Source organism: Dipodomys merriami, unplaced genomic scaffold (genome assembly GCF_024711535.1).
Source record: "Dipodomys merriami isolate MVZ:Mamm:240054 unplaced genomic scaffold, mDipMer1.0.p SCAF_4, whole genome shotgun sequence".
Classification (NCBI taxonomy): domain Eukaryota; kingdom Metazoa; phylum Chordata; class Mammalia; order Rodentia; family Heteromyidae; genus Dipodomys; species Dipodomys merriami.
Genome location: NW_027205603.1, coordinates 64,947,220 through 65,091,398, shown reverse-complemented (window position 1 = coordinate 65,091,398; position 144,179 = coordinate 64,947,220). Strand labels below are relative to the sequence as shown.

At 41.7% G+C, this 144,179-nt stretch overlaps 2 protein-coding genes and 1 long non-coding RNA gene across 9 annotated transcripts; 2 read left to right on the top strand and 1 right to left on the bottom strand.

Annotated features, from left to right (window-relative positions):
* Positions 1–15,419: 15,419 nt before the first annotated feature.
* Positions 15,420–40,841, bottom strand: LOC138806305 (uncharacterized). Its single transcript, XR_011365774.1, has 3 exons — positions 40,763–40,841; positions 18,570–18,702; positions 15,420–15,927 (listed from the first exon to the last, which is right to left on the bottom strand). It is a non-coding gene; the product is annotated as an uncharacterized lncRNA (long non-coding RNA).
* A 416-nt stretch (positions 40,842–41,257) lies between these two features.
* Positions 41,258–56,493, top strand: Pabpc1 (poly(A) binding protein cytoplasmic 1). 2 transcript variants are annotated; one of them, XM_069991150.1, is made up of 15 exons: positions 41,258–42,003; positions 44,813–45,006; positions 45,206–45,321; positions 46,925–47,055; positions 48,253–48,347; positions 48,650–48,787; positions 48,982–49,077; positions 51,581–51,853; positions 52,040–52,130; positions 53,180–53,290; positions 53,373–53,527; positions 53,999–54,083; positions 54,512–54,642; positions 55,121–55,215; positions 56,059–56,493. In XM_069991150.1, exons 1-14 carry the CDS (start codon positions 41,811–41,813, stop codon positions 55,211–55,213), a joined length of 1,902 nt encoding a protein of 633 aa, XP_069847251.1. In that variant the 5' UTR covers positions 41,258–41,810; the 3' UTR covers positions 55,214–55,215; positions 56,059–56,493. The 2 variants fall into 2 exon arrangements, with proteins under 2 accessions (XP_069847251.1, XP_069847250.1); XM_069991149.1 differs by having other exon boundaries at positions 41,265–42,003; positions 46,925–47,064.
* Positions 56,494–93,627: 37,134 nt separating this feature from the next.
* Snx31 (sorting nexin 31) lies at positions 93,628–136,515 on the top strand. 6 transcript variants are annotated; one of them, XM_069991825.1, is made up of 14 exons: positions 93,628–93,721; positions 93,804–93,878; positions 101,755–101,869; positions 106,298–106,362; positions 111,567–111,677; positions 113,755–113,845; positions 115,497–115,584; positions 118,342–118,411; positions 122,176–122,268; positions 123,651–123,854; positions 126,911–127,024; positions 129,949–130,026; positions 134,663–134,716; positions 135,957–136,515. In XM_069991825.1, exons 1-14 carry the CDS (start codon positions 93,656–93,658, stop codon positions 136,047–136,049), a joined length of 1,317 nt encoding a protein of 438 aa, XP_069847926.1. In that variant the 5' UTR covers positions 93,628–93,655; the 3' UTR covers positions 136,050–136,515. The 6 variants fall into 6 exon arrangements, with proteins under 6 accessions (XP_069847926.1, XP_069847925.1, XP_069847923.1 ...); XM_069991824.1 differs by having other exon boundaries at positions 135,954–136,515; XM_069991822.1 differs by having other exon boundaries at positions 134,660–134,716.
* The last annotated feature ends 7,664 nt before the right edge of the window (positions 136,516–144,179 follow it).

Here is a 144,179-nt window from a genome sequence, read left to right as displayed (position 1 = left end):
TTCAAGGTAATTCATTAATCCTTATTAGTCACTTAAATTTTACTATAAATGAGTTTTCCAGCCGCTGTTCTAATAGTAAGGTGAGAAAGCAGGGAGGAAAAATTGCTTCATAAAGTGGTCTAGGACTAGAATTGTTTCATGAAATAAGATCACTAAAGATCGCTTTGATCTTTACATACTACTTTTGGGGGGGGGTGGTTGTGGGGCTTGAACTCTGGGCCTGGGTGCTGTCCCTGAGCACTCTATCACTCTAGCCACCACACCACTTCCGATTTTCTGGTGGTTAATTGGAGATAAGAGTCTCACAGACTTTCCTGCCCAGGCTGGCTTTGAACCACGATCCTCAGATCTCAGCCTCCTGAGTAGCTAGGATTGTAGGCATGAGCCACCTGCGCTGGCTTTTATATATCATTTATTGGTGTTCTTTCTTTATTACTCTCTCTTCCTTGCATCCTTCTCTCCTTTCTTTTCTTTCTTCCTTCCTCTCTTCCTTGTTTCCTTGCTTCCTTTTTCCTTTCCTCCCTCTCTTCCTTCTTGCTTTTAAAATTAGAACAGAAGTGTTTCTCTTCCTTGGTGGGTTACAAGCACTTTCAAGATGTTTGCATTTTTCCAACTACTTTGTTTCTGGCACTAGTCCAAGAGTAATCCACTACAGAACACCATATCTGAACTCCCAGATGTTGCTGCTAGCCTGAGGAGGGCTAGCAGCAGTGACATGGTCTTCTCTTATCTGACCTCACACATCCTTGAACTTGTCACCTCTCCTGCTGTTATTCAGACTGAGAGTCCTGGATTCCTAAGGGTAGGAGAGAAACTCATAAGTAACTGCCATAAGTAACTGAGATCTTACATTTAAAGAAGCTTTTTCATGAATCTTTTTTTTAAAGCCCAATGCCATATGTGGAGCTTTTTCACCCAATATTTATATTGTCTCATTAAGAAAAACAGTGAATATATTTTGAACTAATTGTATTTTAAATAAAAGCTTCTTAACATGTGACTGTTTAAGAATGCAATTGCCCTTAAGTAGCTTTGTTTTAGTTCATTGAAAACAAATACCTTAACTTCCAAAAATAGAGAGAAATATATGCTAGTCAAATATTAAACATGCAATTTCTACCAAACTTTAAAATACAAATTTTGATGCAGTGGTTCATTCCTGTAATCGTTGCTACTCAGGAGGCTGAGATCTGAGATCATGGTTCAAAGCCAGTCAGAGCAGGAAAGTCCGTAAGCTTCTTATCTCCAATTAACTGCAATCCCTCCCCCCAACACACACACACACACACACACACACACACACACACACACACACACACACACACACACACACACACACACACACACACACACAAAGTGGTGTTGTGGTTCAAAGTAGTAGAGCACTAACCTGGAACACAAAAGCTATGGGACAGTGCCCAGGTCCTGAGGTCAAGCCCCAGGACTGGTAAAGGAAGGAAGGAAGAAAGAAAGGAAGAAAGGGAAGGAAGGAAGAAAGGGAAGGAAGGAAGAAAGGGAAGGAAGGAAGAAAGGGAAGGAAGAAGGAAGGGAGGAAGGGAGGGAGGGAGGGAGGGAGGAAGGAAGGAAGAAAACAAAAACACTGACACATATGAAACCCTTAGGTACATAAAATCTGCATGATTGGTTTGTTTAGTAGAAAGAAATCTAACTGGTACTCTGTTGTAATGAGTCCTTTTGATCTTTGTACCCCACATTCTCCTTGGCTTATGAGGCCTGTCATTGCTTTCAAGGCAAATTTACAGAAAAACGAGAACCTGTCCAAGACCTCATTAAAAAGAAACAAACCTTTGTGTCGACTGGATGTTCTGTCTAAAAATGTAATTCAAATAGAATCATCTGCGCATCTTTGCTTTGTCTGTCATTTAAAATGCTTCAGGAAGTGGAGCTGTGACTCAAAGTGGTAGAGTACTACCCTTGAGCAAAAGAGCTCAGGGACAGCGCCCAGGCCCTGAGTTCAAGCCCCACAACCACAAAATAAAATGAAATAAAATAAAATGCTTCAATTTGGAGCTGGTGTGAAAATTTGGTGGATGTACAAGGTCTTGGATTCAATTTCCAATATGACAAAAAATAAAGTGAAATGTGATTTTACCTAGAAAAGAGAGGGATGGGGATTGTTTCAAAGTCTCCTCAGAGGCAATTTTGGTTTGGGTGACTCAGAAGGAAAATATGACCTTTAAGCTGAGACTGAAGTCAGTGCCAGCTTCATGGGAATGTGACTGATCTGGTCACACAAGTCCCCATATGCAGAAGGGCCCTGTGTTCTTGGTGAAATGCTTTGCTTACTAATTTTTGAATAAGGGACCCTGATCTTTGCTTTTGTACTGGACCTCGCAAAGTATGTTACCAGTCATGCCTGCTCTATAGAAATGCTTTGTTGAGGGAATGATAAGAAAGAGCCAGCTATGCTAGAAATCTACATGTGGATGTCCCAGGAAGGACCAGCAAGTGCCAAGGCTTTATTGGGGGGAAGAGCTTTGAATAGGTGAGCAGAGTCTCCACACTGAATCTTTTCAAGGACATCATTTACCCTGCAGGCTACTGGATGCTCTCCCTGACATTATATAGTTTACAATCTGCCTGTCTGCACAAGGTAGGCCATGTCTGGGTAACATGTCTGGGGAACAGAAAAGTAGATAGGAGACTAGTGTGACATGAGCTCAGAGAGTCAAGTCCATATCAGATAGACTATGGGTGATGAGTTTGGGTTTTATTTTGAGATGAACAACACAATTGGATTTGCCATGAATACCATTAATTGTGAATAAAATGATTTTGTCTGCCATAATAAGATGACACTAGCTTCAGTGGGGAAAATGTATAGAGGGGGGCCAGAATGAAAGCAGGGAGACATAGTAAAAGTCCAAGTTAGTGATAATGCCATGATGGGTTGAAAGTGAAGAATGAGCTGATTTAGGGCTGGGAAGGTGGCTCAGTGGTAGAGCGCTTGCCTTGCATGCCTGAGGCCCTGGGTTCGTTCCTCAGTACCACATAAGCAAAAAGAAAAAAGCCAGCAGTGGCGCTGTGGCTCAAGTGGTAGAGCACTAGCCTTGAGCTGAAGAGCTGAGGGACAGCACCCAGGCCCAAAGTTCAGGCCCCATGACCGGACCCAAAAAAAAAAAAAAAAAAAAGAATGAGCTGATTTAGTATGAATTAAAGAACCAGCAGTAGAAGCCGGGCACCAGTGGCTCATACCTCTAATCCTAGCTATTCAGAAGGTTGAGATCTGAGGTTTGTGGCTCAAAGCCAGATGAATAGGAAAGTCCATGAATTCTTATCTCCATTAACCACCAAATAACGAAGTAGAACTGTGGCTCAACATGGTAGAGTGCTGCCTGTGTGCAAAAATAAGCTCACAGACAGTACCCAGACCCTGAGTTGAAGCCCGAGGACCACCACCAGCACACACACACACACACACACACACACACACACACACACACACACACACACACACACACACACACGGGAAAGGGTAACATTGTCCAAAAAGAAATATACTCTTACCCGGCCTCAGTGTTTCACACCTATAATCCTAACTATTCAGGAAGCTGAGATCTGAGGATTATGGTTCAAAGCTAACTGGGCAGAAAAGCCTGTGAGACTCTTATCTCCAATTAACCACCAGAAAACCAGAAGTTCTGCTGTGGCTCAAAGTGGCAGAGTGTTAGCCTTGAGTGAAAAAGATAAGGGACAGTGCCCAGGACCTGAGTTGAAGCCCCACAACTGACAAAATAATAATAATAGTAATAATGTACTCTTTATGTAACTGTAGCTTCTCTGTACATCACTTTTATAACAATAAAAAATAAAAATCAATACTATTTATTGACTATATTTGTACCTGATGACTGCTGGCAGGTACCACACTTTTCTCCTGTTGAAAGGAATCACCAAATTCTTAAGGTCAGAGTTGAAGGACTCCTGTACAACTCATTTGTTACCAGAGTACACAGTTGCATAAGAAGTCTGAGTCTACTCAATTTACCTTATGAAGCCAGGCTCATAAATGAAGCAGAGAACCTGAAATTTGTGGATAGATTTATTTTTGGTTATCGAGTCCTTTTCATATCAATAGGAAATGAAACCATAAAAAATGAAACTATCAAAAGGATTCAAGACAAGAACTGCTGTATCATAATGACTGTGTTTCCATAGTGATTCACAGATATGCAAAAACTTGGGGCCACTTAGCAGTCAGGCCATGACCCTGGGTTGACAATAAGCTGGTTGGTGGCTTGGGGAAGCCTGCCTGGAGTTGCAAAATTCTCCAACATGCCAGGCATTCACTGATAGCTGAACTTTCAAGCCGCCAAGGATTCAGCCTCCTTAAGTACCTGAACACACTACAGTCAGAGATTTAGAAATAGCAGAGAAAACAAAACAAAACAATTTGGGTGGCTTGCACCTGTAATCCTAACTACTTACAAAGCCGAGATCTGATGATCAAGGTTCAAAGTCAGCCTAGGAAAGAAAAGTTCATGAGATACTCATCTCCAATTAATCAGCAAAAATATAGAAGTGGGGACTGGGAATGTGGCTTAGTGGTAGTACTTGCCTAGCATGCACGAAGCCCTGGGTTTTATAAACAGAAAAAGCCAGAAGTGGTGCTGGGGTTCAAGTGGTAGAATGCTAGTCTTGAGCAAAAGAAACTCAGCTCTGAGTTCAAGCCCTAGGACAGGCAAAAAAAACCCCAAAAAACAAAAAACACATTTTTTTTTTACTTCTCTCTATCTCTCTCTACATATATGTGAAGTTTTTTTTTTTTTTTTGGGGGGGGGGTCCAGTCGTGGGGCCTGAACTCTGGGCCTGGGCACTGTCCCTCAGCTCTTCAGCTCAAGGCTAGTGCTCTACCACTTCAGCCACAGCACCACTTCTGGCTTTTTTCTTTTTGCTTATATGGTGCTGAGGAATGGAACCCAGGGCCTCAGGCATGCAAGGCAAGCACTCTACCACTGAGCCACCTTCCCAGCCCCATGTATTTTTGATATGACTTATGTAACTATAACCTTTCAGTACATCATCTTTATAATAACAATTTGAAATTTTTAAATTTAAAATTAAAAAATTTAATTTAAAAATTAAAAAAAAAAGAGAGATGGAAGTAGAGTTCAAGTGGTAGAACACAAACCTTGAGCAAAAAGTCAGGCAGGGGGCTAGGAAGGTGGCTCAGTGGTAGAGTGCTTGCCTTGCATTCCTGAAGCCCTGGGTTTGATTCCTCAGTACCACATAAGCAAAAAGAAAAAAGCTGGAAGTGGCGCTGTGGCTCAAGTGGTAGAGCACTAGCCTTGAGCTGAAGAGCTGAGGGAAAGCACCCAGGCCCAGAGTTCAGGCCCCATGACTGGACCAAAAAAAAAAGAAAAAAGCCAGGCAGAACTAAGGCTAGCATAAAAACAAAAACCTTGGCACTTTGGAAGTAAACCTCAGTGCCAAACAAGGCCACCTTGATGGAATTTGTCCTTGACTCTGGTCATCTTCAGCAATGTCAAGCCCTTTTTCCTTTAACATGCACTTAGGTAGAATTGACTGTGTCATGGGTCATGAGTCATGATTCTGTGATGATGCTCTTCTTCCCAGCACGTGGTAGGTAGAGTAACAAGTTCAGCTTGCACTGTTGTGAAGCTGGGCTTCTGTTGCCACAGGACAAAGGAACCTGACTCCAGAATGCTGCTAAGGACAGCGAAGCCCATAAACAAACCTGGAGTGTCTCAATTAGGGTTAGGGTGGGTCTACCCAAACAAACAGAAGGAAGATCAAACCATGATAATTTTAGACCCAAGTCCTACATACCAACGGACAGCCATTAAGAAGGAAACAGGTTTTATATTGAAGTTTGGCGTGAGAGAGAATGCCAGGTTTAGGTTTGTGAGGAGAGGCCTGAGGGCCACTCCGCCAGCTTCTCATGGGAAGGCAGGACCCATCCTGCCGTCTACCTGTGGAGCCTTGGCCATCTCCTTTAAAGTGTTTGAGTGTCAGTCTGTCTTGTTTGTCACCAAAGACTCAAGCTCTGGGTCACCTTTGCAGCAAGGACCTCCTGCCTTCTTCAGTTAACTTTGCTGACCTTGAGTTCTTCGGCTCCTCTGTGCCTCTAGTCACACTTTCTTACCTCTTGCATTAGTTTGCTCTTCCAGTGTATCTCTTTACTGCTCCTTTCCCCAGCCCTTATCTTATACTCTGGACAATCCATTGACATTTAAGCTCTGATTACCTTGATGTTTTCCAAATTTCTATCTCTCTTGCTTTCTCTTTGCTTTTCCATAAGCTAGTTCCACAGTTTTGACTGATAGACAAGAACAAAATCTTCCATTGGTGTCTCTCAAACACTCATTATGCATCCAAATCTTCTTGCATGCCTGTTAAAATACAAATTAATTGTGGGCTATACCCATAGAGTTTCTAATTTGGTAGGCACAACCTGAAACCTGCATTCCTAATTCATCCCTAAATGATAGTGATGTTGCTGGTCAAGTGACTGCACTCTGAGAACCAGACTTACAAGAGAGTAGAGCAATGGGTAGAGCCCTTAAGTGTCCTCACAGAGCTTGCTTTTATTTATTTAGTTGGTCATGGGGCTTGAATTCAGGGCCTAGGTGCTGTTCCTGAATTATTTTTGCTCAAGGTTAGTACTCTACCACTTTGAATCACAGCTCCACTTCTGGTTTTTGAGTGGTTAATTGGAGATAAGAGTCTTCAGGGGACTTTTCTGCCCAGGTTGGCTTCGAACCATAATCCTTAGATCTCAGCCTACTGAGTAGCTAAGATTACAGGTGTGAGCCACCAGAGCCTGGCTCACAGAGCTTTGAGAGAGAAAGAAAGAAGGAGAAAGAGGAGAGAGAAGGAAGGGAAGGGAAGGGAGGGGAGGGGAAAGGAGGGGAAGAGAATGGAGGGGAGAGGAGAGATGGGGAGGGGAAGGGAGAGAAGGAGAAGGGAGGGGAGGAAGGAAGGAAGGAAGGAAATCTAGCTCACCCATTTGGGTCTTACTTTGAGACTTTGCCACAAAAGATTTTTACCCAAAGAACACACCCTCTGGCTCAACACTTATAGTTAAACTTACTTTATTTTCCTAACCAATGAGCTGACATATTATTGTCATTCTTCAACATTTTTCCCATCTTTCCAGATTTCCTGACAATGAGACATGAAACAGGGAAGGCATGTGAGACAGGGAAGAACTCCAAATGGTGAGCTGGGCATCTGACATGATCTTCTACTCCTCAGGCTATGGTCAGGGATTTCTAAATGCTCCCTAGAGAAAGTATGCCTTGAATTCCTTGTCAGGGCGATATAAGAACCATCGGACTGAAATATAATCCTCTACCTACTCTGCAAGGGCTCTACTACTATTTCTATTTTGCCATCAGAGATGGAGACAGTAGAGAGTACACCTGTGGCAGATCCAAAGATGAACTGTTCAAAGCCCCCTTCAAGGGAGGACTCCCAACAGCTCTGAGGCGAGAGGTTCACAAACAGACAGAATTAACTCCCTCAACAGTGCAAAGCTACATCGCCCAAGGTCACAACCTGATGTGGCAGCCTGTGACTTCTAGAGGTAGAGGTGTAAAGGCATGGCCATTTCTGCCTGATATGAGTTCCCTGAGAGGCCTATCACTACAGAGCTTCCTGTCAGGGTGACCAGAGCTTTGTTGAACCCACTGTTTGATTTCTTCCTCTGCCACATCTCCAACGTATCATTTGGCTTGGGAGTGGTGGGCCTGGGCTTCTGGCACATCATTGCAAGTCCATGACAGGTTGTAAGAGTTACTCACAGTAAATTCATGGCATGCAAGGCTTCTCTGCTACCTCAGCCCCTCCCACTCCCCATAACAAGCTTCATTTTTATAGCTATGTCAATCATTTGTATCAATGGCATTTGACCAGAATGGGCCTTCTGATATAGCTTTTCCAAGTGTAGTTCAGAAACCAGCTCCACTGAGAAGCTCCCCAGAGGTCATCAGAAAGTAAGAAGCAGCATAGGGGAGTGAATGGAGCCTTGGAGGTTTGTCTGGTCTAAGCTCAAATTCCAGTTCTAGTAGTAGAGAGCTGGCCTTGAGAAAAACAACAACAACAAGCCACAGGCCTAGCAAGAAAAAAATCAAATTTCAGCTCGATGATATAGCTGTGTGTTATGCAAAGAATTATGTAACCTTATCTTTCATCTTTTTTTTTAATGCCAGTACTAGGGCTTGAACTCAGGGCCTCATACTCTTGCTTAGTATTTTCACCAAAGCTAGTGTTCTGCCACTTGAGCCATAGCTCCACTTCAGGCTGTTTGTTAGTTAATTGGAGATAAAAGTCTCAGAATTTTTCTGTTTAGGCTGGTTTCAAACCATAATCCTCAGATCTCAGCTTCTTGAATACCTAGGCTTACAGATGTGAGCCACCAGCATCTGCTGGTGAATAAGATAAACTCCATAGATGACCAGGCCTGGCACTTCTCCAATTTTAATAATACAGAGAGAGGTCCTGAAGATCTTGTTAAAGTACAGATTCAGAATCTGTAAAGTGGGGTCTAAGACACTGCATGTCTAACAAGTTCCGAGGAGATGTGGCTGCTAGTAATCCATCAATCACTCAGCAAGGCCTTATGCCCAGAATCTGGTGCAAGGTAGGCACTCAATGACATTTCCTGTGCCCCACCCATTCTTCACTGTGTTTTCTTACCACCCACAACAATTTGACCCTTACCACTTGCATAATGCTTCCTAAGCATCCTTAAGTTAGTTGCTATGTCTGTGCTTCCCATGAGACTATGAAGGACAGAAAACACATTATCTTCCTCTCAGTTTTGCCAGGACCCAGCAGAGAGCGAGATCTACAAAGGGGACCCAATAAATGTTTGATGAACTAAACCCATAAACCCTTCTGTTGTCAGAATGAGCAGGTGTGTTAATTGGGATTGTGAAGTATGCACTTGGTACAGATGCGTTTTCCATCCTCCTTGTAGCTTTATATGTCTTTTTTTTTTTAAAACCAGGGCTGAGAACCGAACCCAGGGCCTTGGGTGCGCCAGGCGGGCGCCCTTCCGCTGGGCTAAACCCCCAGCCCCTCCATCCTCCTTGTACTCTGCAGTAGCTCAAACAGCTGAAGCAGGTTTACTTGTGGTAGTGTGACTCAGATGAGGATAAGAAGTCAGACTCGAGTTTAAAAATCAACCAGATCCTTTCCATGACAATAAGTGTGACACTCTGCCTCTGATAAGAAAGAATAATAATGATTTCAATGAAAAAGATGTAACTTTCCATCGTCAATCAATCATTCAATCCATCATGTGGCAGGTACTGAGTGCCTTGCTCCAGGGAAGGACTGGGCTTGCCTACCTCCTGCAAATGAGCGAGGAGAGCCCATGTCATCTTCAGACCGAAGAGTATACAGTTCAGAGACATCCCAGGGATGGGGAGAAGGAAAGACGTTATCAGCAGATGCAGAATATAACAAGTCAGAATGCTTCTCTCACCCAGTTTGATACCAGGCATGCTGTTTGAGTTCACGTGGTACTGTGAGACTCAGATGTATAGGAAACATATACATAGCCTGCTCAGCTGGGACATTGAAATGTTTCCTTTTGAGATAGGGATCCCTATAGTTCCTAGGCAGGCCTTGAACTCCTCAGCCCAAATGATCCAGGCCACAGCTAGGAGTACTTGGGAGTAACTGCACATCACCAAGCCAGGACTATAAAAACCTGTGTGACGTGTGTGTGTGTGTGTGTGTGTGTGTGTGTGTGTGTGTGTGTGTGTGTGTGTGTGTGTGTGTGTGTGTGTGTGTGTGTGTGTGAATACTAGGACTTGAACTCAAAGCCTGGACATTTATTGCCCCTATGCCTTTTCATGCTCTATCACTTGAGCCACACCTTTATAGACTTACATCTTTTTTGGGGGGGGGGGGTTAACTGGAGATAAGTCTCACAGACTCTCTAGCCTGGGCTGGCTTTGAACCTCAATCCACACATCTCAGCCTCCTGAGTAGCTAATATTATAGATATGAGCCACCAGCACCTAGCCTGAATACCCTTTTTCTCACATTTTATTGGTAGCTGACCTCTTTGATTCTTCTAGTCTTTTCAGAAGTTAGTTACAACAAGTCTTCTATGTTTTTATATAATGTAAACCAATGTCATCTAAGACTGCTCTGTACCAACTAGAACCTGAGAAATTAAAGACAATTAGCTATCCATTCTGCATTAATCACTAGAGATAAATTATATGTGGTCCAAATGACTAGTAGTCTAGGACTAGGAAATGAAGTTAAACAAGGACTACTTTTCAATCTACTGCACAAAAGTTTATATGAGCCCTCACAAAATAAAATAGCAGTCTCATTAAAAGCAGTGTTTGTAAACAATTCCTTCATGCCTGTAAATTTCAAAGTTCTCTGAGTGCACCCTCCCTACACGGGAGTCTCTCCTCCCCAAAGAGCATCTCTACACCAACAGCGGGCCAGCAGAGGGATTGGTATTTGGCCCCCAAATAGAACAGGCTTTAGCCAGTTATAAACTTTTTAGCAACAGGTTCCCTGTTGTCTTTGTCAAAGTGGGGCTATAAAAAATGCCACACAAAAGGATGACATAGTCCTGGACCTGCCCTCTGCAGTTGACAGTACAAGCCAGCCAGAGCAGTGCACATATGGACAGATTGCAGACATGCTGTGTGAGTCAGTAAATAGAAAAGAAGGAAAGACAGGAAAAGAAAAAAAGAAGAAGAAGCCAGGTATTGGTGTTCACACCTGCAATCCTAGGTATTCAGGGGGCTAAGATTTGAGGATCATGTCTCAAAACCAGCCCAGGCAGGTAAGACTTTTAATTCCAATTAACCACTAGAAAACTGGAAGTGGTATTGTGACCCAAAGTGATAAAGCAGTAGGCTTAAGTAAAATTGCTCAGAGACAGCACTCATGCCCATGACTGACAAAAAAGGAAAGAAAGAAAAGAAGGAAGGGAGGGAGGGAAGGAGAGGAAATATGTTGCCTGCTCAGCTGGGAAAGATGAGGAAAAGAAAGGGAAAGGAAGGGAAGGAGAGGGGAGGGGAGGGAACGGGAAGGTTGGGAAGGGGAGGGGATGGGAAAGAGGAGGGGAGGGAAGAGGAGGGGAGGAGGGAGATAAAGGGAGGGAAGGGGAGGGAAGGGGAGAAAATGAGAGGAAAGGAAAGGAAAGGAAAAGGGAAAGGGGGAAAATTCTTAAGGGAAAGAGGAAAAAAGGAAAGAAAAGGAAAGGAAAGGGAATGGAAAAGAAGAGTTCACATCTAATAGACAAAATGGATAACAGCAAGAGTTGACAGTGTTCACATGATAATTCCAATCCCACAAGACAAGTACTATTGTTATCTTCAGTCTATAAAAATACTCAGAACATTTCAAACTTGTCAATTCACATGGCTGATGAGTGGTCATGCCAGGATGTGCTCCCAAGCAACTGATACAGGATACTCACTGCCAACAGTGACACTGTGTTGTCACCCCTATGTGGTAGTTCTTGGATTCCCCTCAGATCCCAAAATCCATGGAAGTATAATCTACACAATCCTCTCTCACACTTTAAATAGTAATTATAAGATGGAATACAAGGCAAATGATATGTAAACAGTTGTAATGTATTGTTTAGGGAATCATGGCAAGACAAAAGCTTGCACATGTTTCATACAAATGCAATGTTTATTCTAAACATTCCAATGCCACCTAACATTGGTTGACTGTGGAAGACTGATTTACTGACAAAGAAGTTGAGGTTCAGGCAGACTGACATACAAATCAAAGCTCCATCATACTAGTCAAAAACTCTTTGATCCTCTAAGCCCAGGTTTTCTCATTATACAAGGGTGCCCATCACCTCCTTTGAGTAGTCATCCTAATGACCCAAGGACATGGATATGAGCAGATTGTCCTTGGTAATCGGTTATGATTATGAATAGCTAATACTAAATAAACTATAAAAGAACATACATAAAAGTTTTTACGAACCTGATAAGGCCCCTGTAACAAGCTAAGTTTTGTGCCATGACAACAAAAATAATTCCCACAGCACTGTGCAAGTGTGGGCAGAACTCTTGCCCATGTCCTCTGGCTTCAGGCTACAAGTCACATGTTCTCATCTCTCTTCTGATGTGTCATTCCAATCTAAATTATGTAGTGCAGGTTGGTCTCTGACCTCTGAGTTCTCAGGTAGGTGCTAAGAACAGAAGTTACCCTTCTCTTCCATGTGTGGTGTGTACATCCAGAAGTGCTGAAAGCAAAGAGGGCAGGGTGGGGCAATGGAAATGAGTTGCCAATCCTAGATGTTCGGGCTACTGAGCTTGAGATGACAGAATAGCTGGATACTAAATTCACTGACAATAAATAGGAGAATCCATCTCTCTTCCCTTGTTGGCCGAAAAGGATGAATTTGGTTACCTCTGGAAGGCCAGGTGCCGGTAGCTCATACCTGTAATCTTAGCTAATCAGGAGCCTGAGATCTGAGGATAGCAGTTTGAAGCCAGACTGGGAAGAAAAATTAGTGAGTCTCTTGTCTCCAATTAACCATCAATAAAAAAGCAGGAAGCAGAGTTGTGGCTCACATGGTAGAGCACCAGCCTTCAGTGGAAAAGCTAAGGGAAAGTACCCCAGGTTCTGAGTTCAATGACCCCCACCCCCCAACACGCATGCACACACAAAGTGAAGAGATTCTACCTTGTCCTATTTATTCAACCCTATATCTCTTTTTGTTTGTTTTGCTGGTCCTAGGGCTTGAACTAGGGCCTGGGCACTGTCCCTAAGCTTCTTTTGCTCAAGGCTAGCACTCTACCACTTGAGCCACAGTGCCACTTCCACCTTTTGCTGTTTATGTGCTACTAAGGAACTGAACCAAGGGTTTCATGCATTCTAGGCAACCATTAAGCCACCTTCCCAGACATCAACCCTGTATTTCTAGAATCTAGAACTGAGCCCAGCATGAAGAAGCAATCCAGTATTTGTAAATAAATTTGAGATTACAAAAAGGGTGACTGATGAATTTTAAGTCCAGACTCACCAGGTAAATGAAAGCTAAATCCTTTTCTATTGCCAACCCTGAGAGGCTCCAAGAAAGTGGGAGACTTGGAGCCCAAAATGGGCTCCAACTTACTGTCAGCCATCTTTCTTCTCTGTCCAATCATTTTCTTAAAGGTCTCTCATCATAGTACTGGACATGTTCACTCTTTCCTACTTTTATATTTCTCATTCCCTCTACCCTCAACCCTTTAATCCCTTGATCTTTTGCTCATCTGGAGCCCAGAAACCTGTTTTTCTCCTTCTAGCAATGATTTCCAAACACTTATGGCTCTAGGACAAAAGCTTTGATTTCTGCTTTGTGCCACCTTTTCCTACTTTTTCCCCACGTGGGGTGAGGTATAATGGCAGAGGTGAGATATAATATGCAGGGAGCATAGCCTGCCAACCCCAGGACTTTGTGCAATTTGGGCCTGAAAGCACAGACAGGAGCGTCTGATTTCCATCTAGTAACTATGCACAAGAAAAATTTTCATGGGCAAAGTCCTATTTGTTGGTAGTGTTTCCTGAGGACTTTGCATTTCACAAGGTTTACTTCATCACAGAGTTAAGATTTTCACTGTATTTGATCATTATCTGTGAAGGATAGAGACTGACCATGGACTATTGACCTGGATAACATTATTCAGAAACATAGTAATAAGTATGGTGACTGTTGCAATGTGGTCTTTGGTAACAGGGATTGGGCTTGAGCCCAGAGTTGACTTTGAATCCAGCTAGAATAGGTGGGAAATCATAGCCAACAACATTGTGGAGGTCAGTGGCTGACAAAGCATCAGGGTTAAGGGGTAAGTTGATCTAATAGGATTCTAATTGAAAATGGACCAGGAGATCAGACATCACCTGGGAGATAATATCTAATACGGAATTTTATTGAGATGGTGCTTAGATATCCAGGAAGGAGTATCATGTTAGATAAACCAGTTTATCTAAGTTTAGCAAGTGAATGAACTGCTTTGCTAAAAATAGGTTTTACAAGGAAGGGTACAGATGGTCCTAGCAGAAGAGACAGAGGCCTGCTTAAAGTTTGTACCTACAAAGAATCTTTGTCAGGTTCTCAATGGGCCTGAGCTGTTTGCACAATTGCAAGATCTCCAGACAAACTAGAAAATCTGGAATCCAGGATGGAGGGATAACAGCCCTGTGGGATTTCAGAGATGGAAAGGTTTATTGCCACCTTTTTTTTGGGGGGGGGGGTCCGGTCGTGGGGCCTGAACTCTGGGCCTGGGCGCTGTCCCTCAGCTCTTCAGCTCAAGGCTAGCGCTCTACCACTTGAGCTACAGCACCACTTCTGGCTTTTTTTCTTTTTGCTTATGTGGTGCTGAGGAATCGAACCCAGGGCCTCAGGCATGCAAGGCAAGGGCTCTACCACTGATGTCATTTGAGGTCATACAAGGAACATATGCTGAGCAAGCCTGGATTCAGACTCGTCTTTTTTTTTTTTTTGTCAGTCATGGGGCCTGAACTCAGGGCCTGGGAGCTGTCCCTGAGCTCTTTTGCTCAAGGCTAGTGATCTACAACTTTGAGCCATAATACCACTTCTGGTTTTTTAATGGTTAATTGGAGATAAGTCTCAGGGGGACTTTTCTGCCTGGGCTGGCTTCAAACCATGATCCTCATATCTCAGCCTCCTGAGTAGCTTGAAGGCTGGAGCCACCACAGCCCAGCTCTGACTCTTGTAATTGTATCACCTAGGACATGCTGTCTAACTTACTTGAGTTCTTTCCTCTATTATAAATTTGGAATGATGTGAAACTCATAGGATTGTTGTAAGGATTACTTGTAGTATGTGCTAAAGGCTCTCATCAATAAGTACCTCTGTTATATCCCCACAGGTTCATGTGTTGAAGATTTGGTTCCAAAATAGTGGATCCAATTATTGAGGAGAAGTTATTAACTCAGAGGGCTATGTCTGCATCAGTAGGTTAATCCTATTAACCCATTATAGACAGATGATAAACAGACAGACAGACAGACAGACAGACAGACAGACTGATAGATAGATAGATAGATAGATAGATAGATAGATAGATAGATAGATAGATAGATAGATAGATAGATAGATGACAGGTAGATAATCTATCAACCCTAGATAGATAATTTGATGAGATTGGGAGGTGGTGGAAACTTCCAGATGTAGGGCTTACTTAGAAAAAGTAGGTCACTGTGTGTATGTTCTTGGGGCTATACTTTATTCCTTGTGCCTCTCTTCTCCTCTCTGTTCCTGGTCACCATGTGGTAAACAGCTTTTGTCATGCCCTTCTCTTCTCTTCTTTCTTTCTTTTTTTTTTTTTTTTGGTCTGATACTGAAACTCCAACTTGGTACCTGACAGTTTTGCTCATTGGCTAGTGCTCTACCAACTGAACCACATCTCCCACCCTCCATGCTTTTCCCCTCACTGCATCTCCCACCCTCCATGCTTTTCCCCTCACTGTTCTGCCTCACCACATACCAAAAACAATAGAGTGAAAACGCCATGGACTAAAACTTCTGACACTATAAGCCAACATCAGTCCTTCCTTCTTTGAACTGTTCTTCTCTGCATTTGTCACAGCAAGAAAAAGCTGACTCCATAGTTTGTTAAATGACTTTGGATATGTTTAAAATGTAGATGACTCCCAGCTCTCACTTCCCTCCTGCCCCCGCCCTTCCACCCCAGACTGTTTTCTGTGACGGGTTCTGTGACTCGATGTAGCATCAGCATCTACTAGTCTGCAGGGACAAATCTCTCTCTTCCTGTACAGAGTCAGCCCATTCACCGGTGACCTCTTTCGCATTGCTCATCTTGTCTCTTCCAGGGTCTGCTTCTATCGTTAATTTTTTTCTCTTGTATCTTGAATCTCTCTTTCTCCATTGGCTCTTTTTGTGCAGGCTTGTTCAAATCTTTCATGCTAAAAACACAGAAAAGGGGTATAACTCAGTAGTAGTAAAGTGTTATACAGCAAAAGTGAGGCCTTGGGTCCAGTGCACAGCACACACACACACACACACACACACACCACACACACACACACACACACACACACACACACACACACACACACACACACACACACACACACACACACACACACACACACACACACACACACACACACACACACACACACACACACCAAACAAATGAAAGGTGCATCTGTGAATCTTGTGGTTTATAACTTCTCAGTTTCTTTTCTGAAGTTTTTTTCCTATGTAAATTTTTACTAAGCAAAGTTACATAAGAGCCTGTATGATGGGTCATACCCACTAAGCTGTTGCAATGTCTCTAGAATCAGCTCAAATCTGTAGGTTAGAGCTAGAGGTATGACTCAAGAGGTAGAGTGCCAGCCAACTAAGACTCCAGGTTAAGTAGACCTCCCACCTCTTTGAAGGTGGTGGCTTTTCTGTTAATGATCCAATTGGGAAAACTATACATCCCAGCAGGTCCTGGGGCTAGGTAGGAAGGACTCACTACTGCCACAGGGAAGAGACCTAGTTCCTCTTCATTATTCTCTGCTTTTGACAGAGTGGAAGATTCTAGGTAAAAGAGTACTGCTGCTTCAGAAGAATGGTGCATACCATTTTAATTTAATTTGGTCTTGGTTTAAAGGGAAAGGAGTCATGGGGTATCCCCTTCATTCTGCAAAATCACTGGATTTTAAATATGCTCTAATCATATTTATAATTTCTACTCTACAAAGTTACTGTCCACTGAGGCTGAGCAGGAACAAGTCTGAGCCTGTTAGGGATGGCTGGGAGAAATATGAAGACTTCAGAGCCAGGGTGCCATCTTTGCTGTGTCACAACTGAGGAGGAAGGGACTTAGGAAAGTGTGTGGATTCCAAGGATCTTCTTCCTAGCCAGGTGATAGCATGGAGAACTGTACACATTCCTGTGGAGCCTCCTACATTGTTGCTCCCCTTTGAGGAGAAATATTTGCTGGGACAAGGGATTAGAGTTCTCCATCCACCAATGGAAGGAAGCAGAAAGATGGAGGTTGACGGTGTCTAGTGTAAGGGGAGTGATATTAACTCCTCCACTAACATTGGCCTCAGGGGGACTTCTGCCAACTTTAGGGCTCTTTTTTTCCTAATTCACTGACTCCTAATCAAGAAGAAAAGAGAAAAAGAGAAAAGAAAGGGAGGTCCCCAGAAATGGCTGTGCCTACACATGTATCTCAGGATGGATCTTCATTTCATTAAGCATCTTGGTGTTGGTGGGGGGAAATATTAGGGTTTGAACTCAGGCCTTGTGCTTGCTAGGCTGGCACTCTACTACTTGTACCATATTCTTGACCCTTCTTGATTAGTTGTTTTTTTTTTTTTAGTCGGTCATGGGGCTTGAACTCTGGGCCTGGGCACTGTCTCTCTGCTCTTCAGCTCAAGGAGAGCACTCTACCATGTAGCTACAGTGCCACGTCAAGTTTTCTGGTGGTTTATTGGAGATAAGAGTATCATGGACTTTCCTGCCCAGGCTGGCATTGAACTGCGATCCTCAGATCTCAGCTTCCTGAGAAGCTAGGATTACAGGTGTGAACCACCAGCACCTGGCTTGTTTTGTTTTTGCAAATAGAGTCTCATGCTTTTCCTCCAGCCAACCTAGACTGCACTCTTTCCAATCTCCCAATCTCTACCTCCTAAATATCTGGGATTATTGAGTGAACCACAGATCTCAGCTCTTAGAAAGCTATGTGAAAGCAAGGTCCACATATGTACTTCCTTCCCTCTTGTCTACTCCTTAGGCCACTGTTTCCCATCAAAGCCCTTTAAGGCCACCATTACCAGGGTTGCCAGGGACTCCCTTTGGGCAGAAGCCAAAAGGCATTTTTAAGTCCTTAGGTCCTAGTTTTCTCCTTGAATCCAGAGGTTCTCACAGCTCTTATACTCTCTCTTCTCTGATGCCTAGACTTTTGTTTTACTCTGTGGATTCATCCTCTGTCTACTCATTAGGAGTTTCTTTGGACTACTAGAATTCTGTCTTAACTCGGACAGGCAGATCTTCAACAGTGTGCAGATAATTTACACATCTTTTTGTGTAGCACTGACTTTCCCTCTGCACATGCAGTAACTGAATACCAAATACTTTAAAGATATTAGATAGTTACGGAAATTCCATAGACATCTAAAATTAACCTTTACAAAAATAACCTCATTATTTTTACTTCACTTAGCCCCCTCACCCCAGACTATCTAAAACAATCACTAGGAGATTCACCCCTCTAATTCATGGCACCTTCACACACTCAGCTATCCTGTCCAGAGCCGGAGTGTCCTCTTAGATGTCTCTGTCCTCCTTATACTTCGTTTTCTAATGTCCAAATACTGAATTAATGTCCAAATACTAAATCTGTTTCCTAAATTTGTTTCCTCCACTGTAAGAGCCTTTCCCCTAGACTACTATCTCCTACCTGTACCTGGATTAATTCCTTCTTAAAATCATATTCTACCTTGGAGCTAGGGGGGTACATTCAAGTTTTCCCTGTTATTTTCCTAAGAAACTTGAACTGCTCTGGTTTAACTACAAAATGCCTAGTTCGCCTTGATTTGACCTTTACCTATTTCTCAGCCATCTTCCATTCTCCAAATTGTAGCTAGTTATTTTCACAGCCCAACATGCTGATTCCCAGCTCCTTGTTCCAGAGTATGCTGGGAATGCCGTGTCCATTCCTCTTGACTGGAAACTCTTACCTTTAAAGATGTAATTATTTAAGATCAACTTTTTAAGATATAACTTACATGTTACCATCCCAGAATTCTCTGAACCACTAGGGTGAGTTGTGGTTGCCTGTTATCCTGTGCTGTGATTATATATCTTGGAAAATAACCGAGAAGATGGGCAACCAGTTGTTAGGAAAATGGAGGAGGAAGAAGTCCGGACTCAATCTTCAACAGGCGAGGACTGTTTATTGAGATGCAGCAGTAAGGGGCAAACAACCTTCCCGCAGGATCAGAGGCCTGCAAGGAGGTGGGTTGGAGCTGGGCTTTTGTGGGGTCTGAACAAGGAGACAAAGGTGATCAAAAAGGCTATTAGGGCTGGGGGGAGGGAGGGAGGGAGGTGAGGGCTTTCAATTAGGACCTCAATGGAATGCTGACACCAGCCTTAGGACTCCTCCCTGCAAGTCAGTCAGTCTGTCTGTGCCTACTTGGAGTTTTGCCTGATGTCTATAGGCACCTGGGATAAAAGGGTGGGGGTCAATCTTTCATATTCCATCTTTGGATTCATAAAAAGATTGGGCCAAGAGGGGAGAGGTAAGTCTTTAAGACATTACTAGAGTCTAGTACAGCAATTTGATGGATTCAGACGTCTGATTTCATTAGTGTATTATCCCCACTTTGGTCCTCAGCTCCACCCAGACCTGAGCTCCTCCCTGCCTTAGAGTTCCCACCCTACAGCTGGCCCCTCCCTCCCTTGGCCCAGACCCACCTGCACAGGCATTTACCTCACTTCCCTCCCCCCCACCCCCCTTTACTGTCGACTGGGATAAGGACAGATGCCATGTGCTTCCTCTCTCAGGGAGATATCGCTCCTCTAATAAACCTTTTAATAATCTTTCTCCTGTGTCTGCCTGCCTCTGCGTGGTCCCCTGGGATGATTGTGAAGGATTCCTACAACTAGCATATTAAGAACAGGTCCATTTCTTAGTGAGAGTAACTGCTTTCTTCAAAAATAAATGAAGTTAGAATATGGACAGTTTAATTTCAGTAAGAACTATAACTTTAATAAAACTGATAACTTAGATATGAGAGACTAATGTATTCTTTCCTTACCTAGACACTCCCTATGCAGGTGAGTGAAAAACAGAATAATGGATTCTAGGTAAATAAAACAACTAGTTGAATCAGGATTAATCCCTCTATCTCCACACCAGTAAAGAACATGCCAACGGAGTGACGGCATTAGAACACTGCTCATTAGTATTCTCTCTTCCCTGGGAAAAGCCTATGTATTTATTGCCAATGGTCATCTCTGTGTTGCGCTTTTTATGTTCCTGACCAACTCTCACCCCTGGCCTAGATGTTGGCTCATTAATCTTCTATATGGTTACTCAAAGACGTAATAGCAAAGATCATCCTTTTGGCTCTTGCTTTGATACTTTGAGTGTGGATTTTGTAATTTAGGAGGCAACCTTTGGAGCCTGTAGTGTTAAAGGGAACCTGGGTTCCAATATCCAGCACCCCTCCCCCCTAAAAAGCTGAATCTTATTTTCAAATTCTTGCTGGAGGCCCCAACAACAACCAAGTAGGAACTAGAAACTTCTATTCATCACTGTCAGAAGAGGTGGGTGGGGCTGTGCAGGGAAGATGTAGTAAAGGGTGGAGAGATCTTTGAGGGGTTTAAGCAGAATTTAAAAGGTTTAAGCAGGATAAAAGGCTGTAGCCTTTGAAATCGTTTTTAGGGTTAGAAGTTACCACAGCAGTTGTTAAAATTGTGATGAAAAATCTCTAGAGGAAGTAAAGGAAAGTTATTGATCAAAGGTTTGGATCTACAGACAAGGAAGCCAAAGGATAGCACTGTGTTTTCCCACCCCAGCCCTGGCCCACCAACTATCCAACCCACCTGAGTGGACATAAGAGCAGTTCCTAGAACAGCAGCAGCAGTAGCACCTGGAGTCTTGGTAGAAATGCATGGTCCTAGGTCTGCTTCTAGCCTACTGAATCAGAAAAACTAGATGTGTTTTAACAAGTCCTTAGCATGAGTAATCCCAAATTCAATCTGATCACTAGTGAGTGACACTGGGCATAGTGCATGGCCCTCAAAGCAGTGCACACTCAGGATGGTCAACTCCTAGATGAATTCCCCTTGAGGTTACAAAGTGGCTCTACCTTGGTCAGCCTCATGGATCTTTTACCTATATCTGAGTTCTTGTAGTCAAGTGCATAGGAAGTGTCTAATAATAGCTAAAGAACAAAACTGAATAACTTAGTTCACGTTCACATATGCTTGATTGAGGTAAGTTAATTTTGCTCCTTAGATTTCTATGATTTGGCATTATCTAAGTCCTCATTCATCTCATTTGTCCCCATTCTCCTGAAAGGTTTCTGTCTACTGGCCTCACCTACCTAATCAAAAATATTCAGAGCTCTTAACCCATCCTGTGCTTAAATCCCTTAAATCCCTCTTCAAATTCAGTCCCTCAGAAACTTACTCCACTCACGGTCCCAAGTATGGCTGATATGACAAGCTGTCCAGATACTGATTCTACTTAAGGTTCTCAGTATATTACGTTCAACATAGCTCCCCAGTAGACTTTGCCTCTTTTCATCCTCCCAGTTATCTGACTTCATCATTCCTTTTGTGACTGGCTCCACCTTTGTCTCTCTTCCCACCCTGCTTTCATTCCACTCCAGTCAGCACCATAATCTGTTTTATCTGGTCCTCAGACAGGCTCTAAGTAGTTTCTCTACCCTCAAGTCTCTATTGGGGCTGACCAACCATTATGCCTGGATTAACTTTCATCAGATGTGTGCGTCATAGACAGACAGAGGGATATTCCAAAGCAAAATGTCTTATACAAGCAGGCACCATTCCATCACTAGGAAACTGGCACATATCCCTCCCTATAGAGTACCCCCAATTTTCTTTTCCTCAGAGCCCAGCTGTTCTCCTACCTTACATACTTTGTCCTCCATCTTTCCTCTCACACTGTTCTCTGGAACTCAAACTTAATTGTCAAGTCACTTCTTTGGATGAATTCCTACCACTCTATCAGTAATCACTTTTGACAATCAAAATGGCCCCCAAAGAGCTTTGCTACATTCCTCAGCTGAAGACCGATCTTTTCTTTAAGAGAAGCTGAGTTGCAGTTAGAGATGTGGTTCAGGTGGTAGAGTGCCAGCAAATGAGTGAAAGTTTCAGATACTGAGTTTGGATAAAATAAAAGAGTTGTTTTTTTGGTTGAGATGTTTTTGTTTTATGAGACAGGGTCTCTATGTGGGCCAGGCTTGCCTGAAAATCACCATTCCTAAGTGCTAGGATTAGAGAACTGCATAACCACACTCAGTTTATTTTACTTAACTTTTTTTCTTTTCTTTTATTATTATTATTATTTATTATTATTATTGTTTTGTTGGTTGTGGGCTTGAACTCTGTGCTAGGGCCCTGTCTCTACCACTTGAGTCACAGTGCCACTTCCGGTTTTCTGGTGGTTAATTGGAGATAAGGGTCTCACAGACTTTCCTGCCTGCCTGGCTTTGAGCCATGATCTTCAGATCCCAGCCTCCTAATTAGCTAGGATTACAGGCATGAGCCACTGGTGCTCTGCCCATTTTTTCTTTTTATTATTACCTTTAAGTAGTTGGACAAAGGAGTTGCCACTTAACAAAGCAGTTTATAGATACAATATATCTTGATCAATGTCACCCTTTCAACATTCTCATCCATCCCTCCCCAACTCACCCTTTCCCTCACTCTTCTTAAGTTTGTAGGATATACATTGGATTCTTGACTGCATTTCCTCTCTACTGTCTTCATTTGTCTACTCCTTTCCCCCTGACCCCACCATCCCCTTTGAGTAGCCGATTTCTGATATTTATTTTGTTGAACTTTGATTGTGCCTTTCTAAGAAATTACATTATTTGGGATCTCCCTCGAGTCTCCCTTGAAAACATATCAGTTAATACATTTGTACATATTTGCATACCACCCAATGTATTTACTTATAATATATTTATAAGCTAAATCTAACCTTTATATATAAAGGAAACACATGCATTCTTTGTCTTTCTGGGCCTGATCTTCTTCACTTAACATAATCTTTTCCAGGTCTTTTCATTTCTTTACAAATGGTAGAATATATATCATTCTTTCTAATGGGTGAGTAAAATTCCATTTTATATATATATATATATATATATATATATATATATATATATATATATATATATCACATTTTCTTGATCCATTTGTCTATTGGGGGACATCTGGGCTGATTTCATACACTGGGTATGGTGAATAGTGCTGAAGTAAACATGGTTGTACTGGTGTATTTACTGTACCATGGTTTACCAAGCTTCAAATTCTTTTACAGAGCCGTATACTAAAAACAGCTTGGTATTGGCACAAAAACAGACCTGCAGACCAATAGAACAGAATAGAAAACACAGAAATAAATCTACAGCCATTTAATATTTAATTAGGAAGCCAAAAACATAGGCTGGAAGAAAGACACCTCTTCAACAAATATTGCTGGTAAAACTGCATGTACACATGTAAAAAACTGAAACTACATCTTTATAAATCACTTTGGACCAGCATCAATTCAAAATGGGTCCCAGATTTCAATGTAAGACCTGAAACAATGAAACTATTACAGGAAAAAGCAAGGAAAACATTAGGGCTTCTGAGCACTGACAGAAAATTTTCTGAGTAAAGACTCAGAAGCACAGCAAATCAAAGAAAGACTTGACAAATGGGACTGCATCAAACTAAAAAGTTTCTGCACAGCAAAGGACATATTTTACTTAATCTTAACAAATTATTATTTTCTCCTCACTACCAGATGACAAAGGATGGAATATATTCAGGCCTTCAGAGGTCATCAAACAGAGCTTGCGTAGATCAGGCCCTTGGCAGGAGGTCAGAGGCTCCAAAGGCTTCTGGAATATAGTGGAATCCTTACACAAGGAGGGAACCAGCATTGAAAGAGGTGTTAGGAAAAGGTATAGAACTAGAGTTTCGCCAATTCTACTCATGGAGAGAAGGATAAACTCTTTTCTTTGGAAACACCAAGAGAGAGAAGGCAAGAACTGTAGACATTAAGGCCCAAAGTCTTTCTGGCCACAGGGAACGTAAATTCAAACATTTCTTGGGAAGATGTTCACAGATTTTCTTGGGATGATAACGGTTTTCTTTGTAAATATGCATCTCTCATTCCTTGGAAGATTTAGAATTAGAGATATAATGAAAGAAATCAAATCTCATAATACATTTTAAATTTTAAAAAAATCTATGGCTGGGCACTGGTGGCTCATGCTTGTAATCCTAGCTACTAAGGAGGCTGAGATCTGAGGATCATGGTTCAAAGCCAGCCGGGCAGGAAAGTCTGTATGACTCTTATCTCCAATTAACCACCAGAAAACTGGAAGAGGTGCTGTGGCTCAAGTGGTAGAATGCTGGCCTTGAGCTGAAGAGATGAGGGACAGGCCAAGGCCTAAAGTTCAAGCCCATGACCAACCAAAAAAAAAAAAGAAAACCTGTGTATTTGATATATAGTTGATATTTTAAGTGTTTCTAGTGTTTGATATTTTAGATACTTCTCTTTACTAGTATTTACTAGAAAAATGTTTAATAACATCTAGAAATTAGTTTTGAGCTGAGGATTATTGTCTCAGCCAGTCTTGACAGACAAATCTGAAAGATCCTTATCTCCAATTAACCAGCAAAAGGCCAAAAGTAGAGATGTGGCTTACATGACAGAGTGCCAGCCTTGAGAAGAAAGCCAAGTGAAGAGTGTGAGGTACTGAGGTCAAGCCTCAGTTACCAGTACAAAAAAAGAAATTTTTTTTTTATGGTCCATAGTGAATTGCCAAGAAGAGTATTTGAGGCAGTGTGAGTTAGTCAGCAAGGGTTTGGGAAAGAGTCAGAGTTTAATTTAAAAAATGATGTAATATAAACTCTAACTTCTCCCCTTCTTTGCAAGTTTGTTTCCCCAGCCACCTCCAAGTTTGCAACTGAACATTCTTGCACCATCTTCAGCTTCACATTTCAGAAACCTAGATCATCATTTCATTTTCATTTTAGGCGAGAGGTTTCCTTTTAGAAATAATGTGTTTACTACACCAGAATCACTCAATCCAACAGGCTGGGACCTTTATAGTCATGTTTCACACTTTCTTTTTCTTCCCCTGATTTAAGTCCACTGTCCAATGTCTAGCTCTGATTGTATAAGGGGCTTGATAGTTGCTTTTGTCAAGGAACATTGATTTTTTTTTTTTTTTTTTTGTCATGGGGCTTGAACTCTGGGCCTGGGCACTGCCCCTGAGCTCTTCAGCTCAAGGCAAACACTCTACCACTTGAACCACAGCCTCACTTCTGGTTTTCTGGTGGTTTATTAGAGATAAGAGTCTCATAGACTTTCCTGCCCAGGCTGGCTTTGAACCTCCATCCTCAGATCTCAGCCTCCTGAGTAGCTAGGATTACAGGCATGAGCCACAGGTACCCAGTTACCATTGACACTTTACTTGGGCCCACAAATTAGCAGAAAGCAAGATATAAGCTAAGGGTCTGGGAAGTTAGCTCAGTGATAGAGTGTTTATCTTGCATGCATGAAGCCTTGGGTTCAATTCCTCAGCACCACATAAGCAGAAAAAAGTCAGAAGTGGCACTGTAGCTCTGTAGTGGTAGGGAATTAGCCTTGAGCTGAAGAGCTGAAGGACAGTGCCCAGGCCCAGAGTTCAGCCCCCACGACCAACAACAACAACAAAAAATAGATACACGCTAAGCATCGTAGCCTCCATTTTGTACTTATGTCTTTTACCCTGAGTTATTCTCTCTAGCAGTCACTTGACAACCACCTAGAAATCCAGAAAGGACTAGATCACCTGCCAGGCATTAATAACTTTGTTTATCCTCACAAGATTGTTCCCCTCAAGTTCTTCAGAACTCCTTCTAATATAGAATAAAACACATGTTTTTATGCATATGGCCTGAATCTTCACCTAATTATTTGCTTACTTAAGTCTATGGTTCACATCTATATCCTGAAGATGGCTGAAGAGGAACTGAAGTACTGTCTTCCTATGGTTGCCTATGCCACATAATAAGTCTTTCTGTGTCCTTTACTGTTTCTTTATTTGACATATAAGGCTGAGTGGCCAGATGTGGCCTAGAATGCTAGGAGTTTGAGCCTAAGACCTAAAACTCCAGTTTCATGATAGCCTTTCTATATCAAGACCACTATCTTCCAACTTCCTGGGTCACCACTATTGTCTATAACCAGATGACCTTCTACCAGACAAACTCTGAATAATTCTGTAGTAGTTACTTGTCAGCTTCACCTGCTATTCTTCATCAATCTTTGTTTCCAATTCTAATATTAAATTTGCTTGAACTTCTACTGACTTCAAGTGTGTCACATAAAACCTAAGCTTTCTCTGACATCCATGTCTAGTATTCCTACTAATGTTAGCATTTTCATTTTTCATTATTTCTTGGTGGTTCCATTCTATTTTTGTCAAGTTAATTTGTTGGCCCCAATCTCCATCTGACACTATGTAAATCATCTTTATATAGACCAGTTCCTCTGAACAGTTCTAATTCCTTTTGCTTTTGGTCCCTTATATCTGATTTCTTCTTCCAAATACTGTCTCACTCCTCCCTGAGCTTTAGTACAGATTTCATTTGTCAATGTACAGTTCACAATCCCTTAGCATCTATATACATTTCTGTAACTAATTTTGTTCTGTTTACATTATTCTGTAACAATATCTTAGGTTTTGCATGTGTATTGTTTGCTTAAAGAGATTATAAGAACTTTTTAGAGAAGAGTTTTAGCCACTTGCCAACCACAATGTTATGAAGAGAGTCAAATGAGATAGTTTATTTGGAAGTACTTTTAAGCTACAGGCTTTATTCAAATACAATGTGAGGATAGCTGTAATATATCTGTAAACTGAGGATTTGAACTTGGGAGCTAGACCTGGAAGAATTTTCATTTACTTATGTTGCTTTAAACAGAATTTAATCTCTCTTGGGCTCCAGAAATAACACCAGTAAAATGGCCATCAGATGCTTTACAGAATAGAGGGGTTAGGAAGATCAAACAACTTGGCATCAATAAACACTCTACAAACTTTAAGGTGCCCATAAATGTATAGTTTTTCAGCAATGATGTGGTAAGTATTTGACACATAAATGTTGACACAGATACCAATTCACATTGGCTTTGTGACTCAAAAAGATTACAAGATGCCAAACATATTCCATTGGGGCTCAAGGAGCATCACTTCCTAAATGGTAAATCAGGGCAGAGGCAAGTAATTCTAGTGACTCATACATACTGAACATCTCTTACTCAAGAAGTAAACAGAACTCCAGAAGTGAATGAAATTGAAATCCTCATAGAAATCCTTCAATTATGAGGGACTATTTGAAAAGCAAAGCATTTGTCCAAGTTATCTCAAGTTCTAGGCCCTATATTTGAAATATATTCATCATTCAACACTTTTTATTGCAATAAATGTTAATTATCCACCAACTGTATATCAAGCATTGTTTTAGGGTCTGGAGATACACTAGTGAAGATGATTCAAGCTATAGTTCTAGGCGATCTTAATACTCTAATAGGAGAGTGAAACAAGTAAGCAAAGTAAGTATAGATTATACTAAGTACTATGGGAAAGTGGTAGTACTGTGGAGGTGGATGGTAGTGGGTAGGGGACCTCTACAGCTGGCATATGTAAAGAAAGTAACAATAAAGAGGTGACATTTAAGCTGAGGAAGGAGAATGAAGTATACAGCCTCAGACATTATGTTACCATAATATCTTAGGTCACTTACAAAAACTAGCTAGATTTGATTAAAATGTTTAATCATTTTGAAATTTGGGCCTGGATGGGGTACACAGCTGCCATAGGTTCTTCCTGCTTCTGTCATTACTTGCTTATGAAATTAGGCTTTATTATTTTTTATTTGATCAGGAGGGGGTTTTGTCAAGGCCTCTTGCTTGCTGGTCTGGTACTCTGCCCTGAGCCATGCCTTCAGCCCTAGTTTTTGCTTGTTATTTTTGAGACTAGTTAATTTTTCTGCTCTGGCTAACCTCAAATCAGAGTCTTCTATATCTCAGCCTCCTGAGTACCTAGGATTACAAGAGTCAGCCAACTGGTACACAGCTCTGCCTGCCACTTCAATGTTTTAAAGAAACACACATGTATTATCTATACAGAAATAGATCAACCTCCTTAATTTTTTTCAATATGGATCCTTTTCTGTAAAGAAATGGACAATGTCCCAGAACTGGAGAGAAAGAATTTGCATTATTAGGTAAACTGAAAGTCATTCTAAAAGGTACTGCTCAAGATAGTAGGCCCTGTATGTCTATTTTACTTTATAGTTTAGATAAGATAAAATTTTCTTTCCTTTTTTTTTGTCTGACACCAAGACTTGAACTTGGTACTTGATGGTTTCATTCACTGACTAGTGCTCTACCAATTGAGCAATGTCTCCAGCCTCAGTAAATTAAAATTTCAGTTCATTAGTCTCATTAGTCACATTCCTAGTGTTCAATTACCATACTCCTGTGCGGCTAGTATATTGGACAATACATATAGAGAACTTTCCATTATTACAGGAAGTTGTATCAGAGAGCCTGTTATAGACTTAAGCAAAATACCACTGGGGTTATAAACTAACTTTCAAAACTCAGCTAATCAATGCATAGATACCGAGGATACTCATTGAAACTCAGGAGTAAAATAATTCAAATATATCCCAACATTAGAACAACATTTTCATTTGCAATAAAAACTCCCAGTATTAGATTTCTACGGCCAGGCAGGGATATGTTGGAGGGACAAATAATTTTGTCACTACAATAATCACAGTTAGCCAGCCTATGAGTTAAAAATATTTCTTAATGTAAATTTAGATTAAGTAAAACATACTTAATATTAGCTGAATTTGGTCTTCTGCTCTGATACCTGAGTCAACAGCACTGACGTGATGAAAGAAAAATGAGATTTAATTATATTCAACTTCTTTAGTGTCATTTGTCAACTTAGCTCACTTTTGCTACCATTATGGACTTAGCTTTTTATAAGTTAATATATCTCAATCAAACACAGTTATCATTTTCCTACTATTCCTAATATTCAGATTGACAGAATTTAGTCAATAGGCATCACTTTAGACTTCGTATTATTTCATGCAGCCCTGTTTTTTGTTTGTTTTTAGTCAACCTTGCCTTTTGGCCCAACAGATGCTCTAAGACTCGTCTATACCTTCTCAGATTCAGATATAAAATCAGCCATATTTCTAAGGCATGTTGGTTAATGTAAGTGGTGTACACCTGTAAGCCTAGCACTCAGGAAGCTGAGGTAGAAGGTCACCCTGGATGTATAAAAAGACACAGTCAGGCTGGGAATGTGACTTGGTAGAGTGCTTGCCTAGCATACATGAAGCTCTGGATTTGTTTCCTCAGTACCAAATAAACAGAAAAGGATGGAAGTGGCACTTTGGCCCAAGTGGTAGAGTGCTTGTCTTGAGCCAAAAAGTAGCTCAGAGGCAGTGCCCAGGCCCTGAGTTCAAGCCCCAGGACTGGCAAAAATGAACTAACAAAAAAGACACTGTCTCAACATTGGCACATCCACATTCAGTGCTGCACTATTCACAATAGCCAAGTAATGGAATCAGCCCAGCTGCCCTACAACAGATGAGCAGATTTTTAAAAAATGTGTACATACACACAATGTGATTTTACTCATCCATTAGAAATATGTCATTTACAAGGAACTGGATGGACCTAGAACAATGCTTGGTAGGCCAAACTTAGCAACATGAATGGTACATGTTTTCTCTTATATGTAGAAGCTAGATCTAAAACAGAACTGGACATGATAATTTATACAGGAGTCTATAATAATTTATATAGGCATTCACACACAGCCAGACTAAAGGAGGCTACTCTTAGAAAACCAACCCAAATGCATAACTCCTCTGAACACTTAAATTGGCATTTATCAAAACAAATCCCAGGAAATGAAAACATGGGTTTTTGGGTTTTTTTGGTAGTGATGGTGTTTCTGTATGTTTTCCTTTTTTTTTTTTTTTTCTTTTTCGGTGGGGGTAAGGAGGGACACAGAAATGGGAGGATGGGTGAACAAATGCAGTCATGGTATTCAATATATACTATGTGGGAAATGGGCAGGGGCAAGAGGGGGAAATTGGGGGAAGCAAAGAAAGGGGTGACTTTGTCCCAAAAGAATTGTATTCATTACTTGACTTATGAAATGGTAACCCCTCTATACAACACCTTAATAACAATAAGATTATATAAGACACTATCTCAAAACAATGAAAGTAAAAAGTGTTACTAAGTAGCAAAATTTATAGGAGGCTCATGATGGTGAAGTAATATTGTCCCTTGGCCATGTGATACGATGGATCTAGAAAAGATGTAGTTTACCAAATGTAATTAGTTTACGTTAGTATTTCCAACTTACTTCTCATATTACTGAATGACCATTTCAGTGTTTGTTTATATTTAGTTTTACTGGGATTTGGTAGACAAATCCAAGTACCTGATAGGGCAGGTGCTCTACCACTTGAGCCATGCACCCAGTCCCAATTTTCTCCTTCCAAATTCTAATTGTTTTTCATTTATTTTATAATTCAATGAAACATACAATTATTACTCTAAATTAAAAGTTGGGTTTTTAATAAAGTTTGCATGATAATATTTATTTTTACTGACAGTACAAAAAGCATCAATACTATTACAAATATTTATACAAACAGTAAAATTTCTGAATGATAGTCACATCTTTCTTGGAGTGAATCTCTAAGGATAACCATGTCAGTTATTTTTCTACTCACAATAAGTCTTCATTTTGTGTGTGTATCTACACTTACAAATGCGTAGTTTAGTCCTCTGGTCTTAGCTTTGTGAGAATGTTGATGTTCTGAGGTCTTGGATAGTAGTGGCTTTCAGCTTCTTGCTTTTTTTTTTTTTTTGGTCATGGGGCTTGAACCTAGGGTCTATGTGTTGTCCCTGAGCTCTTTTTTGCTCAAGGCTAATGCTCTGCCACTTTGAACCACAGTGCCACTTCTGTATTTTTCTGGTGGTTAAATGGAGATATGAGTGTCACAGACTTTCCTGTCCAAACTGGCTTTGAACAGAAATCCTCAGATCTCAGCCTCCTGAGAAGCTAGAATTACAGGTGTAAGCCACCAATGCCTGGCTCAGCTACTTACTTTTATCTCCTCAGAAATTAGTAGATTTTTTAAAATGCAAATTATCTTGCTAAAGTTAAATGGCTGATGAGCTATCTTTGCATTATCTTTTTAAATAGATTTTTATATGGAATGAAATTAGGTATTTCAAAATTTTTTAGCAAACAGGAATGGTATTCCTAAGTATCCCAAAATAACTATATAAAAGGAAGTATAAAATCCAGATTATATACTTCCAAGAGAATACATACTTCCAAGAAAGAAACATACTAGGTAAGTATCTACATGTAACTGTCACTATAATAATTCAACATACACTTGTGGAACATAGGTACAGTAGTTATCCACCACTTAACAGGAATATATTTTCTTATTTAGTCTGTGAGTGAACCAAAAAACTTTAAAAGATTTCTAGGTGTAATCTGTTCATACTTTCTTGGTTTCCTAGAAGAAAAAACAAAATAAGGCAATGAAGTACAGCTACAGAGCTGCCTAATAACACAGAACTTAAACTTTCTCATTCACTCCTTCTGACAGGTAGGTATAGGAAGTTACACTCAAGATATACCTTCACATACGCTGTCCAGATATTTTATAAGGAACCAACTCAGGGAAGGCAATACTGTGTGTGCCTGGAACAGGGTCCATCTATGTCTTGGGCCTCATTTGGCTCCCCTGAACTGTTGTTTTCAATGGGAGGGCTTGTTAAATGGTGGTTATTATTAAATCAGGGCAAATCAGCCCATTTCTTCTCTCATGCTCCCAACCACAAAAGCTTCCAATGCTGATATAAATGCATCTTTCCAATGCTGATATAAATGCATCTAACTATATATATACCGAGAACCTTGTTCTCACCTGAACTGTAATTGTTGGCAATAATGTCTGATATCCTCCAAACACTATCCATATAATAATGTGCCACATTGTAGAGGGCTCCTGAAAGTGTACCTCTTTAGTTGGGAATTATTATATTCTCTCACTATGTCTGTCAAATAGGCGTCTTGATCTTAGACTTGAAACAGGTCAACACTGATTTGTATTACATAATGAAATGTGTGTTGTTCTGTATATGTATATATATATGCATATATATACATATACAGAACAACACACATTTCATTTACATACATATATATGTACATATATATACATATATATGTGTGTATATATATGTCTTAGAGAACCGCATCACAAAAATCATCTTTACCTAAAGGTTTCATGTAGTGAACTCTTTTAGGGAAGTTACTCTATTTAATGGCAGCAAGCAGGCAGGGCAATGAAAGGAAAAAGAAAGGGAGGAGACAAGGGAGGGCAGGCAGGCAGGCAAGCCAGGTGTGGTGGCACAAACTTATAAGGATGCTTGTGGGTCCAAACCATCCTGGGCTACTTGTCTTTAAAAAAATAATTATAGCTTGCCTGCCATCAATCGCTGCTAGCTGCCACCAGAAGCTGCCATGATCATCCCTGTGTGCTGATTCACCTGTGGCAAGATTGTGGGCAACAAGTGGAAGGCCTACCTTGGTCTGCTGCAGGCCAAGTACACCGAGGGGGACGCCTTGGACACCCTGGGCCTGAAGCACTACTGCTGTCTGCCGCACGCTGCTAGCACACGTGGACCTGATTGAGAAACTGCTCAATTATGCTCCTCTGGAGAAATGACTGAGGGATCTTGGGATCCTCCTCTGACCACGGGCAGACAGTGCCACACTGAGTTCAAGATGAGATCCTGGGGAATCCGGAGCAATGCTTGCCTGCAATACTGAGCCTACATAGCTCCCATTCTGGACAAAAACACCAAATAAAGGTCTTTATAGAACCACTACCAAGAGGTCCTATTGATTTGAGCTGGTTTTGGAGGGCTCCCTGGATCTGTTTCCCTGTGGCCTTGAAATAGGGACACTGGATCTAGCCAGCACCATAGGGAATTGATTTTAACTGTCTTCATGGTGGAGGAAGGTGATGTCCCCCTCCCAGGTGATAGGCATGCCTGAATTCCTAGAGGCAGAGGTGGGACTTGGACAACAGGTTACTGGACCTGCCAACCTTGGGTCATCAACTCTCAAGCTCCCTGTGACCAGACCCTATTTAGGCCTAGATCAGCGCAGGCACCATCACACCACGCCTCAAGTTCCTTGTCTCCTGTCTCTACTCGGGTCATCATGGTCTTCCACTCCAGCTCTAGTTGACTGGGGTTGATCTAGTTTGTTGGTGATATTTTTCTGCTTTCTTTCTTTCCTCTCCTGCTCAATTGGCTCAGTTTTTTGAAAGTGTTAAGTGTATTCATGGGGCTGCAGGTTTTTGTGAGATTTACCTTAAAACACCTGTCTTATGGGAGTCCTTATTTCTGCTTCCTTGGTCTCCAGAGACGTTAGAGGCAAGGACTTGACCCTGCCATTCTCAATGGGACAGCTGGCTAGGCCCTGGGCTTTCCAGTATAGTTTTCTCCCTCATGGCTCTCAGAGCCTCTCCTGATGGGTGGGTAGGTAGGTAGTTATGGCTCTGGCTGTCCTTGAAGAGGATACATCCAAAAAGTAGGGCCCAAGCTTATGGGAGTCAGGGGTCATTCTTCATGGTGCCCTCCCCATGTCCAGTAGCTAAAGGCCCATGTCCCCTACCCACGTTCTGTCTAGGTACTCAAGGCCACAGGGCCTACATTCTAGCTCTCTGAATCTTTGTTTTTGTTTTGTGGTGTAGTGTTCAAACTCAGAGCTTTGTGCTTGTTAGAAAGATGCTCTGCATTTGAAAAAAAATAATTATAGAAAGGATAGGTAGGGACTGGGAAGGTGGCTCAGTGGTAGAGCACTTGCCTTGCATGCATGAGGCCCTGGGTTCGATTCCCCAGCACCACATAAGCAAAAAGAAAAAAGCCGGAAGTGGCGCTGTGGCTCAAGTGGTAGAGTGCTAGCGCCCAGGCCGAGAGTTCAGGCCCCACGACCAGAACCAAAAAAAAAAAAAAAAAAAGGACAGGTAAATTCTTTAATGCTGCTGTCATTATATATTCTTCAAGGTATTTTCCTTTGCCCTTAGAAATGGGCATCTGAAATGCTGAAAGGCACTTAATATATCACTCAGTAAATACATATGGAATATGTAAAGCATGTACATGTCAATACAGCAGTTTTTTTAAATCACCAGCCAAGGATACTTGACCTCATCACGTACTAGATACTTCAGTTTGAAACTGACTTCAATCCTTAGACGAATCCACTCATAATTGCCTAAAGGTTACACCATCATGCTCCTACAGATTTGCAAGTTTTATATCAAACTCAGCTCTCAACATAAAGCCTGTGCTAGATTATCATTGGCTACTATAAAGACTGAGAAAGAGGGGGCTGGGAAGGTGGCTCAGTGGTAGAGCGCTTGCCTTGCATGCCTGAGGCCCTGGGTTTGATTCCTCAGCACCACATAAACAAAAAGAAAAAAGCCAGAAGTGGTGCTGTGCTGTGGCTCAAGTGGTAGAGCGCTAGCCTTGAGCTAAAGAGCTGAGAGACAGCACCCAGGCCCAGAGTTCAGGCCCCACGACTGGACCCCCCCCCCAAAAAAAAAAGACTGAGAAAGAAAAATCTATATAAAATTATTCCTGCATATTAATTTTAAATATTTAAAACAATTACCTAATTCTCTAGAAAGCAAGCTGCATAGGGGCAGAAACCTTATCAGTTTCAACATTTTATAATTAATGCCTTAAATATATCACCCTCAAGGTATCAGTAAATACTTGATTTTAATGGACGAATGAATTATATCACCCAATACATTTTATATAAAGAGCAACATAATTATTTTTTAAATTTTACTATAGAAAAAAGTGTCTATCTTCCCAAATAAACTGTGTTTCTTTTCATCAGACAGAATTTGTTTTCTTCACCTTCCATTCCAGGAAGATCAAAGTGACACTGTTCCAAGAATATCTTAATTGATCTCCTTTTTTCTCATCTTTCAAATCCAGTACTTTTACACTATGACCAGAATTACATTATGGAAAAAACCACCATCCAGGCGCTGGTGGCTTACATCTATAATCTTGGCTACTTGGGAGGCTGAGATCTGAGCATCACAGTTCAAAACCAGCTTGGACAGGAAAGTCCATGAGTCTCTTAACTTCAATTAGCCAACAGAAAGCCAGAAGTAGAGTTGTGGCTCAAGTGTAGAATGCTAGCTGAGCAATAAACAGAAGAGACAACGAACAACCAGCTCCTGAGTATAAGTCCCAGGACTGGTACAAAAACAAGACAAACAAAAGCAGAAAAAAAGGACAAAAAAATACCACCATGACAAAGGAATGGTCCTATGTTCCCTTTTCATTCTAGCACCAAAATATTTCTCCTGTTTTTCAAGCCCTGATATGTTTTTCCTTATTTTTGCCCACCTCCCTACTTGCCTTTACCCTTCATGTCCAACACTTCTAGCACTAGGACTTTGCTATCCCTCAACACAAACTGTTTAGTCTCACCTCCAGGACATTTTTATGTTATTTCCTCTGCATTACAATGGCTTTTATTCTCATTAATCCAAGTATTAGTCCCCTTCCCAATTCCCACATCAAAGACTTCATCCTTTGAAATTTACACTTGTCTGTATTTGCATCAAAATTATTCTACTTCTGAGGTATCATTGTCCCTATGGTAGTTTTCTGCCCATATTAGGGTTGTGTAAGGAAGTAATGAAATTACCATGCATAATATTGTCTATACTCACTAATGATTAGCTCTTAATTAAATTTCTATTTACGTGAAATATTCTTGTATTAATTCACCTCAGAGTATTCTCACATTGACCTCTACTTCATAACAGGAAATAAGTTAGGTGTTTGATGGCACCAACTATTCAACACTGTTTCAAGGGTACTGCAACTGTTTTCCAAATTGGTTTCTGACACAATTGTATCTTTTGTGTGTATCATGTATACTTTGCTATTCAGTATTTCTCCTACAAATTGAATTAGTATCTGCCAAATCAATTGATATGTTCTTATAGAGAAATGAGAGGTACTCAATGATAGAATCATACAATTATATAATCACACAATAGGCAATTACAATAATGCTAGTGCAGTGGTAGTAGTATCCTGGTTATGTTAAATAATATAAAGAATGCAATGGTTCAACACAGATGGCTATGACCTTAGAAGAGCACTTTGTAAGAAACCTAATTTTACATTTTTCTGAGTTTTATTATTTTACAACAAAACTATTACTTTTTTCCTCCCAATACTGTTTCTGTGTTTATGAATCTGGGTTTAGGATCTCTGTTACAGGATTTATATCTTCTTGTCACCCATTTTCTTAGAACTAAGGTCTGATTATATCAACTGACACAAAATCTAACAGGAGTCAATTTCATATGCTTTTATGAATCTCTTCATTCTAGACTGGTATGAGGAACACATGTAATGCATATGGAAGAATACATAAAATCTGAATAGGGCTCATGATCCTTCTGACACTGGTATGACAAGTTATAAATTTGGATACATATTATATCCTCACTAACCTAGGTACCAAATAATCAGATAGTTGATCTTCTCAAATACTGAATAGTTTGGATCTTATGATACCATATGTTTTTATTTCAAGTATCAACAAAATGTATACCCTTCAGTTGGGAGGGAGCTACCACATTCATTTATTATCCATCTCAAGTATATCTCCTAGCTTTAACCTAAGGATCTTACACAACCAGCTAACTTTTATTGTCTTACAAATATACAAGATACTGTAGATTAGCCTGGATATATTCTATAAAGATATTTGGAAATTTACAAGTTCAAATAAATAAGTTCTCTGGGAAACCTTAGAATTTATCCATTAAATTAAAACAAGTTAATTGACTGATGGTATATGTATAAAGGTACTATCTCACAGCTTGCATCTAAAATTAGATAATGTAGGCAAGCCAGATATTTTTTAAGACCAAAAAGAAATAATGAGATAGAAAACTGATAGTGTATCAAAAAGGCAAAAGGAACTGGCAAATGTTTCCATGTGCTGCCTTTTACTTATAACCTTTATTAATCCTAAAATAAGCAATCACACTGTTAAAAGTCAGAGGGAAGTTTATTACTCCTAAAAAGAGTAAAAGAATAGTATAACTGTCATTGTATAGGTGCTTAGTTTTATGGTCTAGAAGGTCTTTTTGACCTCTTGCTTGTCCTTCCTTGACAGGTACTAAAAGTCTGCCATCTCCAGGCTTTGTAGTGGAAATGAGAGTCTAATCAGTATGTTGTGTTCCCAATGGAACTGAAAGTGTCCCAAGAAGAGTACTAACCATGAGCAAAAAGACCAAGCAAAAGCACTATGTACTGAGTTTAAGCCCCAGTAACAGCACTACTAGTAACAGTGTAACAGTGTAACAAGGTTCCCTGAAATAACTAGTAGCATTGGAAGGAACATGCTAAAGAAGCCCAAGGGCTGGGGGCATACTGCTCTAGTTCCACATGTGAATAACAGGTTTAAGACTTTTCTGTTAGTCCATTTTTCATGAAATGGTTAGCCTTGAGATTAAGTAAAGCAACACAAAAACCAACAGCTTCCAATTTACCAGGCTTCATACTAGGGATAAGATATACATAAAATATACATGAGGCCAACTCTCCATTGGAGCTTACGATTTTTGTTTTTGAGAGACAGTTCATGAACATCCTATTTTAATGTAGTAAATATTTTCTCTGCTTAGGGCTGGGAAGGTGGCTCAGTGGTAGAGTGTTGGCCCCACATGCATGAGGCCCTGGGTTCGATTCCTCAGCACCACATACGCAGAAAAAGCCAGAAGTGGAGCTGTGGCTAGCCTTGAGCTGAAGAGCTGAGGGACAGCACCCAGGCCCAGAGTTCAGGCCCCATGACTGGCAAAAAAAAAAAAAAATTTTTTTCTCTGCTTGCCTGAGTACTTAAAAGTATACTCTCTCTAGACTTAATCTTTATGTTAGGAAATGCTCCCTAGCAAAGCATGGATGGCTCAAATTTGTAATCCTAGCTACTTAGGAAGATGAGCTCTAAGGATCATGGTTTGAAGCCAGCCCATGCAGAAAAGTCTTTGAGACTCTATCTCCAATTAAGCATCAAAAAGACGGAAGCAGCTAGGCACCAGTGGTTCACACCTATAATCCTAACTACTCAGGAGGCTGAGATCTGAGGATCCCAGCTTGAAGCCAGCCAAGGCAGAAAAGTCCATGAGGACTCTTACCTCCAAAAAGCTACTCAGAAAAAGCTGGAAGTGGTGCTGCCGGTCAAGTGGTAAAGCATTAGCCTTGAGCACAAAGAGTCTCTGGGAGAGTGCCCAGACCCAGAGTTAAGCCCCAGAATGGAAGAGGGGGGTGGGGGTGGGGTGGAAGCAGAGCTGTAGCTCAAGTGGTAGAACGCTAGCCTTGAGCAAAAAGCTAAGAGATAGTGCTTAGGGCCCTGGGTTCAGATCCCTGCTCAAGTACAGAAAAGTAAGTGTTCCCTACAAAACTACAAAAGATAGTAGAGACTGGAAGTAGAGGTGACTAGGCTAAAGGCCAAAGAAAGGGAAGTACACAGCCTTATCTGGCAGTATGAGAAGTTACTAAAAAAAAAAAGAATATTTTGTAAGATAGAACTAGAAGAAGGTAGTGCAGAAATAAAAATATGTTTAAGAGGGAAGGAAACATATATTTTGCAAACAGTGAGCAAAATAGACCTAAGAAATTCCACTGACTTTGTCAACAGATGTGTAATCATTGACAACTCTTGATGGGACAGTTTGAATGAAGATAAAAGGAAGATATATTGCAGTGGACCGAGGAACCAAAGACAGGAAAGTAGAAATTTTAAAAACTGAACAGTGAAAGACTACACTGTAAGAGGGGTTGGTTTCCTTTTTGATCAGAACAATTCTAAGAAGCTGGTTGGAAGTGAGAAATAGGTGGATTCATGGATCAAGAGAACCAACCTCAGGTTCTTGGTTCCAGTTCCAAAGGGCACTTGTGTTTTCCTGAAATAGGCTCTGACCCTTCTGCCCATCTGAATAATTTCCTTTTCTCAAGGACAGACTCTTACTGGCTTCCCTAGCACATACTACACAATGGCATCCAAAAATGACAAGACCCACAATGGCTTAGAAGGCCTGATAATTAGCTCCCTCTCCAAAGTATCAATCTATAAACAACAAATGTATATTTCCAATAACTAGAATGTCTCTACCATCTATGGCATCATTTCCTGGGTCAAGCTGGCCTGGAGGCTGAATTATTAATTGGATTTACCAGTTAGAAGTTTGTTTGCATAAAATGGATTTGTAACAAAGAAGTCTTTTCAGTTATTTAATCCAGGCTCTGGTGAAACCTGATGGGGAGACCTCAGTAGTGACTAAAATACTTAACCCATCCCATACAGTTGCTGGCCAAACTCTTACTCTCTGACCAAATTATCAGGTTCCAAGGAGATATGCTTTTCACCTTTGTTTTTTTACAATCATGTTTTAGTAAAATTACCTTCATCGTCTAACAGAGTATATGAAAAGCAATTGTCATAGTAAGTGTTTCTAGTTCTTTCCAAATTATTATAATTTCCTTTTCTCCCACTTTTTCTTTTATGACTGACTGGTTCTCCAAATCACCTATGTTCAGCAATAAAAATACCAAAATTAAATGGTGTTTTCTTTAAAGTACAATAATGCTTTAAAGAAGGAATAATGCTTTTTTTTTGAAGGAAATCTACTTAAAATCTAATAGAAAATTGTCAGTCTGATAAAATGCCAAGACTAGGTGCTTGTGGTGATTTTAATAATTACAGTAGTACCAAAGAAGTCATCTTGAGCCTTCTGAGGGCAAGAATTAGTCTTTGTCATGAATCCTTCCAGATACAGTATGCTCCACTTGGTAGGCCATGAATAAATATATTCACAGATTGATTTTTAACCAGAATTCTGAGAGTCACTTGTTTAGTAATAGCTATATCTTCCTAATAAACAGTCCTTGACTGATAAAGAACACGAAGTAACATTTTTCAAAAATAGTATCCTCTTCCTACAGCATAGGAGAAAAATAGTACGTGTGTAGGATTTGTTGGCTTAAATTCTAATTAAATGAGGACATATAATAAGGCAATATAGCAGGGATGCCTTGAAGTTCATTGGATTAGAATTGGGCAATCATTTGAGATTGCTTCCTTAATAGTAAAATAAAATTCTTACTACCTGCCCCTACTTCTCACAAGAGATTGCTGCTAACCCGTATGATGTTTAAGGCTTTGAAAACTGTAAAAGTACATTAACAATGTCACTCTTAGAGCCGGCACTTTTATGGCTATCAGCTCATTAAAGCCCACGAATAATACACCAAATGATTTCAAATAAGCTTGTCTTTTCCTAATTGTACCTGGATGCCATAAACGAGTGACTGAGAAACTCGTACTTTTCCACGGGGATCGTTCCCCCCCCCCCAAGTCCTGCCTCCTACCACCAAGACGTGATAACTATCCAGACATTTTAGGGTACCCTACACAACACTTTCAGGCAGTAAGTGACCGAAGTCACCGCCTCGCCCCGCCCCCGCCAGGTGCCCCAAATTAAAGCCACTGTGACCAGCAGCGCCCGGAGACGCCGCGGGCCGGCGGGCCGGGCGCCTCCCCGCCCCCACCCTCCCGGGAGCGCGGCGCGGGGGGGGGGGGAGGGGGCTGCGGCGCCCCGGACGGTTGGGGGGTCCCCGAGCGGGTGGCGGGACCCACGGCCGGTTAGGGTCCGCGGGCGGCGCAGCCGTTGGGGGGGGGGAAGGAGAAGACTCCAGCTCCCGGCAGCCATCGCTCCCACAGCCGACGCGCGTGGCGGCGCTGCCCGCTGGGACTCGTAGTGCGGTTCGGGTAGGAGAAAGGGGCAGCCACCGCGGCTCCCTCCACGCACCTTTCGGAAACCGCGCCCTCTGGGGGGGTTGTCCATGCCAGCACACCCCCGGGATCCGGCGTCCCTCAGGGAGGGAGCTAGCGGATTAGCGAGAGCCCCCCCCCCCCCCCCCCCGCACACCCCGCACGTGGGGGGGAGTTGGCGCTGTGGAACCCGGAAGCCGTGTGCGCCGCCCACCGCCGCGGTGACGGGTTAACGCTCCTCCGAGGGGAGGAGGGGGCGGGACTCGCCCGAGGACAGTCCGCGAGCCGTCGTCCGCCGCCGCGCAGCGCTGCGCAACGCGGGCCCCGCCCCCGGCCGCGGCGCGTGCGCAGAAGCCCCGCCCCGCCCTAATCCCACCCCCACACCCGCAACTGCGGCCGCCGCCACCTCTCCCTTCCTCTCTGCTCTTTCCTCCTCCTGCTTTCTCTTCCCTCCGCCTCCTCCGGCGCTGACGCTCGCGTAGGGCCCTGGCGTCAGACGCGCGGGGCGGGGCGAGTGCGGCGGGGGGTATAAGTAGAGGGTGCAGGAGGCGGTGCTTCCCCTTCTCCCCGGCGGTTAGTGCTGAGAGTGCGGAGTGTGTGCTCCGGGCTCGGAACACACATTTATTATTAAAAAATCCAAAAAAAATCTAAAAAAATCCTTTAAAAAACCCAAAAAAAATTTACAAAAAATCCGCGTCTCCCCCGCCGGAGACTTTTATTTTTTTTCCTTCCTCCTCTTTTATAAAATAACCCGGTGAAGCAGCCGAGACCGACCCGCCCGCCCGCCCGCGGCCCCGCAGCAGCTCCAAGAAGAAACCCAGAGACCAAGGCCTTCCCGCCCGCCCGCCCGCCCGCCCGCCCGCACCCGGCACCGCCAGCCTCTCCCAGCCAGCCGCCGGCCACTCCGCGGCGGCAGCGAAGCGACCCGGCTCTGCGGCCGTTGAGTAGTCGTCGATTCCGGTTGATTTTTGTCCCTCTGCGCTCGCCCCCGCTCCCCTCCCCCCGGCTCCGGCCCCCGGCCCCAGCACTCGCTCTCCTCTCACGGAAAGGTCGCGGCCTGTGGCCCTGCGGGCAGCCGTGCCGAGATGAACCCCAGCGCCCCCAGCTACCCCATGGCCTCGCTCTACGTAGGGGATCTACACCCCGACGTGACCGAGGCGATGCTCTACGAGAAGTTCAGCCCGGCCGGGCCCATCCTCTCCATCCGGGTCTGCAGGGACATGATCACCCGCCGCTCCTTGGGCTACGCGTATGTGAACTTCCAGCAGCCGGCGGACGGTGAGAGCCAGGCCCGGAGGCCGGCGAGCGAGCGGGAGGGCGGCCATAAGGCGCGGGCGGCACGGAGGGCCGCTAGGCCGGCGGGCCCGGGGCGGGGGCGGCAGGGCATGTCAGCCTCCCCGCCCCGGGACCGGCAGGGAGAGGATCGGGCTCTGGGACCTCCGACCGGGTCGCCAGAAACTGCGATCTCCGGGCCGGCGGGGACCGCGCAGCCGGCAGTCGCATGCTGCCCAGCCACTTCCTCCTTTGCGACCATTTTCTCGTCCTCAGTCGCTCTCAAACTTTAGGGTGATGACGCGCGGGGAGGGTGGGTGAGATTCGCTTCTTCCACTGCGCTCCCGCCAGAAGCTGCAGCGTTCCGGGGCGCAGAGCCCCCTTCCCGGGTCGTCGGTGGAGGCACTCCCACCGGCCTGGGCTCTGGCCGGCGCCCCGGCCTCGGGAGGAAGTGCGATTCCTCCGTGCTCGAAAAACACCACGTGTTGAACCCTGTAACCTCACAGGCCCGAGGCCTGCTCCTGCTAAATGGCCCGATCTCCCGGGTCGGGGAGCCACGAGGCCTTGGAATAAAGTTAGGGTGCCGTGTGGTGTGGGGGTCCTTGGTCTCGCGATCCCATTTTTTAATAACGCATCACGCTGACTGATGGACTCGGGAAGGCAGACTATACCAATGACACGTGCGTTCCGGGGTTTTCCCCAGCATGAGCCATTTCTCTTGCATTACCAGCGGGGCGATGGGAGGAAGGGATGTGGAAAGAAGACCCTCCTTTTGAAGGCGAGTTTGCTCGGGCAACTACAGACCTTTTTAAAGTCAAATTAGAACTTAGTATGATAATAGTGATCGTTCAGTATGTATGTACGTTTGATGTGTTACACGTGTAGACACACTTTCCAGAAGTCATGCCTGTGGTTTTGAGAGGATTTTCTTTAAAATATGTTAGCTAATTTTGGCTCTAATGTTCCTTAGTGTAGCTAACTTGGACTGGACCATTACACTTAATCTGTACATTCAGGTGACTGAAGGCTCTCATATCTTTAAAAGTGGCTCAATATCCATGAAATCTTGGGTGGTTCAGTACAAGTTTACATTTTCGTTTGAAGTATTTTAACAAAAACAAAATTCGAGAAACCAGGTCTATGGCCTCATGAGTTGCCAGGATCAATTGACTTAGGAAGACAGCTTCAGTTATTCACTATTTTTGTCCTTCAGAGTTTTGGACACAGGCCAAGTATTCTAAAATGTGAGTTCTTGACCAGGTTTTTACTGGGTTAAGTTCATACTGAGATTTTTAGGTAAGCAGGGAATGCTGAGCAATACTGTCCAAAAGTTGTAAAACTGCACTGCAGGTTTTTTTGCCCTGTAAGCAGTCACTCCAGATATCACTTCATTACAGTTCTCAACTCTGGGCAGTGTGTATCACTTGGTGTAACTAGGAAGGAATTAACAGAGATTGTAAGGTGGTAACTTGAAGGGATTATTCTAAAGTTTTAACATCTTCAAGTCTAGCCCCTTGAATAATCCCTTAATCCCTTTGAATCCGAAAGATTGAACTTCATGTTGCCATGGTTACAGTACACTTAAATATTTCTATTTTATGCCAGTAGAGAAATACCATAACTTTTCAAAATAAAACTTCATCTTCATTCACTTGGTTATGTACAATGTAGGCATTCTACACCCCTGCCCCGCCCCGCCCCCCACTGGTTTTGTTTTTCATTTTATTTTTTGCTGATACTGGGCTTGAACTTCGGCCTGGGTGCTGTCAATAAGTATTTTTGTTCAAGATTAGTGCTCTGCTTCTTGAACCACAGCTCTGGCTTCTTGGGTGCTTAATTGGAGAAGAGTCTTACAGACTCCTATCCAGACTGGCTTTAAACCTTGGTCCTCAGATCTCAGCTTCCTGGGTGGCAGTCCTTACAGGCATGAGCCTGTAATTTATTGATACATCAGTGGATTTGGAATAGCTTTCAGAAGTGACCAGAATTCAGGTTAATAGGAAAAGGTGACTGATTCAAAAGAAACTCAAGCATAGCTTAAAAAATTACACTGAAGGAGCTGAGTAGGTGTGGTCACTGTGGTTAATTGATAGTAGGCTGACGCCTGATTATCACTATGGTCTAGAAACTAGAACTTACATTTAAAAGTCCCTAGAAATTTTGTCCTGTTGATAACTTTATAGTTACATTGGCGTGGGGTTTGTGGAAATTGTTTCAGGATTTAAGATAGACTGACAACATAAAAAAGTATTACTTTTTCCAAATAAGTAACTTGTTAAGCCAATGACCTAAGATACAGTTAATTTGTAAAAGCATTAAAAGCAAACTTAACATTACACCTAGTCTTTTAATTCAGTGTTTACTTCACAGCTAAATATGTCCATCCTTACATTAACTTTGTTACATGATACTAGGAAGTTCTGTGAAAATTCTCCTGAATAATTCATGAACTTTATCAAGAAAATGAGCTAGTCTTTATATAATGTTAGCAGTGATGAACCATAAAGTGACCTTCTTGGTAACTTCTTGATCAAATAGCCTGGAAGCTGCTTTCAGCTTGACAATGTTAGTTTTTTGTTATTGCTCATTAAACAAGCTGTATGTGAAGGAATTTGGGGTTTATATAGACTGGAACAAAAAGATATTTTTAACTTTGGCGATTAAGGGAAAATACTGTTTCAGAAAATACTAGCAATATGCATCCTTGTGGGGATTCTGATAAGTGTCCTTTCTCTGCATTATATAGTAAGTGGTCAGTTAAGATTTTGAAGTAGTTATTTGCTCAAACTCTGAAAACCTTTTTTTTTTTAAACAGCGGAGCGTGCTTTGGACACCATGAATTTTGATGTTATAAAGGGCAAGCCAGTACGCATCATGTGGTCTCAGCGTGATCCATCACTTCGTAAAAGTGGAGTGGGCAACATATTCATTAAAAATTTGGACAAATCCATTGATAATAAAGCACTGTATGATACATTTTCTGCTTTTGGTAACATCCTTTCATGTAAGGTAAGCAAATATGTGACAAGTATATATTTCTATTGTTGAGCTGCTTTCAGATTAGTCCTTAAAATGACAGCTGTGCAGTTAGTACCATTTTTATTTCCCAGATACTCAGAGCTAGGTAGCTTACAAATTGGCGCCACCACTGGAAGAATGTTAAATCCATACCAAATAATGAAGGGGTATGTATATGTCTTTTGCATAGGTGGTTTGTGATGAAAATGGTTCCAAGGGCTATGGATTTGTACATTTTGAGACACAGGAAGCAGCTGAAAGAGCTATTGAAAAAATGAACGGGATGCTTCTAAATGATCGCAAAGTGTGAGTATAATAATTCAAAATTCATTTTAAAAGTTAATATAGTTGTGGGCTGGGAAGGTGGCTCAGTGGTACAGTGCTTGCCTTGCATGCATGAGGCCCGGGGTTTGATTCTTCAGCACCACATAAGCAGAAAAGGCCGGAAGTGGTTCTGTGGTTCAAGTAGTTGAGCGCTAGCCTTGAGCTGAAGAGCTGAGGGACAGCACCCAGGCTCAAGAGTTCAGGCTCCAGGACCAGCAAAAAAAAAAAAAAAAGTTAATATCCTTGTGTTTGTAATAGATACAACTAGAATTTTTTATCAGTGGATTTATCTTACAGACTAGGCCATTTTAACTGTCTGAGAGTTCTTCAGCTTCTTCTACAGGTACAGGTTAGGCTTAGTTTTTATGAGGTACCTGTGTTGCTCTTCATACTGTTCCCATAAATCACTGTATCATGTGGTAGAGTCCTGTCAATTTCGTGATGAAGGAAAGACTAAATATGTAAAAAGTCAAACTACTCTAAGGAAACCAGTGACCAGTAATGTATAATCTTGCTAAGCAAAAGTGGTATAACATCTGTAATCATAACATGAGCGTGCAAGGGAAATGCTACATATTAGTCAGTTTAAAGCTCCTAACCTGAAACTCTTTAGTACCATCAATGATCAAATCAGATTTGGGCATATTTCAGATTAAGAATGTGTAACCAGTGTAATCTCTACAGATAATTTCAAAGTCTGAAATATTTTTGTTTTCAAGCATTTTGGGTAAGAATTATTTCACTAATTCACAGTTGAAATGTTTGTCTTAAACATCCAACACTTGCAAAATGCTCAAAGACTGATTATTGCATAAAGATGGTGACCACTTTGGAAAATACTTTTGACTATGTATATAATCTTAAGGTCATTTCTACTCTTTTGATGAGAGTGTTTCTGAACAGATAGAGACAATCAAGATTTGAGTAGGATTCCTAGGTGTATTGCTGTTCTATGACATTACTTTTAATTAGGGAGAAATTAAGTTTTTGAAAGTCATGATATTGACAGTACTGTAGTTATGCCAAGTTCTTAGAGGCTAGAGTGCAGAATTAGGAAGTTTGAATTTCTGTTGTGGGAGATGGCAAGTAAAGTAAGAGCCACTTGAAGACAGCGGTGATGAAACTTTTAATAAAAGAAAGAAATACTCTTGCCAGGCACTGTTGGCTCATGCCTGTAATCCTACGCAGGAGGCTGAGATCTGAGGGTCAGGGTTCAAAGTCAGCCCGCCTGGGCAGGAAAGTCCATGAGACTCATCTTCAATTAACCACCAGAAAACTGGAAGTGGCACTCTGGCTCAAGTGGTAGAATGCTTGCCTTGAGCTGAAGAGCTCAGGGACAGTGCCCAGGCCTGGAGTTTGAGCCTGACTAACAAAAAGAAAAAGGAAATGCTCTTGCACTGTAATTGTGGTTAAGTAGTTTATTATTTATGTAGTTGGTATTTTCATACCTGAAAGCCCTGTTTCTATGTTACAGTATGCTTTTAGAGGTTCTGAAAAATTGTCAATTATGAATCACATTACTTAAACCAATATGCACTTTATAGGGATATGACTTAATGTTATCGTCCTTACATATTTATATTAGATTTGTTGGACGATTTAAGTCTCGTAAAGAACGAGAAGCAGAACTTGGAGCTAGGGCAAAAGAATTCACCAATGTTTACATCAAGAACTTTGGAGAAGACATGGATGATGAGCGCCTTAAGGAACTCTTTGGCAAGTTTGGTAAAGTGTCTGAATTAAATTTTTACACTTGAAGTTCTGAGTGATTGCTCATAGTTAATTTTGGCTAGTACTTCATATTAAGAAAAGATGAAACTTACATGGTACTTAAAAATGCTTACAGTTTCTTGAATTAAGCTAGACTTGCAAAGTATTAGGAGGGCATGAAAATCTGTTTTGCTACATTAAGATGCTAGACTTACATACTCAAAGATCCCATTTCATCAGAAGCATGAATCTGACTCAGCAAGCTGGCCAACTTTGTGATAATTGTCTAGTCTTACAAGCACCATATTTAAGAAAAGTCGATTTTTTTTGAGAGCTTCAAATAATTGGGATTTTTAAAAGTTATTATAGTCTGCCATTTTGAACATTAAGCAACAAAAAGAAAAACAATTTGCACACAGATAATGTTAGGAAAAGGAGTGAGGTCATGTTTTGGCATCCTAATGCCAAATTCTCTGTAGCTTTTCATGTTTCATCCCTGCAGCCTACTGAAGTTGGATTTTGTTAACTCACTAATCCCAAATGCTGAGTTGATCACACCAGTATGTGAATCTGTCTGATACTTCATTAAATACTATACCTGCTTATATATAGTAGAAATTTGAATATGGCCTTAGGCACATTAAAAAAGAAAACCTATCTGTGCCACACACCTACATTCTCAGTAGTCAAATGTGATTTTTAACCTGTTTTCTGCCAGTTGGATAAGATAATCTCCTTAGTTAAAAGTCTCTTCCACTAGGAATGAGGGAGGGACATGTTTTTAGAAATGTTACACGTCTCCTCTTTGGGAATTGGTTTGTTTGTTTTTTTTGCCTCCAATCTGTTCAAAAGCAGATAGGCTAAGGAAGGCTTTAAAAAAAGATTAATTCTAACATCAAGAAAATCCAAGTGCTGGTAATAGAAAACACCTCTTGAAAGTTAAGAATAAAACTTTAAGTATACAGCATTTTAAAATGGGAGGAAGAATCTTGTAGGGAGTATGAAGTGCTTGTTTGCTTTCTTAGTGTAAAAGAGCCTTTAAAGCATAAATGCCTAAAGCATGGGAGGCTTGCAGAATTGTCTGGAGGTTTGGAATTGTTTCATACCATTTACTCTTTTCTCCCCTACCCCCAGCTTTGTTTTATATGTTGAAATATACAAACTATAAATGTATGGAATAACTTTGAATTTAAAAATTTTTAGGACCTGCCTTAAGTGTGAAAGTAATGACTGATGAAAGTGGGAAATCCAAAGGATTTGGATTTGTAAGCTTTGAAAGGCATGAAGATGCACAGAAAGTAAGCCTTAAATATAAGTAATTAAATGTGATGTGGTCTTGATATGATTTTCTCTAAGCGGGAGGGGCATGAAGTTGAGTTGAGATTTTATATATGTACCAGTGGTTATTGGACATTGATTACACTAGCTTGTGTTTTATGTATTGAAGTATAAATTGGGATTCTATATTATCAGATCTGTAGATTTTGAGATGAGTTTTCTTTAAGCTTTTGTAATTAACAGATTTTCCATACTGTTGAAGAAATTAGTTTACATTTATTATTGTAAGTTACTAATGAAATTTTTTTGTGATTTCTATAAGGCTGTGGATGAGATGAATGGAAAGGAGCTCAATGGAAAACAAATTTACGTTGGTCGAGCTCAGAAAAAAGTGGAACGACAGACGGAACTTAAGCGCAAATTTGAGCAGATGAAGCAAGATAGGATCACCAGATACCAGGTTCATTTTTAATTGAACAAGCAAAATAAGACAGGGATGCGGAAACCTATTTTACATTCATTTCAGTTACTGCCAGGTAACTGAGGATTTGAAAGTGGAAAAGAAGAAACATGGGCTAAAATAATAGGAGGTATGCTCAGGTATCACTGGTTTTCTTTTTCCTTTTCAATAGTTTTTTTTTTTATTCTTTTTAGGGTGTTAACCTTTATGTGAAAAATCTTGATGATGGTATTGATGATGAGCGTCTCCGGAAAGAGTTTTCTCCATTTGGTACAATCACTAGTGCAAAGGTAAAAGCACAATTTGGAGGGTTTGTGCTACTGTTTTTGTTTTTATTTTGACAGGTTTTAAACTCAAGTCCTTGAACTTGCTAAGAATGTGCCTCTACCACTTTAGCTACCATCCTAGCCTTTTATGATTGAGCTGCTTTTTCAAATAAGGTCTCCTGAGATTTTATGCACAGGCCAGGCCAGCCTGAAACTACAGCCTTATTTTCTCTTCTCACTATTAAAGGTTTGGGGGAAATCCCCCTTTGTAGAGTGTTTACTTACTTTGCAAACAAACAAATAGTTTTCTTTGCCAGAAAAACACCAGTTCTTGGAGCTAGGAAGCTGGCTCAGTGGTAGAGCGCTTGCCTTGCATGCAGGAGGCCCTGGGTTCCATTCCTCAGCACCACATAAGCAAAAAGAAAAAAGCCGGAAGTGGTGCTGTGGCTCAAGTGGAGAGCACTAGCCTTGAGCTGAAGAACTGAGGGACAGCACCCAGGCCCAGAGTTCAGGCCCCACGACCGGACTCAAAAAAAAAAAAGAAAAATACCAGTTCTTTTCAGTTTTTCAGAAGTGAAAGTTTTGCCTCATTTTAAGATGTAGCCTAATGGTGCTTTTGTGCAAACATTTTAATTCTTCTAATCTTGCCCTAAGGTAGGCTGCATTTGGTAAAAGTAACAGTGGTGTCCTTATGTGACATGTAGTGTTTCAACTAGTTTAAACTAGTTTTCTTAAAAAAATAGTTTCTGGAGGCAACTTACTCTAAAGCCATAATTTTTATTACTGTTATCCTAATCTGAGTAGTTAAACCCCAACATCTCACTCACCCCAGTTCAATAATTCCTTGAAATCAGAAATCAGGGATTAAGAAACAAGGTCCTATCTATTAGGATTGAAATTCAAGGGCAGTCAGCAGAAAAGCCCATGAGACTGCCAACTCCCAAATACATACCCAGCAAGAAGCTAACTGGAGGCGCAAGTGGTAAGAGCAAGTGAGTGAGCCCCTGACTGTGGCCTCCCCAATAAAAGAAAAATGGGGTCTAGTCCAAATTCTGAAATCCTTATTTAAGAGCCTCAGTTTTAGTAGTTTAGTGTCTGTGAGCTGAGATTCTGTGAGTAATATTTTGTTGATATGTAATGTTGGTCCTATCGCTTTTCCTGACAACCCAAAGGGATCTTCTACCTATTATAGACAGGAAAATTAGAGGCAAAGTAGATTAATAAAAGTACCTTTATTGCCTATATTTTCTGTACAGATACTTGGGATGTGATAAAATGTATTCTTCAGTGGAAGTCACGCTAGGTTTCCAAGTGATAGAGCAGCACTAGGGTTGAGCTGAAGAGCTGAGAGACAGCGGCTCAGAGTTCAAGCCCTATGAAGGACAAAACATTTATTCTTGAATGTCAGTTGTATCAGTCCCTTTGGAGGGAGTAAAAAGGAGGTCCAATTTGTTCTCAAGGAGATCATTTGCTAATTTAACAACGCTTATTAAAACAGATTTATCAAGCAAGACAATAGGGTAAAATGTGAAAGGTAATAACTACACAGGAGCTATTGTAGTTTGTGTAAAGTTTTTATGAAATGAAGCCATACTGTATGCCTTGATTTTGCCTTTTCACTTAACAGATCTAGATAGATAACACACTTAAAGTGTTTTTTCACTTTTTTTGCTAAGGCTTAAATATTTTTGCTAAATATTGGTACCATCATTTATTTTAGTGTACTTGTTTTGGTAAATTTTTGGATAGGTGGCTTATTTTTACTCTTAGAACAATTCATGTCTTCTTGAATCTAGATTTCTAGAGTTTGGATTGCTGGTGGTGGTTTTTTGTTGTTTTTTTTTTTTTTGGTCCAGATGTGGGGCCTGAACTCTGGGCCTGGGTGCTGTCCCTCAGTTCTTCAGCTCAAGGCTAGCACTCTACCACTTGAGCCACAGCGCTATTTCCGGCTTCTTTCTTTTTGCTTATATGGTGCTGAGGAATCGAACCCAGGGCCTCAGGCATGCAAGGCAAGTGCTCTACTACTGAGCAACCTTCCCAGCCCTGGTGCTGGTATATTTAAAATGGAGACTAACAATTAAAATTGTGCCAAAAAGGCTAGAAAAATCTCCATTGGTCTTTAGGGATTTGTCGATTAAGAAGGTGATATCCCATCTTTAATTTTTTTATATAATTATGTATTTACTAATTCTGTTTTTCTTCGCATATTTTTATATTGTTAGGCTAAGATAATGTATGCTTGTATGTTAACCTTAACACTTGAATATTAAGGAAAAATTAAAGAACACAAGAGGTTGATACAAAGTGGTAGTTGATTCAATGACTTTGACTATAAATGGAGTAATGCCCTTCTTTTTGAAAGTGTTTTTATTTAAGTAGTTTTGCAAAGGAATTGCCATTTAACACAGCAGATTATGAATATAGTGCCTTCAGATGAATATTGCCCCTTTTAACAGTCTGACCTATATGTCCTCTCTTTTTGTTAACTGTTTCTAACTTACTTTAACATTAATTTTTCTTTTAATAGGTTATGATGGAAGGTGGTCGAAGCAAAGGGTTTGGGTTTGTATGTTTCTCCTCCCCAGAAGAAGCTACTAAAGCAGTTACAGAAATGAATGGTAGAATTGTGGCCACAAAGCCACTATATGTAGCTTTAGCTCAGCGCAAAGAAGAGCGCCAAGCTCACCTCACTAACCAGTATATGCAGAGAATGGCAAGTGTACGAGCTGTGCCCAACCCCGTAATCAACCCCTACCAGCCAGCACCTCCTTCAGGTTACTTCATGGCAGCTATCCCACAGGTAAGTTTTTGTACTGCTAATGTATTTTGTGCATTAAAAGTGAGATAGAATTCATAAAAAATTGCTTGAGGGTTTCACAATGTTTTGTGAGGGTAAGAGCAAATAACTATTTATTTGTTGGGAATTTTTTTCTTTTCGTTTGTTTTTAATCTAAGGCTAACAGATTTATTTGCTTGCTTTCTGCAGACTCAGAACCGTGCTGCATACTATCCTCCTAGCCAAATTGCTCAACTAAGACCAAGTCCTCGCTGGACTGCTCAGGGTGCCAGACCTCATCGTAAGCCCTTTAACTAAAATTATGAATTAGATAAAACATGCATATGGAAAATTGGCTGTTAGTCCCTTGTTATACTGGCTGTTGACATTCATAATTTTTATTTTATTTTTTTATTTTTTGGTAGGTCATGTGGCTTGAACTCTGGGCCTGGGCGCTGTCCCTCAGCTCTTCAGCTCACGGCTAGTGCTCTACCACTTGAGCCACAGTGCCACTTTGGGCTTTTTCTGTTTGTGGTGTTGAGGAATCAAACCCAGGGCCTCATGCATGCAAGACAAGCACTCTGCCACTGAGCCACCTTCCCAGCCCATAAAATAAATTGTGGGGGGGTTTTGGTTTGGTTTGGGCCTTGAACTCCTTCTCTCAAGTGCTGGGACTACCGGTGTGTATCACCACACTCAACTTGTTTTGCTTAAAGTGCTGCTCCATTTTTAATGATAGTCATGTCTGTTTTGGGTTCCTTCATATTTGTCACACTAAGGTTTGCATCCTTCCTTGTATTTACTAGTCAAGCACTCAATTACTTGAATACAGTCCACAGCCTTTTTGTCATTTTTTTTTTTTTCCAGAGCCTAGGGTCTTTTAAGATTTTTTCCTAGGGCCAGCCTCCATCATTATATCCATATCTGGAGGCTTGACACTAGCATGCCTAGCTTGGATTAGTATGGGAGTTTACTAAGTTTTCCCCTGGGCTGGCCTTGAGCTGGTCTTACACTACTTATCTAGTAGCTGTGTGTTATAGGTATGAACCACTATACCCAACCAGAGTCCCATGTTAGACATATAGAACACTTCTAGATTATAGGAACACTTGAGATTTTTGTCATGTTTCCTATCTCAGTTATTAAGTGTTTGTCGTCAATGTCTTGAGTTAGTATTTTTATTTAATAAGGCTCTTAAATGATTAAATGTGATAAAACAGCAGGCTTGAAATTCAGCTTTGATTTTTTTTTTGTTTGGCCCTTTTTAGCCTGCTGTGCAAATGTCAGCTCTAAAAAAGTAGTGTTTTCATTCGAAAGCTCCCTAGTTAATGTTTGTATCTTTAAATGCAGCATTCCAAAATATGCCCGGTGCTATCCGCCCAGCCGCTCCTAGACCACCATTTAGTACTATGAGACCAGCTTCTTCACAGGTTCCACGAGTCATGTCCACACAGCGTGTTGGTGAGTCTTTACCCTTTCTGCAAAGATTGATCTTCAGCTTGAAAAAGTGCAATAAACATTCTTTAATGTCGTTGTTTTTCAGCTAACACATCAACACAAACAATGGGTCCACGTCCTGCAGCTGCTGCTGCAGCAGCCACTCCTGCTGTCCGCACCGTTCCCCAATATAAATACGCTGCAGGAGTCCGCAATCCTCAGCAACATCTTAATGCACAGCCACAAGTTACCATGCAACAGGTAGTTTGGTGTCATTTCTTTATAAAAATGGTAGTTTGTGGTTTGAAGTTAGATAGGACAGACATTTCTTGTTATAGGAGCTTACATTATCTGGAGCAATTTGGTAGCTGAGAAGTGTTTGTAAAAATGTTCCATTTCTTACATATTCTAAGAAATTAGGTATTTAGCAGTCCCCCTCCTGGAGTAGTGACATCTTGAGGGATTTTTGATTGTTGGTCAGCATATAAGTATTAGGGAAATATTAGGCTGTGAGATAGATTTGTAATTGATCATAACAGAATGATTCTGAAATACTCTGGAATCTGTCCAATATGATTAGACATACTTGAATGTGTATGTATTGACAGGTGCCTTATTCTGTATTTGTAATTCTCAACTTGAAATCTTTAGGTGGTAGTTTTTATTAGGTTTTTGATTGGCTACTGGTGGCTATTTGCATGTGTTACTAATTTTCCTGATTTTTTAATCTAGCCTGCTGTTCATGTACAAGGTCAGGAACCTTTGACTGCTTCCATGTTGGCATCTGCCCCCCCTCAAGAGCAAAAGCAAATGTTGGGTACGTATCTTTGTTACCACCTTCTCAGTTGCAGAGGCTAGAAAATACAAAGTTTTAGATTCTGAACCTAAATGTGATAGCCCTGGGAAACCAGTAAGAAAATGTGTTGGTGATAGATTAAGTAGTGGGCATTACTTACGGACTTCACTCCATGTTTTGAACAAGGAATGTGAAGACAACTTTTGACTTGGTTGCCATCTACCTACTTACTGATACCAACTTGACAAACAGATAATGCCAGGATATAATTTCATTGTAGGAGATCTTGCTTTGCTTTTTCCATGAAAAATGAGGAACAGTGGTGGGATTATGGGTTTAACACAATGCTATATTAGATTTAAAAAAAAAAAAGTAACCCCTGTTTGATACAGTTATGTACCATCAATATTTTTTGATTGAAGGAGTTTCTGAATGTTCTTTGTTCATAGGTGAAAGGCTGTTTCCTCTTATCCAAGCCATGCACCCTACTCTTGCTGGTAAAATCACTGGCATGTTATTGGAGATAGATAATTCAGAACTACTTCATATGCTTGAGTCTCCAGAGTCTCTGCGTTCTAAGGTAGTATAAATTACTTGTCCAGTTGACTCTTAATCTATGATTGATTAGGCTTGCCTTTTTTTTTCTCTTTTTTGGGTGATGCTGGGGATTGAACCCATAGCTGTCAGCATATTAGACAAGCTTTCTGCATTCTTTCTTTATCACGTCCCTAGTCAACCAGCTTTTATATCCTTCAGAGTTGTATCCCCAGCCAATAAGCTTCTTATAGGAGTTTGTCCATAAAGCATTAATAGTGCTTTGTATAAAGCAGACACAGTACCAGGAGCTTTATAATTATTATATGTAAATTTTCACAATAACTTGTATTTATATCCCAATTTTATAGATAGGAATCTGAAGCATCAAGGTTTTGAGTAATTTGTCCCATATTCACATCACTTGCATATGGCAGAAACCAAAAATATTTGTTGCACCTTGATGGAAGGATGAGAGTCAATCACCTTTTCTCTAAGCTGGTTTGTTCATTTGACCCCTATAGGTTGATGAAGCTGTAGCTGTACTACAAGCCCACCAAGCTAAAGAGGCTGCCCAGAAAGCAGTTAACAGTGCCACTGGTGTTCCAACTGTTTAAAAGTGAGTTTTCTTGCCTTTGTTGGTTCATTGCTCTCATCTTACTTCTCCATCTTTTTTTAAGTTTGCTGAAGATACTTTGAAGCATAAGGAAGCAAAAAGTTACTTTGAAAGTAATTTAAATACATTGCTACTACAGAGTGGTAGACATACAGATAAAGGAAACCACTTACTGCCTTAGTATTGGCCAGCATATTTAAATAACAGGACTTTGAGATTTTATATTGTGGGCATTGGCTTTTATAGTGCAGTGCCTTTTTTGATTGAATAGTAGCCTCCTCAGTTTCCCTTAGGCTCTCGTTGTTGTTTATTCCAAGAAACCAGATAAATTAGTTATACAGCCAGGTACAGATAGGATCAGAATCTGGAATTTAAGGACAAGGTAGGAAATAGAATGGGTTTTGTGGGCCATGTTGTATCCTTTGGAATTACTCTACACTGATATCATAGTGCAAAAGCAACCATGAGTGTTAACCAGTTGCTAGTGGCTATTTGGGATAGCCAAGATCAGAGGATCCCAGTTCCAAGCCAGCCCAGGCAGAAACGATTTTTTATCACCAACCAGCAAAAATCTTGAGGTGCAATTCTGGTTCAATAAGTAGAATGCCAGCTTGAGCAAAAAAGTCAGATGAAAACACGAGGCCCTGGGTTAAACCCCAAGACCCCTACTACTGAGTAAAATTAGTATGGCTATGTTCCAGTAAAACTTGACTAGTAAAATTAGTATGGCTATGTTCCAGTAAAACTTGACAGAAACATTAAGTGATTGAATTTTTGCTAATCTTCTATTGACAAGTGCCAGTATTGATCTTAATTATTTTTCCCTTTTCTTTTTCTTATTTACAGATTGATCAGGGACCATGAAAAGAAACTCGTGCTTCACCGAAGAAAAATATCTAAACATCGAAAAACTTAAATATTATGAAAAAAACATTGCAAAATATAAAATAAATAAAAAAAGGAAAGGAAACTTTGAACCTTATGTACCGAGCAAATGCCAGGTCTAGCAAACAGTGCTAGTCCTAGATTACTTGATTTAAAAACAACAAAAAAACTACAAAAAAATAGTAAAATATAAAAACAAATTAATGTTTTATAGACCCTGGGAAAAAGAATTTTCAGCAAAGTACAAAAATTTAAAGCATTCCTTTCTTTAATTTTGTAATTCTTTACTGTGGAATAGCTCAGGATGTCAGTTCTAAGTAACAGAATTGATAACTGTGCGAGGAAACGTAATTTGGATTATAAAATTCTTGCTTTAATAAAATTCCTTAAACAGTGCATGGTTATGCTTTTGGCTTTTTTTTAAATTCTTTGATAACAGGCATGTCCAAAAGATGTAATACCTAAACATTCTATATATGTACCTGATACCAATCTATGTTTGAAATTAAGCCAGTTTATTACTAGAGGTGTATGGGTGTACATGTGTGTGCCAATAGAGGGCTTCATCTCTGCTTTTGTTCACAGCTTGAGCCTCATCTCCTGCCCAGCTTTTGGGGTTTATTTGTTGTTGTTTTTGAGGGGTTGGGTTCTTTGTTTGGATTTGCTGATTCATTGGAGACAGTCTTGAAGTTCTCTGGCGAGGCTATTTTGAAACTGATCTTCAGTTCAGTGTGCTGAGTACTAGATTTATGGGCTGAGCATTGAAGGCTGGTTTTATGATAGAAGATGTATAGCTTAAGCCCTTACTTGGCTGAGATTTTTTTAAAGCAGTAGTTTTTATATATGAAGAGAGGCTACAGATAATATTGACTTTAAATGTAATCTACATGTCAAAAAGCTAGGAGTAGTTACCAAAGGGATGCTATGCTGGGGTTTGGGCTTTGTGCAAGTTGAGGTGCTCTGCAATTCACCTAAATTGCAGGCCTGTACGTTACTGAATGTCATTAATTCAATAGTTGATCATTGTTAGAAGATGTAAAGCTCCTATCTTCAGGAGGATAGATTTAGATCAAGCTTCAAGCCCAGAACATTTGCATGGGACTGATAGTCTTCCAACCTATCCTATATAATATTTCTAGCCCAGAACTCATTATAGGATATTGTATTATTGATGATGCTAGAAACCTTGCATTTGGGATCCAATTCAAGTAAAACCTTGACAATGAAGCATTATATGATGCTTCAATACCTGAGATGGTTTTTGTTTTTCTGTTCTGTCTTTCGAAACCTACTCAGCTGTTTTGTGTCTGAAATCAGTGTACACTGTAGGGTTTTTTTTCTCCAACCATAACCTCAGTGGGTTGACTGTTAAGTGGAGAATAATTTCTTTTGGCTCCCTGAAAGATTTTCTTGTTAATAAACTTTATGGTTTTCAAAGAGGAGAGTTTAGATTGAGCCACCTAGAATTTTTATCTACAAAGTTTTCCAGTATCTACATAGGATTGTACTTGAGTAGTAAATCTTGGGAGATAGGAAGATAAGTCACATCTGATTTTGAAATAATCTTACATTTTCTTAGAATTAGCATATTTGCATGATGAGCAGGAGTCAATAAGTCTGTATAAATGGGGCATTGTGCTTACAGGAGTTGTTTTAGAGAAGTTGGCCAATCATGTATACTGTATTTGCAAATTTGACTAAAATGTGTAGCCCCTAATCTGCTTATGCCTACTCATTCATGGACATGGATGGAGGAGAGTTACAAAACAAAAAAGGTGGTCCAACATGTACGTTTCCAGATGTTAAAGTTCTTTTCAACTATCACACTAAATGTGTCCCTTTCACAGTCTTAATGCCATGTCTATATATTTTCTAAGGACGCTTAGTTGTTTTGGCATTTTATAGTGGCTGGCAAGTATAGTACCGAAGTGCTATATAATGTGTCTATGCACAGGAAGGATGTGATGTGATATGCCTTATGGAGAAAATACAGGTAAGCTTTCAGGATGGAAACTAGTGCTATTGAAGATGGGGTGGATGGATATATGTTAAGACTCATCAGTTGTCAGCCTTGAGGGATTCTAAAATCTCACATGGCATTGATTCAATCTGCTCACTCAGTGTTGGTGAATTCATAAAAAGAACTGCCATGCATAAGAGTTGCCTGGTTATAGCTGTTAATACATAGTTCATAGTTTACAATGGTTTCTCTAGTGCTACATAGTTTCCAACGATTTGAAGTGAAAAGCAGAGTAAGAACTGACATTGGACTATCACATGCCTTACAAAGTATATATAATGCAACATCATTTGGGAGTCACTAGCTAAGTGACATAATGGTACTAGATAGACATAGGACCAATTAGAAACTTTTAGGCTATGATCTTATTTTCAACACTTAGGCTTGTAATAGATAAAGCTAAGCATAAAGTGTATTTATGGTAGACCACTAATCATTCTTTTCTCTCCAGGTCAAACTAATGGACCACAAATTAGAGATTCTATAGAGAGTACTTTGAAATTTTATTCTTTTAATATAAATTCATGTCCCCAGATTATTTGCTTGCAGTAAATATACAATTTTTCTGTCAGTCGTGGGGCTTGAACCCTGGGCCTAGACACTCCCTCAGCCCTTCAGCTCAAGGCTAGCACTCTACCACTTGAGCCACAGCACCACTTCTAGTTTTCTGGAGGTTTATTGTAGAGAAGAGTCTCACAGACTTTGCTGCCCGGTCTGGCTTTGAACCACGTTCCTCAGATCTCAGCTTCCTGAGTAGCTAGGATTACAGGCGTGAGCTACCAGCGCCCAGCTATATATGACTTTTAAAGAGGTTCTGATACTAACATTTGGTGACAGTACGAGACTAGTTCTTATGGGAGTAAAATAGAACAAGTTTTATTTAGGTGAGAAGCAGCATGGGTACAGCTGGTCAGTATATTGGCTAATGCTGTCAAGCTGTGACATTCTGATACACAACTCTAAGGAGGTCAGACCAGTCTTGGGGACAAATATAGTAAACAAGTTAGGCCAGGAACAATTTCAGACAACAGCAGAGTTTCACTGACATCTTCACTCCCTTTTAATCCCCCTGTTGTAAATAAAGACTCAGTTACACAATCTCAGGTTAGGTTTTTAAGGGTTGTAGGCTGCCATTTAACTGACGACTCATTGGATACTTCTCAAATGTTGCTGTCTTATCAGCTAAATTTCACATACATATGCAACCATGTGGCTCCATCAGGTTGGCCTGATTTCAAGGCAGGTATTATCCTTGTGGCAAATTTAGGGAAAGAATGATACAAAGGTAGAAAAATGAAAACCAACTCAAACTTACTCCAAAAAGTTCACATAAGTAAAAGAAGGATGTTTGTACTTTCAGGAAGACCACAAAACATTGGTAAGGCATATGTGAATAAATGAACAGATAATTGGTTATTGGGTTTTGTTACCAGAATTACCTCCATGGAAAAAATGTGTAATATAGGGGACCTTTTTCTTATACTGATTTTCAAGTTTTCAACTGGATATCAGCCTGATACTCGAAAGTGCTTTCTTAGCACCTGGATTTAAATCAGTAGACATTTTGTCCCTTAATCAAAGGAATCAAAAGTTAGATTTTATATTAAATATGCATCCTTTTAATTTTTAATAGATCTAATTTTGTGCATGTACATAAGTAATCTGTAAATGGTGACAATCCCTAACAATGAATTGTGAGCCTAGGTAACGATGTAGCACAATTAGGACCAGTAATGAAAATTGTCCAAGCTTATGTGCACTGTTAGGACAGGCCCTGGGCTTCTGTATAGAGCCATGCTACTTAAGGTGGTAGATGTGTAGTTAGGTTGAGAAGTCAGACAAATCATTTTATTCATGTGCATGTTGAAAAAAATTCTCTGGTTAGTGCTGAGGATTGAACCCAGCCTTGAATATGCTAGGACAAGCTCTATTGCCAAGCTCCACTCAACACTGAAGTGAACTCTTACCTTCATGTACTATCTTATGCAACCATCCTATAAGATTGGTTCAGTAATTTACTGTTTTACAGATGAAGTTGAAGCTTCAAGAAGTAATTGCCCATAGCCAATGCTAAGTGGAGAAGAACTGGGGTTTGAATTGGCCTGTAGAAATCCAGAGTTCTTCCCCTTAGACTATATAAGTTACACCAAGGTAATTTACTTAGAAGCTATGAAAGAGTAGTCTCATAAAATGTCAGGTACTTAGGCTACTTTTGCATGGGGGACAGGGAGGGAGACAGCAATTTTGACATTTCTCAGAGCATGCACTAATAAGCCAAAGCAAAGATGCTTTTCTGTTGCACATTTGAGGCAGTCAAGGGGATGAAAGAGTCCTTGCTTAGAAGAAAACATTTTAACCAAGTTGGGCATGAAATTCTAAGAGTATTTTTATTCACCAGAGCATCTTGAGCTGCCTGGGAGCAAACTTACTGATATTATCATTCTACATTCCCTTCAAACCTTTTTTTTTTTTTTTTTTTTTTTTTTTGCTGGTTGTGGGGCCTGAACTCGGCCTGGGTGCTGTCCCTCAGCTCTTCAGCTCAAGGCTAGTGCTCTACCACTTGAGCCACAGTGCCACTTGTGGCTTTTTCTGCATAGGTGGTGCTGAGGAATCGAACCCAGGGCCTCATGCATGCAAGGCAAGCACTCTACCACTGAGCCACCTTCCCAGCCCCCCTTCAAACCTTTTGATGATAAGTTTGGGGTTTTTTTTTTTGATAAGTTTTTATAAAGGTCCATGGAGTGGCATTGTGTTGCACTTCTGTGCCAAATAGGAAGATGTCCTTTTCTCCACAGCTATTTTTAAATGGAGGGAATGCTAGTTGCTGCTGATGAAGAAGGAAGTTCCAACAAATGGGGAATGTTTTCTTTTGAATAAGCCACATATACTTCTAGTAAGTGGCAAAAGCCTCATCTAGAACTCCTAGCTCTCTTACCCCAGGGTCTGTGCTAGTGACTAACTTTTAAATCTCTACTTCTCTTCCTTCTTATACAGACAGGTTTTATTTGTTATTTATTAATTAAAAGCAACTTTAAAGAACTTTGAGTATTTGAACTTCTCATCTCACTGCAGTTAAGAAATAAGTTTTGTGGTATGTGAGTATAAACTTAGATCCTGTCCTAGTTCTCCCTTAAACAGGCAGATGTACCTGTAGAGAAGATATTCTTTATCATGTAAACACAGCTAGCAGAAGATAGCACCATAAACAAGCTACACTTGGGAGTATTTGCTTTTAATATCTTCAATGCATGGCAATTTGACATCGCCTTTTCCATTTGGGTTAGGTTTTTGTAGTTGTTTTTGTGTTTTGGTCAGTTGTGTTTGAGCCTTGAACTCGGGGCCTGGGTATTGCCCTGAAGATTTTTTTGATCAAGGCTAGTGCTCTACCACTTTGAGCCACAGCTCCACTTCCAGTTTTCTGGTGGTTGATTGGAAATAAGACTTTCCTGCCCTGGCTGGCTTCACATCACAATCCTCAGATCTCAGGTTCCTGAATAGCTAGTAATACAGGCATCTAGTAATACAGGCATGAGCCATGAGCACCCAGCTCTTTTTAATATTTGCTCTTACTGCACTGAGATTTTCTTTTGCATAAATTTTAATTTTTTATTGGAATGTTTGTATACAGTTGAGTACAAAAAAACAGAAAACAAGTTTATGATTTTTGGCCAATGTTTATGGTCATGTGATCACCCACATAAAAACATTTCTAGCACATCAGAAAGTTCTCTTGTATCTTCTCCACTCATACCTCAAAGGCAAACATTCTATTACTATACTTCAGACTTCATATAAATAAGTTTGTCCTGTTCTGTCTGATTTGTCCATGTCACGTATAGCAGCTGTTAGCTCTTTCTGTTGCAATGTAATAGTTAGGCTATGTATGAATATATTATGATTTATCCATTTTTCTTGTGGAAGGAAACTTGGGGGTTTAGTTACCAGCTGTTAACAAAACAAGCTTGTGACTAGGTGTGAATCACATTAAGAGTGAACAGGATATTATGTGCTGTGGTGATAATTGCTGTGTTACAGCCACCAGAAGCTACAACTTCATTTATTGCATTGAAACAAGCTCCCAAACTCCAGAGACAATGTAACACTGATCATTGCAGAACAATTACTATTTGCTTACTTCAAAATGTTGGCAGAATCAAGGTCAAGCACTGACTGTGGCTCATGCTTATAATCCTAGCTTCTTGGGAGATAGATACAGATTGGGAGGATCATGATTTGAAGCTAGCGCAGGCAAAAAGTTCACAAGACCCCCATCTCACCAGCATAGCCCAGTGCTATGTACCAGCTATCCCAACTACTCAGAAAGCATAAATAGGATTACAATTCAGGCATAAACATGAGCCCCTATTAAAACACTACAGTAAAAAAGGCTGTGGTGTGTCTCAAGTGGCAGAGCACCTGCTTAGCAAGCATAAAGCCCTTAGTTCAAATCCTAGCAGTACCACACATACACACAATGTAAATCAGAGCTAGTCTTCAAATGTAGACTATATCTTATAAAACAAAAGAAATTGAAATACATACTATTACCCTGTGACTTTAAAACAAACCTACAATCTTCGTTTTTCTCCACCTTTTCTCAAGTGTTAGGAAGGACATTTGCTATTTGAAGAGGACAACCTGAAAAAGACAATGATGACAATTCAGCCCTAAAGTTAGGATCTTAGATCTCAGAGCCATATTTGCTTTTTCCATTCTCTCCATATCTGTGTGCTTTGTGTTTGTGCTACTAAAATTTAAACCCAGTGCCTCATGTATGCTAGTCAAGTGCTCTACCACTGAGTCTCAGACCCTTTTGGATTTTTATTTTATTTTTTTTTATTTTGTAATGGTTCTGCTAAGTTGTCCAGGCTGATTTTAACCTTAGGATCTTCCTCTCAGCTGGAATTACAGATGTGTACCTCCAGTCCTGTCAAATTGGGGAGGAACCATTTTAGAATATATTGCTTCACTTCTTGACACAAAGCTTTGTATTTCCTATGAGCAGAGAATTCTACAGAAATCTAGGAAAATTACTGATTCAGAAATTTAACTGACACAAGCTTGAGACTTCAGTCTGAATTTTGTCAGTTCTAATGATGTCCTTCATGGCATTTTCTTCTTCCAACCCAAGGATTATGTTCTACATTTTCTTATCTTCTCTTTTTTTCTTAAATGTTACAGTTACTGTTCAGCTTTTACTTGGCTTTTGTGAAACTGATTTTGAATATGTAAATGTTCTTCAATTTGGTTTATCATGTTTCTTTGACATTACATTTCAGGTGAAGCATTCTTAATCCAAACAGTGTCTGTGTTGTCCCCAGTGTCCTGACCAGAGGCACAGTTCATATGTTCCTCGCTGCTCATCATTATAATCATGATATATCTAACTCCCAATTCTATTCTGCCTTTTTTTTGTATGAGTAGCAGAGCTTGAACTCAGGGCCTGGCGCTGTTCTCTAGCTCTTTCCCTCAAGGCTAGCATTCTACCATTTGAGCCACAGCTTCACTTCTGGCTTTTTGGTAGTTAATTGTAGATTGTCACATGTACTTTTCTACCCAGATTGGCTTTGAACCATGATCCCAAATCTCAGTCTCCTAAGTGACTAGCTCACAAGTATGAACCATTGGTACCTGGCTACTATTCTATCTTTTAAAACTAGTTTGCAGTCCGTAGACAGACCCTTTAAAGACGATGCAAATAAGCTAGCTGCTCAAGGCTCATGTCTAGAATTTCAGCTACTCAGGAGGCTGAGTGAGATCAGAAGATTGAAGTTCAAAGGCAGCCCAGGAAAAAGTCCATGAGACTCTTACCTACAATTAACCACCAAAAAGCCACAAGTGGAGATGTGGCTCAAGTGGTAGAGCATTAAGTCTTGAGGGGAAAGTGCCAGACCCTGAGTTTAAATTCCATTATGCGCAAGCACATGCGCACGCGCGCGCGCGCGCGCGCGCGCGCGCGCGCACACACACACACACACACACACACACACACACACACCCTTATGCAAATACCTGGCTCTTTATCAAGCTTTAGCAGTCCTCATTTTCTACTTAAACCAGCTTTTATTAGGCTAATTGAGAAAGATATTGTTCCCAGTTTCATAACTCACTTCACACATTTCAGATATTTTAAAAAGCATCTTCTCTATACTTACTGGTGATTGTTAATATAAACCCACAATTTCCTGTTTTTATTTTATTAGTGGTGGTACTGAGGCTTGAACTCAGTCCTCTGTGCTTGCTAGGTAAGTGCTCTACTACTTGAGCCATTCTTTCAGTCCCTTTTTACCTTGGTTGTTTTTGAGGTAGGATCTTACTTTATGCCTAATCCAGTCAAGCTGTGATCCTCCTACTTATGCTCTCCCATGTCTTTGAAGATGACAGGAGGACAACATTGCACCAAGACACTGTGCTTACCCTTGCTAACAGATGCACACCACTGCCTCCAGCCATTGATTGGGATGGAGTCTTGGGAATTTTTATCCCCAGTCTCTACCTCTCAAGTATCTAGGAGAATAGGCTTGAGCCACCATACCAGATGAATTCCTGTGTTATGCTCAGGGTTATAATCATTGTTATAATCCACTGTATCCTTTTGATGCTTATTTTTTCTCAGACTTGGCCTGTGGGGTCCCCTGTGTCCTATGTACATGCAACTGTCCCAATCCTCCATCATTTTTTCACACTTCTTGGCTCAACAAGTTACTCAAGGTTTACCTTGCACCTTCCTTACCTATATCCTGCTACTTGATTTTTTAAAATTGAATTTTATTTTTTTCCTCTAGTGTCTCGCAGGTTAATGTCATGTTGGGTACAAAGTGAGATCATTTTACTGTTTTCTTATTTTGATTCTTTCTATTGTCTAACTGTGATGGCCAAATACTATGAGTGGAGAAATTAGGAGTCTCTGCTGTGCTTCCAACCAAATGGCATTCTGAAAATGCCTCTACTGTTTCACTGTTCACTAGGATTCTGGCTTTACGTAGGATAATGAACATTTCCACAGCTACACACATGTGTATATAAGTCACACAGAGTACATGTGCTCATACACATATGTACATATTCTAGATAAAAATAAATACCATACACTGCATATATATCCATTGTAAATTGCGTCTTTTTTGGGGGGTGGGGGTCGGTCATGGGGCTTGAACTCTGGGCTTGGGCGCTGTCCCTGCGCTCTTCAACTCAAGGCAAGCACTCTACCACTTAAGCCACAGCACCACTTCCAGTTTTCTAGTGGTTTATGGGAGATAACAGTCTCACGGACTTTCCTGCTCAGGCTGGCTTTGAATGGTGATCCTCAGATCTCAGCCTCCTGAGTAGCCACTGGCACCCGGCAAATTGTGTCTTTAGAATTATACACATCCCTTGTTTGGTTCACTTGAATCTTTATGGTATAAACCAATTAAATATAGTTTTAATAGGTGAATGAAACCTGTTCACATTTATTGATATGACTGCCATGTTTGGTCTCATGTCTATCAAACTAATTTGTTAGAATTAGTGACATTTTTTGTTCGATGTGGTACATTTTGCTATTTAATTTTTTTCCTTTGGATATGTAGGATTTCATTTTGTTCTAATTATGTTATCTTTCTTCTTAAATATTTTATTCTCTGGCCAATTTTAATGCTCTCTTATGACTTCTATGTAATAACTAATAGTATAATTATCTTAATCTATTTCCCCTTCCTCTTTTATCTTTTCTCTCCTCCTAGTTTCTATGTTTTGTTTTTGTCCTTTTTATTTGTGAAATTTGCAAATATACACAAAAGTAGAGAAAATTATGTAATAAATTCCACTCAAAAGACTATCAACACTCAGACAATTTTCATTTTCATTTATATATCCCCCACCCACATGTGCTTAGATTATTACTTTTTGGGGGGTAGGTCCAGTCGTGGGGCCTGGACTCTGGGCCTAGGCACTGTCCCTCAGCTCTTCAGCTCAAGGCTAGCACTCTACCACTTGAGCCACACGCCACTTCAGGCTTTTTTCTTTTTGCTTATGTGGTGCTGAGGAATCGAACCCAGAGCCTCATGCATGCAAGGCAAGTGCTCTACCACTGAGCCACTTTCCCAGCCCCTATATTATTACTTTTGTTTGTATGTGCTGGTACTGGGACTTGAACTCAGGGCCTTAAATTCTCACTTGGATTTTCAGTCTAGGCTGATGCTCTACCAATTGAGCCACACCTCCACTTGCAGTTTTTTGATGGTTAACTGGAGATAAAAGTCTCACAGACTTTTCTGCCTCATCTGGATTCAAACATCTCTCCTCAGATCTCAGCCTCCTGAGTAGCTAGGATTACAGACATAAGCCACCAATGCAAGTCAATACCTAGATTATTTGGAGCAAATTTCCAACATCTCTTTTTCTTCTTCTGTAATGTATTTTAGAATAGTCTTTGGAGGGCTGGGAAGGTGGCTCAGTGGTAGAGCACTTGCCTTGCATGCCTGAGGCCCTGGGTTCGATTCCTCAGCACCACATAAGAAAAAAGAAAAAAGCCTGAAGTGGCGCTGTGGCTCAAGTGGTAGAGCGCTAGCCTTGAGCTGAAGAGCTGAGGGACAGCGCCCAGGCCCAGAGTGCAGGCCCCACAACCGGACCCCCCCCCCCAAAAAATGAATAGTCTTTGGAAAAAATGCCACAATGCCATTCATCCTAGCTAAGAAAAATTGACAAATATATGTATAATATCCAGGATTCTCATTTTCCCAATATTTCTTTACATGTTGCTTTTCTGAATCAGTATTTAAATAAGTTCTACTTATTACTATTAGTTGGCATGTCTCTTAGCCCTTTATAAGTTAAAGTTCCTGTCACTTTTTTCTTACTTTTTGGTTTTATATATATATTTATTTATTTATTTATTTATATATTATATATATATATATATAGATAGATAGATAGATAGATAGATAGATAGATAGTTTTGTAAAGTATCTTTTCAAGACTTGCCCTTTCTCCCTCCAGTAGTGTGGATTGAACCCAGGACCTCCCTCACTATGAGGTGAGGTTCTCAACCACTGAGCTTACCTTCCCAGCCCTTTTTATTTTAAGACAAGGTCTTGCCAACTGGTTCAACTAACCTAGAACTTGCCTTTCTTCTGTCTTAGCCTCCAGACTTAGCTGGAATTACATATGTGAGCCACTATACTTACTTCCAACTTTTAAATTTGCATTGTTCCACTAGCCAGTGGCTCATACCTATAATCTTAGCTACTCAGAAGGCTGACATCTGAAGATTGTGGTTCTAAGCCAGCCAGGGCCAGAAATTCTATGAGACTCTAACCACCAAAGAGCCAGAAGTGGAGCTGTGGCTCAAGTGGTAGAGCACCAGCCTTAGGCACAGAAGCTCAAAGACAGCACCTAGGTCCTGAGTTCAAGCCCCAGGACTGGCACACAAAAAAAAGAAAAACAGAAAAAAAAGCATAGTTTGTCTCATTATTGTAATGTACAAGTTTGTTAGGTTCTGGATATAAGCTGTTGGTCACATATATGTATGTCATCAATATTTTCTTCCATTATGTGGCTTGCTTGTACATTCTCTAAATGGTAGCTTTTAATGAGTAGATTTTCATTTTATGAACTCCAATGTGTAGATTGTTTTCTTATATGGATCATGCTATTTATGTCCTCTCTTGGTATTCAATAAAGATTATGGTTCCTATCAATAAGCTCCTGTGTGACTGCAGGAGGCAGGTTGTGGGGACCACCGAGCTACACAGACTCAGGGGCTAAGCCAGTTATAGCTTCATGGCAAAGCGCCTCTACATTTTGTCCTTCCTCTTCTTTCAAAAACTAAATGCTCCTCTTAATTCAGATATTATTGGTCCTTGGGTTCACATCTGCCCTTCAGTGTGCTAGGAATGAGGAGGAAGTGGGTTCTTGGTATGGGATGTCTCAGCACTGGGTCCCTTTCAGGCCCTTCTTGACTTTGTTTCTTTAATATTACCCCAACAGAGGATAGGGGTCCTCCAAACACTGGGCATACGTAGGATGTGGGTGTAGCTAAGTGGAAAAGTACTTGATCAGCAGATACCAGACCATGAATAGCTGGGATTACAGGCATGGCCACCAGTACCAGGCTTGGATACATAAGTCTGAACAAAGTTACAGGGGAAAGTACAAAGCACCTATCCAAAGAGCCACATAGGGAAGACTCTCAAATAGAAAACCAAGGAAGATCAAATGCTGGAATGAGGGGAAGAAAAGGAAATAAAACCAATCTAATCAATTGTTTCACAAAAAGAAAAATCAATTCAGAATAAAAGCAGAAGAGAAAATCCCTCCTAATAGCACAGGGAGTAGAATGGAATAGAGAGTTAGGTATGAAGTAAAACTCAGAAATGATTGTTGCATCCTAAAGAGTAATCTTAACTTTTTAAAGGAGAGATTTTGACATGGCCAAATCAAAACAATCATGTCTGTATACATAACAGGCCTCAAATTTCCTGCAAAAGAACTGAATCTAAATATCATGCTTTAATGCCAAGCATGTGATTTTTAATTTTTAATTTTTTTATTTTGAAACAATCACAAAGATATAGAAATGCTGGATATAATAGTAATTTGTATACATGTGCATATATGTATATATGCATGTATGTATGCATGCATGCATGCATGTATGTATGTGCTGGGATTGAACTCAGGGCCTATCTCATCCTAGGCAAGTGCTCTACCACTGGACTACATCTCATACCTCCAAGGCACTATTTTCTAAGCCATTGGAAAATAGGTTGTCAACCTGATGCCCTGTGACCTGTAACCACTACACTACTACCCAAAACATTACTACCATCTAGTCCTCATACTCCATTTAATTTCTTTAGTTGTTTCAGTATCATCTTTTATAGTGGAAGACCTAGTTCAGAGTCAGGAATTACCTTTTATTGACATGGGCCTTTTCAGTTGGGAGCAAATTCTTCAATCTATCTTTGACTTTTCTGATCCTGATATTTTTAAACTATTAAGAACCAGTTATTCTCTGAACTATCCCTTGATTCAGGCTTACCTGAAATTTCATTATAGATTAGGGTTATTCATGTTTTTGGTGGGATGATGGCAGACTTGCCACTACATCTCTACATCATCCTGTCATAGCCTCATGATTTTGTTTTGAACATTTGATTAAGTTGGTACCTGCCAGTGTAACGTTGTTGGCTTTCTCTTTGTAATTAACAGTTTGACATGATGTGAAAATTGGTTCTTTATCAAACATTGAATTATTCATTGACTTGTATCTGTAAGATTAATGCTTTCCTATTTTACTCCATGAGTTATAATCACGATGAGTTTTAGTGCTCATATTGTCACTAGTATAACTAGGCAATTTCTTCAACTTTTATGTCCTTTTGATATGTTTTCATCATTTCCTGGCTTTCTGGTCACCAAGAAGGCGGACAGAATTACATACTTTTCCTTCTTCAGTCTTGGAATCAGCCATTTCTAAGAATACCTGGTTTATTCAGTGGAAAATGGCATTTAGAAGCCAAGATCTGCATGTCAGGTACGTTTGTTTATAATAGATTATCTGTACTTATGCTCTCTAAAATGCACAGAGTTAAGGATTCTAGAAAATACATCCTAAGACCTACTGAAGCAGAGTCTTCAATTTTAACCAAATCCCTAGATGATTCACAGGGACATTGACTTTTAGGACATGCTGCTCACTAGCAGAGTAGACTTCACATCCAAGCAGATTTTAGAGCACCAGCCACTGCAGCTACATTTTAACCACCAGGATGGAGGAAGGGAGCAAAAGTATTCACTTCTCTTTCTGTGATTTGTCCCTGTTGTCTTTCCCAGAAGTCTTGAAGACTGTGATTTGTCCCTGTTGTCTTTCCCAGAAGTCTTGAAGAACAATTGTGCTAATTTTCTCATTGCTTAGAACCTATCACATGGCTAATGCAAGTGAGGCAGGGAAATGTACTACACATTGCCACATTGCTCAGTGTTTGGTTTCTAAAGCAGTGAAGAGGATACCTACTGGGTAGGTTATAAGTCTCTACACTTCTGGCCTTCCCTGGTAGCAGTCATTGTGTCCTCTCAGAAGATTGAGAAATTGTCAGCAGCATCAGCCCACAAAAGAAACCAGTCACCCATATATGGACAGCAGGGAGGTTCCTTTGAGTCAACCAACAATTGAAGGTAAGCCGGGTGCCGGTGGCTCACGCTTGTAATCCTAGCTACTCAGGAGGCTGCGATCTGAGGATCACAGTTCAAAGCCAGCCCTGGCAAGAAAAGTCTGTGAGACTCTTATCTCCGATAAACCACTAGAAAACCAGAAGTGGCACTTGGCTCAAGTGGTAGAACACTCGCCTTGAGCTGAAGAGCCCAGGGACAGCATCCAGACCCAGAGTTCAAGCCCCACAACCGACAAAAAAAAAAAAAAAACCAAAACAAAACAAAACAAAAAAAAACAGAATTAAAGGTAAACCTCCTAAACAAGGCACTCTTTTATACAGACATTGCTAACATCTTGTCACCAACCATACTTGCCTGGCCCCAGACTGAAGCTAGACTCAAATTCAAGGAACAAACTACATAGTTTGGAAGTCATAGTGTAACCCAGTATTTCAGCCAGCAAACTCAAAACAGATAGTACAAATTCAAATCCCAGCACTCTTGCTTATCAGCTGTAGAGATTTCAAAAAGTGTTAGAGTGTGGATTAGTAGAGAGCTTGATCCTAGGTTGTTGTAGTTAAGGGAAATAGCCATTATATAAAGCATAATGGAATACCTGGCCCACGGCAAGACTTCCATAAACATCAGTTATTATTTCTGAACATGGTTTCTACAACAAGCAAAGAACAACTACCTAGAGGCATCTGCCAAGCTTGGGCATAGAATTAGGCCCTAAGACCTCTTCACAGGAAGTAAAGCAACTACCAACTTGGAAGTGCCATCAGATTGCTAAATACTTTAAGCCCTGAATACACCAGTTTAAAGATCATGCCAATCTGCTCCGTTTACTTTTCAGTAACCTATGACCAACTCACAAGACTTTCCAAATTTGTTGTGGGACCATGTCTCTTTTTTCCCTGATCTTGGTTTCTCTTCTTGACTACTTAGATTATTTCAAACATTTTTTTTAAGAATTAAAAAAAAAAAGCCAACAAGCTGCTATGCTCAATATGACATTTGCCTTCATATATTCTTCTCTGAGATAAAGCCTGCAGCCATCACTGTCCCTTTGCAAGGATGACTTAGCAAACCTTGGCAAGTCCACACCTAGAACTGGGTCTGCAGAAAGCAATGGGCAAACATCCTGGGCAATTTGGCTTCTACTTCGTAGTGAATACAACCGGTTTGGCTCAATACCTTAGAGGACCTTGAAAGACCAGTTCTTGTTATTTTAACCTCCTCCCTGGCTTATCATTTTGATTTATAATCCCAACATATTATGAAATGAGTCCTAAGTATCACTGAAAAGCAATATCTAAGATAAACATGGTATATGTTTAAAATCATGTTACCATGACATGATGGGGAAACATTCAAAGAAAGCGAGAATGTGTGTCTATGTGTGTCTTTGTGGATATTTTACAAAAGTTGGAACAAATGTTCCTGGTTTATATCACTTTGATTCCTTCTGCCACTTTCCAGGTTAGTTGATACTATTGACTAACTCCTCTGATTTAACTGGGGACAGGATGTCACCTGGCTACCTGAGGGGGCAGGCTGAGAAGAGTTAGCAGTGTTCATACAGGTGTGTGCCCATTATTGAACAAGCTGGAAAGCCAGAGGTCATCCTTGACAACAGCCTTTCTCTCATTTGCTTCAAGCTAAGCTTTGAGGCCTGTCAGTCCTACCTCTGAGCTTTCTGTCCTATCTCCTTTCCCATGAGCCCTGTCCCAGGACCCCTGTTCTGAACAACTGTGTAACTTAACTGAAGGCCACTTCCATCCAGTTTTCAAATGGACAAGTATGATGTGCACCACCACTCATCTCCAATTTCTATCCTTGTTTCCCATGGCTTTAGGATACATTCCTTAATTTTGCCCCCAAGTCATATGGACTCTGCCCTACAGTTTCTCCTGATCTAGATCATCTACTCTTTTTTATTTCCAGTTCCAGGGCTTGAACTCAGGCCTGGGCACTATCCCTGAGCTTCTTTTGCTCAAGGCTAGCACTCTACTACCTGAGCCACAGCGCCACTTCCAGCTTTCTCTGTTTATGTGGTACTGTGGATCAAACCCTGGCCTTCATGCTTGCTAGGCAAGCATTATACCAGTGAGCCACATTCCTAGCCCCTCTGCTCTTTTCATTCAAAGCTACAATGGGCCTTCTTGCAGCCCCAAGTTCTAGGTTGCTGCTTTGTATATACTAATTCTTCCATACAAAATACCATCCCCCAACTCTTTACCTAAGTAACTTATCTTTTTAGTCTTCACTCTAACATCAATTCCCTTAGGTTGAAGAATTACTTCAATACCTTGATTTCTTTTTTTGTTTTTGTTGTTCATGGGCTTGATCTCAGGGGCTGGGTGCCATCCCTGAGCTTTTCTGCTCAAGGCTAGCACTCTACTACTTTGAGCCACAGATCCACTTCAAGTTTTCTGGTGGTTAATTGGAGATAAGAGTTTCACAGAGTTTTCTGGCCAGGCTGGTTTCAAAGCATGATTCTAGATCTCAGTTCCTAAGTAGCTAGAACTATAGGAATGATCCACCAGCACTCAGCAATTCCTCTGATTTCTCATAGCATTGAGGTCTCTTTCCCGCAGGCTTATCAGAGGGCAAGTTTGTACTTGTGAGCCAATTCATTTATGCTTTGCTCATAATATATGTTGGATGATGGACAAAAAACTGGTTCAATCCATGAGCACCCAACACAGATCATGCCAACTGGAGCTTTTCCCAAATGGAAGGTGGAGGGGAGTTGTGCTTTTTTCTCCAGGCTCATGAAATACCAGAGGCTTGATCAAGGGTAGAAATGGGGAGCCTCCAGCCAATAGGCCATTTAAGGCCCAAGAAATTATTTGGTCTGGCCCTGCCAAGGCAACCCCACTTTGGAATCAATATTCACTAAAGCTAGAATAGATTGGTTTATCCAGTGCCTTTTGCATCTTTATAATATTCTTTGAGGGCCATGCAAAATGAGCTTGTTACATATGCTCCAACATTTAATTAACTCATTCCTAATGTGATGGCTGATTCGGTTTCTCTTTGGAGAAGCAGGTGAGGGTAGCTGGTATTGTTGATGCTGCTCCTTGTAACTGCTTTTTCAGGTTTCTATCTGGTCAATCTGGGATATAGTCTACTCTGCAATGGTAAGTTTTGTTTTGTTTTTGTGCCAATTCTAGGGCTTAAACTCAGGGCCTGGGCACTGTCCTTGAACTTATTTTGCTTAAGGCTAACAATTTACCACTTGAGCCACAGCTCCACTTCCAGCTTTCAAGTAGTTTATTGGAGAGCTGAGTCTCAGATTTTCTTGCCTGAGTTGATTTTGAACTGCAATCCTCACATCTCAGTCCCTGTGTAGCTAGTATTATAAGTGTGAGCCACCAGTGCGCTCTTGCAATGATAAGTTCTGAAAAGAACTGCTCACAGCAGTAAGTTCTTTCAAATATGCATTTACATTTCAATGTTTGTCTCCTTAAAGTAAGAAATTCATCATTAATTAAATGTCTGACGGAATACATCAAGCTCATGTTAATCGATAATTTTGTATGACCTGCAAATGATGTTATAAACAATCCAAATGACCCTTGGAATAAGCAGTTTCCCCAGCTCTGTAGTGTGGAGATGACCACCATCTTTGTCTCATGGTGCTCAGATTTCTGCACAATGAAACCTGAAGACTGGAGTCTCCTGAGACATGTATTTGGAGGCTTGTGAAGTTTGGGGTTTTGTCACTAGCAACAGAAAGATTGGCAGGTATGGGAAGTTAACCTCATCCTGGAGATCCAGGACTAGCAAGGCCTTAGGACTAGTAAGGACATTTTCAAAGTTGGATCACTTGTATTTCATATGGCTAACTTTGCCTACTGTAATGAGACTTCACCACTACCATTACTACCTGCCATGGGAAAGATGTTTATGTGTTTGTTTACTTGCTTAGTATTTCATTTGAATGCTGAGTCTATCTATGCAACGAACAGCTACACATCTAGCCAGCCAGCCACTTATGCAACAAACATATACTGCATACCTACTATGTGTACTAGAAATGCTGCAAGGAACATGGAATGAAAGATTCAGCCCTTTGGATGGTTTATAGAACATTGTTGGGGGATGTGCCATACACATAAAGAAGAAGAATGTCTAGAACTGCTGTCAGAGAAATGCTTTTCGGAAAGACAGCCTGCCTGTGAGGCAAGACAGCACGCTGTTTTTAGTGCTGGTTCTATGTCTTGAACTTAGGGTCTGGGCACTGTCTCTGAGCTTTATTGTTCAAGGCTAGAGCTCTACAACTTGAATCACAACTCTATTCTGACTGGTTAATTGGAGGTAAGAGTCTCCTAGACTCTCCTGCCCAGATGGATTTGAACTCAATCCTCAAATCTCAGTCTCCTGAGTAGCTAGGATTTACAGGCATGCACCACTGGTACCCAGTTAAGACAGCACACTTTTAAGTGCACAGACTTCAGAGCCAGAGAGACCTGCATGTGAACATGGGCTCGGTTGCTCACCGCCTCTCAACCTTACTTAGTTTTTCCACTGGAAAATGAGGATAATAATACCCTTGTGGGTTATCAGGGGGATTAATGGAGATAAAATACATAAACTGCCCAGCAGAGAGCATCCAGAAAATTAGAGTAAATGTTATTATGAGTGTGGGTGGAATTTTGAGGATCACCTGGAAAGTACCCTTGCCCAAAATTACACCCTTTTACCTCCATGTCATCTATAGACCCTAAAATCCCAGCATTAGAGATTTGGTTTGGGGGTGGTTATGGTTTGATTAGTAGGAGACCCCTGTTAAAATGCAAACCTGTCATTTGGAAAGTGCTAGCTATTACAGTAAGTCATTTTCAAGGATTAGTTCAATTGGTCATCAAAGAATGGGACTTGCAGAATGAGGCAAATGACAATATGACTTAGCTGCTGCCATGCATCCTAGTAGATGCTGTTCTTGTCCATTTGACCTTGGACACTTGACCCAAGCTCCCTCAACCAATTATGCTAAGAACAGCATTTCTTAGAGTTGTTTTGATAATTAATGAAGGTAATGGGGGAGGGGGAAAGCCTGAATCAGTGTACTGGCCTCACTGGCTGGTTTGGAAACTAGGGTCCATGAATGGTCCATGAATGGTTTCCTCACTAAGAGGAAAACTCACTAAGAGGCCTGGTGCCCAGGCCATCCGGAGCAGGTAAGAAGGCTGTAGTGTCAGGACTGCATTGTGTTGTGCCGTCAACTGAAGTGGCCAGTGATGTATGGTGGCCATCTGAAAGGAAAAGATGTGTGACAAGGTCTCATTTACCTGAATAAATGGAATCCTGGACTTCTACCAGTACTGAAAATGCCACTTGTTAAGGTGTATTCTCTCCTTTGCACTTTCTGAAGCCTCAAGTAAGCTTGGTATGTAGTCATCTAAGACAGATGGGCTGGCAAAAATAATACAGACAGAAGACACAGTTAAAACCCCCCAAAGCAACATCACCACTGCGACTTCCTGTTGCAGTAGTCCACAGGGGGGCATTGATCACAAGCCAATTGAAATTTTCCATTCCATCATTAGCAATAAGAGGATCAGAAACAAGGCCTGCACAGAGGCCAATGACAGCTCTACTGTTTATGTCAGCAGGGAAACCTTTGGGTCTGTATTAGTGTGTACTCCTTTTCTGACTAGAAGGCAAGCATCAGTCACCCAACCTGAGATTTCGAGAAAAGCATGGGGTTGGTGGAGGTTTCAAAGCACTCATGGAAAGCCAGCTGCATCAGGATCCTCTAAGGAGCTTTTGACACCTGCCCAGTCCTCAGGGCCTGCCTTCTAGAAAATCTTGCTCATTAGGCCTGGGATAGGAGGCTTCCTTTTTGATAACAGTTTTATTGGGATATAATTTACCCAATTTACCCATTTAAATTTACCCATTTAAAGTGTGTAATTCAATAGATTTTAGTATGTACTCACAGCAATGCAACCAACACTCTAACAATTTCAAATTGTTTTTATTACTTCCAAAAGAAACTGTGTTCTAGCCAGGAGCTGATAGTTCATGCTTGTAATTCTAGCTACTAGGAGGCTGAGATCTGAGGATTGTGGTTCAAAGCCAGCCTGGGCAGGGAAGTCCCTGAGACTCTTATCTCTAATTAACCACCAGAAAACTAGAAGTAGACTTACGGCTCAAAGTGGTAGAGCACTAGACCTGAGCTGAAGAGCTCAGGGACAGTGCCCAGGCCCTGAGTTCAAGCTCACAACCGCAAAAGAAAGAGAGAAAGAAAGAAGGAAAGAAAGAAAGAAAGAAAGGAAGGAAGGAAGGAAGGAAGGAAAGAAGGAAGGAAGGAAGGAAGGAAGGAAGGAAGGAAGGAAGGAAAAAAGGAAGGAAGGAGGGAAGGAAGGAAGAAAGGAAGGAAGGAAGGAGGGGCTGGGAAGGTGGCTCAGTGGTAGAGTGCTTGCCTTGCATGCATGAGGCCCTGGGTTCGATTCCTCAGCACCACATAAGCAAAAAAAGAAAAAAGCCAGAAGTGGCGCTGTGGCTCAAGTGGTAGAGTGCTAGCCTTGAGCTGAAGAGCTGAGGGACAGCACCCAGGCCCAGAGTTCAGGCCCCACGACCAGAACCAAAAAAAAAAAAAAAGCAAGCAAGCAAGCAAGCAAGCAAGCAAGCAGGGAGGGAGGGAGGGAAGGAGGGAGGGAGGGAAGGAAGGAAGGAAGAGAATCTGTACTCATTGGCTATTGCTTCCCAATCACTTGCCACCCCAGCCCTAGATAACCATGATCTACCTTCTGTTTCTGAAATGCATCTTTTCTGGACATTTCACATAAATGAAGTCATTTGCAGTTACTTCTGTTCCAGGCTTCTGTCACTTTCCTTAATATTTGCAAGGTTTATCTACATCATATATTTAGCAGTATATTGCTCTTTATGGGTGACTAATGTTCCATTGGATAGCCGTCTACATTTCATTCAAATCGGTAGGTGTTTCACTTGAAGTTTTCTGTTCTGACTACCAGGAACAAGGCTGAGGAAAGGCTTAATTTTTTAATTATATTTTTATTCTCTTTAAGTTGTTGTGCAAAAGGATTACATTTACCAAATCAGTTTATATGCACAATGCATCTTGATCAGCATCATTCCTTTACAGTGTTCTTTACCAGGGATAATTTATCCCCAATGGATATTTGGCATGGAGGAGAGGTGATTCTGGCAGACCTTGGACAGAAGCTAGTGATGTGGCTAGCCACCATGCAATGCTCAGGACAGTCCCCCAGTAATTTTCCTGTGAAAAACAAATACACTTCCCAGGGGGAGAATCTTCTGCATGAGACTCAGGTGTACAACAAGGAGATTTGGATCCTCATTCTCCTTCTTCCCCTCTAACTCTATATACATTATCTCGAGATTATAAAACATGCTTACTCCCTACTCTTTTCAAATAAAGAGGACTCACATTCTTTTAGGGTCTGTGATCTGTTATTTATACAAGGGCTTCTTGTTGTTGTTGGTTGTGGGGCTTGAACTCTGGGTGTGGGTGCTGTTCCTGAGCTCAAGGCTAGCACTCTACCACTTGAGCCACAGTGTTACTTTCTACAAGGGCTTCTTAACCCAGGATCCAGGCCTTGGGGAAATTACAAACTACCTAAAATGGTTTACATGATTATAGGTACATGTACATTCTTCTGGAGAGAGTCTTTATTTTAAAAAAAGATTTAAAATTGTCATTATAAAGGTGATATAAAGAGGGGTTACAGTTATATAAGCTAGGTAAAGAGTACTTTTCTTTTTGGATAATGTCAGCCCTTCTCTCTCTTTCCCAGTTTTTCCCTCATGTCTCATCCACAAATTGTATAGTTCATTTTCTTTTTTCTTTTTTTGTCAGTTGTGGGGCTTTAACTCAGAGCTTGGGCGCTGTCTCTGATCTCTTTCTCTCAAAGTTAGCATTCTGACACTTTAAGCCACAGCTCCACTTGCAGTTTTCTGGTTGTTAATTGGAGATAAGAGTCTAATGGAATTTCCTTCCCTAGGCTGGCTTTGAATTGCGATCCTCAGATCTTGGCCTCCTAAGCACTAGGATGACAGGCATGAGCCACCAGGGCCTGGTATATAGTTCATTTTCAACATAGTGTCTAGTGAGTACCACTGCTGTATTTGTTCACCCTTAGTCCCTCCATTTCTTTATCCTCCTTACCCTCCCAAAGACAGATAAACCAACAAACAAGAAAAAAAGAATCCCCCACAGTATAACCCCTGTTTTCACTGTATTTGATGTTGGTATAATTTGTGGAGGGGAAGGGAAAAAACAAATTGTTTAAATAGGGATACAGGTGGGCGCATTGCAAGGATGAGATGTAAAAGACGTTATGTTGAAAAACGAACTTTACAACTTTGGCGTGGGAGGGGGATGGGAAGTGGAAACAAAGGAAGAGGCAACAACGCTTGCTCATGTAATTGTAACCCCTCCATACGGTATTTTCACAATAAAAAAAAAGAAAACAAAAAAGAAAAACAAAAGTAAAGAAAACAAAAACGGCAAACCTCTTGTTGAGATCATTATTCTAAGTGAGTCTATGAGCCGATCCTTCCTATGTTCCAAGGCAGATTCTTCTTCCTACATTCTCTGCAGCAACTCTTCAAAAGCTGAACATTCTCTTATCCAATACCAGTTAATCAACATTCAGAGGTGAATGAGGCCACTGTGGAGATGAGAAGGTAAGCAAGTGGTTTGGCCTTCACAGGGAAAGATATTTCAGTATAATGTCCTGGCAAAGTGGTTAAGGGTGTGGTCATAGGAGCCAGATGGCCTGGTGGTGTGGTCTTATATGTAAGCATTTTGGACTTCACCATCCCTACCTGAAAAATGGGGCTATCAGTAATAATCAACTAATGGTGGTGAGAATTAATCATTTAAAGTGCCTAGGATGAAGCCTAGCAGACTAAATACTTAGCATTCATTTTTGTTATTTATAAACTGCTGTTCTCTATTATTAATATATGAATGATTGATAACAAACATATAAATTATCAATACAAAGCCATTGTAAATGTAGCATTATTTCCCTCTGTTTTGTCAGTACCCTTGGAGGCAGGTTCTGTACTTGGAACTTAAAAAAAAAAATGAGCCGGGCGCCGGTGGCTCACGCCTGTAATTCTAGCTACTCAGGAGGCTGAGATCTGAGGATCACGATTTAAAGCTAGCCTGGGCAGGAAAGTTGGTGAGACTCTTATCTCCAATAAACCACTAGAAAACCAGAAGTGGCGCTGGGCTCATGCAGTAAAGTGCTCATGCGGTAGAGTGCTCACCTTGAGCTGAAGAGCACAAGGACAGCGCCCAAGCCCAGAGTTCAAGCCCCATAACCAACAACAACAACAAAAAAATGTATCATTCTCCTTTAATCTATGGAATGATGATGAATTCTATGAAGAAAAACAAATGAGGTTAGGGAGTAGGAAGGGGAAGGCTGGGGGGGGGGGGGTTGCCTGGAACAGTCAAGAAGGCATCTCTGAGAAGGAGACATTTTAGCAAGACTTGAGAGTGAGAGATGAACCATGTGGCTGTCAAGGGAAAGAAATTCCAGGCAGAGGAACAGTAAAAGTAAAGGCTCTAGAGCAGCATAGGCCTGGCTCAGCCATGAGTCCAAAGAAGGCATGGGAGAGCACTGTGAGAGATGTCAGAGAAGTAGGGGACCCTGAGGGAGCCCTCAAAACTGGAGGTGGCTCGCTATGTCCTGGTTTAGAGGACTAAGATAGAGCAGAGAAAACAGTCTGAGGTCTTTTTATTAACCCAGGCGAGAGAACATAGACCTAGATCAGGTGGGAAGTAGAATAAAGTACATTTGATGAGTCAGACTTGGGGTGAGAGAGGCAGAGGCGTGCAAGCGGTGGCCAAAGTAAACACCAGCCCCTCTCTTAATTTACCGTGAGCCTGTCAATACCTTAAGCTATGTTTACACATTTAATGTACTCAATGTTAAGTATTTTAAATGCTAGACTAACAAACAAAACCTTCCCTAAAGACTTATACAACTCAGGAAGTGGTGCTGTGGCTCAAGTGGTACAGCGCTTGCCTTGAGCGGAAAAGCTGAGGGACAGCGCCCAGGCCCAGAGCTCAAGCCCCATGACCAACAAAAAAAAAAAAAAAGAAAAAGAAAAAGAAAAAAGACTTATGCAACTGTAAGAAGACTAATGCATTAGGTAAGTAACAATATTGCTTTGCCAGTTATCTTGAACGTTGCAGTAATGTTATTAAACTTACATATACTCTACATTCTATTTTACTTTTCACCTTAAAATGGAAAGTCTACAATTGATGATTTAATTACAGGACTATGCTGTGATCACAAGGCTACTATGTTACATTCCTTTTCATGTCAAGCTCTCTTACACACTACATGGTAGATACCAACTAATAAATATGTTACAGACTAGTTCTAAAGTTAACATAAAAATATTGATACACGCCAGACACCAATAACTCATGCCTGTAATCCTAGCTACTCTGGAGGCGGAGATCTAAGGATTGCAGTTTGAAATCAGCCCTGGCAGGAGAATCTTATCATCAATTAACTACCAAAAAGCTGAGTGGTAGTTGAGTGCTAGTGACTGAGTGCTAGCCTTGAACACAAAAAATCAGGGACAACACCCAGATCATGAGTTCAAGCCCCAGGACTGGCACACACAAAAAGATAGATAGACAGATAGATAGATAGATAGATAGATAGATAGATAGATAGATAGATAGATAGATAGATAGATAGATAGATAGATAGATATAAAGCTTTCCAGGTGAGGTCGCATACCCAGTAAGTGCAATGTCATCAACCCAGTTGAGGGACAATGACCACATATTCTAGATGAACATTCTGATGCCTGGCTGAAAATGATGAGCAGCCACACAATCGAAGATCCAGAGATCCAGAGAATATTTTATGTTTTCCTTTCTCTTTGTAATTTTTTTCTTCTTTTTTGAATGTTAGTAGGAACACTTTCCTGCTCACAATAGGTAGTGGTAGGTTGGAGGGAGGGGAGAGGGTCTAATAAACTCCAAATTCAGGTGACTCATTGCTCAATTCTTGTTATTTCCATTGACTTTATCCCCAGATTTGAGGAGATGATATTTTATGATTTCCCACCCAGATTGCTTCACTGCTTCATTGGATTTGGCCATGGATGTGGTTTCCAAACTTGGCTGTATTTTGGTGGGACCAACTGCTCGGTGAGGATGGAGGCCAGTGGTCAGCCAGTGTGCCCCATGCAGAAGCTGTGAGGTGAGGCCAGGACACTGAGTTTGTTTTTCAGTCACTTAGCAGCCATCTCAGAGATCAGATTGATTGTCACAGTATCACAGGGCTTGTGTTCAAGGCACTCTCCTTTTACTTGATAATGACCCCAAAGGCCAAGAGCAGTCACTCTATATGGCACAGAAAAGCCTTAAATGGATCCTTCAAGTGAGAGTAGATACAAGAAGATACATAGAGAGAAATTTCATTATATTGTTATAACTTCCCTTGGACTTTGTTTGTTATTGTTTAATTGATTGATTTTTTTTTTTTTTTGTCAGTCATGGGGTTTGAACTCAGGGCTTAGCCACTGTCCTTAAGGGATTTTTTTTTTCTTTTTTTGCTCAAGGCTAGCATTTTACTACTTTGAGCCACAGTGCCACTTCCAGTTTTCTGGTGGTTAATTGCAGATAAGAATCTCACTTTCATGCCTAGGTTGGCTTTGAATTGAGATCCTCAGATCTCAGACTCCTGAATAGCTAAGATTATAGGTGTAAGCCACCAGTGCCCCGCTGATTTTTATTTTATTATTATTATTTTCTTTGTCAGTCCTAGAGCTTGAACTCTGGGCCTGGGTACTGTCCCTGAGCTATTTTGATCAATGCTAGTGCTTTACCAATTGAGCCACCACTCCACTTCTGGCTTTTTGGTAGTTACTTAGAGATAAGAATCTCACAGACTTTCCTGCTTGGTCTGGTTTCAAACCACAATTTTCAATCTTAGCCTTCTGAGTAGCTAGGATTATAGGTGTGAGCCACCAGCACCCAGCTATGCCCTGTTGGGGTGTACACTCTAAGGGCAGTCAATAGTCAAGGATCAGTCTGCAAAAGGTCCAGGCTACATTGTATGGTCTTTTGCCTAAGTTTCTTCATTGTAAAAAAAAAAAAAGAAAAGAAAGGGCTGGGAAGGTGGCTCAGTGGTAGAGCACTTGCCTTGCATGCATGAGGCCTTGGGTTTGATTCCTCAGCACCACATAAGCAAAAAGAAAAAAGCCAGAAGTGGCGCTGTGGCTCAAGTGGTAGAGCGCTAGCCTTGAGCTGAAGAGCTGAGGGATAGCACCCAGGCCCAGAGTTCAGGCCCCACGACCGGACCGAAAAGAAAAAAAATAGAAAGAAAAGAAAAAAAAGAAAAGAGAAGAAAGAAAAGACAAACCGGGCGCCAGTGGCTCACGCCTGTAATCCTAGCTACTCAGGAGGCTGAGATCTGAGGATCATGGTTCAAAGCCAGCTCATCAGGAAAGACCCTTATCTCCAATAAACCACTAGAAAACCGGAAGTGGCGCTGTGGCTCAAGCAGCAGAGTGCTCCCCAAGCCCAGAGTTCAAGCCCTGACCGACAAAAAAAGAAAGAAAGACAGACAGACAGACAGACAGACAGACAGAAAGACAGACAGACAGAAAGAAAGAAAGAAAGAAAGAAAGAAAGAAAGAAAGAAAGAAAGAAAGAAAGAAAGAAAGAAAGAAAGAAAGAAAGAAAGAAAGAAAAGAAAAGAAAAGACAATACTTCACCAAATGTGAAGCCTATAGACTTTCAGCCACAGTGACAGGCCAAAACAGGGTCACTGGGTGTCATAAACATATTGTGGTATGGGATAGTGTTGCTCAAGTTAGAACAAACAAGCAACAACAACAACAAAAAAACCCCAGGATGATAATAAGAAGTTCAGTACCTACTCATCAGGTTATTGGAAGTATAAAGAATTAATTAATGTATTCAGGCAACAGTGACTCATGCCTATAATCCTAACTACTTAGGAGGCTGAGATCTGGAGATCATGGTTCGCAGCCAGCCTGGGCAGGAAAGTCTATGAGACTTGTATGTCCAATTAACTACCAAAAAGCTATGGGTCAAGTGGGAGAGCACCAACCTTTGATGAAAAACTAAGGGACAGGGCCCAAGCCCTGAGAGTTCCCAGTTCCATCAACACTACCACCACTATCCAAAAAAAAAAAAAAAAAAAATAGGATTAATGCATGAAAAAACCTGGAGCAATCTCAGGTAAATAGAAAATATCTAGCAGCCATTATTTCCACATCAAATATGAAGATGTTTTTCCTCCAGCTTTATGAATAAGAATACTTTTAGAGAAAAATCCACCTAAGAGGATGAAAGAGAAAAGGCTTGAAGGACCTGAATGAAGAAAGGATAGATCCATCAAATGCCTAAGAGGGAGGGAACAGGAGAAACCAATCTGGTGCCTGACAGGTGCTTGGTGGATCCCAGAAGGGAAGGGGAGGCAGGCAGGAAGGCAGCCAGTGGGAGCATAGTGCCCCAAGCTAGTCTGTTTCTGCATCCTGATCTCCCACCAGACTCATTCTCAAGCTTCGCTTCAGTAGGTATGGTGCCAGGCCATGAATATGCTCTATACATGTTTATTGAATAAAGAAAACCCAGCTATTAACCATGCCTGTTCCTCCTCCATCAGTAAATTAGAATATCAAAATTCTCCTTGCAATTGTTCACCTCCTAGTTTTATGCAAAGCCCAACTGAGAAAACTGATATTTATGGGGCTCTCCTAAGGCTTTGTTTACATTAAAAAAAAATGGTTCTCACAAGGAGAACCATCCAGATGGACCACCAGTTGATAAGGACAATGCAAGTCCTTTGCTTGGTTTCCCTTAAGTGAGAGTCTACAATTCCTTCGAGTGCCTTTATTATGTAGGACTGCTAATATGCAGTCAGAGCTTACCAGAATTATTGCTTTGCTAGCATTTCCTAGGGACAGCTTCGACATTCAACGGTGGAGCTAGCTGTCAAACCTGCTTGCTGCTGTTGCGTCTCCCACTGTGCGCCTGCCCCAGAGCTGGATTTCCTGCCAATTGTGGGCACGAAGCTGTGTGCTCGCCACATACTCAGAGTTGTTTTCAGAGGAGCCTGGCTTTTCCTTGCATCATTTCTTGCATTTTACGTTAACTCTCTTTCTCTTTCCCTTCCTGGTCTGTTGTGTGGGTGTCAGCAGTACTTTCCTGTTACTTTAAGGTACTAAAGTATGGGTGCTATGGCTATGTATTGTTCTTGCTTTAGCCTATCCCAGCTTCCCTTCTGCTTTTATGGAGTCGTCCTGATAGGTAGCAGTTAGCCTTCAACAATGGGGACATGCAAAGGAAACTTAAAATGGAGGCTAAGATCACAAGACCTCCAAGAGAAAATACTATGATTAAACTTCTTGACTCACAGGTAACCTCAGCCCTGTGAACTGGACCTGGGGGAGAGGGATTTCTCATAGGCAATCTCCATAAGTACTCAAATCCCAAAGGCTAATCCTGTGGTTCTCACCCTCGAGACAACCCACTTTCAGTCTATTGAAAGCATGTTTGTAACAGGGATTTAAACTGTTTTTGCTGCAATGAATTAGCTAAAAGCAGGAGACAAGCCTGGCATCTCTGCCTTCATTTTATGCTTTGCAATCAATCACCTTGAGTTCCAGAAAAAAAACTGAACTGATCGATAACATCTTTATGACAAGGAACTGAAACTACCCCTAAGGAATAGCAGAGCCTTGCAGGACAGATCCACCCCAAATGAGGATAATTGCCCATAATCATAAGGGTATGCCCCAGAGCTAGAGAAACCATCTCAAGGGAACCAGATTGTTTCCTTCAAAGGATGACAGCAATAACAATTTCTTCAGAACCTGGGAGAACCAGATCTGACCAACCAGACCTTACCTGTAACTTGGAGTGTTTAATGTCTATTATTTGTATTTAAACCTAACATGTCTATACCCTGAAGATGGTTGAAGATAAACTGAAGTGCCATCTTCCTGTGACCTCATCCCATATAAATATCTCCCTTCTCTGCCATATTTATTTCCTAATAATTTTTTTATCATGTTCACTATGTTTTGCATCTTGCCTGAATTCTTCTTTTGCCAGGTGCAAGACCTTAGGGAGAGAGCTGCATGGACTTTTTGTTAATAGGAGTACCCCACATTTCCTATGGGGCCTCTTCCCCAAGTCCACATGACCTCTGTGGAGCTATGTGTTTGAGGCGCCTGCTTCCTCAGCCTCACTTTCCCCTGCCTCAAAGGTGCCTAGTGAGCTTGGCTGGCAGAGAGTATTTGCTGCTGCTAGCCACAGAGAGTTCTGTTCTCTGCTTTTTTCTTTTTTCTCTTTTCTTTCCCTTCCTTCCTTCCTTCCTTCCTTCCTTCCTTCCTTCCTTCCTTCCTTCCTTCCTTCCTTCCTTCCTTTCTTCCTTCCTTCCTTGTCTTTGTCTTTCTTTCCCTCCTTCCCTCCTTCCCTCCTCTTCCTCCTCCTCCTCCTCCTGCTCCTCCTTTTCGTCCTCCTCCTCTCTGCCCCTCCCCCCACTGCCCTCCTCCTTCTCAGTCCTGGGACTTGAACTCTAGCCTGGGAGCTGTCCCTAAGCCTCTTTGTGCACAAGGCTAGCGCTCTTCCACTTGCTGTACAGCACCACTTCTGGATTTTTCTGAGTAGTTTATTGGAGATAAGAGTCTCGTGGACTTTCCTGCCTAGGCTGTCATCAACCATGATCCTCATATGTCAGCCTCCTGAGTAGCTAAGATTATAGGCATAAGGCACTATCACCCAGCTTAGAGATCTTTTCATTCAGATATAGGGTACAACGCATACTAGACTTCAGGGTCCTCATTTATGAGTTGGCAAGCTGAGCCTCAATAGGAGAGGGGGGCTAAGAGAGGAGCTCTCAATCTAAAACTTTCTTTATGTTTTACCTTTAATATACTGAATAAAAATTTATAGATAATTTACACACCATCTCAAAATCAATGCAATGCCCTAATCATAGTGCAAAAGAGAAATAAAAATAGAACAAAATAAAAATAAATTATACAATAGTATCCAGTAAGTTAATAATGCATGACTATGCAAACGCATCCTCACACTAGGAGACAAGGAAGGAATCAGATTCTTGCTCCAAAAGTGTCTAGTGACATGAATGTGACAGTGGCAAGTGAAGATTTGTGAGGTGGGTTGCATACTCCACTAGTATGAGTGACATGCCACGGAAGACTGATTTCAGTAGAATAGTAAGTCTTCCCAGCAAAAGAAAAACTACATTTCCCCCTCATTTTACATATGATAGTATTCATGAACAAGTCAGTATATACTAAAACTGTGCAGGAAATACTTTGGTGTATATGCAAAATGGGATTAAGTCTAGACTCAGTAAAGTACAAGTAAGCTTCTCGCCCACAAAGAATCCAGTGGAACATTAGTAATTTATTTGGAACTCGGGGCAATTCTTTATATAGGACTGTCTGGAGCTTTGCAGCCTAGCATTAAATTCAAGCAATAGCTTCCCAGCATCGTTGTGACAAATCAAAACTATCCCAGATTTCCATGATGCTCCCTAGGGGGTGCTACTAACCACCCATTTCTTGCATTGAATTGACTGTGTCTGGAAATAAATGAGCTGTTTGTAGCTCCAACTGTAGACTGCAGTTGCATGGTGTCATTTTACCCAGCTAGGTGAAAGCAGCCATCTGCAGAAACAAATGGAGCTAATGTGGACAAAAAAGCAGAACTGAGAGAGATAATGAGTGTGAGAGAGAGAGAGACAGAGAGAGATACACAGAGAGAGACAGAGACAGAGAGACAGAAAGACAGACAGGGACAGAGAGACAGAAAGACAGAGACAGAGAGACAGAGAGACAGGGAGGGGGGAAGGGCGTGCTGGGAGCACTCCTGGATCTAGAAATGCTTGGAATCAGACAATGTTTGTATTTCATATACTTTCAATTTCCCTTTTGCTTGAGTTATGTTGAACTTAAGTTTCTGACATATGCAATGACAACAAAAAATTCCCACTAATAGTTCCTGCTTAATGAGCATTGTTTTTGGTTTGGTTTTGTTTTTTGGTTGGTCACCGGGGTTGAACTCTGAGCATGGGTGCTGTCCCTCAGCTCTTCAGCTCAAGGCTAGTGCTCTACCACTTGAGTCACAGTGCCACTTCCAGTTTTCTAAGTGGTTTATTGGAGACAAGAGTCTCACAGACTTTTCTGTTCAGGCTGGCTTTGAACCACAATCCTCAGATCTCAGCCTCCTGAGTAGCTAGGATTATAGGTATGAGCCACTGGCACCTGGCTTTGTTTTTTTTTTATTTTTTCAAAGAAGACTTGTTATTTCAAAGTTGCTTTTCATGTAAAAATTAAAGCAGAGGGAATTCTAGCTAAAATTGGCTTGTTTAGAGGTTGGCTAGTCTCCCTTTTTCTCTTTCTCTCATTCTTGGAAGGGCAGATGGCTCAGTCTTGGTGAGATGATGTACAATTCCAACTTTCCAACATGAGAGACTCCAATTTGGTTTAGTGAGTTGGGCTTAGTGCAGGAGATAAGTCTAGACCAGTGGCCTCCTGTAAATTTTATTTAACAATTATTACCATCAATTTATTTTTCTAATTCTGGGAACTAGGAATAGAAAGGGGAAGTAGTTTCCCCTTTCAGATCTTATAGACTCATGCATTCTCTGAGTGTAGCTGATTGGACCAAGGATAAGCCAAATTCTCTTTACTACTAAAAAACCAGGTCTTCAATGAGTGGTATCATTGTCCAAAGCTTGGACTGTTATTACAAGTAACATGAAAACTAGGGGGGAGGAAAAGAGAGCTGTAATGTAGCTATATTCTGATGGATGATTTAGGAACCTAATAATATGAAGAAGAAAGAAGAACAAGGAGAAGGAGGAGGATGAAGGGGACGAGGAAGAGGAAGAAGGAGGAGGAGGAGGAAAGGGAGAGCGTCAGAAACTCTCCAGTTCTATGATTTATCCCTTCTTAAGACCCAACTGTGCCTGATTTTACTGCTTTCAAACCTCTATGTCTGGCTGGGCAGCACAGCACAAGTCTCTAATCACTACTATACAGGAAGCAGAACTAGGAGGATCATAGCTGGAGGCCAGCCCTGGACTAAAGCAGGAGACCCTACCAGAAAATAAACAAACTGAAGTTCTGGGGCTTGGCTCAAGTGATCAACTTCACAAGTACAAGGCCCTGAGTTCACACTCAGCACCTCCAGAAATTAAAAAAACAACAACAACCTGTATCATTGAGCACATTCCCCCTTTTCTATCCACAGTAGATTTCTATGACTTACGTTTAAAGAGCTGCAAGCTAGCACTTTATTCTTATAAGTATTTTAACAAATCCCAGTAAATCTTGTTCTGACAGGCTTTAATCAAAGGGTGACACAAGAAACCGCAATGGTCTTTCCTAGATATGAGCTCTGCCCCTCATCAGCTTTGTGCCTTTTAAATCATTTTACTCTCCTATCTCCTTATACTTAGGACAATAAAAAATGTCCTTGCTCCCAGCACTGCAATGACAGCTGGGATGAAGACACTGGTGTGCTTAGCACAGAGTCCAGGACTAAGGCAGGGCTTGCTAACCAGGTTTCTCTGCCTTTCCCCTTTGTGCCTTACCTTCTACCTTACAAGGACCGGAAGTGAATGCCAGGAGGATTGAGACCTGAGGACAGATACCTTGTCTGAAAAATAACCTACAAGGAAAAGGGCCAAAGGTGTGGTTCAAGTGGTAGAGGGCATGCCTAGTAAGTGTCAGGTCCTGAATTCAAACCCCAGTACTTCCAAAAATGTTTTGTTTTGTTTTTTCAAAGTTAGAGTAGCATTTGATTGGAGTCAGTAAGTTATAACAGTCTCAGTTCTTATCCCATAGTCCCCTCACCAGGTGCCTTTCCTCCCTGATAAACCTCCATGCTACACAAATATCCTGCTACTAACAGCAACCGTGACTTTTCTGACTTGGACCCTCTTCTGGTCTCCCACTGAGGCTACCTCCTAATTTTGCAGGTGAGGAAGCTGAAGTGGCAAGGACAGCGATTAGCTCAAGTCCAAATGAATGGAACCCTGAGACAAGGCTAGAGACCTTGCCTGCTTTGTATTGCTCTCCCCATCTCTTGCCTGGCTTTTTTTGCTCAAGGCTAGTTCTCTATCGCTTAAACCATGCCTCTACTTTCAGCTTTTTGCTCACTGATTGGAAGTAAGTCTTGGGTTTGTCTTCCCAGGCTGGTTTAGAACCAGGATCCTCAGATATCAGCCATCTTCTTGTATTTTTAGTTTCTGGGGTGAGAGAGATAGACAGAGACAGAAACAGAGACAGAGACAGACAGAGAGAGACAGACAGATAGACAGACAGACGGATAGACACAGACAGAGCAATTTTGAGACACAGAAACAGCCAGTCCTTCATTTGGCTCTGGTGCTTTTTAGCTTCACATCTTCAGCAAAACTTTTCCAAGCCAAAGTTTCTTCCATAATAAGGTCCTGTTTTTGAGGATTTGTAAAGATCAAATGGGAAGATGGACCAGTGCTATGCCAAGGTGGGTGACAATTGTGATTTCCAGGTATAAAAGCCTGGGTGGGACTTAAACTCAGCATTCAAGGTCAAAGTTTCCATGTTAGAACCAGGAGTGGGCAACACAGCCTTCCCTACCTCTTGGTGTTAGGTGGAGGATGATATGAGGTAGGATTTGCCAAGCGTAACAAAGCCAGATAAAATCCTTGCCATGACCCACCCCTTGTACTGGTTGTCCTACTCCATCTCCTGTTCTCAGGTCAAGTCCAACAGCCTTGTTCTTCATTTCTGTGTCTCCAAGTAGCTTTCCAACACTCCTTGCTTTTCTGCTTACTCCTAGTTCTGTGCTCTGTGCCTGCTCCCCCACAGATCCCTTCCTGTACTGGCTTCCCTGTAAGGCTTCATGAAGCCCAGAGACAGCATCTGGCACATCACTGAAGCCCCTATGGCCCATACACAGGCCCAGACACACCACAGACACCCACTTAGTACACTTCCCCCTCCTGCCTGCAGGCCAGGCCACCTCGTGTGTGTTCAACCTTGCTCCTGCAACTCCCTGGCCAGAAATGCAGAAAAGCTGGTTGTCCTCAAGTTCACGTGTATTTAGCCAGAATCAAAGCCTGATAAGTGAATGGTCAGGCAGGGTGTGCCCAAGTGCTTTGCTATTTATAATGAAGTTGCTGTGGCAGAAAATGCCCTCTCTTTGTCCACCACCCCCACCCCCAGCCATGGAGCTCTAGCTCTCATTTCTGTTGAAAAAACCATATCCTCTTCCTATGAACCGTTAACCAATGGGGTTCCTTCAGAGATGTGGGGCATGGCAACTGAAGAAGAGGAGCCAAAAGAACCAAAAGCAGAAACAAGACTTTTCTTACAAAAAGGCATTCTACAAAAGCCCTGTGCGCTCATAAAGGGATTGCTTGGGTCATTTCCAGGAACACTGTGAAGAAAAGAATGATTTCTGATGTTTAATTCTCAAGTAGAAAGATACTACTCAGTGACAATCATGTGTTCCTAATTTCCATTCATTTATTGTCAGGAGCCAAGAGTGAATTAAAATATAGGTCAATGGTGATATGATGTTCTATTGTTGGGAACGCATACATACCTAGAAACATTTCCCATTCCTCAGAGTAAGGTGCTGCAGATACATGGGACAAGTTCCATCTATCCCCATCCCCACTCCTGGCACATGTTGCTCAGGGATCATGGTATTTAGCATAGGACTTAAGAGGTCAGCTCTAGAATCATTCTGCCTGGTTTGAGTCCTGGCTCTGCCAGTTATCAGATAATTCCATGATCTTGGGCTTTTCCTTCAACCATGCAGTGTATCAATAAGCTCAACAATAAATGGGGAACAGAAAAGCACCTGTCTCAGACCATGGAGTTGATTGGGTGATGTAATATATAGATGGTCTACAGTTCCAACACAATGATTTTCCAACTTTACAATAGTGCAGAAGCAATATGCATTCAGTAAAAACCACTTTTTGAGGGCTGGGAAGGTGGCTCAGTGGTAGAGCACTTGCCTTGCATGCTCGAGGTCCTGGGTTCGATTCCTCAGCATCACATAAGAAAAAAGCCGGAAGTGGCGCTGTGGCTCAAGTGGTAAAACACTAGCCTTGAGCTGAAGAGCTGAGGGACAGCGTTCAGGCCCCATGACTGGGACCCCCCCCCAAAAAAAAACCACTTTTTGAATTTTGATCTTTTCTCTTGCTAACAATAGGTGATCCAGTCTTCTGTACTTATTTTTGAAATATGGGATGGAACCCAACGCCTTGCGTATGGTAGGGAAGGACTCTACCCCTGAGCTACATACTCAGTCCTTTCAATTATCTCTTGAGACCAAGTGGTTGCATTAGCAGCTGAAGCACTCAGGCAGCCATGTGACTAGAAGAGTACACAGCTAATATTCTAATGTACTGTCTTGCTAAATTGGGCAGATGCTGGACAGAAAAGGTGCATTACATGCATCACTCACATCTGATATTTTCAATTTACAATGAAATTTTAGGAAGCAAATTTATTATAAGTTGAGTATAAGTATTCTTGTGTGAAGCTCTAAGAATGGTGTATAGCTCAAAGTAAGTACTCACAAAATATTAAATTAAATATTACTTCATCCAAAATATGCCTACTAACAGGCGAATAAATAAACACATTGTGGTATACATATGCAATGGAATACTCATCAATGAAAAAAAGATGAAAACTATACAATGGAATACTATTCAGCCACAAATAGGATAGAAACAATGCACATCCACCTACCTTGAAGACTGTCCAAATAACTACTGAGTAGAAGATGCTAGCATACTGTAGGATTCCATTTATAGCTGAGAAGTGCGAACTAATCCACGGTGGCAGAAAGTAAATCAGTGGTTGCTTGACTGGTGATGTCAGGGAGAGGAAAGAAGGAGGGAAGGGTTACCAAAGGGTAGGAGGTAACTTTGGGGTTGACGGGTTGGTTTACTATCTTGACTGTGCAATTGATTTCACAGGTGTACGTGTCAAAACTTACCAAATGGTAAACTTTAAAGCGCACACGCACATGTGTGTGTGTGTGCGTGTGTGTGTCAGTTGTACCTCCGTAACTCTAGGGAAAAGAAATATTAAGCTGGGTGCCAGTGGCCGACACCTGTAATCCTAGCTACTCAGGAAGCTGCGATCTGGGATCTCGGTTCAAAGCCAGCTGGGGCATGAAAGTCCATGAGACTCTTATCTCCAATAAACCACTCAGAAAACCAGAAGTGGTGCTGTGGCTCAAGTGGTAGAGTGCTAGCCTTGAGCTGAAGAGCTGAGGGACAGTGTTCAAGCCCAGAGTTCAAGCCCCATGACCGACAAAAAGAAAAAGAAAAAAGAAAGAAAGAAAGAAGAGAGAGAGAGAGAGAGAGAGAGAGAGAGAGAGAGAGAGAGAGAGAGAGAGAGAGAGAACAGAAAACAAAATAAATATTAGCTGTGCCTGTTCCCCATCTTTCTGAACACAGTCCCCCAGGGGGTACAGCTTGGATCAAGGTATATGGACATCCTAGATGAAGGTTTTGATGCTTTCCCATTTATGAAAGTTACAATTCTGTAAGTTATTAGTCCTGCAAGTCACTCTGGGCCTTATTTTCATCAGTAACCTAGAATTATAATTCTTACCTGAAGATCAACTGTGAAAATGTTCGACCAAGCCCTCTAAGAAACTGCACAGGATCAAAAGAAGGCGATGGTGCCCTGCTGCTTGCTTCAATACCTAATGAGTGGGCAGGACTTAGTCTGTGTCTTCAAGCATCTCTTTAATAAATATTATTTTGTGTGAATGTCTTTTTATTTTGTTTTTTCTTTCATACAAGTCACACACTATATAGCCCAGGCTGGCCTCAAAGCCATGATCCTCCTGAATGCTGAGATTGTAGGCAGGCCTGGCACAGGGAGGGGAGTGGGGACCAACCTCCGGTGGGAAAGTGGCTCCTTCTCCCCCGCTCAAAGTGGCTCCTTCTCCCCCGCCCCCCGCTTCCTCTCCCCCTTCCCCCCGTCCCCACTCTCCCCCTCTGTCTCCCTCTCGCCCTCCCCGCCCTCCCCTTCTCCCCTACCTTTCCCCCTCACTCCTCTCCCTCCCCTTCTCCTGACACTGATTAGGTCGGCACCGATTACACGTGACCTGGGGTTGGTGGGCTGGTTGTGGGTCAGGGGTGGAGGGGCGGGGCGGAGGAGGCGGCTCGTGGTGGGCGGCCCTCGCGGACAGCGGCGGGTTCGGGCCCCGCCCCGTAGGCGAGGCATGCCCGCTGCGCCGACCCGGGCTGGCCCAGAGCTGCGCCCCGCGCGCCCGGAGGCAGGTCGGGGTTCCAGCGCCGCTCGGATTGATTCGCCGTCCGCACCATGAAGATGCATTTCTGCATCCCGGTGTCCCAGCAGCGGCCCGACGGGCTGGGGGGCCGCTACGTGGTGCGCTGGGGGGCGGCCGGGTAGGGAGGGGGCCTGTGTTCCGCGCCCCGCTAACCGGGACGGGATGTCCGTGTGCTTGCAGCTGTATTCCGTGTACCTGGACGGGTTCCTCTTCTGCCGGGTGCGCTACAGCCAGCTGCACCGCTGGAACGAGCAGGTGAGCCGGCCGAGGCGGGCGCACCCCCCACCCGAGGCCGCTGCTCCAGCGGGTGCCCCGAGGCCTCCGGGAATGTGGCTTTCTCGGGACACCCGGCTTTGGGCGACTTCAGGCTCCTGATTCGTGGGACGAGGTTGCGGGGAGGATTAATTAGGAATTGCTTACAGGTAGATGGACACATCTGCATCAACCGTCCACAGGTGTGAGATGAGGAAGAATCCCAGTGATTCTGCCAACCCCACTCCAGCCCTTGGACACTGACCAATTCCAATCAGCTCGGGGTGCTGGGTCTTGGGTGGGGTCCCAGGGTTTCCCAGGACGGTGTCCTCCTTCAGAATGAATAAATCAAGTAGAGACCAGGGTGCAGCGTTCGGAAGGTTGCACATGACTGTCTAATCTTCCCCCCTCCCCCTCCCCAAGAGTTTGTAAGTCCACTCACTTTTAAAAAGACGTCAGTATTTTTGTTTCAGGTTCGGGTGAACAAGTAACCAAGGACACACAAGGCTTTTCACGTTGGGAGTCCATTTTTCATTGTAGTTTCTCACTTTTCTCTGGGAGGCAAATGGATTTAATGGATTTTATTGTTCATTTCAGTAGGACCTGTCAAGTCTTCAAAATGTGTTAGAGAAGTAAATGGCACTTTGGAAATGTTCATGTTTTCCACACACTTTTACAAGTACAGTAGTTGGGTTTTCTCCATTATTTATTTTAGACTTTAAAGAGCACTTATCTGAAGTTAAAAAACAAAAACAAGAAACAGCTTGCTCAGAGACAACAACTATCAGCATACATTTGGGAGGGGCTGAGGGAAGCTTTCAGTCTTGGGTTGCTAGAGAGTCATAAGTGCACCTGTTTCATTTAGCCTGCTTCTCTTGGTGGATTGCTTACTTTGATTTTTCTACTCTTGAAAACATCACAGTGATAGATCTTGCTCTTCCATCACAATACACTGGAAAGGTCTATTTTCAGGGGATGAAAATCTTTGGTGTTAACAAGAAAATGGGTATGTTGTGATTTTTTTTCTTGCCAGTACTGGGGCTTGAACCCAGAATCTAGGAGCCGGTCCTTTAGCTTTTTTGCTCAAGGTTGACACTCCAACTACCCCTTGAGCCACAGCACCACGTCTGGCTTTTTGCTGCTTAACTGGAGTTGAGAGTCTTACAGACTTTCCTGCTGGGACTGGCTAAGAATCATGAACCTCAGATCTCAGCCTCCTGAGTAGCTAGGATTACAGGTATGAGCCACTGGAACCTAGGTCAAAATCTTTTTTTGGGGGGGGTCCGGTCGTGGGGCCTGAACTCTGGGCCTGGGTGCTGTCCCTCAGCTCTTCAGCTCAAGGCTAGCACTCTACCACTTGAGCCACAGCACCACTTTCCGGCTTTTTTCTTTTTGCTTATGTGGTGCTGAGGAATCGAACCAGGGCCTCATGCATGCAAGGCAAGTACTCTACCACTGAGCCACCTTCCCAGCCCCACCTAGGTCAAATTCTTAATGACTTAATGCTAAACGAAATGAAAAGAAAGCAATAGAAGGGTCCCCATCTCTATGCGTACATGTGGTAAGTATAAGTCTATTTCCTTAAAAAAGTGAAAATTACAATTTTAGCTGTGTGAATTTTGGCTATGAGGATTGGATTTATATTTTGTATAGTCGATACCTATTTATTTAGTTATTTTTGTGCTTGTACTAGGGCTTGAACTCAGAACCTTGCACTCTTGTCTAGCTTTTTTGCTCAAGGCTGGCACTCTACCACTTGAGCCATAGCTGTACTTCTGGCTTTTTGCTGATTCAGTGGAGATGAGTCATGGATTTGTCTGCCTGTGTTGGCTTCAAATCTCAATCCTCAGATCCCAGCCTTCTGAGTGGCTGATCATAGGCTTGAGCCATCACGGGCACCTGGTTTGGTAGCTAGCTATATGTTTGATTAAGGACTTCCTACCCAAATGAGGTGGTCTTAGTCCACTTAGCCAGGGTAGGTAAAGAGCTAATCCATGAATGACTGAACCTGAGGAAGAGATGGGTGTGTATCCGTGAGGCCACCTGTGCTCTCTGAGATCATCACCTGCAGCTCTGTCCTTGGGTGAAGCTCTCTTAGGGCTGGTACAGTGCTGCTCATCCCTCTGCCACATAAACTGGCTGGCTCATCTCTCTGTGCCTTCGGATGAATAAAAACACTTTGATTTATGCCTCTGTCTTTGCCTGCACTATCCTCCTTAAATGATGTAAAGAATCTGCAAAGATAGCAGCTCATTCTGTTCCAGTGTTAAGGAGGAGGCATCCTGTGTAAGTGATGCTGAACTGGGTGCTACTTTTTGTACTCTGCCAGCATCAGATATGACAATGAGGATAACTTGGGGCCAGTCAAGCTTAGAAAGGACACTGTAGCAGGGGCAGGGGCTGGGATCTGTGCAGGCTCATTATACCGCTTTGGTGTGCCTCCCTGCTCGGTGTTGCTTCTCCTGTTCCATCCCACACTGGGCTAATCTAATCTCTCCCTTTATTTTTTTTCCGTAAACAAGGTTTTGGTAATGTAACCCAAGCTGACTTCATATTCTTGCATTCCTTCTGCCTCAGCTTCCAGATTGCAGATGTGCACAACCAGCCCTGACTTTGATCTCTTTCTCTTTCTCCATTCATCTTCTATTCCTGTCAGGCTGGACTACTCATTATCCATGCCTTGTTCACCTCCTCTCCTTGGAAGACTTGGTTTTGGGCTCACCAGGAAGTCCCCATTGGTTGCATAAGGTACCTCTGTCTGATTTCTGCGACACTTTGTGTTTAGATACCACAACCCAGAGCACTTTGAGCTGTGGCTCCTCTTTTGGCTAAAAGAGAACTTGGGGAAGTGGGAAGAATGAGTCAAGGTTGGAAATAGAGAAGGCAGAAAGGACTCCATTTATAACTCCACTTGTCCCAAGTTGCCACCACCAGGTATCAGTGCTGTGAGTGAGGTGAGGCAGGGATGATGTTTCCCAGTATGATCTTTTCACATTAAGAGACACAGTTTCACAATGGATGTCAGGGTAGAGGATTAAAAGGTATCACTAGATGAAGCCAGTGGCTCACACCTGTAATCCTAGCTACTCAAGAGGCTGAGATCTCAGGATCATGGTTCAAAGCTAGCTCAAGCAGGAAGACCAGGAGACTCTTATCTCCAATAAACTACCAAAAAGCTGAAAGTGGAGTTGTAGTGCAAGTGGTAGAGTGCTAGCTTGAGCAAAAGAGGCTCAGAGACAGTGCCCAGGCCTTTAGTTCAAGCCCCAGGACTGACACAACAACAACAAAGTATCTCAATGTAGTCTCTGAGGGAGGGGGGGGGAGCGGGGGAGAATGCTTCAAGCAAACAAAACACCTAATGAAAGCACAGAAGACTTGTATTTTCCTTTGACAGAGAGATTGAGCTGAGCTATAGAATCAGAAAATTTGCTGTAGAGTTTCAACTGCTATATTTTGTGTTGAGATTCATAAAAAAGGTCTTTGTTGGTATTGTTGAACTTTAGCCACATTTGAGAAGGGAAGTGAATGATTCTTTGTGGAGTCATCTCACACTGTGAAACCTGCTGGGAGGCCTTATGCCCTGTGATGGGCCTTAATGTGTGTTGACTTTCCTCAGCTCTTGGCCTCCAAGATGGGGCTCCTCACCATGCTCTCCTGTAGATGGCTAGCTTTGCTATCTCAAGGCTGCTACTGTTAAAATCTATTGGAGAACATCTGTGACATTCACGAACACATGCCAAGGAAGCCCCTGGCCTTTTAAGGATCACTTAATCAGTAAATCAAGAATAACTGCTTGAGCCGAGCGCCAGTGGCTCCTGCCTGTAATCCTAGCTACTCAGGAGGCTGAGATCTGAGGATTGTGGTTCAAGCCAGCCTGGGCAGGAAAGTCCGTGAGACTCTTCTCTCCAATAAACCATTAGAAAACTGGAAGTGACACTGTGGCTCAAGCGATAGAGTGCTCACCTTGAGCTGAAGAGCTGAGGGACAGCGCCCAAGTCCAGAGTTCAAACCCCACAGCCGACAAAAAAAAAAAAAAAAAAGAAAGAAGAACTGCCTGCAAAGAAGACATAGTTCTGCTTCTGTTGAATGCAATTAGCAGAGACCAGAATGGAATTAGCCTTGCCTTGTCCGGAAGGGAACTCCAATTAGGGTACCTTTTGACAGTCTTTAGCTCAGTAGGAACATTTGAGTTTAAGAGTAGCATAGTTGTAGCTATAATGCTATAGTGGGGTTAGATGAGAGATTGTGCCTGTTGGGCTAGCCAAGTCATTTCATGTGTCCACAATTATAGCATCACATAAAACAGCTTTATTACCCTAAAACATTTCTATACATTTCTATTCAGTACTGTCTGATCCCAAACCCTAGTGTTAACTACTTGTTTTTTTGTTTCACAGTCTCTGTTTGCCTTTTCCCTAGGATGTCATATAAATGAAATCATGCAGTGTATAGCTTTTCCAGACTGTTTTTTTTTTTTTTTGTTTACAATATGCATTTAAGTTTTATCCAGGCTTTTTTTTTTTTTTTTTTTTCTGGTCCTGGGGCTTGAATTCTGGTCCTGGGCGCTATATCTGAGCTCCTTTTGCTCAAGGCTAGCACTTGAGCCATAGACCCATTTCCAGCTTTTTTCTGTGATTGATTGGAGTTAAGAGTCCCATAGATTTTCCTGCTTGGACTGGCTTTGAACCACAATCCTCAGATCTCAGCCTGCTGAGTAGCTAGGATTGTAGGCAGGAGCCTTCAGTTCCCAGCTCCAGGCATTTTTATAAATTATATATATATATATATATATATATATATATATATATATATATATATATTTTTTTTTTTTTTTGCCAGTCCTGGGTCTTGAACTCAGAGCCTGGGCACTGTCCCTGGGTTTCTTTTGCTCAAGGCTAGCATTCTACCACTTGAGCCACAGCATCCCTTCTGGTTTTCTGGTAGTTTATTGGAGATAAGAGTCTCACATACTTTCCTGCCCCAGCTGGCTTTGAACCCTGATCCTCAGATCTCAGCCTCCTGAGTAGCTAGGATTATAGGCATGAGCCAACAGCTCACCAGCCCAAAATAGTATTTTTTATAAGTAGTATCCCATTATAAGGATGTCTATCATTGCATGGATGGAAGGACATCTTTGTGGCTTTCTGTTTGGAGGTTATAATAAAACCACTTTAAATGTTCACATGTGGGTTCTTGTGTGGCCATAGTTTTCAAATCAGTCTAATAAATACTTAAAAGAGTGATTGTTCAATTATTCAATAAGAGTAGATTTAGCTATATAAGAAACTGTCTTCCAAAGTGACTATGATACTTTGAATTAAATATTTAAATAATAAAAATAAAAAATTAAATCACAAAGTAAATGTTGGCCTCAAAGTAAAATTCTCTACAATCAAATATCTAAATATAAGCATCAAGGAGTTATATTTGTCCATACTTATATAGTTAATAATTTTTCTAGATGTTAAACCAATACTTTTCCAGTAGAAACTTCTATGCATATGGAAGTAATTCTAGACCTGTTTTCCAACTCAGTAAGAACTAGCCACCTTCCATGGCTGCTGAGCACTTGTGACTATTGCAACTGAAGAATTGAATTTTACATGAAGAAAATCTCATTTTAGCTAGTTTAGATTTAAATTTGCTCACAGATGGCTAATGGCCACCATATTGAATGATACAGTTCAAGACCACTGGGATGGTTTTGGCTTTTACTTGTGTGAGATGGGAAACTGTGGAAGAATTTGAGCCAGGAGTGCAATGGTGTGACTTACATTTTGGAAATTCTACCTTAGATGCTGTATAGAAATAGATGAAGGGAGGTCAAGGATAGAACAGAGAGAGACCTTTTAGACGGTTAACTCAATAATCTGGAAAATGGGCATCTGCTCATGATTTAGTTTGTATATAGTGCTATGGTCGAGAGAAGTGGTCAGATTCTCTATCTTTTGAAGTTAAGAACTATGTAAGATAAATATTTGCATATCTATGCACTGTAATTCTGGAGCAGGTAATTAAGTTTTAAATCTTGTCTGTTTTCAACCTCATTTTGCTTAGATATGTTTTCATTTTGTTTTTAGCCAAAGATTCTGGTAATAATAGTTTCAGCACCTTTAAAGGTGCTGTGTTAAAACGTGACTGGGTTTCTTCTGACTGGCGTCCTTTGTGGGTTTGTGTGTGTGTGCACGCAAAACGTGTGTGTGCTTATGTGAGCCAGTCCTAGGGCTTCAACTTGGGCCCGGGCACTGTTCTTAAGCTTTTTTTTGCTCAATGCTAACACTGTACCACTTGAACCAACTTGAACCACAGCTCTACTTCTGGCTTTTTATTATTATTGTTGTTGATGGTAGTTTAGTAGAGATAAGAGCATCACAGACTTTCCTGTCCTGTCTGGCTTTGAACAGTGATCCTCAGATCTCAGATTCCTGAGTAGCTATGAGTACAGGTGTGAGCCACCTACATCCAGCTCCTTTGTGTTGTTTTGAAGAGATAGATACCATCTCACCTTCAAGCTGCCACTGAGAGTATGGGGCTAGAATACAGAAGACTCTTTTAGTTCCTAATTTTGTGAATTTTCCATAGAAAGAATTACCACCATGGTCTTGCAATAAGACTAACCCGGGAGAAAAATGCCTGACTATTGTCTTTACTGGGATAGTAGTTAGTCTTACTGGATTTCTCTGCCACTGTCCAATAGGAATATCATATGACTCCTATATCTAATTTAAATTTTCTGATAATTATATGAAAAAGAATAAAAAGATCCAGCTACTCAGGAGGCAGAGATGACAAAGCCAGGGTTTAATACCAGCCCAGACAAAGTTAGTGTGAAAATCTATTTTATAAAACAAGGTATGCCCGGTACCTGTGGCTCACGCCTGTAATCCTAGTTAGCTAGTCAGGAGGCTTAGATATGAGGATTGCGGTTCAAGGCCAGCCTGGGCAGGAAAGTCAGTGAGACTCTTATCTCCAATTAACCACCAGAAAACTGGAAGTGGCCGCTGTAGCTCAAGTGGTAGAACATTTACTTGCCTTGAGCTGAAGAGCTGAGGGACGGCACCCAGGCCCAGAGTTTAAGCCCCATGACTGACAAAACAATCAAAAACAAGGTTGATGTGGTGATGCATGCTTACAATCATAGCTACTGGGAGGCAAGGTAGGAAGATTGAGGTTTGAGGACAGCTTGGGCAAAAGGAGTGGGAGATTTGGCTTTTGTAATAGAGCCCTTGTTAAGCAATTCAGTCTCCAACACTGCCAAGTTTTGTTGTGAAAAGTAAAAAGAAACAAATGAAATTTACTTTGACAATATGTGCAATCGATCAAAACATTATCATTTCAATGTATAATTAGTATACAAATGATCTATGAGATTTTTTTGCATTTTCTTTGAACTAAATCTTTAAACTCTGGGTGTGTCTTACCCTTGTGGCTCATTTTAAACATTCATAGGCACAGGTGATAGTGGCTGTATTATTAGTACAGCTGTATACATCTGTCCAGTTCAGATTTCATAGAGTTGGGGTTGAAGAATTAAGTTCTACTATAATCATTGAATTGCAGATATTATGGAGTGATTTAAGAAATGCAGACTGATGGAGGAATGGGCAATCTTATAAACACAAAAATCAAAATTGATTCTAACTCAACCAAAGTTAGGAATTCTCAGATTGTGTCAGGTCTAATAGCATCTTTAGAACATATGCTGAAATATATTCCCCCTTAAGAAAATAAAATTTTCCTCTTTTCCTTCCTTGGACAGTGAAGAAGCATTAGTTTTAAGGAAAGTGTTAGACTTTGCTCTGAGAAGAGGCCTTAGCATCTTACCAATGCTGAATTTGGAGCAAACCTGCTGTAACTGTGTATTTTCTGGATCTCTCAGCTGAAGCGGGTCTTCGGAAATTGCTTGCCGCCCTTTCCACCAAAGTACTATCTGGCAATGACCACCTCTATGGCCAATGAGAGGAGAGACCAGTTGGAACAATACTTACAAACTGGTATGTATTGTGATTCAAAAAATAAACACCTGAAGATTGAGCTATAAGTTACACATCACAAAGTTGATCTGTTTTAAAGTGCTAATTGGATGGTTTTGAACATTTTGAACTGTGCAACCATAGTTTTAGAATATTGTCATCACTCCAAAAGAAAACTTGTGCCAATTGGTAGTCAATCTCTTCCCCTACTGGGTCCTGGAAACCACTGTATTATTTTCTATCTATAAATTTGCTTAGTGATGCTGTGGCTCAAGTGGTAGAGTGCTAGCCTTGAGCAAAAGAAGCTCAGGGACAGTGCCCAGGTCTTGAGTTCAAGCCCCAGGACTGGCAAAAAAAAGTATAAATTTGCTTATTCTTGATACTTCATATGCATAGAATTGTGCAGTGTATTATTTTATTGAGTTTTTAGAATATTTTGTGTTGCTGGGCACCAATGCCTATAATCCTAGCTACTCAGGAAGCTGAGATGTGAGGATTGAAATTTGAAGCCAACCCAGGCAGGAAAGTCATGCGACTGTTATCTTCAGTTAATCATCTGAAAGCCAGGAGTAGAGCTGTGGCTAAAGTGGTAGAGTCCTAGCCTTGAGAGAAAACAAAAACAACTGAGGGACAGTGCTCAGGCCTCAAGTTTATGCTAATACTGGCATAAACATAAAATAAAATTAAAATAAAATAGGTTGTGTTAAGACTCACTCTAGGTGGGTTTTTTGTTTTGTTTTGTTTTGTTTGCTTTTTGTGCTGATACTGGGGCTTTAAAACTGAAGCCTGGGCTTGCCTTGCGTGCATGAGGCCCTGGATTCGATTCCTCAGCACCACATAAGCAAAAAGAAAAAAGCCGGAAGTGGTGCTGTGGCTCAGGTGGTAGAGCGCTAGCCTTGAGCTAAAGAGCTGAGGGACAGCGCCCAGGCCCAGAGTTCAGGCCCCACGACTGGACCCAAAAAACAAACAAACAAAAAACTGAAGCCTGCATGCTCCTCTTTGGCTATTTTTGCTCAAGACTAGTGATCTACCACTTAAGTCACACCTCTTTTTCTGTTTTTTTGCTGGAGATAAGAATCTCATAGATTGGTCTGCCCATACTGTCTTTGAACAGTTAAACCAAATCCTCAGATCTCAGCATTTTCAGTAGCTAGAATTGTAGCCACCAGTGCCCAGCAGTATTTGACTTTGAGGAAAAGAAAGAAATATTATCTTGCTTAAGATAGAACAAAGGTCAGAGCTTAGGCAGTGCTAAAGATTATACCTTAAACTCAGCCCTTATAATTGGTACAAAGGTACCAAGGATGCTCATAGGCCTGTCCTGAGAGGCTGATGGTACTATAGTCTTGGCTGTTGTCTTTGGCAAGTGTGTAGTTAGCAAGATTAAACTCTCACATAGAAGAGTGGCTTGAGGGAAAGTAGTCAGATTACCATTCACATATTTAGACCTTTAAAATCAGTCTACACATGCCATGTTTTTAACAATATAAACTATGCAAAAAGCATACAATAAAGGGTAATCTTCCTCTCACCCTGTCTTCCAGCTGTCTAGAAGCAAACATTGTTACCAGTATTTCATATCCCCAACAGCAATCTTTATATAGACTAGAGCCCATATAGATACCTTTTTGCTCAGTGCAAATTGAGGTTCAAACTATGTACTTCTCTTTTTTCCCTTTTTTCTTTTGCCAGTCCTGGGGCTTGAACTCCAAACTTGGGCAGTGTCTCTGAGCAGCTTCTTTTGCTCCAGGCTAGCACTCTACCATTTGAGCCACAGCACCAATTTCGGCTTTTTCTGTTTATGTGGTATTAAGGAATCAAACCCAGGGCTTTATGCATACGAGACTATCACTCTACTGCTAGGCCACATTCCCAGCCCACTATATATTTTTCTATACCTGTTTTCTTTTTTAACTTTTTATTCTGAAACGCAACATACAGAAAAGCAAAAAAAAAAAAAAAAAAAAAAGCAAAGAATTTCCTTATATTCTTCAATCAGATTTTCTAACTGTTACATTTGTCCAACCATTCTCTTTCTTGTGTGTATTTGTATATTAAGTGTATATATGAACATGTATGCTTTTGAAATGATTCATATCACATACCTAAGTCATTTTATCCTTAAATATTCCTAAGTATTTTTCCTAAGATCAAGGACACTGTTGTATAAACACATAGAGTTATTAAAATCAGAAAAGTATTGCTACAACATTATCTACAGACCTTATTTACATTTACTTAAGTGAACTAGCACACTAACGTCCTTCACAATTAAAGTTTTTTCTTCTGTATGTTGCCTTTTCCCTTTTAGAATACATATAGTTTGACCTAATTTCTTTCCATAACTGCCTAATTTAAACTTACTAAAAATTCAAGAAGTCACGACTTCGCACTTGTTTTTTATAGTAGAATCTATAGTAGAGACCTGTTGCATAAGCCCTTTCAAGTTTAAAATGTAATCTCCCTGGCATTTTCAGTCTCTCTTGGTTTTCCTTCTCAAGTCTTAACAAAATCCACCTTAATACCTGCACTTTTTACTGATAACCCCAGCACTTACAGGATCAGGGTTCTCGACCCCATCTTGACCGTATCATCAGATATCTTGTGTATCCTCTTTGACAAGGTCAAGTGAGGACAGAATGCAGCATAGTGTCATTGTCATGACTGAGAGCATGGGCTTGGGAACAGACCCACAGTCAGATCCCACATTTGCTTCTCAGCAGCTGTGTGACTTGGGGGTGACATACTCACCTGTCAGGTACCTCACTTAGACTCTCAGGGTCTTTTATCTATAAAATGCAGATGACAGGTGCTTCAGGGTTTGTCATGAAGATTACTAGAGCCAAAATGCACAAACTTCTTGTGCCAGTTACCTGGTACAGTCAGTTATACAGTAAATACATGTATATTAATACTGTTTTTTAAGTTTTCCTCATCCCCAAGAATCTATGCTAAGCCGGACACCAGTGGCTCACACCCCTAATCCTAGCTACTCAGGAGACTGAGATCTGAGGATCATGGTTCAAAGGAAAGTCCATGAGATTCTTATCGCCAGTTTTCTGGTGAGAAAACCAGAAGTGGTGCTGTGGCTCAAGTGGTAGTGCTCACCTTGAGCTGAAGAGCAGAGGGACAACACCCAGTCCCAGAGTACAAGCCCCACAACCAACCAACCAACAAAAAAAAAATAATCTATGCTAAGCAATATATTTTGCCTAATATGCCACATCTATTCCAGAAAATAAAGACAGAGCTTCCCTTTTCTTTCCTCCCTTGAAACTATTCCCTCAAGACAGAGGGAGTTGATAGCTCACATCTGTAATCCTAACTTCTCAGGAGGCTAAGATCTGAGGATCATGGTATGAGGCCAGCCTGGGCAGGAAAGTCTGTGAGACTCTTATCTCCAATTAATCATAAAGAAAAGAAAAGAAAAGAAGCCAGAAGTAGAACAATGGCTCAAGTGGGTGAGGGACAGTGCCTTAGGCCCTGAGTTGAAGCCCCGTACTGGCACAAGAAAAATAATTAAGACAGAGGGAATGCCTTTGATAGTGGTTGTTTTGAGACAGAGCCTCACTAGGTAGCCCAGACTAAACTTGAACTTGAAATCCTCTTGCCTCAGCCTCCCCAGTGCTGAGATTACATGCCCATCTGGGAATGCCTTTTCCAGAAAGTTTATCATGTCCCAAGTTTTAGTTTATTTGGAACACAATGCATTGCTTGGAAAGGCACATCCTGTAATGCAGTCAGTCAGTGCTAATCTTGAATGCTGATTTGATGAAATCAGCAAAAGAACAGCAAGAAGAAAAGAAGAAATTTAAGAGCAATTCACAAGTGTACAAAGTTAGTTCAAGTATTGGGTTCAGGACAGATTTGAGGGAAGGGAACTAAGCACAGAGGAGGCAGGCTGGCAGCCCGGAGTCTACAATGCTTACAAGGGCTTGTTTGCTCCTGGCTTCTGTAATCAGGTTGAACTTTAAAACTGAGGGCAGGGGAGAGGATTTTTGTAAGATCCAAGCCCTTCAATCTCTTGTCACTCTTTGGATAACCTCTTGAGAGCCCTGATTTTTCAAAGTGGTGCTCTCAATTGATGTTTCTTGGTTGATTGGATTTTTTCAGATGAACCAAACTTGTATGCTCTTTGTGCTGCTTCATTACAGTTTCATCACCATCCCAGCAGGGCGGTGAAATGAATACTGAGCAGTATGAATGAGCATGAATAATGTGAGATTCCTGGGAATGCCATTACCCTGCATTGGCACAAAGGGTTCATGTGGTGAAGGCTTCCTACAATGGGCAAGCTTTGTGGATTTTCCTGTTCTGAAGAAACTTCCTTGCCTCCAGGGAAGCCACCGTGTGCTGGCCAGGATTGGAGGACTTCCTGGAGGACAGGCAACTTATAGACAAGGCTCAGCCCAGCTCTTGCTCACCTGGCTTGCTGTCCATATTTTTCAGTAACTGCAGACCCAGATGTGTTGAGAAGTGATGTCTCCATTGAGTTTTTAAGGCTCGTCCAGCTGGTAAGCTTGTCCTTCTTTACTGAGGTTGTTATTTTTCTGTAGAGTATGTGTCTGTTACCCTTGTGTGCATATGTGTACGTACCTGTGTGCTTCCACCATCAGCCATGTAGAGGATGGGCTTGGGTAAAATGTATTAATCTTGAGTAATGTGGAGGATGGTTCTTATTCTAAATGGAAAATGAAGCATGCCATTTGGCTTTTGGTTTGCCTTTTTTTTTTCCCAGTTCTTGGGCTGGAACTCAGGGCCTGGACACTGTCCATGAGCTTTTTTTGCACAAGGCTAGCACTCTATCACTTGAGCCACAGTGCCACTTCTGGCTTTTTCTGTTAATGTAGTACTGAGGAATTGAACCCAGGGCTTCATGCATGCTAAGCAACTACTCTCACATTAAGCCACATTCCCAGCCTGGTTCGTCCTTTTATTTTGTAGCCTAAGTACTATCTATTTCTGAACTGGATCTGAAGGGACCAGCTGAAGGGGTGCAGAAATCCAATTCCCTCTCTCTCTCTCTCTCTCTCTCTCTCTCTCTCTCTCTCTCTCTCTCTCTCTCTCTCTCTCTCTCTCTCTCTCTCTCTCAACTGGGGCTTGAACTCAGGGTGTGGGCATTGTCCTTGAGAATTTTTGCTCAAGGCTGTCATTCTTCTACTTGAACCACAGCTCCACATCCACCTTTTTTTTTGCCAGCTAATTGGAGATAAAAGTCTCACAGACTTTTCTGCTCTGGCTGCTTGGAACAAGGATCCTCAGATCTCAGCTTCCTCAGTAGCTAGGATTACGGGTATGAGCCACCAGCACCCGGGTATTTTTGTATCCTCTTGATAGTTTACATAGGCAAATCCTCTCTTGTTATCGCTGTTCAAGGGCTGGTGATGATAGTAGAGGAATATGTACAAGGGAAAGTAACCTTTCTTGGACATAGTCCCTCTTCTGTAGATAGCTGTTCTTTATTTACAGTTGATATGCTCTCCCTACACATTTTTGTACACATACATGTAAATACACACTTTATTTTAAAAATAACATAAGGTAAACATACTTCTTGAACCTTGCTTCCTCCTCCCCACACTGAGACTCCAACCTCTGTACTATAGGCTTGAACTCAAGACTTGTCCTTGCTAGGCAGGCATTCTACCACATGAGCCACATTACTAGACTGAATCTTGCCTTTCAAAACTTGACATTTTAATGTATGCATTATCCTGCCCATGTAATTGTAACCCCTCTGTACAGTATGTTCACAAATAAAATAAAAAAATAAAAATAAACAAAAAAAACTTGACATTTTTCAGATCATTCTATATCAACACATATAAAGGTAAATTTGACTTCAATTCTTTTGAGGACACCTGATGGATTTTTGGCTGTAATGCTTTTAAAACGTCATCCATAGGTGTCAATGCCTTTATAAATTTATACAAAGCCTTCTGATGCCAGCTGCATTTTGCAGTGGTTCTTTTTTACCATGAACTTTACCAGCTCTTTTTTTTAATGCTGTCACATGTGTTTATTTTTATTTCAGTTCATCTATTCATTCATTCATTTTTGGTACTGGTACTGGGGCTTGCATAGAGGGCCTTGTGGGCTGTACACTTTGAGTTAAGCCTGTAGTCCGTGCTTGCTCACTTTTATTTCCTTTTGTTTTTCTTCTTCACTGAGGCCTTTATCTGTTCTTTCAGATCTTCATTCAGAGATGTTGCATTTTTATTAGTATGTCTAACATTTTTTTTCTGCTTAGGGTTATCATTTTTCAGGCCTCTCTATATTTTTGACTCTACTTAGTGAATTTTCTTTCCCTCTTCCTGTGTAGTCTTCTTCAGGTCATTGTTCAACTTCAGAAGGGGCTATTCTTCCTCAGATAGCTGTTTACTGATCCATACACACACTGTTGTAGGGATGGGGGCTTGAGTTTAAGTCACTCAAGTCTCTCTCACAGGATTTCTGGATCTTGGCTCTTCTTTCTGAGATTTTTTTTTCTTTCTAATGCTCTGCTCTAAGGCCCACACAGTCTGTTTAGTAGTGAAGCAAAAACCATAACTCTTCCTGTTATGATCTAGTGTTTATGATGCTTCAGTTGACTTAGATCAGCAATCCCCAAAGTAGCCTAGTAGTTAAGAATTCAGATTCATCACAAAGGTGCAATATCTATGGACATCTGATTATATAAAATCATATTTATCTAAATGAACTCCAGGAAATGGAAACGAGAGGCTTTTTCCTTGTTGCTGTTTCTGTTTTCTATTTGTCTTGCTTGTTCATTTATCTATCTTTGGGAAGGTAAGAGAGTACAGCAGTGGAAGGACAAAGAGTAAAAATGCAGCAGAGCTACTAGACACTATGTGTAAGATGAACTATACAACTTGAGGGCGGGGACAGAAGGGAAAAACTGGGAGAGAGCAAGGGAATGGAATGATATTGTCCAAAAAGGAATATACTCTGCCTGACTTACATAATTGTAACCCTTTTGTTCATCACCTTAATAATAACAATAAAAATTAAATTTAAAAAAGTTCAGGTACAGGATTAACATGGTTAAAATTTTGGCCATCCTGTTTATGAGTTATATGACTTGGAGCAATTTTGCCTCTTTGTATCATCGTTTCTTTTTGGTAAAATGGAGAGAAAAGTGTCTTGTCTCTTTGGGTTAATTTGAGGATTAAATGAACTAAGCCCTTTCAATCACTTAAATGTCATCTGGCACAATGTTACTATGTAGATGATAGTCACTTTTGAATCTGAGCTGGTCCCTTTTCTTTCCCCTTTTTACTGGTTAATTGGAAATAAGTTTCATGGATTTTCTGGTTGGTCCGGCTTTGATTCTCAAGTCTCAGCCTCCTCAGTAGCTAGGATTATAGGCATGAGCCACCAAGTGTTCAAGAGGGAAGGTATTTTAAAGGAAATGACTTCTAAGCTGGTCTTTGAAGGCTTTTGTTATAGGCAAGGTATATAGTACTCTAGCTTTTATTTTCTTTTATTTTTACATTGAGGGAAAGAAAGTGACACCCATAATATCTGAAAGTGTGGAGGGACTTATGACTGTAATCAGTGAAAGGAAAGCAGAGACCACTTCCTGTGGAGAGGAATTTATCTCTCCCACCGCCCATGGCCCCTGATCTCCCTCCAGAGGGGGGCGGGGACGGGGGGGGGGATTGGCAGTGAGAGGATGCAGCCACAGATGCTGTGGAAGCAGGAGGAAACAGTTGGGCATCGGAACTCATAACAGAGTGCTCCTGAAGGGCACGGGAGAATGGAATGAGCAGTGATTTGTGAGGAACCAGACCATGAAGGAGCCCAGGGAACTGGGATTAGGCAATTTCCCCACCTAGAGATTTTCTCTGTATTTAATAAATCAGAGGCAGATTCCTAGTGTGTATTGCCAATAATCACACATTCCAGGCCTGGCCCTTCAGGGCTTGCAAAGAGAGGAGCATCTTCTCACTCTGGGCAAGGTCACGCTACATTAAAAGCATGAACATGTGGCTTTCCAGGAAAACCTCCAGTGGAAGATGGCAAAAGCCCAGATGCAAAAATGTAAATGGAGTTTTGCCCTGGAAGGGATCTTTAAACTGTGCAAGGCCCAGGGCTTCCTGGTGTCCCTCAGGTTTCAGGTAGAAAAACATTTTTTATAATCAAACATTCTGACGTCCGAACCCATGGAGCCTGGGGTCAATGCCACTGCTTCCAGTCATGTTTATCACTCTTGGTTGCTCTCCCTCATTTATATATTTCCCTGCCCCTCCCCACTTATTATGCTCTCAATTTTTTTGTACTGGTCCTGGGGCATAAACTCAGGGCCTGGGTGCTGTCCCTGAGGGGTTGTTGTTGTTGTTTGTCAGAGCTGATGCTCAACAGCTTGAACCATAGCTCCACTTTAAGAGTCTCATGGACTTTCCTGCCTGGGCTGGATTTGAACTGTGATCATCAGATCTCAGCCACCTGAGTAGCTATGATTACTTGTGTGAACCACTGTTGCCTGGCTTATACTCTGAAAATTTTCCCTGTGTACTTAACAGGTAAAAGGACATTTGAAAAGACACAGCTGAGGTCTTTGGACTGAAGATCTGTTTATATTCCTGGTTCCTAAAGTGGAGTATTCCCTGGCACCATGTAACTGCAAGGCTGACCATAAGCAGACAGGGAAGGCTGCTGAGAAGCTAGAGACAAATTATTAATTCAAGAAGTTTTCCTCACTGTGGTAGCCATGCTAAGGGGTTTGGAAGGCAACTATTTCTTAAGAATTTAGGGTTTCAGGCAGGGAAGGTGGCTTAGTGGTAGATCGCTTGCCTTGCATGCCTGAGGCCCTGGGTTTGCTTCCTCAGAACCACATAAGCAAAAAGATAAAAGCCAGAAGTGGTGCTGTGGCTCAAGTGGTAGAGCGCTAGCCTTGAGCTGAAGAGCTGAGGGACAGCACCCAGGCCCAGAGTTCAGGCCCCATGACCGGACCCAAAATAAATAAATAAAAGAATTTGGGGTTTCACTTTTTGCCTATGACAACTTGAACTGTAATCCTCCTATTTATTCTTACCATTGTTAGAATGAAACACATGTATCATCACACTCCATTTTTTTTGTCTTTTTTTGGGCGGTCGTGGGGCCTGAACTCTGGGCCTGGGTGCTGTCCCTCAGCTCTTCAGCTCAAGGCTAGCACTCTACCACTTGAGCCACAGTGCCACTTCTGGCTTTTTTTCATTTTGCTTATGTGGTGCTGAGGAATCGAACCCAGGGCCTCATACATGCAAGGCAAGCGCTCTACCACTGTGCCACCTTCCCAGCCCCCACACTCCATTTTTTTTTGTTCTTGTTATGGGGTTTCATGATGTTTTTGTTTGTTTGTTTGTTTGTTTGGCCCAGGCTGGCCTAAAACCATGATTTCCCTTTATCTCAACCTCTCACATCGCTAGGATGACAGATGCTTGCTACCATGCTCAGCTATTGGTTGATATGGTGTCTCCAGCTCAAGTTTTAAAATGTGTCAAGGCAGCTCATGGTTCAGAGGATTTTGATGTGTATTTTTTAATGTGTTCTCAATTTTCTGTTGTTTATTTGGAAGTTATTCAAGCTTTGTGTTACTGTTCTGCCTTGCCTCTTCATCTACATACCTCTTCATCTTTCTCCCCACTAAATGTCTACCCTGGGCTCTTGTGTGCTTTGGTGCCATCTGCCTGCAGAGCACCTGGACCCAACCCTTCTCTCCTCCTACTCACAGAGGACTTTCAACATTCTGACCCAGAAGGTATCTCTGGATGTGTTTCTGCCCGATGGAAGGAGCATGAAAGTAGATATTCTAACATCAGATACTGCCGAAAGAGTCCTAGAGGTAAACTTTGTTTAGTCTCATTCCAGAACTTCATGGAGAGAAAAAACAGTTCTGATTCAAAAGCAAGGACTGGGGCAGGGCGCCAGCGGCTCATGCCTGTAATCTTAGCTACTCAGGAGGCTGAGGTCTGAGGATCAGGGTTCAGAGCCAGCCTGGGCAGGAAAGTCTGTGAGACTTTTATCTCCAATTAACCACCAGAAGTTCAGAAGTGGCGCTGTGGCTCAAGTGGTGGAGTACTCGCCTTGAGCTGAAGATCTCAGGGACAGCACCCAGGCCCAGAGTTCAAGCCCCACGAACAACAAAAACAAAAACAAACAAACAGGGACTGAGGTATGGTGAGCTTTGGGAGCCTTCCTGGATTTGGTTTTTATTCTGTGTGTCTCATCTGTGGTAAGTGCTGGGGTCCCCTGGGAGGCTGAGCAAGGCACCTGAATGACAGCTCTTCTTCTAGGACCTGATTTTACCCTCCCAATGGACATCACTCACCTTTTCCTAGAACCTAGCCAGGATATAGTCTGTAAATGTCCAGAAGGCTTTGTTACAAAACATTCCATATGTGTGTGTGTGTGTGTGTGTGTGTGTGTGTGTGTGTGTGTGTGTGTGTGTGTGTGTGTGTGTGTGTGTGTGTGTGTGTGTGTGTGTGTGTATATATATATATATACATCCCATATATGAGAACAGGAAGGAAGCAGTTCCTGGCTGAGTCTAGAATAAGCCATACCCAGTGGATGATGATAGGGCCTGGCAGATAGTCATGGATGATCTCTGGAAGGCTCTTTCTCCTCCACAGGAATTCCCTGAAACCAGTACCTTATCAGGTCTAATTCTGGGCACAAAGAGCCAAACCTGATTTTGAGTCATTTTGAGGATGACAAAGGTGTCAGATGTGACTGTCACCAGTCACCTTTCCCCTTCTGCTCAGCTGGGCTGCAGAGAGAATATTGTCTTCTCACACTGATATGTGCTCTGGGGGCTCACTTCCCAGACTCTTTTTCCCTGGGAAGATTTTAGTTCCATTCCTCAGAGAAACATACAAGGGAGAATAGAAAGCTACAAACATCAGCTTGTGTTCTGGGGATGGCTTCTGACCCCTGTGAGCTACCTGCTGGACTCTTTGCTCTCAGGCCTGCTTTTATGTGAGATGCTGCCTTGGGCTTTTCTTCCCAGCTTAGAGGTCCAAGCCGTCTAGGCCCTTGACCTCAGTAGAGTAGCCCAGCTCTGGATTAAGATGATTATGTTGGAACTTTTTTCCCCTGAAAATGATTGTGTACTTCTACCATACCCCCTGATCTTTCCTTTTTTTTTTTTTTCCTTTTTTATTCCCAGTGTGGATGAATGGACGCAGAAGCACTTAGATGCTTCTCGTTGCTGAGGCCACCCATGGAGGAGTCTTCCTAGGCTCCTCCTCCCCCCCAAGGCCTGCTGATCCTATCCCCAAACCTTTCTCAAACCAATCACCTTCTCTGTCACCATGCCTCCATTCTGAATGAGTAGAGGATGGCTAATATCCTGCAGAGATGAGAGATACCAAAATGATCCAAGGCCTGTGTCCCTATCCAGCAGCCTCACTGGAGGCCAGTCTAATTGGAGGCCAGGTGACAGAAAACTGTCCCTTGAGGTGAGGTAAGACTGGTTTTTGTTTTGTTTTGTTTTGTCAATTGTGGGTCTTGAACTCTGGGCCTGGGCACTGTCCCCGAGGTCTTCAGCTCAAGGCAAGCATTCTACCACTTGAGCCATAGCACCATTTCTGGTTTTTCTGGTGGTTAATTGGAGATAAGAGTTGCACAGACTTTCCTGCCTGGGCTGGCTTTGAACCATGATCCTCAGATTTCAGCCTCCTAGGTAGCTAAGATTACAGGCATGAGCCACTAGCTCCCAGCTCTTTTCTTTATTTTAAAAAATATTGCTAAGGTTGTTTTTTTTTTTCCCAGAATGAATTCCAAACTTCTTTGAATGTTCACTGGCCTGTCAGAGCACTTCCTATTAAAGGACATTGGTCATTTCCAGTTCTGCATGTCACAGATGGGAGGCTCAGTTGTTATCCTAATCTTTGCCCTTGGCTTGTCTTTTCCTAAAGGTGGTGTCTCATAGACTGGGACTGTGTCGGGAGCTGATAGGTTACTTTGGACTCTTTCTCCTTCAGTTTTACAAGAATGGCAAGCTATCTGGTAAGAAGGAAAGAGATCAACCAGGAGGTGGGGAAGGCAAGGGCTCATCCCCGATGTGGGAGGCACTGCTGAGGGGAACAGTCAACCCACCACCAGGTTGTAGTCCCTACTGCAGTTCTTGACCCTGGATTGAATATTGTAAATGGGAGGTTGTGTCAGGATGAGTGGAGACAAGCAGCCCCAGAGAAGTAGCAAGGTCAGGAGCAAGATCCCAGGTCAGCCCACTGACTGTCCTCCCTCTGTGCTTACCTACACAGTCCTAGTATCCTCTCACTTTTACCCCTCACTTCCAACCCCCAACCATTGGCTATGCACAGCTTTCTGGCCTAGAGTGCTAACTTCTGGTATCAGGATGTCCCCTTACCATACAATGTCTCCTAGTCAGAGAGTATTTGTGATAAAATGTGAATGTTACAAAAGTTTTTAGAGTCTTTTTAAAATTAATTTACTTTATTGTTGCTGTGGAGGTGATGTACATAGTGATTACAATTACATGAGTCAGGTAATGAGCACCTTTCCTTTCAGAGAGTGTCTTCTGTTCCTTCATTCTCTCCCAATCCCTCTCTCCCATCTCCATCCATGAGTTGTATCGTTCACTTTCATCAATGTCCAGTAAGCTCTGTTACCACACCTTTCCCACCCTTTTTCGCTCAAGTTCTATACCCTTCCCACCCCTCCCCAACCCTTCCAAAGATATACACTTGAACACACCATACATAAGGTAAAGAAGACAGAATCATCAAAAATGGGGGGAAAAGTGTATAGATTCTTAAAAGAGAAAAAGTCTCCTGAGATAGGAAAAGGTGGCAGTCTAAGTCCAGGACTGTTGGTTTTCTCTCCACTGCATATTAAGTATCACAAGGCTTTTTTTAAGCTGCACAATCCTGTCAGTTATCTCAAAGCAATTTATGTCTTCAAGCAGTAATAGGGAACCTAAAGGTTTTAGGTGTGGATTGGGTCCTACAAGCTGTGGGACAGCCACAGCCCTGGGAGCTTCTGGACCTATTTATTTCTTCTTTGTCTATTTTCATAGGGTAAGTATTCTACTCAAAGAAAGTTTCCTACTTTGATAAGGTCCAAATAATGTTTATTTATTTAAATTATTATTTACTTTATTGTTGTTACAAAGGTGAGGTACAGAGGGATTGCAATTACGTGAGTCAGGTAATGAGTATATGTCCTTTTGTACATTGCCTTCCCTTCCCTCACTCTCTCCTAGTAATATTTTTTTTAATGAGCTTCAGGAAGTTAAAAATATATATTGCCAGGCACCAGTGGCTCACATCTGTAATCCTAAACTACTCAGGAGGCTGAGATTTGGTATTCATGGTTCAAAGCCAGGCAGGCAGAAATGTTAGTGAGATTTGCATTGTGTGAGACTCACATCTCCAATTAACTTCCAAAAAGCTGGAAGTGGAGGTTTGGCTCAAATGATAGAGCATTTACCTTGAGCAAAGAAGTTCAGAGTTCAGGGACAGGGCTTAGGCCCTGATTTCAAGCCCCAGGGCAAGCACACACAAACACAAAAGTTACACATATATGCAAGAGAGTATTATTTTTCCACTATGAACACCACTTTCTCCTCTAAAAGGTCTGTCTGTAAACTACGTATGCATTTCAACCTTTAAGATTGCCTTTTCCCCTTTTCTAGTTGTGAAAAAGTTGGCGGACTTTGAGCTCCCTTATGTTAGTCTTCAGAGTTCTGAAGTGGAAAACTGTAAAGCTGGACTCAGAAAGTGGTGAGTATTTATAGTGACAGAAACCATATCTGGTCAGAACTTGTCAGCATCTCGCCACATGCTGCCCACTGCCTGACAGCTGGCAAGAGACCAGGAACTGGGACAGGTGAAGCGGAAGACAAGGAGGAAGTGAGAGTAGAATGAACCAGAATACTGGTGTTGATGCCCAGGGGGAGGAGGATGACTTTGTTCAGTTCTTCAGTCTCAGGTAATTCCTCAAGAGGTTTTAGAATGAGGATGGTGGCCTTCCATTCTTGGTCTCTCCTCAGAGACAAACAGGAAGGGAAGGCTTTAAAGATAGCCACGCTAGAGTATGGATTGCTGCAAGTGAGGGAAGTTGCTGCCCTCCTGTCTGCTGGATTACTGATGGTATTAGTGGACCGGTCTGTGATACTTAGAAGCAGATCTGACTCATTTGTTCAATGTTGGCATTCCCTGAAGGCAACCAGTGGAGTCACAATTCACTGAAGTGAATTGAGTTCTTAAATATTAGGCATACTTTTCTTTCCAAACTATATGTCCTAGGGTGGTATGTCCCAACACCACCCATATTCCTAGATTGAAAGTATTGTGTCTTGTCAGAAAATACTATCATTCTTTTGAGAAAAGCAGGTTATGAGGTGTAACAAACAAACAGAAAGTTACTCTTAGTACTAGTCCTATAATCTGTGTATCCCAGCATTTATTACCGTGACGGTACTGGATTGGTACTTAAGTCTGGTCTCTCCGAGCTCAGTCATTCTGTTATCTGAGCACAGAAGAACAGAAGAAAGACACTTTGAATCTAGGTGTGGTTGTTAATGCTAGTTGTGATGATCTGCTAGAGCTTCAATGTGCAGTTTTGAGTTTTGTGAGACTAGTACTAGCAAGGCTAGATGTTCAAATACTGTTATTCAGACATATACTAAAAATGGTTAAAGTCTTGCAGCATGGAGCTTTGAGAAGAGGAAAAGACTCACTTCTAGCTCAGGATTTAGAAAGTAACTGCTTGGAAGCTGCTTGTTATAGGGAGTGGCTGAGCATAGTAATCCTTGCCATCAGAGTACATGATTAAAGTCCCAGCTCCCACATTTTTAACTGCACAACTTAAGTCAAGCTCCTTAAGTCTCAATTTCTTTATCTGTAAAATTGGAATAATAATAATAATAATGGCTATTATTATTATATATCTCCCAGGATTATTGTAAGAGTGAAAGTAATCTCATATATCCAGTAAGATTTGGTCATGTTTGTTATTGCTGTATTTCTGATCTCACAATAATTTAGTAACAAAATATATCACTGGAACTTCTCACTCACGTGTAAGATAAGACATTTGCAATATTATAAACCAGCACCTCTATCCAGGGAGATTGCCTTTGCTTATGGGACTGTAAGAAAGGAAACCCATTTCTACTGTTGGAGCTGAGGGAAGGGGATGGCCTGACACAGCATCCATTGTGCCTCACCCTCTTTCCAGAGGAGGTCTTACCTAGGTGTGAGCTGTGTGATTCCAGCAGGTGAAGCCTCTCAGGAAGGCCTAGCCAGAGTTATTTCTGTCTGTGACTCCAGCATCTCTCCAATGATGACAGAGTTCCTTCCAGACCAGCAGTGCCAGCCCTGATCCCTACAGGGGATGGACTGTATCCCTCCACAGGGGATGGACTGGGGCTCTCCCAGTCTCTGATGCAATAGTTGCCATTTTGTTCCACACAGGGGCAAATAGGTAAATGGAAAGTCAGCAAGCATCCTCCAGTTGCTTCTTCCTCTCCCAGAGTGAAGTTGACATAGCTCCATTTTCATCCTTCTGCGAGTCTCAGCCAGCCCACAGGTCTAGCCACCCTGAGGCTGCAGATCAGCTGTAGCTCATTCTTCCTGACCTAACTCTTTCAGTCCATTCTCAGCATCCTGCTGTGTTTCCCTGGTGACAGATTTCAGTTCATCCTGAGGGTTCTAGATAGGATATGGAGCTCCTCCTGTTTGCAAGCCACTTTTCTGAGACCCAAAGAGGCCTGTCTGAACAGGGAATGGGGGAACTTCACATCTTGAATGAAACAAGTTGGTCAGAGAAGTGATCAGCCTTTACTCAGGGTGCTGAGGAAGCCCAGAGGGGGTGGTTTGCTAACACAGCACTGGGCAGCAGGGACCAGCGGAGGGGCCCTTGGGAGGAAGAAGGGATACGTTAGGGAAGGAGGAGGAGAGGAGAGAAAGCATGATTAGATTATAAGTTAGGTATGGGAATGATAGGAAATGAATTGGAAATAAACGTGTGGGTATCCCATGAAGGGTCTAGGAAGTGAGAAGGAAGTATGATCCAACTTCTGCTATTCTGAAAGCTGGAAAGTTTGCTCAGGAAAGATCATCCTGGGTGGAATGTAGTGTGGGAGGCTGAAAACCTAGGGAGAAGTTCCCTGGAAGGTGAGAGCGCAGAGCAGCTAGGTGCTGAGTGGTGAAGATGAATGTGGTTATAAGGGGCAGATGACCATACCAGATGTTGTGGGGTGGGAAAAAGGAATTCAGGACTCGGTGGTCAACGTGGAAGCTGAGGATGTACAAGAATTCCTAGAGCTGTATTTTATTTACATCTTTACCCTCAGAGTCCATTCAGTAATAGAAAATAGGAAGTCGAAGAGATGGAGAAAGAAACTGAAGTCTAGGCAAGTATAGTGTGTGGACTGTGAGAGAAGGAGGCCCTGGCTCCTAGGATGGAGGGCTACACTCCCAAATATGCCGCCAGCCAAGCCACATGAACTCATATAATGCCCCTGAATTGTACAGGTACCTGGATCCAGCCCTCGACTCCATGCTGATGGACTGCAGAGCAGCAGTAGATTTGCTGTTTATGCAGGTGAGAATGCCATTACCATAGCCCACTGGGACTAGAATGGTTAAAAATGTATAATTATTAGGACTAGGTGGAGTGAGTCACGACTCTAATCCTAGCCACTGGGGAGTGTGGGTAGGAGGATCATGGTTCCTGATGCCCCTCTCCCTTCACAAACAATAACTAAAGCAAAATGGGCTAAAGGCATGGCTCAAGTGGTAAAACACAAGGCCATGAGTTCAATCTCCAGGGCTACCAAAATCAGAAAAAAAATTATGGTAGTTAAACATTCAACATCACTAAAGCTAGCACTCTACTACTTTGAGCCACAGCATCACTTCTGGTTTTCTGGTGGTTAATTGGAGATGAGAGTTTCATGGCTTTTTCCTGCCCCAGGCTGGCTTTGAACCATGATTTTCAGATCTCAGCCTCCTGAGTAGATAGGATTATAGGCATAAGGCACCAGTGTCTATCTTACTTCTAGATATTCTTATTTACATTTCAAACTGCATGCTATCCTCATCCCAAAGTCCTCTCACGCCCAATGTCAACCTTGAAACTTCGAGTAGCAACTGATTCGTCCCTGGGCCTTTTTCACATTTCATTGACCACTAGTCAGAAACCACATGTCCTCTGGTTCCTTGGCCTTTCATTTCTCATGTCCAGGAGAGAACGCCTATGACATTGGCACCCAATTAGACAGACATCCTAGGGCACTACAGAATGTAGTCTGTTCTATAGTGACAACAATCACCACATCCAAGGCAAGGGGCCATACTGAAAAAGACGTTTGTGGGCTGCCTTAGGGCCCTCAGTGTATTCATGAGCTCAGCACAGTACTGGGAATCTCTCTGTATGTAGACTGCTCTCTGGCCATTGTAGGTCTCCAGAGGCACAGGATACAGCTCATGGCATAAGTGGCTTATACTGGCAATGTGCCTTATGAGGTTCTTCATGAAGGGTGGTCATGGAGATGTGGTTCCCACAGAAACATAGCAAGCTTGGAGCAGTGGCCCAGGGCAGGCAGAGTGGCAGTGAAATTGTCATTGGTCATCCCACAGCCCTCCAAGTTCAAATCTTCAAGTGGCTGCAATTTGTTCAAGTAGAACTCCCAAGTCCCTGGGATATACATAGGTGAGGCTGACACTTCTCAGATTCAGGTATTTTAGCTGCAGATTCAGGTATTTTAGCTGGCTCATCCTCAAGTTCCTGAACAGACAAACTCTAATTCTAGAAGTTTGAAATGGGTTATTGACAAGGCCTTCAAGGAGATCTTCAGGCACCTGAGCAACTCATGCAGACGGCCCTCAAGGAAAGAGGCATTATGTATAGAAGATACCGCTGGAGCCATTGCAGATTGCTGAACTGAAACTCTTCTTGCTGCTCTGGGCTGATCCTTCTGGGCAGTATATCAAGCCCATCCAGGGCACTTTTTAGGGTCTCCAGTTCAAAAGTCTTCATCAGTGGCCCCAGGGGGAGGCATGGGGAGGGTCAGCCCTGCACTATGGTCTTCAGCATCTCAGGGCATCTCCTTTTGAAGGCCTCCAAGAACAACAGAGGAAAGAGCTCCACGGACAGGTCCTCCAGAGAAGAGATGGCCAGACCTAGTTCTCCAGTGGGCTCTGAGCTCCCAGCTGCATGAGTGTGGGTGGGGTTTGATCTCTCATCTTGATGGACCAGATGTGGACCAGGTGTGCCAGGCTCTCTGAATCCCACCAGGACAGGCAGTACTAACTCCACGCTCCTGGATTTTCCTTCTCTCCTTTGGTATCTCTGAAGAGGTTATTTTCTTTTTTTCTGAACGGATTTCCCCCAGACTCTGTTACTTCTGTTGCTTACCTTGATTCAGAACCATCTTGATGAGCCTTCTAGGGGTGGTAGGGGTGGCTGTCCTTGAGTGATTTCTGCCTTTGAGCTCAACAGTGTCCAGCAGAAACTGGAGACCCGATCAGGAAACAGCTGGGGAACTCGTTAGAAATGTGGACTGTGAAAATATTGGCTGATGGCAGTGACCCAAAACTGAGCACACAGGGCCCATATATATTTAACTGAATTTTTTGGTGGTACTGATATTTGAATTCAGTTTCACACTTACTAGGCATGTGTTCTACTACCTGATCCATGTTACCCAGTCCTTTTGCTTTCCTTCATTTTTTAGATAGGATTTTGTACCCTCTTCCTCAAGGCTGGCCTCAGCCTCCCACAAAGCTGAGATTACAAATGTATCTCACTGCACTCTAACTGAGTATGTTTTAGTCCTTGCCAATTCAAGAGACAGAAATTCCTTTGCATTCTAGTGAGGTTGAATATGTATTGTCCTTTGGAATTCCTTTTGGTCAATTACCAATATTCATCTTTTACCCATTTTCCTGTTAGGGATGATTATGTTTTTCTTATATGGTCCAGGCATAAATGTACAGAATTTTATGAATAGAAAGTTGTATTTTTTGTGGTTTTGATTTTTAACAAAAGGCAATCAAAGTTTAGAGGATTCTTTCTTTCTTGCCTGTCCTGGGGCTTGAACTCAGGGCCTGGGTGCTGTCCCTGAGCTGCTTTTGCTCAAGGTTAATAATGCTCTACTGCTTGAGCCACAGTGCCACTTCTGTCTTTTTCTGTTTATGTGGTGCGGAGGAATTGAACTCAGGGCCTCATGCATGCAAGGCAAATACTCTATCACTGAGCCACCTTTCCAGTCCCAGAGGATTCATTTTTATATTTAGGTTGACACAGAAAGTAATTCTTCAATTCAAGATTTTGATTGATAGACTGTTTTGTTTAAAAAATGTTACTATAAAAGTTATATACAGAGGGGTTACAGTTACACACATCAGGTAAAGAGTACCTTTCTTTTTGGACGTCACTCCTTCCCTTGCTCATATTTATATTTTCATGTAGTTAAAGGAATATGTTTACTAAAGAAATAGAATTTTTCCTTCATTTTGTCATTATATTTTAAAAGATAGTCTCTACCTTAAGATCAGATAAGCATACTCATCTTTCTTTTTCCAGATATTTTATTTTATTTTTTGATGATTATATCTTTAATCCCTGTGAAAGTGATTTGGCTGGGTGATGGGGAGAAGAGTTAATTTCATTTTCTTTGCTGGTGTGGATAATTGTTCCCAAACTGTCAAGTAATCTTTTCCTACCTGCTAATTTAAAAGTGACCTTTAACTGGGTACTGGTACCTCATACCTTTAATCCTAACTATGCAGGAGGCTCAGAGTGGAGGATCCTAGTGTAAAGCCACAGGAAAGTTTGAGAGACTTTTATCTCCAATAAACTATCAAAAAGCTGGAAATGGAGCTGTGACTCAAGTCCAAACCCTGATACTATCATGCACACACACACACACACACACACACACACACACACACACACACACACACACACACACACACACAAAGTAACCTTCAGCTAGGAATAGTGGGACAAACCCTGGTACTATCATGCACACACACACACACACACACACACACACACACACACATACAAAGTAACCTTCAGCTAGGAATGGTGGGACATAACCTGTAATCCAGAACTCAGGAGGCTCACACCATAAAATGTATGTTTTTGATCAGCTTCAACTACATAATGATAACCTTTCTCAAACAAACAAACAAATAAATAAATGCCAAAACAAACAAGGGGACTAATCTTTTTAGCATCCTAAATGTATACAGATCCACTTGACTGTTTTTTTTAGCGCTTTGTACATGAGTGTGCTTTTCTCAAGAGTAATGCACATCTGCTAAGGCTGCTAACTGCACAACTGATGCTGTTTTAAGGCTGTGCAAGACATTAAAAAAGAATGGGCCAAACCCACACCAGCCCAGAGGGAGGAATTAGAGGCTCTCCAAAAGGAAGAAAATCAAACAAAGGTGAGTCAAAAATGGTACCAAGAGATGTTCTTTGGAAGGGAGTTCAAGAAACAGATTAGAATTGAACTATTTCTATAATTTATAAACCTACCCACTACCAAAAGTGAAGCTTGCTTTAAAAGTGAGAATACCTTCATTGATTTTTCTGAATCTAGAATTAATAAAAGGTTATTATTGAAAGATTTTTTTAAAAAATAGTATTTTGTGAGTCCTTTGCCAAGTCAATTAATATAGATCCTTCACATCATTTTTAATGACTCCAGAGTATTCACTATTAAGGATGTTATCATTTAACTAGCTGATTTCCTATCATTGTAGGTTAGGTTGCTTCTAGCTTTTGCTGCTATAAATCATTTTGGCAGCGAGAGGCATGAGGCCCAGGCCTGTTTCTAGTTTATACTTTCTGTATTCTTGGCACCTACTATAGGAGCTGGTGGAGCGCCCAGAGCACTAAGGCCTCTGTCTTTAAGTGTTATGTTAGGATATGTTTCAAAGTGTTCATTGGTAAAGCTTCCAGAAGATGTCTATGGAGCCACACATCTCCTGCTCCCAAGTGACCATGGGTGTCTGGCAGACAAGACATCCAAACAGCAGATACAGCCTCTGATTAATTGGGTTGTCCTTTTTCATTCTTTAGACTTTACCAGTGTTTGCAACACAACACTGGTTTTGAGCAAAACGTAATAACAATTTAGAGGTTCATTCATACTTAGGATGATACAGTAGTTCTTCAAAGGCTTAGATCTTTGAAATTTTTATTTACAGGCTGCAGAGAGAGAGATCAAGAAGATAAGAGAACAACACCTAGAGCTATGACTTAGTGTCTTCCCCTTGTTATATTGTACCTTAGCTTTGTCCTAGAAGTTTTGGGGTTCAATTTCTATGTGTTTGTAAATTTAGTTGTGTATGTATGTATGTATGTAGAGAGGCTTGACCTTAGGGCCTCTTGATTAGCTTTTTTGCTCTTGCTTGGCACTCTACCACTTGAGTCACACCTCTAGTCTAGCATTTTGCTCGTTAATCATCTGAGTATCAGCCTTCTCTATAGCTAGGCACCTGGGTTTGTTTATAAATTTTGATAAATACAGATTCCATTTTTATAGATAGACTAGAGTTGCCACCTTGGGTACCAAAACAGGTAGTGTAGATCACACCAAATCTATGTGTATACATGATCTAACTTCTTAATTTAGTAAGAATATTGCTCTCAATTCGTTGTCATTTCCAAAGTCTGTCTGACCATTAATGCCCCCAATTCTATAAAGCATTCGAAAAAACTCCTTTTCTTCTGTGTGTTCTATGAGAATGACATTAGCATATCACCTGAGTTTTTCAGCTGCATCATGTGATTTTTTGCTTCTTCCTACCACCCATTATGGCAGTTTTTAGAGCTGTCCCGGGATGTCCAGCATTATGGATGCATGCAACTGGATCCTTGTACCTGTGACTCTCCAGAACCCGGCTGTGGGGTGGTTCTTTCTGTTGGTAATAACGCCATCAGCTGCTGCATAACCCTGCCTGACAACCAGACCCAGGAAGTCCTTTTCCAGATGAGTAGGGTGAAGTGCTGGCAGGTCACTTTCCTGGTGAGTACCTGATACCTTGCTTTGCCCATGGTTTGAAAATCCTGTTTTTGGATTGACAAGAGTCAGCCAGGGAGAAAAGTTTCCCATTTGATGAGCACTGCTAATGGAGAATGGTACACATCACAGGTGCTAAAGCCAGGTAATTGTCCAGTCAGGTTATTGTCCATCCAGAGCAAGAGAGATACTCATCTTCTCACCTTCCAAGAGCTGCTTCCCTATTGCTTTAAGTGAGATCAGAGTAGTCCCTGTTCATGGTGATCAGGGCTGCCATTGACTGAGTACTTAGTATATGCTTTTAGTGCTTCCCAGACCTGTATACTGAAGATTGGTCCTACTGGAGGAGCCCCTGCCTGGGGCTCACATTGCCATCTTCTTTCTTTGTGTGTTTGTGTGCTGGTCCAACATTAGTGTTCTACCACTTGAACCACTGCTCCACTTCCAGCTTTCTTGGTAGTTAATTGGAGAGAGTCTGCGTAGGCTGGCTTCAGATCTCAACCTCCTGAGTAGCAAGGATTACAGGTGTGAGCCACCAGTGCCCAGCAACACAGCCATCTTCTAAGACATCCATGGGCTCTCACACCAGCTTGTGCTTCTTCCTCCTAAATTGTCTCTCTTGGCAAATGGGACTTCCATCAACTCCCACTGAAGGACATGGGATTGTTTTCAGTTCTCAGCTGTGAATGTGCCTCCTATGAATATTCGTGGTCTGGCTTTTGTCTGAGCACAAGTCTTCACTGCAATAAATGCCCAGGAGTGTAATTGCTGGATCATAAGGCAATTGTAGTTTAGGTTTTTAAGTAATTGCTTAACTTAGCTGGGCATTGGTGGCACATGCCTATAATGTAAGCAACTCAGAGGCTGAGTCCCAGCAGAAAAGCCTACAAGACTCCACTCCAATTAACCCACAAAATACTGGACTGGAGGCCTGGCTTAATTGGTAGAGAATCAGTTGTGAGAAATAAATCTGTGTGAGAGCATGGGGTCTGAGTTCAAGCCCTGCTACTGGCAGAGAAGAAGAGAGGAAATGAGAGGAGAGGAGAGAAGAATGGAGGAGAGGAGAGAGAATGAAGAAAGAAGGGAGAAAAAGAAAAGAAGGAAGGAAGGAAGGGAGGGAGGGACTAAGGGAAAGAGGGATGGAAGGAAGAAAGGAAGGATGAAAGAAAGAAATTGCAAAATTTTACCAACTTGAGTTTTTACCACTGAGTTTTGAGAATTCTTTGTATATTCCAGATGTGCATCCTTTATTGGCTGCTGAATTTGCAAATATTTTCTTTCTTTTTCTTTTTCCCTCTCTTTCTCTGTTTGTCTGTTTCTCTCTCCCTCCTCCCTTTCTTTTTCTATTTCTCTAGTTTTCCATAGTATCTTTCAGGGTGATAATTTTTAATTTTAATGAGGTCTGCTTTAGCAGTTCCTTTCTTTTGTGCATTGTACATTACATATGATGTCCAAGAACAGTATATCAAAGCCTAGAGCAGAAGGTTTTTCTACTGCCTTATTTTTGCCCTAAAAGTTATGATCCGTTTTGAGTGAATTTCTTGTTTAGGGTACAAAACTGAAGGTCAAATTCCCTTCGTTGCCTCTGGGAGTCCAGCACAGCTGTGTACCACCGCCCTCGCGGCCCCACTTGCACAACTCCCCCTGTTCAGCTAGAGGTTTGAGAGCTCTCTGGAGCTCAGAGTTGTCTGCCCACAAATTCCAGTCTCTACTTCTTCAGACTTTCATTTCTTTTTCCTCGGTTTCACAGGGTGCCTGAGCTCTGTTTGGGTTCTTTCTCCTTGGTGCCACTTCCTGAAACACCCGTCCTCATGGGCTAAGTGGGGGTCACTGTGGTCTATAGGGCATTTGTTTTTCTTCTGATATTCGCTGATCTTCTCTCAGCTATTGTGTGGTTTATTTTTAGAGCCATGCTCTCAGACAAAGATTTCTAGAATATGACTCTGATTATTATCTAGTTAAAAACAATTCTCTTCATGAATGTCCATTGACTGCAGGAAACAATCTTGAACTTAGCTTCTGAGCCATTGTAAAAGTTGGGGCCCTTTGGTAGCAAGCAGTGGAAGAGAATACATGTGATTTGTGACAAAGGGACTGATTGGAAGGACCAGGAGTAACTGACACAGAGGCATAACAAAGTCAGGAACCAGCCATTGAAGGCTTCAAGAGAAAGGGTTGGGAGGCCCTGCTCTGGGTCTCTCAACTCTGGTATCAAATGAGAGGCACAGAGAATATTTGTCTAGTTGGCCTAAGCTTGGATCACATGTCTTTTATTCCCTGCAAGTCCTACATGCAGTTTACTGTGGAAGAGCAATGGCTTCCCAAGGGAATTTGATTACATTAGTAGCAGTGAGATCAGGAGAGAGCCTATAGAGCAACTATCACAGATGATTCTTAGCCATCTTTAGGACTGGTCCCATCCTGCCTGTCTGTACTTCCTCCTTCAGCCCCCCATGACTTGTAGGGAGTGCTGAGGCCACGCCCTATCCTTCACAGTGTCTCTGTCAAGCCTCCTCATGCCTCAGTGCATTTGTACCTGCTGTTTTTCCTAGAGGAGTCATCCCACTCATTTCCCTCTACGAGCAGAGCCACTAAAAACACGCATGGACAGCTTCTGCTTCTGCTCCTTGTCCCTCCTTCCAGGAAGCCTTCCTTCCTGCTTCTTACCTGGGTTAGATGCCCATTCTTTTTTTTTTTTTTTTTTTTGGGTCCGGTAGTGGGGCCTGAACTCTGGGCCTGGGTGCTGTCCCTCAGCTCTTCAGCTCAAGGCTAGCGCTCTACCACTTGAGCCACAGCACTACTTCCGGCTTTTTCCTTTTTGCTTATGTGGTGCTGAGCAATTGAACCCAGGGCCTCAGGCATGCAAAGCAAGCGCTCTACCACTGAGCCACCTTCCCAGCCCGCTAGATGCCCATTCTAATTCCTCCCTTAGACCCCAGAATGCTCCTCTGAGAACAATCCTCAGCAGACCTTCTTGGGAACAGGGAGTCTTGCTTGTTTTGACATTATGCCCAGCATATTAGCAGGCATTTCAATTTCCAATGATATCTTTTCCTCTGTAGGGCACTCTACTGGATATGGATGGGCCTCAGCGAACTCTCAACCAGAACTTAGAGCTCAGATTTCAGTACAGTGAGGACAGTCGCTGGCAGTGGTTTGTTATTTACACCAAGCAGGTGAGTTCTCAAGAATAGAGCATGAAACTCTGTGTATTCCAGATGCAGTGGTTCACACCTGTAATCCCAGCTACACGAGAGGCAGAGACAGGAAGAACATAGGTCAAGGCCAATTCAGGCAAAAAAATAATGAGCTTTGAATGGGGTTTGGAGAGATGGGGAGAATGATGAAAAGAATGACACTGATCAAGTTGCATTGTACTAGAAACTGACACTGAGTTAAAAACCTCTTTATACAACTACTTAAAGATAAGAAAGAAAGGGGAAGAAAGAAACAAAGAAGGAAAGAAAGAAGAAAGAAGAAATGAGGGAAGGAGGGAGGGAAGAGAGGAGAGAGAGTGATTGAGACAGAAGGAAAAAGAAAGAAGGAAAGAAAGAAAAGAAGAGAGAGAAAGGAAGGAAGGAAGGAAAGAGAGAAAAGGAAGGAAAGAGAAGGAAGGAAAGAGAAGGCAGAAAGGAAGGGAGGGAGGGAGGAGAGAAAGGAAGGAGGGGAAAAAGAAAGTAGAAAAGAAGGAACGAAGAAAGAGAAAATAAAGAACAAGCCAATTGTAGTAGATGTTTGTAATCTCAGCTACTCAGGAAGTAGAGATAGGAGGATCAAAATCCAGTGTTGGTCCAGGCAAAAAGCATGAGACACTATCTAAAAAATAAAGCAAAAAGGGCTGGAAGCATAGTTCAATTTTCAGAGAATCTGCCTAGAACGTTTGAGATGCTGAATCCAAACCCCAGATCTGTAGTAACTTGGGAAGACGGGGAGAGATTTTAGCAGTGAAACCAACCTTTCTTTCCCACCCATCTCATCAGAATGCTGAGTGTGGTTCAGTTTTATTACAGTCTTTTAATCTAAACAGTAGCAAATGGGTTTAACTACTACAGAGAGGGGCAATAAACCTTCTTTTAAAGGATTTCTAATAAGACCTTCTTTCCTTTGGAGCGTGTGTTCTCTTGATATGTGCCCAAGGGCTGTTTTTGCAAAAGGCAGAGATATGACCTGTGTGTTTTACAAATACAAATGAGGGCCAGTGAGACCCAAATCTTTTCTCAGCTCTTTAAACAAAAGCTCAGTTCTTTCTATTTAACAAGCCCAACCTGGTTAATAGCAGTCTTAGCCTCCATGTTCTTTTACTTGGTATGGGAAAAAAGCACATTAGTGCAGAACTGTACTGCCTTGCTGCTTCCTGCTCTGGTGGTGTGTGGCTTGCATAACTGTGTACATGCACGGGGCTAATTGTTAACAATGCCAGGATTGTACATGCCAGCTATGTTACTCTTTTCCCTGTTAGTGACACTGCCTTTTCTATCTCTCCTCCTTTCCCCTTAAATATTTATTTATTTCATTCCTGTAATGCTATACACCCCTGAAAATGGTGACATGTTACCTTTTGTCCATTGGCTCTCTCATTCTGCCATCTCTGAGGCTACCACCCCAGCCTGTATATCTTGCTTTCCCCTTCATCTTTTTCAACAGACTGATCATCCCTCCTCTCAAGCCTATATGAAGGTCCCGGGGCCTTGTATCAATTTTAGTAGGTTTAACTGAGGAAACTAGGATCAGAGGCATGGCTCAAGTGCTGGAGCACTTGCTTAGCCAAGCACGAGGCCCATGTTCAAACAAGGTACTTCTAAAAGAGGAGAGAGACACAAGCAAAAGGTAAGAGCAGGGCTGGGAAGGTGGCTCAGTGGTAGAGTGCTTGCCTTGAATGCTTGAGGCCCTGAGTTCGATTCCTCAGCTCCACATAAATAGAAAAAGCCAGAAGTAGCACTGTGTCTCAAGGCTCAAATGGTAGAGTGCTAGCCTTGAGCTGAAGAGCTCAGGGACAGCACCCAGGCCGAGTTCAAAACCCACGACTGACAAAAAAAAAAAAAAAAAAAAACGAAAAAAGAAAGAGAATTGCTGGGTAAGAAGTAAAAACAAAAAAAAATATCCTAGGGAATCTTAAATTTTGCACATGGGGTACAGATCCCGAGACAATGAGCTCCCCACTTCTGTGTAACAAAATGTGTGGACTGTTGAGTTCTGGACACTAGCTAGACCAACCAAGCTGCTGTGATGCTGGGGGCTGATTAGGATACTGGAAAAGAAGAAAGTGCAGAAATGCAACTGTTTCTAAAATTTCAGTAAAAAGAATAAGGTAATGAGGCATTCTTTAAAGCAAACAGGTTACTATTTATGACTAATAATGGGGCTTAAAAAATCATGCGATTCAGTGTGGGATTCACCATGATCAGTTGATGTGGTTACCATAATAGGCAGTTATTTGTTGCTCATATAAAATGGTCTGCTTACAAAACCATAGAAAACTGGATGTAAGCAGGGAAGTTGTGTGTGTGTGTGTGTGTGTGTGTGTGTGTGTGTGTGTATGTGTGTGTGTGTGTGTGTGAGAGAGAGAGAGAGAGAGAGAGAGAGAGAGAGAGAGAGGAGAATGAGTCCTGAGACCTGAACTCAGAGCCTAGACCCTGTCCTTGGGTTTTTTGTTTTTATTTTGCTAAAGGCTAGCACCCTACCACTGGAGCCACAGCTCCACTTCCAGCTTTTTGGTGGTTAATTGGAGATAAAAGTTTCATGTACTTTCCTGCCCAGGTTGGCGTTGAACTGCAATCCTCAGTCAGCCTCCTGATAGCTAGGATTACAGGCGTGAGCCACCAGTGCCCAGATGTATTCTGGAGTTTTAAGAGAAAGAAGATTAGTAGTGAGATTCAGGGCATTTTTCATCTGTCTTTAGATTTCATTGTAAATAAATTCATGTAATTGAGAGAATTTGTTTACTTACTAATTGCATTGTATGACAGTTTCTGGAAGTTAAAGAAATGTGAGTTCTTAAAAGGATGCTATTAGATTTTAAGCAAAGTGCCAACTCTACTTGATGGTGTGAGAGGGAAGGTAGGAATGGCAATAGCTTGAGTGTTATTTCTGGATTTCTTAGGCTTTTCTGCTAAGTAGCTGCTTGAAAAAGATGATATCAGAGAAGAAGGTAAAGCTGGCTGCTGAGAATCCAGAAATGGTAAGTGTCCTCATTTGTATACATTTTCCATTCCAAGTCCCCATTATCAGCCAGCATCTGCACACCAGGCTGTCCCTCAGAAGTCCAGGCCAGCAGGTCTGGTCCTTGAGGAGGACATCTCTAGTGTTGTATTCAGAACAGCATGGTGGAGGGACTTCTGTCTTTAGAATGAAAGTGTTTTTCTGAGGAGTACTTATCTTTGGACTACTGAGAACTCTATAACTTTCTACGGCCTGTAGAATTCTACAACGCTTTTTGCTTTTGCACTTTTTTTTTTTTTATTCAACTGGGGCTTGAACTCAGTGTTTTGGGATCTCACCTGGCTTTTTCTCAAGGCTAGTGCTCTACTACGTATGCCATAGCTCCACTTCCTGCTTTTTGCTGGCTAATGAGTTTTTTGCATTTATCTGCCCTGGTTGGCTCTGAACCTCGGTTTTTCTGAGTAGTTCAGATTACAGGCATGAGCCCAGTTGTATACCATCATTCTTTCATTTTTCCTAAATGAGGGTTTCTGGTTAGTCAGAAAAGTGTATCTGAAGTCAAAATCTTGAGGGGCTCTTTAATATAGTGGAGATGATATCAAATTAGCTCCAGAGTTTTCTAGATAGCATTCATAGCCTCTTGATACTTGTGGTGTGCCAAACAGGAAACCATAGAGTAAAAGAAACTGTCAAAGCGATTAATTTTTGTCAATGTGAATTCTATTTTTGTAGTGTATATTTATGTATCAAAGATGTAACAATGCACCAAAAGGATTGGTGGTCAGACACTAAAGCAGAACTTACTGAGGCTTTCACCCATTCTTAGCCTCTCTTCAGAGCCTACACATATCACAAATATGGCAGCGCCATATGTTTGAGTGACATTCGTAAGCTTAATTCTTTTACACACTATTAAACCAATTTTAAATCTATAACAAACTATTTGGAAACCTTCTGTAACTTTTTTTATTTAAATGTAGTGCTTTATAAGAGGATGGGTTAACATTCAGCTTTATTTGACTTTCACATCTTTTTTTCCCTTCTGGAATCAAAAGTATCTTTATAGAGAAAATAAATTCACTGTCTCTTGTGATTAAAATGGACTACAGAATAGTCAATGAAGGAGACTATTTCTACACTAGTAATAAAATCCAGCCTCTTAGGCAGGATGGACCCCACTTAGGCTTTGATGATGATCATGTATATAAAAAAGGAAAAAGAGAAAAGTAATTAGCTGAAGTAGCCTCCTTAAAAGGGAGAAGAGCCCTCAACCATGAATGAATCAAATGTAAGCTACTCAATGCAGGAAATACTTGTACGGTGAATAGCTAAAGAGTTCACTCAACAAAACAGAGGAGGCAATAATCCATTTAAAGTTCTCAGGAAAAACAGCAGGAATTGAAATCAACCCTTTATGGCTGTGACTAATGGCAAAATCAAACGTACCCCTCAATACTTTTAGGTTGCTTTAGCCTAATAGTCAACCTTTATTTCCACAAATGATTTCTTATTTTTGTTCTTAGAACAGAAGTTTTCTCTTGAAAACTAGGTTTGTAAGAGCAGATTTTAGGGCTAGTTTGCATTTCAGGCTAGAATTTTGTCTACAGAGCCTTGGGGAAAGTGGAGAGGCAGGTGGCCAGCTGAGTTCTGGGCTTCCTCAGAGAGAACAATGGTCTAGAGTGACTCCATGGCTTCACATAGTCATATAAATATCAGATGGCGACATCCCATTGCTTTCTTGGCAAAGTCGCAAAGTGTGGACTGGCATCTGTCACTTAGAGAGGCTTTGTATAGACCAAGACGAGGCAGGCTCTAGCCTAGTCTAAGCTTTTCACAGTTTTGAAGAATCTGGGGGCAAGGGGGAGAGCCAGAGGAAACCATAACCAAATGAGCCCCATAAATAAAGTTGATGGTCCCTCGAAGCAGATTAAATAGCACTGGCTTTTCTTATTAAGATGGAGTGAGAGGAAGAAGAAATTTACTGCTCACTTCAAATTAATTGGCCTAGTTAGCTCTAGGCAGTGCTTTCATGGGTAAGACTTGTTTATGAAGATACTATTAGAACTTGAGCTGAACAAACTCAGTAAAAAATAATGTAGGGGCTAGGAATGTGGCTCAGTGGTAGAATGTCTGCCTAGCACACATGAAGCCTTGGGGTCTATTCCTCAGTACCACATAAAGAGAAAAAGCCAGAAGTGGTGCTGTGGCTCAGGTGTAGAGCACTAGCCTTAAGCACAGGGAGGCTCAGGGACAGAGCCTAGGCCCTGAGTTCAAGCCTCAGGACTGGCAAAAAAAAAAAAAAAAGGATCATGTAAAAGCACCATCACCACCACCACAAATCCCATGTTAAATTCTTTTTTGTGTGCATGCCAGTCCTAGGGCCTGAACTCAGGGTCTGGACACTGTACTGTCCCTTAGCTTTTTCGCTTAAGGCTGGTACTCTACCACTTGAGTCATAGCTTTACTTTTGGCTTTTTGCTAGTTAATTGGAGATAAGGGTTGTGGGGACTTTTCTGACAGACTGGTTTCAAACTATGATCCTTAGATTTCAGTCCCCTAAGTAGCTAGGATTACAGGCATGAGCCACCAGTGGTCAGCTCATGTTAAAAAAAAATTTTGGGGGGGGTCCAGTTGTGGGGCCTGAACTCTGGGCCTGGGCGCTGTCCCTCAGCTCTTCAGCTCAAGGCTAGCTCTCTACCACTTGAGTCACAGCGCCACTTCCGGATTTTTTTCTTTTTGCTTATGTGGTGCTGAGGAATTGAACCCAGGGCCTCAGGCATGCAAGGCAAGCACTCTACCACAGAGCCACCTTCCCAGCCCTCATGTTAAATTTTTAAAGGCAATATTAATCACAAACTGGGGGTTGGGGTGGAGTGTAACATTTGTCTTCAGCACCCCCCCCTTGTACACAGAGATCCTACAGAATTCCTCCACCCTTCCCTCCCTGCAGTCCCTGGGGCCCTACATCTTTTCATTCATTTACTTTAATACTACCCTTCCCTCCACCAGACTCAATTTAATTAGGTCTTTAAAACAAAACAAGGGCTCAGAACAGGTGGCTCATGCCTATAATCTTAGCTACTCAGGAGACTGAGATTGAGGATTGAAGCCAGCCCAAACAGGAAAGTCTGTGACTCTCTCTCTCTCCCTCTCTCTCCCCACCCCCCTCTATCTACATATATACATACATACATATGGTTTTTAATGTAAAAATATTGTACAGAGGGGTTACAGTTACATGCATAAGATAATGAGTACATTTCCTATTGAGCATTTGTTTTTCCCCTACCATCCCTTCGCTCCCCACCTCTCCAACTCCTCCCTCCCCATCCTCCCAAGTTGTAAAGTTCGTTTGCAACATAGTGTCTTGTACATCTCATTGTTACAAAGGATCAACCTGTCTCCTTATTTAAGCATTTTATTATTTCCCTTAACCTCCTCAAATTAGAAAAATGTATATACAAGATGCAGGGCACCAGAATCAAATTCAGTGAAAACAGGGACTCATCTCCAATACACCACCAGAAAACTGGAAGTGGCACTACGGCTCAAGTGGTAGAGCGCTCACCTTGAGCTGAAGAGTTAAGAGACAGTGCCCAGGCCCAGATTTCAAGCCCTCGACAAAACAAAAAAATAAACAAATAAATGGGAATGTGGCTTAGTAGTGGAGTGCTTGCCTAGCATGCATGAAGCCCTGGGTTCAATTCCTCAATACCACTCAGAAATGGAAATGGCACTGTGGCTCAAGTAGTAGAGTATTAGCCTTGTGCAAATGAAGCTCAGGGACAGTGTGCAGGCCCTTTTAAGCCTCAGGACTGTCACACACACACAAAAAAACCCAAAACCCAAAAACCAAAACCAAAAACAAAATCCTCTATATAGAGCCAGACATGATGGTACACACCTATAACTCCAGCACTAGGGAAGCAGGAAGCTCATGAGTTCAAGGTCAGCTTGGCTACACAGTGAAATTCTGTCTCAAAAGCCAATGGCTGGGATGTATCTGGACAGTAACATTTCTAATATTCACAAGGCCCTGAGTTCAATTCCCAACACTGCCTCCTCCTCTGTATCTACGGTGAAACCCCCAAACCTTATCCTCAGTTCCCTCAGGGAATGTGCCATCTGCCTTCTGCCAGGCCCCCTGATGGGTATCTTAAGCACAGTCAAGTGTCTTGAACTTCAATTTGAGTCTTCATTTGATTAATGGAGCCTTTGATTACACAGGCTCCATTTGGCTTTGATTCAGTATATGGATTGGAGCTCTTTGGATTATCTCAGGATTTAGAAGTGCATTTCATTTTGTGCAAAGTCTTTTAAAAGCTGTGGTAAATTGCAAAATCCATAGGTAGCCATGGATGTTAAGCATGAAGTTCCGCTTTACTTTTGGGAGATACAATGTTTCTAACACCAAGACTCTGGCAAAGGAAGTGGGGATGGGCAGATGACACTGGGTACACCTCCTGACCTACAGCAGGAGGAACCATTAAAAGGATTAGTGTGTGTGTGTGTGTGTGTGTGTGTGTGTGTGTGTGTGTGTGTGTGTGTGTGTGTGTGTGTGTGTGTGTGTGGCAGGGCAGGTGCTACTTAAATCGGTTATTTGTGTTTGTATATCCAGGCTGTGCAAACTGACATGTTACTAATCTATTTAGCAGATTGAAGTTCCAGAACAAGGCAAAAGTAAAAGACACCAGATTCAACAAAGCCAGGTCTGTGACTAAAATTATATGGTTGCTATATTCTATTTTTGATAAGTTTGCCTTTCTCTCCCTTTAACTAAAACCATTCTACTTAGAAAAGAAGACAGAATTCTGTTTCCTAGAAGTTTCCTAGAACAGAGAGGCCTCACAGAAGTACGGTTTTTCCTATAACATCCAGAATGGGCAAAGGAATTTTCACAGCAGAATTTTCCAAGTGGGACACAAATTCTTTGGTGATTTTCCTCTATGCCATATGCTTTTTTGTGGCAGTGCTAGAGTTTGAAATCAAGGATTCATGCTTGCTAGGCAGCCGCTCTATTGCTTGAGCCATGCCTCTAGACTGTTTTGGATCTTGTTGAGATAAGGTTTCAGTTATTATCTGCCCTGGTCTAGACCTTGATCCTCCTACTTGTGCTTCCCACTGTTGCAGGGATGATAGGTGTGTGCCACTTGCAAATCTATAGATGGGACTGGCCTCAAACTATATCCTCCTGATCTCCTGAGTAGTTAGGCTTACAGGTGTGAGCCACTGGGCCCAGCACTTGCATTTAAAAAAATCCTCTCTCTAGCTTGTAGATTTTAGTATATGTTACATGTTTTAGGTTATATGTAATATGGGCTCCAGGACCCATACAAAGTGGGGGTGGAAGGGGCAAGACAGGCATAGTGTTACCTGGATGACAACCCTGAGCCAGCACAAGTCCATTCATGACGTCCTCCACATGCCAGCAGGGACCCTTTTCTAACCCCTAACAGGGCAGGTACTATTCCTAAATACATTTTCTATAAAGTCATTTTTAAAACCATTGCTTAAATGGATGTAACTTTTCTCTTTTCCTTGGCGCGTGCGTGTGTGTGTGTGTGTGTGTGTGTGTGTGTGTGTGTGTGTGTGTGTGTGTGTGTGTGTGTATGCGTGCATGCGCGCGCCAGTACTGAGGTTTGAACTCAGGGCCTGTATGCTGTCCTTGAATGTTTTATGGTCAAAGCTAATGCTCTACCACTTGGGCCATAGCTGTGCTTCTGGCTCTTTGGTGGTGAGTTGGAGGTATGCATCTCATGTACTTTTCCTGCTTGGGTTGGCTTGGGACTGTGATCCTCAGATCTCAGCCTCCTGAGTAGCTAGGACTGCAGGCATACGCCACCAGTGCCTAGCCCTAACACTGTTGTAATTTTCTTGAAGTTTTTGTTATGTTATTATGGAACTTTTTCGTTTCCCTTATATTTCACCTCTCTGTTTACTTCCCAGCAGAAAAACTATTCTAGTTTTCTATTAAGAAAGAGCAAGATTAAGAGAGCTGATGATGACTGTGTTTTTGGGACCATAAAGGAAGAAGATCTTTGAAGAAAAGTCTCACCTTAAAAATAACATTCTGGGGACTGGGAAGGTGGCTCAGTGGTAGAGCGCTTGCCTTGCATGCATAGGCCCTGGGTTCGATTCCTCAGCACCACATAAGCAGAAAAAAAAAGCTGGAAGTGGCACTGTGGCTCAAGTGGTAGAGCACTAGCCTTGAGCTGAAGAGCTGAGGGACAGTGCCCAGGCTCAGAGTTCAGGCCCCACGACCAGACCCAAAATAAATAAATAAATAAATTTATTTTGTAAGGCTGGCTATCTCATGACAGCACAACAGCTTGGGTGTTGGAGTTAGGCTTCAGACCATGAGGAAATTTCTTGGCTTTTTTTACTCTTTTTCTGACATTAAGGTAAATTATATTAATCAACACTACTGTAGTACTCTATGTAAATCTAAAGATTAAAAAGATAGGGGAACTAAAGTTTGTTTTTAATGGCTCATCAATGATAAGTGCAAATTGGAATCAATAAAAAATGAAGTTCATTTATTTTGTCTTCCTAAAATAGATGGTTATCTAGCTTCATAAAGTCTTTTGCATGTTCTAATGGTTCATGAAACAAGTCATGGTGGCACATGTTTATAATTCCAACTCCTTGGGGAATGGGATTAGGAAGATCAAGCTGGGCATGATGATACATGTCTGGGATTCTAGCTATGCAGCAGTATGTAGATAGGATTATTAGTCCCAAGTGAAAATTCAAGATCCTACCTGAAAAAATAACTAAAATTAAAGAAGATCTGGGTTGTAATTCAGGTGGCAGAGCACTTGCCCACAGGCATGAAGCTCAGAGATCAAACACAGTATAACTGGGCACAGGTGGCTCATGCCTGTAATCCTACTCAGGAGGCTAAGATCTAAGGATGGTGGTTCAAAGCCAGCCTGGGCAGAAAAGACCTGTGAAACTCATCTCCACTTAAGTACCAGAAATCCTGTAGTAGAGTTGTGGCTCAAAGTGGTAGAGTGCTAGCCTTGAGCAAAAGAGCTCAGGGATAGTACCTAGGTCCCAAGTTCAAGCCCCAGTACTGGCAAAAAAATAAAAAACCCACACATCCAAAACTAAAACCAAAAAACCGCCACCAGTATCATCAAAATACAGATGTTGAGTTCTGTTCAATAATCATCATGCTATTTTTAATACTTTTGTTTTTGAAACAAAGTATCAAATGCCTTATGTCTCTTAGCTTTTAAATTATATTCATTTTCTCACAAGATTTTTAAAAATCCAGTTTCAGTTAACTCCTACTAATTAATGTAACTATGTATAGAATTAAGGCCATAGTAAAGAAGAGAGAGAGAGAGAATCGATACAATGTCACTAGATAAAAGTGCAGTTATGTTCTATTCTGGATTGTATAATGACATAATATGAAATACATTCTATTGAACATAGAATTTACTGATGAAAATTCTGTGATCTTTTTTAAAATTTTATTTTATTGTAAAGATGCTGTACAGAGGGGTTACAGTTACATGAGTAAGATAATGAGTACATCTCTTCCTTCCTTCCTTCCTTCCTTCCTTCCTTCCTTCCTTCCTTCCTTCCTTCCTTTCTTTCTTTCTTTCTTTCTTTCTTTCTTTCTTTCTTTCTTTCTTTCTTTCTTTCTTTCTTTCTTTCTTTCTTTCATTTTTTTTTGTCGGTCATGGAGCCTGAACTCTGGGCCTGGGCACTGTACCTCAGCTCTTCAGCTCAAGGCTAGCACTCTATCACTTGAACCACAATGCTACTTCCGGCTTTTTCTGCTTATGTGGTGCTGAGGAATTGGACCCAGGGCCTCATGCATGCTAGGCAAGCACTCTACTACTGAACCACTTTCCCAGCCCATAAATTCATTTCTTGCCGAGCCTGTGATCCTTTTTGAAATGTAGAATCTATTAAATACTCTATAATATTTACAAATCAATGCCTATAGCCCTAACTTCTCATACCTCCAGGTTTTCTATTTCTATCCTAGACGGAGGTAAGACAATCTTGTAGTAGAAGTCATAGACAGACCACAGAAAGTTCCAGATAGTCTCAGGTGGGCCACAGTGAGGGTGCTAATGGATCACAATCAACCTTTGAAGTAAAATGGAAGCTTATCTACTGGGTTTCCAACCTAAAAATATTCAGGGTCTATCCCACAGTATGTGGGGCTCTTGTAGACACTAGAATCAAAGCAAACTTTTATTTAGATAAGAAGAGGCTTATAATAGGGCAAACTATATCCAGTTGCTCCTTTGTAGGTTAAAAAAATATTGTCTATTTTTTGTGTTTCAACTTGCTGTAGAGAGTGAAGAATCCCAGACCATGTGTTGTCATGTCAGAAGTATAGAGTGGACTTGTGTGTTGAAGGAACTTAGAAGTCAAAAGGAAAACCCAGTAGGAAGAGAGACTTTGAGTAAAGAGTGGAGATGTAGGGAGAGAGATGGGATACAGTAGAAAAAATGGAAGAGAAGACACAGATCAAAGAATAAGAATTGTGTTTAGGAAAGAACAAATCTATGCTGGAAAAGTTTTAGGCTGAGTAGTTCACAACTGTAACCTCAGCACTCAGGAGGCTGAGGTGGGAAGATCTTGAATTCACAATCAGTCTGGCTACACAGTAACACCCCATCTAAAAGAAAAAAAAAACTCTTAGAAGAGTTAAGAGAATTACTAGGAGGTAAAGCTAAGTGGAAGCAGTCTCTATGTACTAAGGCAGAGAGAAAACAGTTCACATGGTGTACTAAGGTAGCATCCGGACATCCTGATGTCATAAATAGAGAGTTGATCCCTAACTAGAGGAAGACAGATTGTATTTACAGACATTGTATTTACTCATCTTTTCTTAAAATATTGAGGCTATTACCACAGTCAGAATAGGAAAAGAAAGATACAAGTGACACCATGCATTCATGTTAAGAAGGAATTAGGATGATAGAAGACAAGACTGGAAGCTGGATTTGTAAAATGGCACACCCTCAATAGTTCTGTGAGAAGGTGTGTGGTGGGGGGAAGGGGATGGATTGGCCCCTTTGGGGATTTCTAGGCCTACTTTTATCTAGGAAGAGTTTGGATGTTTGAATCACACTGGATTTTAACTTGGTCACCGGCTCAGAACTCAGAACTCAATCTTCCAGAAGGCTACCCATGCCAGAGAGATGATGCGTGAGCCCCTCCCCCACACCTCCCCCATCCCAGAAGTGACATCATCACCCTACCAAGGACCCTCCCACCACACTGGTGAAACCAGGAGCAGCATATCACCTCTAGAAGGTGGGCCACTATCACTAACCCCAAGGGGGACGGGGTGGCTTTGCAAATGATCAGCATATACCACACTTAGCAACAATGTAGTTAGACTTTACCATGGTTGTGTCTTCTTTGAACATGTGTAGACATTGTATAATTTAGAGTAACAACAAGAACAGTAACAATTATCTATGCAGCATTTACATTGTGTTGGGTGTTACAAGGATGTAGAGATGATTTAAAGTGTTTAAAGGTTACTTGCAACTACTGCACCCTTTTATACAAGGCACTTGAGTATGCCTGGATTTACCATCTGCTGGGGATATATCTCAGGAACCACAGGACCTGAAAAAAAATGCTTCCTCAGTCCACCATATTTTCTCCTAACATAACCATAGTCACCAAAATACCTTCTAGAAACTAGACACACATCTGTTCCTAAAGGCTGTTTATATTCCATAATAACCAGCAAAAGTCATTTGTCCACAGGCAAACATTGAGTTTGAAAGACACAGAAATCATGAGGAAAAAAAGGGAAGAGCTGATTAAACTGTGGTGAGTTAAAGTGATTAAAGGGCGGAGATTAAAATGGTAAAAGCTTACAGTTTGCAAACGTTGTTATGTGGACCACTTAAGCAAATTCTGTTAAATATTTCAGTCAGAAATGACTTTAAGAAAAGTCAGGTGTGGTAGTGCATATCTATAATCCCAGCAATCAAGAGACTAAGAAGAAACTGGCAAGTTCCAGGTCAGCCTGGGCTATGTAGCAGACCTAGTCTCAGGAATGATTTTAAAATCACTCTCCAAGTAAATTCGAGAAGAGCTAAGTGATTTAAAAAAATTATATAGCTCGCACTGGTGGCTCATGCCTGAACTTAGGAGGCTGAGATCTGAGGATCACAGTTCAAAGCCAGCTGGGGAAAGGAAAGGCCATGAAACTCTTTTTTTGGGGGGGAGGGGTCCGGTCGTGGGGCCTGAGCTCTGGGCCTGGGCGCTGTCCCTCAGCTCTTCAGCTCAAGGCTAGCGCTTTACCACTTGAGCCACTTCCAGCTTTTTTCTTTTTGCTTATGTGGTGCTGAGGAATCGAACCCAGGGCCTCAGGCTTGCAAGGCAGGTGCTCTACCACTGAGCCACCTTCCCAGCCCAGGCCATGAAACTCTTACCTTCAACTACCACCAGAAAACTGGAAGTGGCATTGTGGCTCAAGTGGTACAGTGCTCACCTTGAGCTGAAGAGCTCAGGGGCAGTGCCCCATGAGCCCCATGAACAACAAAAAAAAATTATATAAAACCAAATAGATTCCAATGTTTGGTAGCTAAGTGATCCTAAAATAAGATGGAAGAAGCAACAAAAAAACTCAACATTAGCAGCAACTCTATTTCCCTGAACTTGAGTTATGCCCCCTTCATAAATCACCTGGCCTCAAGTGACAAGCTCAGTGTGGTGAGATCGTGCCGTGAAGAGTCCAAGATGGTGCCCTGTTGCCATCCTCCAGGGTAGACGAAGAGGCTAAGGTAAAGCCTTGCTCTAGTCCCTTTATAAGGTAATGATTCCATCCAGGAGGGCTCTCTAGGCTTGCCACTCAATCACCCCCTAAAGATCCCACCACTTAATATTGTCACACGGACAATTATGGTTCCACAAGTGAATCTGAGAAACAGCTGAAGAGTATGGCAGTAACTAACTCCAATTTTAAGAAAAGAAAAATAAATTTAATGCTGATCTTGGAGCTGGAACTCAGGGTCTAGACATTGTCCTATATCTTTTTCACTCAAGGCTACAGTTGTACTTCTAGATTTTTGGTAGTTCATGGCAAATGAAAGTCTCAAGAACTTAACTGCCTGACCTGGTTTGGACCCTTGATCCTCAGATCTCAGCCTCCTGAGTAGATTAGTATTATAGGCATAACCCACCAGCACCTGGCCTAACTCCAACTTTTAACCTTTCTTGTGGGCTGGAAGATAGATAAAATACAGTTTTTATTAAATAAAAACCATTTATAGTCATTGCCTTACATGCATAGGTTAAGAGGCTGCATTTCACTATTTGCCTTCATTTCATACGAAATGTCAGGATTCGTTTTCTTGCTGACCAGTAGTGTTAAGTTCCACAGATGCCTCAGTCTCATTGTATTTGTGGAAATAGTTGTCAGAGTAAGGCTGTACAGTACTGTGAAAAGTCAGAGTAAAATAGCCTCAGGCTTTCCCCTGGCCTGCCTTGGCACTTCTGTAGAGGTGGAAATGAAAGGCAAGGATAAGGGTTTTGAGAAGGGAGAATAAGACTGAAGCCAGGTGAAAAACGAACCCTTTAATAACTCAGAAAACTGGACTTTTCTAAGTTGCTCATTATCTGGACTGAGCAAACATTCCCAGGCTTTGGGGATGTTTCCTATGCTTTTCCTATGCCCAGACTTAACACACCCTGAACTATGATCTCTAGGGAAGGAGATGTTTCTAGGGTTTGAAAGGAAACAAGAAGCCAGAAAAAAAAAATGCTGTGTTGTCTAGTATTACCGTTTTTTGTTTTTTGTTTTTTTTGCTTGCTGCTCAGAAAAGCTATAAGCCTACTGACTTTCAGAGTTTCTGGGATCACATTTTGAAGAGTAAACTTAATGACCAAATGTGGATATCATCGTTTCTTGGGTGCTTAGGAGAGTTGTTGTAGTTATCTTAATTGACATTTTCAATGATATGCAGTACTACTCATTGCACTGTTAGGGAGATTGCTTCTTAAGAGCTTTGGAATCAAAGTTCTCACCTACCTGACATTCCAACGTAAGGTTCTAGTTCAGATAGCCAATAGCTCACATCTCATTGTTGCATTGAGACCTGTTGGAAACAGGCATGATTTCTCACCAAAGAGCCCCTGTCACAGGGGGCCCAGGGAGTCTGGAATCAAGGAGGTCTCGTTGATGGATAGGTAGTGAAGGTACATAGACTCCTCAGGGACTCTCAGCTCAGGAAGCAAACTCATATACAGTACACTAATTTTTCCAATAATTTCTGCTTGAAATGCTTGAGGATGTGGTGGATGATTCCTCCAGCACTCATCATGCTTCCCACCTGAATTCAGGGCTTGTTTCTGCCTCTGATCATCCATGTGAGTCTAAGCAAGTTTTGTGGCCAAGATTACTTCAGTTCTCATCTGCATACTGAGTTGTAAGAATATGTACATGTTCTGGATTGCTTGTTCTGCTATGTTCTATGCTATTGTATGTTCTGCTATAGTCAGCTTGACTATACTGGAAACTACATCTCCCAGAATTCCCATTCCCTAGAGCAAAGCCTAGGCTATTGAAACTACTCCCACAGGGGATAGGCCCAAGTTCTGCTGGACTTCCCAGAATCCTCAGAGACTAGTGTGTGACTCTAAATGATTTGCTTAAACCTTTGTAAAAGGTATTCCCTCACCAGAGGCCAACTGTTTAGCTTTTGGGAAGGAAAGGTTAATTAGGGCTAGATACTATGTAGATTCCTGTCCAAGGAACATATTAGTTCAGCTCTGTGAAAATCGGTGTGATCTGGCCTGTGTAGGCTTGTGCAAAGAAAAATGACAAATGGATGTCAAACTGTTGTTGTGGTTGTTGTTTTTCCTCTTCCCACACTTCTGGTTATCTTAGTAACACCAAAAACTGCAAGATCTAAGATGTTTACAATTAGCAAAGAGAGACAAACTGTTGGTCTGAATGTTTGGCTATAGCATTTTATTGTTGTGTTAGTTGCTAGAGGAAAAACATTGGTCTCCTTGGCTTCAAATTTTTCCTCACAAGCAAATTTGCTTGAGAGGATAGGATGACACATGCATATACAAACATACAAACAAGTGACTTATTTTCTTGTGGTTTAAATGCTTTAAATTGTTGGGGAACCAAAATGAATGTGATTCTGCTGTAGACAAATAGGTGCTACTCATCTCTAGCATTGACTCAGTTATTTCCTGGTTAGGTCTGAGGACTCCATGTGTTTCAGGAGATGCCTGATTCATGCTTACCTTGAGTCAGAGGAAGCACTGGGGAAGCCAGGCTTTTCTGGAGTACGTCTCCCTCTGGTGGCCATTCCTTTCTACCTATAAAAAAACAACATGTATTTTGGAACATGGGAGCAAAGCCCAAAGTCAGGAAGAAAAGCCTCTTACTTTGCAGGTACAATGTGTCCTTTCAAAACCTCTTCGTGTTCTGGCCACGTCTCTTCCTAACAATTATATCTGGGTAATTGCTAGGTCACTTTCAGCTTCTTCTGGTAAGTGCTTAACTATTGTTTTTGAGAGTCTTCTGTATTTTCCATGACTATAACAGGAACATAAAATCCTTTTAGTCCAGAACCTTTTTTTACCTAATAAGAAACTGTCCTAGGTTTCACAAACACATTTTAACCTTCACAAGGCAAGTTGTCATGATCATGGTCTATAAAGTTTGTGAATTCTATGAGCTTTGACAATACAATTATTTCTTCCACATCAGGTGATGTTTACATTTTTTTCCTTTTGCTTAGTGTCAGCTGTTCCCTCTTTCCCTCTCATTCCCTCCCTCCCATCTCTACCTATAAGTTGCTTAGTTCATTTTCCTCAATGTCCAGTGCAGCTGATGGGCTCCTCTATTTTATGTTTGTTTTCCCATTCCCTCTGATTCTGCGTCCTCCTCCTAGCTTCCCTCAGATCTGCGCCTATATTTACCATATATGTGGTCAAGAACATGGACTCATTTAGCAATGATGCGACAAAATGAGTGGAAGTGCTTTGTTTCTCAAGTCCTGTTTACTTTGTCATATCTCCTTGCATTTTGGCTTTAGCATCCACATATCAGGGAGACCATGTGCCATTTGTCCCTTGAGCACAGGCATTTTAAGCAATTTATAAGCTCTGCTTCCAGGGCAGAAAACTGCAGAGCTAGTATTTCTAAGAACATGCTAT

Bases quoted from the DNA above. Each gene is read 5' to 3' on its own strand.
- Pabpc1 (XM_069991149.1), top strand. From the start codon at position 41,811: ATGAACCCCAGCGCCCCCAGCTACCCCATGGCCTCGCTCTACGTAGGG. The intron at 48,348-48,649 runs GTAAGCCTTAAA...GATTTCTATAAG, and splicing joins GGCATGAAGATGCACAGAAA to GCTGTGGATGAGATGAATGG. The intron at 54,084-54,511 runs GTACGTATCTTT...CTTTGTTCATAG, and splicing joins AGAGCAAAAGCAAATGTTGG to GTGAAAGGCTGTTTCCTCTT.
- Snx31 (XM_069991821.1), top strand. From the start codon at position 93,656: ATGAAGATGCATTTCTGCATCCCGGTGTCCCAGCAGCGGCCCGACGGG. The intron at 101,870-106,297 runs GTATGTATTGTG...CATATTTTTCAG, and splicing joins GGAACAATACTTACAAACTG to TAACTGCAGACCCAGATGTG. The intron at 115,585-118,341 runs GTGAGTATTTAT...TGAATTGTACAG, and splicing joins AAAGCTGGACTCAGAAAGTG to GTACCTGGATCCAGCCCTCG.